Source organism: Sceloporus occidentalis, unplaced genomic scaffold (assembly GCF_023333645.1).
Source record: "Sceloporus occidentalis isolate IW3139 unplaced genomic scaffold, rSceOcc1.0.p SCAF_14, whole genome shotgun sequence".
In the NCBI taxonomy this organism is placed as follows: Eukaryota; Metazoa; Chordata; class Lepidosauria; order Squamata; family Phrynosomatidae; genus Sceloporus; species Sceloporus occidentalis.
In genome coordinates, this window is record NW_028316994.1 from 1754604 (window position 1) to 1892459 (window position 137856).

Sequence of the window (137856 nt, forward strand, 5' to 3'; positions counted from 1 at the left end):
CCATTGTATATCATGGGACTTGCATGTTTTTGGATTTTGATATCCACAGAGGGTTCTGGAACCAAACCCCAGTGAATCCCAAGTACCCACTGAGTGTGGATGTGTAGATGTATACCCTCAAAAGCCTGCATACATGGCTCTTCTTCCTCCTGCTTGCTTTGTACTCACAACAACCCTGTGAGGTAGGTCAGGCTGAGAGAGTAAGCAACTGGTGACTTGAGCTTGATCTCCCAAGGTCTAATGCAATGCCCTCATCACACTGCCTAGTTTTACACAGCTAAGGAATTATTTAACTCCTCAGAAGGTCTGTTTTGCCTCAGCTAACTTCTAGACTGAAGGTGAAAACAGTTGCTGTTCTTATTACTTTGATAATATTTAAACTGTCTCAGGGCAAGGCCCATCCTTTGACTTACATTGCTCTGTAAATCTTTAAGCATTTTTAGTGGTTGCTTATTTAACCACTTCTGAAAGCTGTCTTAGAGCAGCCATTGCTAACAGGAAAATGTTCATTATGCAAGAAAATATCTCAGTTCATTTGAATATTGACATGGGAAAGGAGCCATCCAGAAATTCCTGGCTGAAGTGCTGAAATCTTTTTTCAAAAAGCCAACTGTTTCCATCTTATCCTGGCAGAATTTTTTGCAGTTTTGAAACAGATGAAGAGAACTCCTTTGGGCCAGGAACCTAAGACTTTGTGAATGCTTTTAACACAAGACAACAAAGAAGTAGGCAGCTGCTTACAAACCACTGTTTTCTTGCGTTTAGTGCAGTTTTTCTAAAATTACAGTGGTACATGAGGCCCCAGATTCAGCTGGAAGCCCAGTTCAACAATGCAAATGCAGCCCTGATTTGGTCCAAAAACATCAGACTGGCCTCTGTGAATCAAGATTCTAGAATTCCAGTTTGCTGGTCCTCCCACTGATATGCATTTAGAGGCCAAAACGGCCATAACCTCTGCCCCAACAAGTGTATGCATTAAATTTGGTGATATGATGGGATCTGCATGACCCAGCACCAAAGGAATGCCTTAAAGCGTGGCGTGGCTATCACACCCTTTCCAGGGAGCAAAAAGGAGCCGCTTTTTGCAGTTCCATTTTGCGCGCCCTGCAAAGGCCAGATTGGAGCTGCAGTGTGTGGTTGCTGCAGCCCTGATCCAGGGAACATGGAGGCAGCTGCAGGCCGCTCCTTTAGGGGCAGCTGCATTCACATTGTGGAAATAATCCAGTTTGACAACAGTTTAACTGCAATGGCTCAATGCTATGGAATTCTGGGGATTGTAGTTTTGTGAGACATTTAGCCTTCTCTGTCAGAGAGCCTAAGTGCCACAACTACAGTTCCCAGAATTCCATAGCATTGAGCCATGGCAGTTAAAGTGGTGTCAAACTGGATTATTTCTGCAGCCTTGAGTCTCTCTTTGGTGCCTCTGCATAGTTTGCTCCATGGCAGGGACGTAGCCAAGGGGGGGATCTTGGGGTCCGGACCCCCCCCCCCTTCCAATAGAAAAATGAATGGTGTGTGCTGCTGGGCCGCCGCACCCAAGCCCCATTATAATGGTGGCACTTAGTCTGGACCCCCCCCCCCTTCCTAAAATCCTGGCTACGTCCCTGTCCATGGAAAACAGTGAGATATGGCTGAGAGGCCTCCCTGTGTTTCCTTGACTGCAAACCAGTTTTTCTCACTGTAGGGTAACCTTTGCCTCTTTTGGCTGCATTCCTGGGGGCCAATAACCCACACAGGGCAGAGGTTGCTCCATGTAGCCAGCGCAGCAGAGACAAGGCCTCCAGCTCCCAGACTGCCATGTACCATGTTTCTCTGTCCTCTTCCCAGTCACGATGATAGCATGTGGAGACCACTAGCCTAGCCTGTTTACCACCAGTATCAGCAACAAGAGAGCTTCCTAATCTCCCTTTTGCCTACATTTAGTTCTGTTTTTGTTACTAGGCCTTCCAGAATTAAAACCGGGGGAAACTCCTGTACTTTTAAGAGAGGGAATTCCGAAGTGTTACTTGTGATCTGGTTGCATAACAAGCAATACACCGCTGAAATTCCCTCTTCTGCACAATAATTAAAGGTACAGTAGTTCCTTCCATTTTTAATCTGACAATCCTAATTATTGTTATTTATATTGTGGTTGGTGCTTTATAGAGAAAACACAAGGAGACCAGGCCTCTATTTTGAGGCATTTTCAGTCTCAACTTTGCCAGAGAAAGGAGGGAACAAATGAAGAATGATGGATGCAAAGGTAAACTGGGGGAGAATATGGATGAAACAGGGTGATACAAATTCAGGATTCATTTCAGTATGGGATGAAGAGCAAGGGTATGAGCCAATTGATCCACAGAAAGAGTGCCTTTGCTGGTTACTACAATGTGTTTGTGTGTGGTGGTGTAGAGGAGTTGAGTCTGGTTCCCAAGGCTAATGATCCAAGATATCTTTTAGATTGTTTCTTTCTAAATCCAGTTTTCTAAATGTGCAAATGCCCTGTCAGACTGAACACATTTTTCAAAAAGCTGGACATGAAGCTGTGGAGCTCAGGAGGAACAGATGTTTGTTGTTGTTGTTGTGTGCCTTCAAGTCATTTCTGACTTATGGCAACCTCAAGGCAAACTATTTCAGGGGTTTCTTGGCAAGATTTGTTCAGAGGGGTTTTTGCTATTGCCATCCTCTAAGGCTAAGAGTGTGTGACTTGCCCAAGGTCACCCAGTGGATTTATATGACCAAGCTGGGATTTGAACCCTGGTCTTCAGAGTTATAGTGCAATGCTCAACCCCTACACCATGGTGGCTCTGAACAAATGTAAGGACTGCCATCATTACTCCAACATCCACTGCCTGAGGCAGTTGCTTCATCCTGGCTAATGGTTAAACTTTTCCCACATCTCAGATCTGCCTCTCCAGTCCCTGCTCATATAGTTGGTGAACATGCATTTGTTGCTCCATGCTAAATGCTATAGATACAAGTGAAACTAGATCCAGGTAGCTGACATCCACAGGTTCATGCCTTCCCATCCTAAGATCCTGCCTTTGCCTTTGCTCCAGGTAGCTGTGCTTTTTTTTTTTTTTGCTGCAGTGTTACTGTAGTGAAAGCAAAGTGATTGATCTAAAAAGTATGTTTTTACTTTACAGACCGCAACAAATGAGGATGCTTTACAGACTGCCCTTTTGGGCAGTCTGTTAAACGCCCAAGAATCTCTATTCTCCACTGCTCTGCTTAGGTTTTGCAAATCCATGCCTGTGGCCTCATTGATTAAGTCTATCCATCTGTTATACAGTCTTCCTCTTTCTACTACCCTCTACCTTTCCTAGCATTATTGTCTTTTGTAGTAATCCATGCTTTCTCCTTATGTGGCCAAAGTACAACAGCTTCAGTTTGGTCATCTTGGCTTTTAGGGAGATTTCAGGCTTGATCTCTTCAAGGACCCATTGGTTTGCTTTTTGTTTGGCCATAGTATCCTCAGCACTCTTTTCCAGCACCACAACTCAAATTAGTTTATTTTCTGTCTGCTTTCTTCACTGTCCAGCTCTCACATCCGTACTTGGTCATGTGGAATACAATGGCTTGGATGAGTCCAACTTTAATGTTCAATTGTACATCTTTACTCTTTGGAATCTTTTCTTTCATTGCTATCCTCCCCATTCCCAGTCTTCTCCATATTTCTTGAATGCAGTCACCATTCTGACCAATGTTTGATCCTAGGTACAGAAACTCTTTTCACTATTTTGATTTCCATACCCATAGTCAAACTATTCCTAGAATTAAAACAGGTTCTGGGGCTGAGCCTTTCTGGAAGCAAGCTCTGTTTGCCTCTAAATCCTTTGAAATCTTTTCCAGGCTCATTGAAAATATTCACTTTGGGATTTGTTTCTACAGGCTGAGCAAAGTTCTCCACAGAGTATTGTATAACTAAACATTCTCTCCATCCTCATTGCAACCTCAAAGGTCTCCATAGTGACTGAGGCTAGCAGACTCTCTCTCTGGTGAGTTGTCATGGAGACTCCTTTTAAAAATCTGAGAAGCTGAAGTGTTCTAGCCAGCCCTTCCTTAAGGCCTGGGGTGGGTCCAGATGTAGCCATGACAGCAGCCCACTGAAATCCTATGAGGAGTCAGCTGCTGGCAGCTTCTCCACTGAGAATTTCTAGGAAAACATATTTGGGTTGTGTTAATACAAGGCAGACAAGCTCACTTCAATGCTTCCTTGTTCACTCCAACTATTTCCATTTATCCAAGACAGTCCATACAATCTGATTCATGTTCCCTGATCTATTCCATATTGACTTTTGGGAAAGAATTTGGGGACACATTTTAAGAAACACTGTGTGCACAACTGAACTAGTGCAGACTGTTGTTTATTCCATTGAGAAGCTGCTTCACTATCTAGTCACTTTTGCTTAATGTATGCAACCAACTGTTGTTGTATGTGTTTTCAAGCCAATACCACAGGAAGCCACTGCTAAGCAGTGAATGGACTAATAATTTCTGGGCTGCAAACCAGAGTTAGGTTCTGTGCAGCAAGGGTTTTAAATTAGGAAACTTGATGGGAGTGATTGGGATCCCTTGTAATCTGCATTTCTTGATCCATAACTAACACTAGACCAAATAAATAGTTTGATTTGGTATAAGGCAGTTTCTTAAATACATATGATTCTTGCCTAAAATATGAATTCCTCAGGTGGCCCTAGAGAAATATTCACTTTATGCTTTGCATTAATACATTTTTCTGTATTAGGAACTGCTAGACGCCCTCAGTTCTTTTCCATTAACTTTCTCACTTTTCAAGCCAGATGTACTGTTTACATTTTTTTTAGTTGCCTGTGACCCAAGCACATTGAGCACTGAGTTCCTGTTAGACTCGCTTCTACAGTTCACAGTATTCCACATTTACAGTGTTGTTGACATGGCTCAGGTAATGAACTTACTCAGGGGACATGTTTACTCTGATCCTTCCAATGCACTCAGAAACTGAACAGCTCAAGTCCTTCCAACAAGTCTAAGCAAAATTGCTGCTGTTACTTGCAGGTGCAGCCAGCTCTTCTTCAAACAACTAATGGTCAACATAATAGAAATGCCGATTTCAAGTGACACTATTCTTTTGGAGTAGGCAGACAAGGTAAAGAAAGACAAAGCAATACAGAAGCTAACCATTTTTCAGAGAGAATGCAGTGTGTGTAAACCACCATTCAGCAGAGGGAAATAGGTAGCCCTTTCAGCCAACAAAAGCTGTATAGTGTGGGAAGGTGGAAACACAGCCTGCCTTACATCTTCTAAACTGGCCTGTTTTCTGTTACAAGAGCTGGAATAAAATTTAACTGCCATTTCATTTGCTTCAGGCAGCAAAACAGCTAGAGACAGTCTCAGCGAGTTTTTTTCAGAGTAAGCAGCAGGCATCAGTTGAACCACCAATCTTCATTAAACAGCAAAATAGTAGACTTTGGAGTTTATCAGACAAGGGAAATTGGAAGTATAATCCAATGGCAATGCAAACGCAATCATGGGGTTTAACGTTATTGCGTGATAGACTACCACACACAATTTCAGGCAATGGGAAGTCAGTCCGAACGCAATCATGGGGTTTCACGTTATTGTGTGAGAGGTGATCACACGCAGTTTTGGGCAATGGCAAGCTATTTTTGGGCAATGGGAAGCCAGTTCAAACGCAATTCACATTCACATAAATTCGCTGAACTAGCAAATTCATGTGAATGCGTTCTGGCCCCGCTTTCTTTTCATTCGAAATTAAGTGAAATTCCTCACGTGTGATAAACTCCTTTGGAAAATGCAGACAGATCCACCCCAACTTCTGTTAATACAGGTGAATGGAAGTTTATGCAGAGTATCTGACTTGCAGTAAAATACTGGCTGAAGCATCTAAAGGCAACTTTCCTTAAGTCTATCAAATTAAGAACACTCCAACTACTTACCTGATTGGCAAGGGAAAGGACTGTGGCTTCAAAGGGCCTACAGTGACCACATTTCAGTCACAGGTCAAATCATTTGGAATTTGTCTTCATTATCAAATATTGACTTGCAACCAGGACTTAATGTCCATGCTTGTATTATCTTATTCAGAAATGCCAGTTTAGATCCATAGAAACATGCATTATTTGTATACAAAACAATTTAACAGCATTAATATGGGTGGGGCAGGGAGATTTATTCATTGCGGCTTCAAACAAATGTTGCCAGCTTCTTTTACCTACTCTTTCAGCAGTCATTTTATCTACAGGTTTCACCTGGTGATTTTTGAAAATCGAGCTTTGTTAAAGACACAATAACAGGTCAGAATTTTTTTCCCCTGTTGATTTGACAATTCTGTTTACCTTAACCACTTTCTTTTAAATGAAGGCAGAACAGATCGAAAATAAATCAGATGCTGTTGGACCATCACAGTAATATTCGGTGCTAGCTAAGCATAGTGGTTTGAGTGTTGGACTATGACTCTGGAGACCAGGGTTCGATTAATCACTCAGCCATGAAACTCACTGGGTGACCTTGGGCAAATCACATGCTCTCAGCCTCAAGGGAAGGCAATGGCAAACCTTGTCTGAACAAAACTTGCCAAGAAGACCTCATGGTGGCCTTAGGGTCTCCATAAGTCAGAAATGACTTGAAGGCACTCAACAACAGTAGCCCTCAAAAGGCGAATCATTAATGTAAAGTGTGAAAATGTGCCACTACTTTTGATTCAAAACCCTAATAATTTCTCTGTGATTGCACCTCGACTGTGGAATTTCCTACTCAAGGAAGTTAGGCTAGCTCCATCAAAAGTTTAGCTGTGGCTTTTTATGAGCCAGTAGGATATTATACTCCTTTTAAAAGTGAAAATAAGCAGAAGGCAAATGGCCTGACTCCAATTTTTTTATATTCAATATAGTCATATATTCAAAATAGTCTCTCAAGGCTTTTTTCCTTCTTCTCCAATTGGCACTCCTTGTCAAACCAGATGGTATCCTTGGGATTGGTAGAGCCTGCACCAGGATGACAAGGATTTGCTACATATGTTTTATCTTCTTGAAGATGATGAATCAGATCTTCTTATCCCCAAATGGTAGTTACGGCAGGTTGCTCAGATAATGTAGTTGTTGTGTGCCTTCAAGTTGTTTCCTACTTATGGTGACGCTAAAGCAAACTTGGTCTTTAATTAAGGCTCTGGATAGATGGGCCCTATGGGGAGCCGTCATGATGTGCCAGGGGTGGCGCTTCCAGACATGACTCGCCCCTTGCACGTGACAAGGGCATCAAAATGGCGGCGCCCTGTACACATGGACGCCGCCATTTTGACGTGACGGATGCGCAGTGTCCGCACATCTTGGTGCCTTTGTGATGCTGCAAGTATGCCATTGGTGCCTTGTGGAGTCACAACGTGCCATAGAAAGAACCTGCTTTTTGCGGGTTCTTTTTGCTGCGTGAGGGAGCCGTGCGGTTTGTCTGCTGCAGCTCCTTCGCACAGCAAATCCTGCCTATGTTATTTTTATTGTCATAGAGCATCCTGGTCCTTGGTTTGAACTTCCCCTTGATTTCAGCTTCTGGGCGCAATACAAAGTGTTGGTTGTTACCTATAAAGCCCTACATAGCTTGGGCCCGAGTTACTTAAGGGAGCGCCTCTCCCTACATAATCCGCCCCGCACCCTCAGAACAACTGGGAAACTTTTACTTGATTGCCCCAAGGTAAAACTAGCAGCTACCCATCGGAGACAGCCCCCACCCTCTGGAACGCACTCCCAGAAAAGATCTGACTCTGTTTAGATGAGGAAGTCCCCCCCCCCCATAACTGATGGTTTTAATGGTCTGTACATGGCTCAGGTTTTTATGCAATCTGTATGAAATTGCGATTTGTAATTAACGGAATTTTTACTGTCTTGTACTGTGACATGTGTCACATAACTGTTGTACTGTAAACCGCTTTGATCTACAGGAAAGGCGGTATATAAATAAAGTTTTTATTTTTATTATTATTATTTCTCAGATCTTGTGGAATAGGTCTCTCATTCTTCCCTTTTTGTTGCTGTCTTCTATTTCTCTACATTTGTCATTGTAGTAATTTTCCTTATCTTTGCATGCTAGCCGTTGTACTGTTGCATTCGTGGTCCTTAATTTATTCCTATCTTCTTTTTGTTTTGTTTCTCTTCTTTTGTCATCCATGTTTTCTTCACTTTCCTTTTGTCTGTCGGAAGTTTGGACACATCATGAGAAGGCATAAATCAACAGAAAAGACAATAATCTTAGGAAATTTGGAGGGTAGTAGTAGAGGGGGCTTTTATTTCCTGGGCGTTAAGCATCCCCCAGTGTATCCACATTGCCAGATACTTCCTATTGCCCCCGTGTGACAAACTCCAAAATTGTGCATTTGGGTTGGCCCACTAAAAAGATATCTATTGTTTGGATGTTATTGGATCAGCAGGTCTATTGTTCCTGCACTGTCCAAGGGGAGTGTGTGCAATGGGGTGCCTGCGCCTTTGAGATGGAAAGGATGAAGGAATGGGTCGAAGAAGTGGGAAGTGCTGCCGGGTCTGCAAAGAGGAAGAGGAGGGCTGCTGGGTTCTTGGTAGGAGTGTTTGGGAGCCTCTGCGCTGAGGAGGAAGAGGAGGGAATTGCAAAGCCAGATCAGCCTGAAAGGGGCGGAGGAGGAAGGGGAGGCTGGAGGGTGAGTCAGAAGGATGCTCCCCATTGAAGCCCCGCAGGCAACACAGGCTTCATCCATGCCCACCCCACTTTGCCTCTGCCTGCAGGAGGGGATGCTCCCCTTGGGTCTCTTGGTGGGGAGGGTCTCTAGGGAGACACTGCAGCTGGGCAGCAATCTGTGCTCCTTCTCCCTTGCCATGGCAGCAAGGATTTTCCTTAGTGGGGAAGGGAAGGGAAGAAGGAGAGCTCCCTCTTTCCCAGGATAAAGTGGGCAAAAAGTCAGGGTGCCCAGGCGTCCTCCTTTTCCAGGACATACCCTACATCTCAGCCTTCTGTCCATGTGGAGTGTCAAAATGTCCTCCATTTTGAGCATGACTAAGAAGCATGGCTTTATATTTATGTGAGTGTTTTTAGCTCTTGTTTGGCCATCTCCTACATTTCCTATATTTTATGGGGCCTTGCCCTCCTTTGTGATGAGGACATCTGGTCGCCCTGGCAAAGGTAGAACACTCCTTCCTTGCCCCAGGAAGGAAGGGAGGTTGTGATACATATGCACCTGGATAGTGGCACTTTTGTTATGTGCAGAGCATCCATGTAGCAATCTTGCGATGGTCTACTGCAGTATTTCTTCTTCATAAAAGTTCTAAGGGGAAAGCACACAAAATAAATAATAGACCGGTGTTTACCAAACCTTGGTCCTCAAAGTGTTTGGGATTTCTAACTCCCAGAGGTCCTGGCTAGCCTAGCCAACAGTAAGGAATTCTGGGAGCTGAAATTCCAAATATCTTGAAGACCAAAGTTTGGGAAACACCGATCTGTTGCCATTCCTTTAGAACTCAAAAGGAAGGATGGGATGTAAATTGAATAAGTAAACATGGTTTGAGTGTTGGACTCTTTAGACCAGGGTTCAATGCCCAGCTTGGCCATGGAAATCCACTGGGTGACCTTGAGCAAGTCATACTCTCTCAGCCTCAGAGAATGGCAATGGTAAATCTTCTCTGAACAAATTTAGGGTCACCATCACTTGGAAGTGACTTGAAGGCACACAACAACACATGATCTCAAGCATGCATCTTTAATAGAATATAATATTTTAGCTCCTTCCCAAAGAGGATACTGACTGCATGGCCAGTTGATCCTTTTATTCACCCCCCCCCTCCTGCTCTTTGTCCAAAATGCAAAGGAAAAGAAGGAAGGGTTGAGAAAGAAGAACTTTCATACCAACACAGTTGCAACATATAGCATCTCACATTCATTCACTCTGACATTAAAACTGGCTTAGTACAGACAGATTTTTTTTAAACATGAAAACTATTTCTGTGCTATCCATGTCATGACTATCATAAAAGTATGGACCGTGTATTTTTGAGCCATAATTTGCTTGTGTTTCTTGTGCATGAGTTTTATGTGTGTGTACAGCAAAATGTGTACATTTGCCACACATAGTAAAGGTAAATGCACCTTCTCCTGAAATGTTGGTGTACTGAAATGACCTTCAGTGAGTCGGCAAAATACTACAGTACTTATTTTTATCACCGATTTAGCTCAGAGCAACCTCTGCTGGAACACTGTTGAGGTCATCTCTGGAACTCATTGTAAGACACTGATATCCAAAATTATTATCACCATTAAAGGAGGCAAAAGTTCCAGAGTTTAGAAAGGAGGGAGTCATGCTTACTCTGGGAATATGGTCAGGTTGGAAGCCATGCTCTTCTTGACTAGGTTTTCTGTAGTAGTGACTACAGATGGGAGCAGTGAGAGCGAATCTCCCCAAAGCTCTAGGTGATTTTAGACAAGTACCTTCTCTTGGCTTCAGCTTCTCATCTGCATTATGGGCATAACATTACCGACCTACTAAACAGTTTTGTGTGTCACTGAAAAGATACAATATGTCATTTCACAACTGAAACAAAGCCCTACATGAATACCTTATTTTTGTTTGTTTTTTAGACAGCACTAGACAGCAAAACTGGCAGCATCTGTTATGATGGACATTCCCTCTTCTCCCATGAGCAAACTTGATTTCTTCCAAAGTCATACACCTACAAATGGCTCTGATGAATCAGAAATGTCAAAATCCCTTGAGGACTGGAGTGATGGTGAGAGTGATCTGGATTCATGCAGAAACTCTCCAGAGCACTCATGCACGGCTCCTTTTTATTTTATCCCTTCTCAAGACAAGGATATTATTGCTGCAACTGAGGAGAGGGAGGCAGAACTACAGCTGTTCTGGCTCTCCCGCCACAAAACCCAGCGGTGTCGGAAGAAGGACATTTTGGCCCAGGAGGTGGAGGAGGTCATACCCAACATTGGAAAAGGAACGCATTTGCATGGGAGCCATCTACAGCTGCAGGGTGCACGCAAGAAGAAAGTACATGTGGAGAATGGGCAGGAAGTGGCAGAGGCACCGAATACCAAAATTCCCCATTCAGATAACATTGTGCAGTTGATAGATGAACATGGGGTGTATTCTTCAGCCAAATTGGTACCTGCCACAGAACTAGCACTCTCACCATGCCCAGAAGAGCAGCATTTGGGGCATAGTGACAGAGATGGAGAGGAGTTTGAGATCCGGGAAGTGATAGTCGATGAGAAGCCATTTCAGTGTGCCATCTGTACAAAGGTTTTCAAGCGGGCCTGGGAACTGTTCAGTCATGAGGTGGTGCACAATGAAGAACGCCCATTTTGCTGCCATCTGTGCCAGGTATGTGGAGGTTTGAAATGGTTCTGTATGTGTGCACGGGGTGTTGGAAATAGAAACTTGAATGGCAGGGAGAAACTGCTTAAATTATTGTTTCCTGTTATGAGTCTTCAGCAGGAGATAGAACATTTAACTGCTCTTAGGAGGGAGAGAAGCTGACAGCTAGAAAGAACCGCATATGTTATTTCATGCTTCTCACTTTAGTTGAGCTGTAAAGTTTTCAGTATGGGAAGCTTTTCCTAGGATCATTTATCTTAAGAAGAGAGAACCAGAAGTTAAAATAAGTGAAAGAAGAAACTACCTATAATAGGTTTCTGTAGCAGTCTACATTGAATGTGGAGGTTTGGTTGCCCCCAAAACAAATGGTATGCCTTCTGAAATCTGTTTCCTTTACCTCACTCTTCCTTGGTAACCAGCTGGTCATTTTCTTTGCAATTGCATTCAAAACTGCTAACATGTTTTCTTCAGCCTCCACCCACACGTCTAGTAACTATTACAGAAAAGGGGGGGAAGCAAAGGATGCTGTGAAAAAATATTTATAAAATATCATACTTATGTCAATTTAATCCCACACCCCCATCTTCACACACACACTTTTCTAGGAGTTCTGTCTTTTAGCGCTCTGCTTTTTTTGTCAAGTAACTAGCACGGTCGGCCCTCCGTATCCACGGATTCTTTATCCGCAGTTTTAACCATCAATGGCTTGAAAATATTCCAAAAATATATGCATTTTAATAAGGAAACCTTGGTTTTTCTATTTTATATAAGGGACACCAGTTTATTATGCCATTATATATAATGAGTCTTGAGCATCCATGGATTTTGGTATTCACAGGAGGCAGGGGGATTCCTGGAACTCAAACCCCAGTGGATTCCAAGGGACCACTATAGTGACTAGCTATCCCCAAAACAGCAGTTCGTCTGAAGTGAGCATTTTTCTTTTGCATCTGATGAAATGGACTAGAATCTGCAAAAGCATATGGTAGAAATTTCTTTCCCTCAGCTTCACTGGTGCTGTAAAAATCCTTGATATCTTTTCAAGCAATTTTCTGTTTTTAACTTATATGAATATCTAGAGTGATGGACATCTTCTGTTTGCTTGGCTGTATCAATTTGAATAATCAGATTTGTAAAGAAAAGCAGATGCTGGATATTATTTTTCTCCTTCCCACAGGTAACCTCTGATTCTTGCTCAATGTATGTCTCTGTGTGTTGCTTTCTTTCATGCTTTCCTCTTCCAATCCAGGCTTCATTTAAGCGCCATTCTGACTTCAAGAGCCATGGCCTCGTCCACACAGAAGAGCGGCCTCATTGCTGTGAGCTTTGTGGGAAGCGTTTTAAGCGTGCCTCCAATCTAACTGAGCATCGCCGGATCCATTCAGGGGAGCGGCCACACCACTGTGCTACCTGCACCAAACGCTTCAAGACACCCTATGAGTTGCAGAGACACATATTAACACATTGTTCAGAGCGGCCATTTGCCTGCACTGCCTGCGGGAAGGGCTTTGCAGCAGCAGGGGCCCTTCTCCTACACCAGCGGCAACACTGTGATGACAAGCCTCATGTCTGTGGTATTTGTGGCAAGAGGTTTGCCTATGGACATAGCCTGCGTGTTCATGAGAGGGTGCACACTGGTGACCGGCCCTTTTCCTGTGCTCTCTGTGGCAAAGCATTCAAACAGTCCAATGCCTTGGCTTCACATGAGCGGGTGCACACAGGGGAGCGTCCCTTTGCTTGTCTGACATGCGGCAAAGCTTTCAAGCAGTCATCGTACTTGGCTATCCATGCACGCTCGCATACGGGTGAGCGACCCTATGCCTGTGTAACTTGCAGCAAGGCCTTTGCACGTCCCTCACTTCTCCTGCAGCACCAGCGTGTCCACAGCACAGAATGGCCCCATCAGTGCCAACACTGTGGCAAGCTGTTTAAAGACCTGGCATATCTGGCAGTGCATGAGAAGGTACACACCGGCGAAACCCCTTACAAATGCGCTGTCTGTCAGAAGGGCTTTGCCCATCCGTCCAACTTACTGCAGCATCAGAGAATCCACCAGGATGGGTAGAGGGAATGGTGTGTCGCTAATAGAAACATGAGTGTGTAATTTGCACATGTGCTCCAACCTGTACCAGCAAGAGCGTGTGTACTGTGATAGAAAGAGAATTCTCTTTGTATGCTCTTTGCATGCACATTAAATCATGTGTCAGCTCTGCTGGGCATGCATTGTACACTATTGCACTAAGGGTTCACTTATCCCTTTGTGTAGCTCCTGCACTACTTGTGCTGGAACATATCAGAGCTTTTGGGTACTTCAGATACCCTGTCCTATGAATCTTTGCCTTTCCCCCCTCCTGTTGCAAGCAGTTTCTAGCCCTTATGATTACAGAGATAACATACTAGATATTTTAGTGTTTTACAAATCAGATAGTTAAGAGGAGTAAGAATTTCCTTTGTCATAGGTCAGCATGTCAGTGTTCTGTGTATCACTTCTTCCTTCTCCTTGGCTAGAAGAAACGGGGGAAAGGTGTAAACAAAAGAATTATATATGCATTGGCTTATTTTACATTAATTGCTATTTTTTAAAAATACAGCCGATTTGTCAATGTTGTGGTTTTATGTCCCACTGCATATTTTTCAGGTGCTTTTTTATTTTTGGAAAAAGTAGTTTTGGGATAGTTCTTACAGAAACATATTGTTATACAGAAAGATACAAAATAGAATTAATGGGGAAACCAATTCTAGCTTCTGTTTTTCTTTGGGAAAAGTACACTTTTTCATATGGTGAACCTCTTTCCCATACCACTGTAACTGAGTAAGAAAAGTTATTTGAAAGATTTTTAAAAATAAAGTGCCATCTATGTATGCTAGAGCTCTAGAACTTAAATTCAGAAGTTAATCTATTTTTTTATTTTTAAAGACTTGGTAATTTTTGTTAGATGAAAACCTTCCTGTGCCCCAGCCACCTCTCCTCTGCGAAGCTACCATTTTGAGAAAAAGGAGATAAATGGTTATGCCCTGAGTCCATCAACTATTTACTATTTACCTAATGCACCTGAGGAAGTAGACTGAAGTCTTTGAAACCCCATGCTGCCAATTTATTTCTTTCCGTTAGTCTCAAAGGTGCTACAAGATTTCTCTATGAGCTATTTACTATATTTGCATATATTCAAATTATGTTAATTATTTACTGTCAAAATACATAGAATTTAAATAAGCACATTTCAGGAGCTCACACCAGTTTATATGCCAGTTGATTCAGTTCAGATGTAATGACAATCCATGCTTCTCTGCTTTGAGGATATGCAGCAGTGACATCAAACTTTTGTGTTCACTCCTCCTTTTCCTTCATATGTAAAGGAAGCACAAACCATAGTTTGGGATTGTCTTGAAGCCACAATCTAGAGTTTGTACAAATCATAATTTTGCTATATCTGTGGATGACACCATAGAGAAGAAATGGAAGCTAGTTTCCCTGTGTCCAAGGAAATGAGATAGCAGGAGCTTGGTCTCATGTATGAACTGAACAACTGTCTCAACCATTGCTACAAGAACCTATGAGTTATGCCAACCTCATTTCTATAGCCTATGTGGATGTTTAGGCAGAAACCATTGTGGTTTTCCGAAAGCTACTTTATGAGTTTGCAGCAGAGGAAAGTTTGAACTGGGGCCTTCTTTGTTCATGCTCCTAACAACCAGTCTTTGGAGGTTCAGCAAGGAGAATAATAATAAAGATAGTGTGAGAAGATGAAAATGCTTCCACACAAGACATCACTGAGCGTAGTCAGACTACGCTGTACAACTCTCTTCACACACACACCCCTTAATATTTGTGTGTGTGTATATCAATGGTGGGAAAATATGCCTTGTTTCAAGTGGAAGATTACAATACCTGGACTCCCCATAAAATTCTGTGAATGAGGCAGTGCAGTTGTGTGATAAAACCCTAGATACCCTCCAAATTTATATTCAGAAAGCATATCCAGGGGAAGTTGTGTTGGCCGCATAGCAAAGTACAATAATATCCAAAATCTGCAAAACAGTGATACCTTTATTGGACCAACCAAAATGCACAAGTACTCGTGTTGCAATGTAGTACTTGTAACTTGTGTTGCAATGTAGTACTTGCAACATGTACATTGTGCATTTTGGTTGGCCCAATAAAGATATTACTGTTTTGTGGAGCTTGGATATTACTGTACTCCAGATTTATAGTTCTGTCAGTATAGAATGACACCTCCAATCATTTTCTACACTACAGAATCTTCAGGGTATGGAAATGAAAAGTATCTTTCTCTGTTGTGTGGATTAGGAACAACCATGTTTTCTCCTCCTCCTCCTGGAGAGTCAGATAAAAATAATTGAACACTACCATACATATTTCTTGGCTTCAGCTAGGACTCTTGCAGGTCCTCTATGTATCTCCACCTATGAATCCCACCATTTTAACTATCACTTTCCAACTCCCACTTCATCAGTCATCTAGGCTCTTAGGCCTGCTCTTTGTATGAGGGGAGGCTGTAAATAACCTCAATTCTGCTTGTATTCTAGTGCAGTTCAGTCCTGAAGCAAATTATCAGCTCATTGAGAATTAGACTCTAAATGGGCTCAAGCTGATTCTTATCAGATAATAATACTGAAAGAAAAGCACAGCACATATGCTTAACAGCACTTTTCTCTACTTGTTATGCCCTAGGGTTTAACCCTAGTGCTCTGTGGCTGAAAATTACATTGGTTCCAAGCTCTCTTTCATAGCCTTTCCCATCCCTTCCTCCATCTCCTTGGTTCTGACGTACCTTGACGCTGGTGGACTGCCATCAGTACATGCCCATACGAACCACTGCCTAATTCTCGGAGGATGGTGTAACTACTAGCCACTTCCACCTGGGGCAGGTTCTGGGCTGTCAGCAGCACCATCTCTTCCAGTCGTTTTGCAATGTCACCAGGGACTAACTTCATGGCTGCAAAGGCAGAGAGAGGGAGAGAAATGAGAAATGTGCAAAAAACATGGGTCAATTGGCCACGTATTTCCATATGTACTTTCTTGAGTTTGTCTACGATATCCTACCAAATAGTAAAGAGAAATTTAAAATGAGGTGGGAAAGCAGCATTTCTTAGCTCCCTTCTTCTTTGTGTTGCATTATATATACACACACACACATCACAACTTTTTGTAGAAGAGTATAGCGCAGACATAAAACTAAAATATACATTGTTATTCTGATGCTTCCTTTTTGACCCAAAGATGGTCATATTAGTGCCATATATCAGTAATTTTGAGCCAAGAATTTGATTGCCCCTTTCTTTCTATGAATTTCCTTTGGGTCAAGATGTTTGGTAACCATCTCACTATAAGGAGGAGAAAGACAGATGGCCAATACCAACTGGAAATGTCTGAGGAGACTTTTACCATTTTCCTGTTTCCCCAAATTCCATAATAAGTTTAAAAGTGTGGTATAAATTACCTCCTAAATATTTGGTGTGCTGTCCATTATAAAACTACACAAACTTTTTTCCACCTGGGCAAATTTAGGCAGCCCATTTTTACATGAAAGTCAGGTTATTTTAAAGTGTAGAGGCCTGGATATAGGGTCCCACAGTATGTCATCTTTCCCTCCCCACTCTCACAACTCCTGAGTCATATTGAAACAGCATGTATTCCCATGTCAGAGCTATCATTCCCTTTGGCACAGCTTCAGAAATGACAACACCAGAAGGATGACATAGGCAGAGAGCCCGGGTATTGGGTTATGTTGTAGAGTAACTGCCTCCGAAGGACAGCTAGATACTGTCTGTTTTTCTGCATCTGGATACAAAATTAGGGGCAAAGCACAGAATCCTGAGCCAACTAGATGAAGAGTTGATGCCAAAAGGACCATCTACATAGAAGATCCTTGGCAAATGTGATGGTGAGGGGCCCATCACTGCCTTCTCCAAAGACCCATGTGTGCTGCAGGGAGCAATATTGCAAGCTTTAGCCATAGGACAATGATATTAACAGTAACTTCAGGGGTGCTTGGTAACGGCCAAATGCAAATTGTCCTGTTGCTGCCGACTCTAAGTAGCCTAGGCTGGAGTTCAGACATGGGAAAGGGTAAGAGAAGGCCCTGACCGTGTATGCAGAGTGATGTTCCTTTACATCACAATCACAACCAATGCCTCCTTAACTGAGATTTGCGGAAAATGCTTCCAGGGGAAGAAGATGCAATTTCCAGGCTGTCGGGTTTCAGCCCCAATATTATACTGGTGGCTAGGATAGTCAGGGGCAGTAATCTAAAGGTGCTTTGCACTAATTTGCCATTTCACACAAAAGAAATGCATTTCTACAACAGTGGCATATTTGGAAGCACCTCTATAAATGCCGTTGGGCTAAGAGAGTGTCACCTGCAGATGCTCGTGTAGAAGAGAACACAAATGCACTTTTCTAGACTTTAAGCTTTGCATTTCAACTACAGTCCCAGGTATTTGCAAGCAGCAGTCTATGCCTCCCTTGCCTAAGATAGAGGCTTACCTGCCACGGTGAAGCTGGAGCACTTGAGGCTTTCCTTCTGCAGAACTTTGTGTTGACTGGCTGAGTGTTCGCTTTCTGCTTTCTACCTGCAGCATGCAGATCCCCATGAGCCTTTTATAGTGACCACTTCCCATCTGGTTCAGTCCAGCCAGGCAAATAGAAAAAGATGCCAAGCCACCCCCTCCCTCCTTCCCTGCTCTGCTCCAAAAGGTCAGGGCTCCGGAGTCCAAGCAGTTCCATGGGGCAAGATTAGCAGCCACTTATCAAGGTTATTTTTACCTCCAGTGGCCCAGCTGCTTTTACACTTGTGTCCCAGATGTTCCTGGAAAGAAGGATCCGTTCTTTTCTTTTTTCTCCAAGGCATAGGTGTCTAAGATTTAATGGGACAAAGTGTGTCAGACAAAGCAAGAAAGACCACTGTGCCTACACAGGCCGATCTTTTCATCTCTTGCCAGGTAACAAGTTACTGTACAGTCTCAGTCCTTAAGACCCTGCAAAGCACAATCTTCTTTTGCATTAGCCTCCCAGCCTGAGGACTGCCATCAGCCCAGAACAATACATGCAAATCACTCCTGCATTCTCAGGCTCACACAGTATATATATTCCCACCTTTTTCCAGGCAAGCATTCTCTGAAGATGCCAGCCACAGATGCTGGCAAAACGTCAGGAAGAAGCTCTTCTAGAACAGTGATGGTGAACCAATGGCACATGTGCCAGAGGTGGCACTCAGAGCCCTCTCTTTGGGCACATGCACCATCGTCCCAACACAGACTTCACTAGAGTTTGTTATTAGAAATCCAGAGGGATGTGGCACTTTGCAATAAATAAGTGGGGTTTGGGTTGCAGTTTGGGCACTCGGTCGCTAAAAGGTTCACCACCACTGTTCTAGATTCGAACATGGCCTCATAGCCCAAAAAACCCACCAAAAACTATGGATGCTGGCCATGAAACTAGCCTTTTGACTTCACATATTTCTGTTCCAATTTGCAAAGGGAACTAGTTGTAGCACTTCTGCCACTGCCTTCCCCTGAGGCTGAGAGAGTGTGACTTTGCCCAAGGGGCTGAAAACAGGGAACATATGCTTCCCTCCTTAGCAGGGCTCTCCTTCCAGCATGGGACACTGGAGACACTGGAAAGAAGAGCCTAGGGGCTGTTCCTTGGCTGGCTTCCCTGCCCCAGCCTGCCTCCGCCTTTTGTGCTGACTGAGAGCCCCAAACAGAGGCGCGGATGGAGGCAAGGAAGGAGGGAGAGAGGCGTGTCAGGGGCGGAACCTTTCTTGGCGGCTCCGGAGCCCCCTCTCTCGCCGGCCCCATTAGGCAGAAGCACCGCCGGCAGCATGGCAGCGGCTACTGCAGCCCCAAGGGCAGCTCGGAGGGTAAGTGGGATGGGAGCCGAAGGGGGACAGGGATAGGCAGCCATCTCTGCATTGAGAGGGAAGGGGCCACGTTTTCCAGGGAGGAGGCGGGGGTAGAGGGGAGGGGTCCGTCTCATAAATAGCTCCGGGCGGAAACGTGAACCCCACAGTTTTAAAGGGCTCTCCCCATCTATTTTGTCCTTTTGTCCCTGGGTATATCTTCTCCCAATGTTGCAGAATCCAAAGCCATAGCCGTGTTACTCTGTAGAAAGTATGTGGAGCAGTGGTCCCCAAACTGCTCTCTAAGGGGTTTGTTTTTTTGGACTACTGCTCCCAGAATCCCAGACAGTTGGCCCACATGGCTGAGGCTTCTGGGAGCTGAAGTCCAACATCTCTTAAAGGGGACAGTTTGGAGAACACTGATTTAAGTGATAAAATTAATTCAGTGGTCCTCAAACTGTGTGCCCTTTAAGAGTTTTTTTGGACTACAGCTCCCAGAATCCCAGACTGTTGGCTGAGGCTTCTGGGAGCTGAAATCCAACATCTCTTAAAGGGGACAGTTTGGGGAACCACTGATGTAGGGAGACCTTGTAGCACCTCTGAGACTCATTGAAAGAAAGTTGGTAGCATGAGCTTTCCTAGGCTTAAGTCTACTTCCTCAGGTGCATTTGGGGAAGTAGACTTAAGTCTATGAAAGCTCTCAGGCTGTCAACTTCTTTCTTTCAGTTAGTCTCAAAGGTGCTACAAAATCTCTCTAGGTACTGATTCTACAAACTAACACGGCTATGTCTTTGAATTCTACAACATTTGGAAAAGATCTCTCTACAGACTGAGTCCAAGCTTGATTTTCCTAGACAGAATTACACCTGACATATTGAAGTTCCTCCTGGACGGAAGGCTGAAGTGTAGGACATGTCCTGGAAAGGGAGGACGTCTGGTCACCCTGTCTCCAGAGTCATAGTCCAGTGCTCAAACTGCTATACAACACTGTCTCTCATCTTCTCCAGATGTTTACCCAATTCCTTAAGAGGTACTGACTTCCTTCCTACATCCTATATACTAGGATAGAAAGACAGCATGGTGCAATGGTTTGAGTGTTGGACTATTACTCTGGAGAAGAGGGTTCAAATTTCCACTCGGGCACAGAAACCCACTGGGTGACTTTGGGCAAGTTTGGGGAAAGTAGAATTCCCTGCTTGGCCATGGAAACCCACTTTGTGACCTTTGTAAGTCATACTCTCTCAGCCTCAGAGGAAGGCAAAGGCAAACCTCCTCTGAATAAATTTTGTTAAGAAAATCCCATGATAGGGTGGGTCATCATAAATTGGAAATGACTCGAAGGCACACAACAACAAATCATTTGAAATGTGACTCAGGATGAAAAGCAGAACAATTTATGTGTTGGTGCTTGCAAATATGTTTTATTTGCATAACTGAAGCCAACTGGATTTCCTGAGTACAGAATCTGACTGTTTTGGACATAGCAGAGCCGTAGTCCAGGAAGTAAGGCAGGATGAAGCTTTGGCTTGCCTCGTAGTTTGGCCTTCACCTCCCAGAAGCTCCGGCTAGCATTGGCCTATAATATTGGATTATGAGAATTGTAGTCCAAATCATCTGGTGAGGTTAAAAAATCTCTATTAAAAACATTTTATACAAGATTGTCAATAGCTGCTAACCACCTGCAGCAAAATTAGACCATGGAAGGAATACATAAATACAACCTAGACAATGAGGAAATCAAAATAGTTAAAGATTTCCCATACCTTGGATCAAACACTGATCAGAACAGAGACCTCAGTCAAGAAATAAGAAGACGACTAGAATGGGAAGGCCATGAAAGAACTAGAGCAGATCCTAAAGAGTAAAGATACAGAACTGAGCACTAAAGACAGAATTGTCCAAGCTATTGTACAGATGTAAGGGCTGGACAGTAAAAAAGCAGATAAGAAGAAAATCAACCAGTTTGAGATGCGGTGCTGAAGAGGAGTGCAGAGGGTACCAAAACAAACAAACAAACAAACAAACAAACCAGTCCTTGAACAGATCAAGCCTGAATTCTCCCTGGAAGCCAAGATGATCAAACTGGAAGACATATGATCCCCACCCCTGTGCTAATCCCCTCTTACACAGAGTGCTGCCACACTGCAAAATTAATGCAGTTTGACACTGCTGCCATGGAGGCCTGGAATTTCTAGTTTGTTGTGGCAGCAGAGCTTTCTGATAGAGGCTACAAACCCCAGGATTCCTTGGGATGGAGCCATGGCAGTTAAAAGCAGTGTCAAACTACATTAGTTCTCCAGTATAGATGCAGCCAGACACACAGGGCGCATCTGAACTGGAGAAGTAACGCCACTTGACACCACTGTATTATTATTAAAAACAAACAATTCCACATATACTAATAAAAATAGGATTATCCAAGTTTCTTCAGAGGATGGGTTTGCCATTGCTATCCTCTGAGGCTGAGAGAGTGTGACTTGCTCAAGGTCACCCCAGTGGGTTGATATGGCCAAGCCAGGATTCGAACCCTGGTCTCCAGACTTCTCAGTGGTCCCCAAACTGTGGATTTTGGACTTCAGCTCCCAGAATCCCAGACTATGGGCCAACATGGCTGAGGCTTCTGGGCGCTGAAGTCCAAAATCTCTTAAAGGGGGGGAGGGTGTACTAAAACAAATGACAGCACTTGCCCATAGAAAAGTCATACTTGCCCATGATTCCCTATGGGCAAATATTTCCCAATGATTCCCTATGGGCAAGTATGGTTTCTCTATGGGCAAGCACTGTCATTTGTTCTAGTACGTCCCCTTAAACTTAAGGTCACAGTTTGGGGACCACTGTAACCACTGCCCCACACTGTCTGTCTCACGTGCGGAAATGTCTCCTTATATGGCACACAGCTTCTGTCTTCCCACTAATTTTGGGACTGCTCCAAAGTAAGCAAAAATTGTGCAATCTGTTGTGAGGTCCCTCAGGGAAATGACAGTGACTGTCCCTAACAGTGCTGAGCTTTGGAAGGAGACCTGGAGAACAGGCTTCTGTCTACCTTCAGAGATTCAGCAAAGCCCTATATCAGAGAATTCCTTCTGGAAAGTGATATTCTAGAAAGACACCATTAAAAATATACATTGACCAGTATTATGGAGACACAAAGACAAATGCAGAAACAGCCCCTCAGGTGCTGCTACTCACCTTATCGATGTAGCTTTTGCCCAGCTTCTTCACCTCCTTCATATTGATCTGAGCCTTCACTTTGTCTTTCCCTTTCTTTCCTTTCTTCTTCTTGCTGCAGCATTTTCTACAGGCACAGAAAAAGCAGCAGAGGAAGAGGACGCCAGCAACAATGAGGATCGTGGCCAAAGTCCAGGGTGGTACTGGAGCAGAGCACAGCCAAAAGAAGAGACAGAAGATGCAGCAGATTCTTGGGCAGAGCCACATTATGAATATTATGCTTACCCCTAACCACTGAAATCATGCCAGTTCAGAGATGATGATGTTTATTTATATTTCCCGCCTCTGTGAAGATCTTTACAGCAGCCTTGGAAAGCAGGCAAGGATTGGATGAGCACCCAGCTCTCTTGTTGCAATAGCTTCACTGGTTATTGGTTTGTTTCTAGATACAATTCAAAGTGCTGGTGATGACCTATAAAAGCCCTATACAGCTCGGGTCAAAGCTATTTGAAGAGCCCTATTTCCCTTTATGAGCCCATTAGAGCAATAAGACCATCTGGAAAAGTCTTTCTCTTTGTCCCACCACCTTCTCAGCCTCATTTGGTGGGAATATGGAAGGGGGCCTTCTTGGTAGCTGCTCCCAGACATCATCATCATCATCATGCTTTATTTATATAAATAAATATAATAGAGAACTCCCTCCCTAGAACGGCCAAGTTGGCTTCCTCCATGCTGTCCTTCCACCAGCAGGTTAAAACATTTTTATGCCATCAGATATGCCATCTGGGATGGGCTGTGCTGTTTTATGGCGTGTATGTAGTCATTTGCTGCATTTTCATGTTTTTAACTGTAAAAAATTGTTTACATATTTATAGTTTTTTATAGTTATCTATATGTTTTTGTGTGGTTTTTAAATATATCCATCACATTGGTTGTAAAATAGGTTTTTAAATATGTTGTAAGCCACCTTGCATCCCATTATTGGAAGAAAGGCAGGATACAAATGAAATAAATGAATGAATAAATAAATAAAGGCCTCCATAAGTGCACCTACTAGGAGATTCCCACACTACTCTCGTATAGTTCTGCTATTCCACTTTTACTGCTTTGGCTGCCTCCTGTTGCATTCTGGGGTTTGTAGTTCAGTGATGCCTAAGAGCTCTCTGGCTAAGAATTCTCAATGCCCCTTCCCTTTAGGGCTGAAGGGGGGGGGGGGTAAAAATACCATAAATAAATAATAAACTTCGAATCCCAGAATGCAACAAGAGGCAGCCAGATCAGTTAAAGTAGAACAGCAGCAATGTAAGAGTATATGTTAAGGTGGTAGTTGAGCTGACACTTAAACTAGGAGACTTCAGGCACCCGTAGACTGTTTGCAGAAGACATTCACTTAAATTTTAGGTGTCCATGTTTCACTCTGGCAACCATAAGTGTACATGTGTGTGTGTAAATGAAGCAAAAAGAACATGATATAAATGACAAAATTGAAGGGGATCACAGAAACATTATAAAAAATGCAACCCATTCATTATAAATACAGCATTTTAAATATAAGGGCACGAAGGACCTTATTTTTTTTAATAATGCAACAGACCAATTTTTAAAAACCACATAACCAGGGAAACGGCTTCAATGACATTTCAAACTTCACTGAGATTCTGCATCATATATAGAAGACAAACATGTCACCCTTTAAGGGTTTGTTGGGAAAATCTTCACATTCTCTGGGGAAACCTTTTTATAATTTGCAATAACTGCTGCTTTTTCTTTTGTCTCCTTAATTCCCCAAAGGCAAAGGGTTTCACAGCTGAGGTTCATTTTATATCATCCTGTAGTAGGAAAACCTGCTTTCAAGGCTGCCCCTCACATAGTCATGTGGGTAGTTCACCTTGGATGAGGAAAAGTAGAATCCAGATGACAAATATATTGAGAAAATAAATATATTTTTACACTAATGTTTGTAATGTATTGTTACATATGCACACGACCCTGAGCAATGCCAAGATAAATACTACAAATACTACTAAGAGATTAAAGGTGTCTTTGTAATATACCAGTATGTCTTATTTACAAACATACAAGCATGTTTGAATGCCTCTTACACATATAATAATAATAATAATAATAATAATAATAATAATAATAAATTCCTGACCTCGGAAATGCCAAAAAAGGATGCGATTGCCATGCATTCTTTTTTGCTTTTAAAAGCAATTCAGGGCTACCCCTGAAGAGTAGCAAAAGCATGTATCGTTTTGCCAATTGCCTAATTGACAAGAGCAACAAATATAACATTCGAATTATAGCATTGATTCGCAAAGGAAAAAAAAGTCTAGCCCATTGCAACATTTCCCCTTTGCTGGAAGCCAGCAAATAGAAGGGAAAGTGAACAAGCAGCTAGCCATGTTCTATCTATCTATATCTGCCTCAAGAGAAAAAAAATGTGCATATTTTGTCAAAAATAATTTTAAAAAATAAAAAAGGGGGGAAGGTGCCTGATGGGAGCTCCGTTCGTGCCCTGCCTTTGATCTGACCTGAACTGACCCTTTTCCTCCTGCTGACATTCTCTTCAGAGGAGCTTTGCCATTGCCTTCACTGAGGCTGAGAGAGAGTGACCTGTCAGTTCCAAAAGGGAAATGCAGCGCAGGCATTCTGACTGTAGCATCTGCATATAACACTAATAATAATAATAATAATAATCCAGGAGCAAGAGGAAATAAAGCACAAGCAAGCACACAGACATGTCACCCAAAAATCATGCACATAAATTGTCAGAAATAACAGAGGCTCCTTCTGCTGCAGCTGGATTTCCCTACATCCCCCGGCTTAGCCCCACAGCCCTATTTCCCTGGGCAATCCTTCTCCTCCTCTTTCCTTCCAACCCTCCCCTCCCAAGCTGCCCTGGCTCCTTCATCCTCCTCCTCCGTTAGAGAATGCCCTCCATGGCTCCCTTCTTCCCAGGGCTCCTTCTTCCTCCTCCTCCTCCTCCATCACTTTCTCCACTCCCCCCTCCCTCTTACAGCCCTTTGCAGCCCAAAAGTCACCCCGATTTCCCCTTTTGCCTCCTCTCAGCCTCCAGTCCTTCGGCTCTTTCCTCCTCCTCCTCTTCCTCCCCCTCCCCTCAGATGAGGGGAGGGAATGCTCTGACCTCTGCCCACCCTCCAACCCTAATCCCTCCCTGAATTTTCCCCAATCATGATCGAGGGCAAGTTCATATTTCACGGAACCCAGGTCTTTTGGGAAAAGACAGATTTTAGCCCGATTCTGGATACCCCGGGGTAAGGGGCATTTCCTTGTGCAAGCCTCGACATGGATTGTGACAGAATCGGGCACAATATGAACTTCACGTGCAAATTTTGAATCCTGAACCGGGTTAAAAGGTAGTCTGAATGGCCCCACTGTTTCTGGGTCCAGGGTGAGCTCCAGGTTTATTAAGTGAATTTGCAATAAAACTGGAGGGTGTGTGTCTAAGACCCACAGTTCTTTTATTTTGACCCAAAATGAGTGTTGAAGACATCAATTAATAGGGTTAACAATGATAAAATAAGTTCTAGGTGTAGTGAGCTGGACAAAATAACACAAACTCTTTCCAAATTGGGTTCCCATTATTTCCATCCGCACAGGCTTTTTAAAAGCAGGGTCAATGGGGCTGCAAGGAATGCATTCAGGGTTTTCTGTTAATGATTTGCCTTTGGGTTGTTTGCAACTTGTGAGGATGGCATTGGCAAGAGACCGTCTGTTTCAGTTTTTCAAGAGAGCCAGGGGTTATGCTCGAGTTTGAGGCTGGTGTATGGGAGACTCTTCCAGCCTCTTTTGGGGGGTGGTATGTTAACAAGATTTCCCATTCGGCCCAGTGATTTTTTGTTGGCACTGCTTACAATTTCTCCTGGTCCCTGCGCATCGTGGCAAAAGTCACATTTTCACAGGTGAGTGATCAGCTTTAGAAAAAATATAAGTGCGTGTTGTGTGTTGTGTGACAGCACATATTTATCACAAACAGTACACCTACAACAGGCCCTGGACTCAAATATTAATGTCTGAAAGCCTCCAGAATGTTTATTTTCAAAACCTACTACATTACATGGTGTGCACATTTTGGACTCGTGTGCCTGTACAAAGACTCATGTGGCTGCTTTAAAATTAACAGATTTACTATGGCATAGCCTTTTGTGAACTACAACCCACTTCATGAGATGCGTTAATTAGGATCCTGAGTTACAGTTGTACGGGTCTTATCTGTCTACACGCACAGTTGCAGGCAGAAAGGTTGATGGGATTTTAAACAGTGAAATCAGAGAGAAATGAAATACAGAAGGTACAGACAGGGATATAAAGGTAAAGCAAAGACCGAGAGGAAGTGACCAAGCTCTTTGGAGGCAACTTGTAGCTTTCGTTTTGCTGAAGCAGCTCTCTTAAAAATTAACATGCAAGCTTGGCCCAAAAGCTTTTGGGATTAGTTTTAGCATTTAGTTCAAGAAGAAACTTGCAGTTCTTTTCTTTGGCCAGAGTCCAGTGGGGGCACCAATGGCACGCCTTATGTCATAAATTCAAAACTGCTGTGGACTGTTTGACTCTTCGTGACACTCAAACAGTCCCTTCCATTAGCTTTGTCTGAGGGTGATTTCAAGTATAATAATTTAATTGGAGTTTTGTCACCATGTTGAGCTTTCCTTTTGCTTCACAGGAGATGGCTGCGAAGCATGTCCAATATAAGGGGATAAAGTTTCCCCCTGGATACAATTCTGTGGACAGCCTTTGTTTCGCTGAGAATGAATTTCAAGTGCGAGATGATGATATCTTCAACGTCACTTACCCTAAGTCTGGTAGGACAAAGGGATAGGGTGGGGAATTGGATTTACACTTTCCAAAACTCATTCTTTCAAAACCAAGAGAAATTCTCAAGGTCTCTTAGGTACTTAAAAGATATGGGATCCAGATTGGAATGGCAACAATCTGTGTAATACTGGCATATGTTAAAATATAGCTGTATTTCACATATAAGAAGTTTTGGGCAGGGTTCTACCAATACCTCTCTCTTCAAGATTTTTGTGGATGGAACATCTATATGTGGACCTCTTCATGATATTTAGAACCACATTTGCCCTAGTTACTATAATAACTTCCCTCCAATGCTCAATAAATATGCACTGATACCCCTCCTTAAGGTACAGGTCAAGTTTTAAAATTATGTGGAACTGGAACAAGTTTGTGAATAAATTTTAAAGTTTGCCTAATAAGCTTGCAAAAAATGCAGATTGTTTAATTTGCTACTAATTTGACACCCCCCACCAAAAAATAAACAAACACATGCATATCTTCATTTGGGAGGAAGTGAAAAATAAGGGACAAAGGTGGACTAATAGTGCCAATCCTCTTTTTCTGCTTCCCTAGAAAGAAGCTTCCCTGAACTTATATCTCAGGAGGTATGTGTAGAATTGAACTATGAGTCAAAATTTCTTCTCTTTAATCCTTCTTCAAGGGACAGTCTGGATGATTGAGATTCTGAGCCTGATCCTCAGTGGTGGGAACCCAGCCTGGAATCAGTCTGTGCTCAATTCCCTTCGTGCTCCTTGGTTCACCACTCAGTTGGGCCTAGAGACAGCGCACAACCTCCCATCTCCACGTCTACTCACTTGCCATCTTCCCATTCAGATCTTTCCCAAAGCCTTCTTCAGCTCCAAAGCCAAGGTGGGTGGCAAGATACAGAGTGAGCAATTGAAGCACTGGAATAAGACTGGAAATCCAGACGCAAACTCTTGTTAAAACATGAAGCTCATTGTGTGTCTCGGGGAAGTAGCCAAGGGGGGGGGGGTTCTTGGGGTCCGGACCCCCCCTTCCATTAGAAAAATGAATGGTGTGTGCTGCTGCGCCGCTGCACTCAAGCCCCATTATAATGGTGGCACTTAGTCTGGACCCCCCCCCCCTTCCCAAAATCCTAGCTACGTCCCTGTGTGTCTTGTCATTCTCCCACACCAAAATACCTCACTCAGTTGTTGTGATGATAGAATGGTGAGAAGGAGAACTATATATGCTACTTTTGATTGAAAGAAAGAGAGAATATAACTTTAAATAATTAATAAACAACAACAGGAATATAATGCTTATGGTATTTTGATCAGGAGCGTAGGAGAAACAAATATTTCCTGCATACTCTTTATCTTAGTTGTTCCACCCTTTCTCCATTTAGCCCCTTTAGCTTTAACTAGACCTGTTAGCATGACTATAAATATCCATGTTTCTTCTTTACAAAAATATACAATCTAAAGAAGTAGCCACAATGTAGAATTAAACCAGATTGATATCACTTTAACTGCCATGATACTGTCCTACAGAATTGGGATTTGTAAATTTGTGAGGCAGCAGAGCAATCTGATAGATCACTAATTCTTTTACTCAGTGTGTCTTCAACTTATGCTTATCAATTTATGGTGACCTGTTGTTGTTGTTGTTGTTACTGTTGCTGTGTGAATTTTGGCTGTAAATTCTCTTTTATCACTTTGGATGCTGCTGTGCCCCCTTTGGGATTCAACCATAGAATGTGCAATGTTCCAAAACAGTGCAACAAAAAACTGCTTCTTATATTGGTAGTGTTCCCCCACTGATAATCCCTCCTGTACATTAACAGTTGTTTTCTTCCACAGGTGGTATACACGATGCGGGACCCACGGGATGTGCTAGTTTCCTACTATCATTTCTCTAAGATGTGCATCCCATTTGGAGATCCCAAGTCCTTTAACCACTTCCTGGAAAGATTTTTGAGTGGGGATGGTGAGCTGGAAGAGGGAGATGGATGGAGAAATAGGATGATGTTGGAACAATGGAAATCCAATTGATGTGTCCAGCTGCTTGTTGCCACACAATGCAATGACGGTCCGCTAGTTCAGACAGCTTTTAAGTAAAGCCTGAGAAAAAGTCAGACACAATTAATTTATTTGTGATTTTGAATTATGATCGGTACAGGTAGAATTCCTTCTTCAGAGGTAGATTGTGATTGTGCTGCCGAGAAACAACAGCTAACTCCATCATTCAGGCCCTGCTTGTGAATTTCCCGAGACATCTGCCTGGCCGTTCTTGGAAGTTATAGATAGGGTACAGGATAGATCTTGCTAAGAGTTTGCACATTTTTTTATCTTCCATTTATCTACCCTGAACAAAGAGGGATTGTTCACCTCAAAGCTTTCACTAAAAGACTCAAGACAATCAGCAAAAACTGAATGCTTGACACATGGGACAATTGTCCTTTTTCTCCAAATGTTAAGGACACACAAGCTCATCACCCAAATAGGAGCATCTATATCATATTGCCAGGTCTATAATTTTTGCCTGATGTAGCTTTTCTTCTGGCAGTGCTGCAGTGACAGGAGAAAGGCAGCATAGAGGTTTTCTCACATCTCCTGAAGCATCTCTCAAGCTCCTGCTTGATAACACATGACTCCCTTTTACATAACCACCACATAAACAGAGTAGGCATGGGTTACAATAATCTGGTACACTTGCATGTATCCGTATGTGAATCATTTCCTTTTCTGATGTTGGGCTCTGTGTGGTGGTGAAGGGCAAGACCAGCAAAGAAAGGTGGTATTGAGATTGGGCCTGAAGCCATGAGCTCCATGCATTTATTCCACTCATGGAAAGAGCATGTAAAAAGTGTTATATGTAAAGCAGTGCTGGAAGTCTAGTTTGTTTTTGATATTCTTGTATGCATACCTTTGTGCAGTGCCTTTTGGATCCTGGTTTGACCACATCACAGGGTGGATGAAGCTGAAAGGCAAAAGTAACATCTTCTTCATCAGCTATGAACAGCTGCAGCAGGTGATAGCGAGGAACAGAACTTTTTTTCTAAATGGTGTTAAGTATAATTTTGTTTTGAAGTAGGAGGGGGAAAAGCCAACCTACTAAATGAATATGAGAAGGGAAGGGAAGTTCGTTTTGAAATGTTGATGTCTTGAGAGAGGGCTATGTTATTTATCTCTTTCACACATTAACCACTGACCACTGTAAAGATCTGAAAGACCTTATCATCCCACACAACCCTTCAAAAATTTAGGGCAGGAGACATGATTTGCAGCTTTCTGGATCCTATCACATTTTGTCCCCCTCCCACAACTGTATAAATATGCATTAGTATCACTCTGTATGTCTCTGAAGAAGTGGGTTTATATCCAAGAAAGCTCATGCTAAAATAAATTTGTTAATCTTAAAGGTACTGCCACATTTTGAAATTCCTCTACCTTCCTCCTTTGAATGCTGTAAGAGACTAATGTGACTAATTGTAAGCCTGAGGGCAGGGAACCGCCTAATTAAAAGATTGTATGTACAGTGCTGTGTAAATTTACAGCGCTTTATAAATAAAGGATAATAATAATAATAATAATAATAATAATAATAATAATAATTTGAAACTAAATTAATGTTTCATTAACATGACAGAGTAGACGTATTTCATCAAAGTGAAAAATAGAATCCTAAAATGTCTGCTAGACTATTCATACAGGGAAAAAATCGGATGCTGCCTTATACTGCCAGACCATTGACCCCTGCCATTACATCTGACTGGCAGTAGCTTCTCTGGTTTTCAGACACAAGGTCTTTCCAAGCACAACCTGAAGATGCCAGAGATATTTGGCATGCAAAGCCTGTGTTATAACACTCAACTCCAACCCTTTACAATGTTTATTCAGTTACTGTCACAATGTGCTCCCATCATGCCTTCTTTTCCTTTGTTATGTATTCTTGAGCTGCCTTCTTAGCTTAATTTATGTCAGCCTTCCTCATCCTGGCAATGTCAAAGTGTGTTAAGCTAGAACTCCCATCATCCCTGGCCTGCATACACTGGATGGAAATAATGGGAGTCCTGGTTATTTTTTTCCCCCACTGGTGCAAAAGTAATCTTAAAATCAGTATTATGGCTGTACTCAGGACAGGCAACCAGTCTGCATAATTTGATATTGTGGTTACATCTCCATCATGAGCATTTCAGTTTCTGTTTTTGTATTTTAACTTGGGTTTCTACCCCTTAAGATGGACTTCAGATAATACATATCTCACTTATGTCTGTGTTCTGTATGTCCACAGGACCTGTGTGGGAGTGTCAAGCGTCTCTCCCATTTTCTAGGAAAGGAGCTGGATGAGGCAGCCATCGCCTCAGTAGTGGAAAACACCTCCTTTGAAGCCATGAGAAAGAACAACATGTGTAACTCAACATTGCTTCCTAAGGAGTTTATGGATCAAGAGAAGGGGACCTTCCTGAGGAAGGGTGAGGCAAAGCAGCTTCAGAAGAGAGTGACTGGCTAGGCAGGGTGCAGTGCAAGGACTGACTTATTAGCTATATGTGACACTTCATTGTCTTCCTTTGTGTTTTGGCCTTTCACCTCCTAACATTGCCTTTGAACCAGCCACTTCTCCTTCACTGACTGTAGTGTCCTAAACCAGTTTGCTAACCATGAAAGTCACCCTATGATCTAACAATCAAAGGTATTTCCATGAGGTGCTACCCCCACATCTATTTCCTATAGTCCAGATGTATTTCCCAGAGCCCTAAGTGTACTCTGGTGCTAATGGGAGGCTTCCCCCCCTTCCTCACCTTAATCGTCATTCGGGGGGGGGCATTCTTCAAGAGAGACTGCAACGGCAAAGAAAAGATTAAAATTCCTCTCCTGACATGCTGCACCCCACATGACAGTTAAGCATGGGGAAGAGAAGTATTTTTAGTACTAATGGGAGGTCCCATCCTCCCTTAGCTTAATTGCCATTCTAGACAGGATTTTCGGAGAGGTCAGCAGTCCTTGAAAGCCAACATGGTGTAGTGATTTGGGTGTTGTACTAGAACCTTAAGAAGATTTGAATCTCAATTCAGCTGTGGAAATGCCTGGGTGACCTTGGAAAAGTCACACATTATCATCCTTACAGGAAGGCAATGGCAAACCTCCTCTGAACAAATTGTGTGGTGTAGTTGTTTGAGCATTGGACTACAACTCTGGAGACCAGGATTCAAATCCCCAGTCAAGCATACAAACCCACTGGGTGACCTTGTGCAAGTTGCACTCTCCCAGCCCTAGCAATGGCAAACACCCTCTGAAGAAACTTGCCAAGAAAACCCTATGATAGGGTCACCTTAGGGTTGCCATAAGTTAAAAAAAAAATGACTTGGAGGCACAGAACAACAACAGCACCCAAAACACCGCCACACAGAGATCGCTTTAGAAACTGCAGAACAAAGGGAGAGTATCCTTTCACTCATCTTGCTTCCTCTGTCTCTTCTTCTTTCTTTTTCTGTTTTGGAGGGCTCATGAAAAAATATGAGCCACTCATTTTTCTTCCTTCCCTCCCATTACAAAATAGTTGCAACAGAGGAACTGCTGGTGATCAGGATCAGAACATAAATTAATTGTAGAACTTACACTATTTGAAATTATCTGGATGAGAAATTAACTGACAGGCTTTGACTTTTGTGAAATTTTAATGAATCCTAATAATAATTTCCAAATTTGTGCATATGACATAAATTTACATATGTATATTTTATGAGGATGTGTCATGTAGGGTTGGGCCCCAATTCTTGTATATGTTCAGCAATGCTCCTGCTAGAAGTGCTGGTTTTACACAACGTATTTTCTTTGGCTTGTAGAGGACCTGACTTACAAAGTCTGACCTTGAACAGCTTAAGTTTAAGAAAAATTGAAACTGCTTTGTTAAACATATAATTATAGAACTTACTTGCAAAAAATAGTACAGTAATTTAGTTTTCAAGGTGCAAATGAGGAGGTTTTTTAAAAACCTTAGGGCAGGTGTGGATAAGGATGGCCCATCATGCCTCACCACTACCTATGCTGACTAGAGTTGATGGAAACAGAAAGCCCAAAACATCTGGATGGCCACAGTTGCCCACCCTTGGTTTACAACACCTATGGGCCAAGGCAACTCTCATCTAGGTAAGATGGATTTATTTATTTATTTTTATTTTTTGCTTTTGTTCTCATTGTTTAGGGATCTGTGGAGACTGGAAGACTCATTTCACTGTGACACAGTCTGAATACTTTAACAGGATTTACCAAGAAAAGATGCAGGACCTGAAGGAAACCTTCCCTTGGGAACAAACTGGAGATCAAAAGAGGACTTAATTTCTGAACTAAAAAAATTGGAAGAGCTCAAGCATACATTGGTGTTACATCCTATGAGCCAGAAATCTTTCCCTCAACTCTACCTTTGTGAAAGCTTGCTCCTGCTGGAACTCAGGGAAGGGAAAAGGTCTTTTGTACATACTCAGTGGCATGCATCTTTCAGGATATTTAATATGGAGACACATTCTACTAAAGTGTGCATGGCATATCATGTGATTGTGAAAGCGTATGCTGCAAAAAACTTTGCTGAAGCTGATTTGTTCTAGATCAGAGCCACTAGATGGAAGATGACCTGAAAATCTGCTCTAGGCTATGTAGAATTCCTCTGCAAGTGTGAAACAGTAGCTATCCGGGGGGGGGGGGGGAGTTTCCCTAAAAATCATCACAATATTTTGGGCATGAGAGATAACAATAGCAAGTACATTTCTATACTGCTTATAAGTGCACTTAAGCACTCCTTAAGTGGTTTACAAAGTGTAAGCTAATTGCCCCCAACAAGCTGGGTACTCATTTTAGCAACCTCCTTGGAAGGATGCAAGCCTGGGTTGAGCTTGAGCCCTTTTGTTGGTATTGAACCCGCAGCCTTATGGTTTGTGAGTGAGTGGCTGCAGTACAGGCATTTAACCAGTGCACCATCAGGGCTCCTGGTGTATCACACTACTGTATCACACTTGCAGAGATGGATTTTTAGATATCTGTTGTTTTTGTATGCAATGGGAAATGACTCTTTCTGTATGTGTATAAGTTGCCCATTAACTTATTGTGGCCCCATGCCTTTCATATGGTTTTCTTACTCAAGCAATACTCACAGGTAGTTTTCCCAGCCCCTTCTCTGAAATATTGCCTACAGCACCTGGCATTCATTGGCGATCTTCTATCCAAGTACTAACCAGAGCTCACCATAACATCTTATCTTTAGGGTATGTAAGTACCTTTCGGGTATTTAAATTAACTAAGCAGGGTCAGCCCTGGTTAGTACTTGGATGGGAGACTGCCAGAGAATGTAGGGTATATTTCAGAGGAAGGAGCTGGCAACACCACCTTTTGAGTATACATTGCCTAAGAAAGCCCTGTGAAATGCATAGGGTCACAATAAGTTGACGGGTGACTTGAAGGCACAGGTACACACAGACACACACAGATTTAACAGAGACCTGAAGGGGTGGAAGTAGAAGGGATGAGGAACTGATGAGACTGGATAGTTGTGGAAAAACCTCAACAGGCCTAGGAATGGGAAGAGTTGTGTGTTGTTGGCAGAAGATGTGTGATCCAGTAAGGCTACCTTGGAGACCAGCAACCAGGGAGCCTGGTGGGGATGGTGGAAAGCTGATCCAAACTAATTAGCTGCCTTCCCTGGCTATACATTTTTAATAAAAATAGACTGATTAATCTTACTTGTTCTTTTGGCTGCAAATCTGGAAACTAATCAAAGCCAAGTCATTTGACTTTCTCCACGGTTGCCAACTTTCTGAGTATAAAAGTCCTCATCCCTCCCTATCCTTTTTCCCCTTTCCAAACCTTGCTCAGTTGGAACTAAAAAGCCTATAAAAGTTTTTTTTTAAGTTTAATTTTTTTTCCTGGAATGTAAGCTGAGACTTAAAGGAAAACCTTGAAGAAAATAGTCATTCCCCTGGCTGGCGTTAAAAAGCTGCTGATACAATGTCAGTCTTTATATGTATGTTTATGGTCCTTTATTTTAGAAACTAGGGAAGACGTTTGAAACACATTCCCTGGAACAGATACCCCTGCCTCCTTATCTGAACAGCCTAGAGGTCTGAGGGTTTTGTTGTGGCTATGCATTAGCAAAGAAAGGATGGGTTGTTCATACAAACAAGATGGTTAAAAACGATAAAAAAAACCCCTACCCCACATTCACACATAATTTCAAAGCATGTTATTGGGTAAACTCATCCATGTGGTTCTTAACAGTATTAACAAGAGAATGTCTTATTTGCCAGGCTAGCTAGATAGATCCTTCATGTTAAGAAACAGAATAGCTCTGACTGACAGATGTTGACAGCAAAAGAAGAAGGTGGCCACATTCATGACATACTAAGCTTCCTGGAGGCATCCTGCTGGTTACAGAATATGAGATTCCTCAGAACCAAATTGAGTTTGATCTGAAATTAGTTCTTTCAATATCTTTGGAGATTAAGATTTGAATCTCAGTTCCCACTGGGTGAACTTGGGCAAGTCTCAGTCTCAGAAGACAGCAATGGGAAACCCCCTCTGAACAAAATCACCAAGAAAACCCCATGGTAGAGTCACCTTAGAGTTGCCATAAACTGGAAACCACTTGAAGGTACGCAACAACAGCAGCACAGCAACAATTATGAATATGGAATAAATAGGATGGGAGTGTTTTCCCCCCCTCTGGATAAATTACTGTGGTCCACTATAGGAATTCAATGTGGAACTTATGGACCATTCTGCTTTTAAATCATAGCATCAAGCTGGGCTGGGGAATGTTTGGTTCTCCAGTGTTGTTGGGCTGCAACTTAGCCAACATAGGTGATGATGAATGATGGTGAAAGTTATAGTACAGTACCAATAACGTTTGGGTGATCACACTTTCTCCATCCCTAGCCTAAGAGAGTAGGATTTTATTTCTGTTTTTTGTTGATGAATGTCTAAACTGTTTTTAATTTGACTGTTGTTTCATTATAACAATGTTTAAAATTATATTTTAATATTTTAACTGGTGTCATTTAGCTGTATCTGTTTTCTTAGTTCTGTATGTAACTGAGGTCCTGGTATTTTGAGAAAGGAAAGACATGAAGTAAATAACTAAACAGCAGACGTGTTGTGGCTAAACTCTCTTTTGAAATCATGCCCTGGAGACCCTAATCTCAAATTCTCCAAGTAGGGGTCTGGTTATGATTACTCATGATGGCGCTCTGCCTAGGTACATAGGCCTGTTCCTTTTCTGACTCAGATTGGTGAAAAAGAACAGGACTCTGCCTCTGTTTGAGAGAGAGAGAGAGAGAGAGAGAGAGAGAGAGAGAGGGAGGTGGGGCGGGGGGGGGGAGACATTTATTCTGCAGGTGCTAACTACTACTAAAATTCCCTCTTCTGCACAACTATGGAAAGCCTAGGTTTTGTATTGTTTTTTCATCTGGCCACCCGACCAAGCATCTGGCTTAAATTTAACTACACAAGTGGTGCTTGAATGATGAGAGGAAAGGTAGGAAGGCTCTTAATGAAACCCACAAGTTCTACTCAGATCTCTTCCCCATTTTAAACAAACCATGCCATCTATATAGCTGTTGAGGGGGGGGGAGTTGCTCATGGGTCTATCCCCAAAGATAAGGGGCATTCTGTGCCTTCCCAGAGAAATTAAATGCTACTGAGAAGCCATTTGAAAGTAGCATTCCCCAAATATTCACTCTGAACTTGTACCTTATTTGAAACCATTTCTTCCAATTTTAGTGGGAAAAGTAACTAATGCCTTTGTTTCCGAGAAGGCCTGCTGTGTGTCTCTAAGCTGCCTTGCAAGTACAAGCCCTTTGGCCTGGCAGCCTTGCTTCCCAAGGCTGGATGTGTCTGTCATTCTTGTCTGTGCTCTGACAGAAAGACACTCTGCAAAACCTCAGAGGCACCCTCTTCTTTGGACGAAAACCTGAGCCTTGCTGATCCTGGCAAGTGCTTGAGTAGCCTTTGAGATTTATGTAAGGACTCGGAAGGGCAGTTATGAAAGAACTGGACAAGTCCATAAAGTGTAAAGCCACAATGGATAAGACCATAAAGTGAGGACTGTACGAACCATTGTATTCCCCATCACCATGTACAGATGTGAGAGTTGGAGAGTGATGATAGGAAGAAAATCAACTCATCTGAGATGTGGTGCTGGAGAAGAGGGCTGAGGATACTTGACAGCCCAAAAGACAAACAAATGGGTCCTGGAAAAGACAGTGGCATCATTGGGGGTGGGTGCCGGGGGTATGGACCACACTGGATGACATTCAGAAGAGGGGCAACATCCATGGAAGAGGAGTGACACCCAGTTGGGCCCTTTGCCCACTTCGATGCAGGAGGGGCACACATGCGCTCTTGTCAGTTGCTCCATCCCTGGGCTTCCTTCCAGGGGAGAAAGCCTGAGGATGGGGGGACAGGACAGGTGCAAATGCTCCTTTCCTGGCTGTTCCATCCTGTGCTTCCTCTCCAGGGAGAAAGCCTGTAGACAGAGTAGCAGGAAGGGTGCATGCATGCCCAACTATTCCATCCTGAGGCTTCCTCCTAGGAGAGAAAGCTCTGGCATGAGGGAGCAGGAGGGCTACATACATGCCCTTCCTGCAGTTGATGCCGCTACATTTAATGACAGTACTAAGAACAGATCAAGCCTGAACTCCCCCTGGAAGCCAAGATGACTACATTGAAGCTGTCGTCCTTTGGCCCCATCATGAGAAGGCAGGACTCATTAGAAAAAAACAATAATGCTGGGAAAGGTAGAGGGATGTAAAAAGAGAGGAAGACCTCATGCCAGGTGGCTAGACTCAGTTTGGGAGTTAGGGTCCTGAGCCTGCAGGACCTGAGCTGAGATGTTAAGGACAGGGAGTCTTGGAGATGTCAACATGCAGGGTCACCGTGAGTTGAAGTCGAATAAACTGAGGCTGTCCTACTTTGGCCTCATCATCGGAAGGCATGAATCATTAGAAATGACAATAATGCTAGGAAATGAAAAGTATAAGTCTAGATCAAGGGAAGTAATAGTGCCACTCTATTCTGCTCTGGTCAGGCCCCACCTGGAATATTGTGTCCAGTTCTGGGCACCACAATTCAAAAAGGACATTGAGAAACTGGAGCGTGTCCAAAGGAGGGCGACTGAAATGGTGAAGGGTCTGGAAACCATGTCCTGTGAAGAGGGACTCAGGGAGCTGGGGATGTTTAGCCTGGAGAAGAGAAGGTTAAGAGGTGATATGATAGCCCTGTTTAAATATTTGAAGGGATGTCATATTGAGGAGGGAGCAAGCTTGTTTTCTGCTGCTCCAGAGAACAGGACCCAATGGAGCAATGGATGCAAGCTCCAGGAAAAGAGATTCCAGCTCAACATTAGGAGGAACTTCCTCCTGACAATAAGGGCTGTTTGACAGTGGAGCACATTCCCTTGGAGTGTAGTGGAGTCTCCCTCCTTGGAGGTCTTTAAACAGGCTAAATATGAGTTGAACATGAGTTGAGGTCCACTAAACTGAGGCTCTCCTATTTTGGCCACATCATAGGAAGGCAGAAATCCATGGAAAAGACCAGGATCGTAGGACTGCTGCAAGAATGGAAGACCAGAGGCTCAACCAGGGCAGCCATAGGCCTGGGCCGGCAGGACCTGAGCAGAGCTCTGCTGGCCAGGGTTGGCCATGAGTCGAAGTGGAGCAAAGGGAGGCTGTTGTCCTTTGGCCACATTGCGAGAAAGCAGGAGTCCTGAGAAGAGGCAAGGCAGAGGGCAAAGGAAGGCAAGAAAGGGAGGGGTGGGCCTGACTCTGCAGGAGGACCCTGGAGAAGGCAGGGCAGAGGCCAGCAGGCCAGATGGCCAGAGGAGGGCAGGGGCTCCTCTCAAGGGCAAGGCGGGCAGGCGGAGGCCAGGGCCTTCCTCCTCCTCCTCCTCCTCCGCTGCCGCAGTCGCCTGGTCTGCCTCCAGGTGCCCTTGGCCAAGCGAAGAGGCAGCCGGGCTCAGTCAGGAGGGAGCGCAGCTGCAGGCGGGGATCCTGGGCCTCGGGAGGGAGCCAGGCGGGAGTCCTGCCAGGGAGGAAGGGGCTGGGAGGCCAGTCTGGAGGGAGGCAGCAGCAGCGGCGGAGGCAGCAGCTCCAGCGCCATGGTGAGCCCCTGCTGTGCCTTTGGCTCCGGGCTGGGAAGGGGGCGAGGGCTGGGCATGGCAAGGCCAAAGGGCCCCTCTTGAAGGACGGGCAGGAGGAGGGCATGGGAGAAGGAGGGCATGGCTTGCCAGGGGAGGACTTGGGCGACTGGGGAGGGGGCATCTTCGATGCCGGGGCAGTGCTGGAAGGGGGCAGAGCTGGGCGCTTGGGAAGGAAAGCCCTGCTGCTGAGTCCTCAGACCTCCTTTTCGGCTGGAGTCCTGTGGGAAGGAAGCCATCCTCCTCCCCAGCCCCAGAATCGTCTGTCTGGAGAGGGCTGAGAGTTGGGCACAACTCTTGGAAGGCTGTCAGCCTGAGGCGGGTGCTCTTGGAAGGCAGGCATCGCCAGCCCTAGACGGGGAGAAGGCAAGAGGGACTGCCCTGCGGAGCTCCGGCTGAGCCTTTCCCCGGAGGAGCCCAAGCACCGCTCCCTGCCAGGCCTCCTCCCTCCGCCACTCTTTTTGGTGAATGCCTGCTTTTCGATGAAGGAAGCCCCGAGCTCCTAGTTGGGATTCAGTCCTTCTTTTAAAGCACCGATTCATTAACACGGAATAGAGGAGGCTGTGCGGCTTCTCCACAAGGCAAGCTTCAACCCGACTTTCCTTTTTTCTGTTTGCTGACTAGTGAAGTGAAACGGGTTAGAGACCACCATCAGCCTCCTCCCTGCCTTCTGCTTTCTTCCCTGCCCTTGAACAAGATTTTCTGCCTGTCTCTTTCAGACCCAAAGGCATTGATGCCAACCCTGATGCCATCAGGAGGGACATGCCTTGAATTGTTCAGGGGAAGGCGGCAAGGAGTGCTTTTGCTCTTGAAAAGCTGGCTGCCAAGGAGAGATCTGCGGCAGAAGCAAAATATGGAGCAAGGGACCTTTCGGGGGATTTCAGATTCTTGCAGTCTAGGGCTGGAAGCTGCATTTAAAAGGAAGGCAAAGCACTGCAGAGTATTCCTTGCCAAAGAAAGCCCTAGAGATTGATGGGGTGACTATAAGTTGACAGGTGACATAGGCTGCATCCACACTGCAGAAATAACCTGGTTTAACACTGCTTTAACTGCCATGGCTCAGCCATGTGGAATTCTAGGAACTGTAGTTTGTTGTGGCACAAAGCATTACTCTGGTGCCACAACAAAGTACATTTCCCAGAATTCCATAGCATGGAGCCATGGCCGTTAAAGTGGTGTCAAACTGGGTTATTTCTTGCCTTGAAAGCACGTACTTATATATATACACATAGAGAGGGAAAGTTAGTCAATGGGTACCACACCACTTAGCATTTTACACTGTAGTAACTTCAGTGTAAGATACTGAGCTGTATTACCCATAGGTATAATACAATGGTACTAAATGTTTTTACCCTTAGGATCCCTTTTACCTTTGCTTGTGGATGTTGTTGCCCCCCCCCTTGACGTAGTATATGTATACAAATGTTTTGTGTTTTTAGTGTGCGTATTTTCATTCACATGCTCATGTGCATTCATATTTTAACAGTTTATAAGGAAAGGACAGTTTGCTTAAGTAAATTCAACATTTAACTCAACACATGTGTCAATATTACACATAATATTCACATAACATTCATCTGGAGGTGCGCTCAGTTTAAAACACACATGCAGCCCCCCTGCATAAAAGAAAAAAGGAAAGGAAAGGAAAGGAAAGAAAGAAAAAGGTCAGGCTACATATTATATATAAATACGTGCAACAAAACTCCAAACAGCTGGTTTGTCTAAGGAAAAACAGATTGCGTGTGCGTGGCGGAGGCAACCAAACATACACTCATATTTAATCACATTAGGCTTTTATGGTCTGCTCTGTAACCATGTTCGAAGTGCAGTGTACAAGCATATGGAGCAAAGAAGCAATGGAATAGGTTTTTTCTCCTTGTTGGTCTTTTTCCCACTCCAAATCTTTCCTTCCCTGCCAGCCATTTTCCTTCCCATTTGCACCTACAGTGTATGGGTGAAAGACCAGAGCTTGGGAAAGTTACTCTTTGAATCACAATTGCAAGAATTCCCAGCTGGCATGGTTTCTAGCTGAGGAATTCTGTGAAATCGTTGTCCAAAATGTATTTTTCTCCCCAAATTATTTTTATTATTTTATTAATTTTTATGATTTATACCCCCCAAATGGGACTCAAAGCAGCTTAAAACAGCACATCTAAAACAATGCGGAGTACACAAGTTTTAAAAAAGGCCTTAAACTGTAATCCAATTAAAGCTTTTAAGTCATTAGCATTAAAATACTTAAAACAATTAAATACATATTGCATACTGAAAATCGTAAGGTTGCATTTCCCTCTGCACTGGTCAATTAAGTCTGAAGGTCTGTTTAAACAGGAATGTCTTTTTGCCTTCCAGCAAACAGACAGCAGAGAGAGAGCAGACTGGAACCTCTCTCCAGAGGGAATTCCAAAGCTTAGGAGCATCCACCAAGAAGGCTTTCTCCTGTTTCCTCACCAGTCAGGCCTGGCAGGGTGGTGAGATGGGGGAAAGCCCTCCCCTGATGAGCATAAGACAAATTTTGCATCTACACTGCAGAAATAATACAGTTTGGCACCACTTTAATTGCTGTAGCGCCATCCTACAGAATTCTGGGATTTTAAGGTTTTTAGGGTCTTTAGTCCTCTTTGCCAAAGAATGCTGATGCTTCACAAATCCCAGGATTCTGTAGGATGGAGCCATGGCAAATGATGAAAAATGCTGACCGAGGGAAGGATCTGATCCAGTTTGCCTCTTCCTGAAATCACTTGTGAGATATTTAGCCTTCTCTGTTCAGAGAGCTCAGGTATCATAATACATTACAATTTTCAGGATTCCTTAGCAATGAGCCAGGGCAGTTAAAACAGTCTCAAGCTGGATTATTTCTGCAATGTGCTTTGGACTGGACCTTAGTTTTAGAAGAAGTGGCAGTTGGTGCATATACTTTTTTGTATAATGTGTAGTTTGACCTGAGTGAAGGTGTCCCCTGCCCCAAACTCACAATAAAGGGCCTTTCCTCCGGGTCTGATGATATCCTATGTGGCTCCCAGCTGAATCTCTCTCTCTAATGGGACAGAGTGTGATAGTGAAGGCCTCCTTGGCGTTGGGTACCTTGTTTCCCAACTCATTTTAAAAACAAATGGTCTGAACTGGAAGTTCCTGCTTAATCAGAAGGGATCAAAATTCCCGGTAGAGCAATTGCAGGGCTGGCTCTAACCCTGTGCTGACTGAGAGAGCAGAAGATGGCTATAGCAAACCCCCTCTGAAGAAACCTGCCAAGAAAACCACTCTGATAGGTTTGCCTTTGGGTCACCATGTCTTGGAAAAAACTTGAAGGCACACAACCACAACAAAAGAGCAGCAAATTACTAGGGTTCTCCCTCCTCTCTAGGGATAGGGAAAAGTGGTTGTTGCAGTTTTGTTTTGTGTGCCTTATACCTAAAGCCTTGGCTGGCTTTGAGTACTATGCATATGTGTCAGTGAGGTGGAGAACTTGGGCCAGAGATCCTAGAAATCTACTGGCTAGCCAGAAGGCAGCTTTGGAAGAAGCAGACAAGGAGTATGGACTTGTATAAAATAAATTTCCTATTCTTCTGTGCATAGTTACACCTTATATAAGGAGGTGAGAGTCTCATGCTTTTACTCGTAAATCCAGTTATGTGCAAGCTAGAAATGATGGTAAAGAACTACCTGAAAAGAAAAACCACTGCATTTGTTCAGGAGGGTGGTTTACAGGTAATTTTTCAACCCCCTTCATTGCTTGTCATAGAGCAAATTATTTTTCTACACAAGCAAGCATCCGTGGCAAGTCTGTCTCAAGATAATTTGCTGTCTGACCGAAGTGAAGGGCAAACTGTTGCCTCCTTTAATTCCACATACAGAATCCAACTGGGCTGGTTGCAGAATCTTTCATCAGCTGCGGGAACAGGAAAGCATCTTCCATAACACTTGACTGTAAGAGGCTAGTTTGTGCTGTACAAGACAAGCTGACCTTCAAGAAAGTGGAATAGCAAGGGCCGGCACAGGATAAATGGCTAGGGTAAGAAATTTACCATAGTTGTCCTCATTCCTAGAATACGTAGAACAGGGGTTCCTAACCTGGGGTGCCCACACCTCCAGGGTATGTGAGATGGGATTTCACGGGGTGTGACACAGATACTTATGTGAATCTAAATTCAGTTTTCTTTTGTGAGTCAAGACAAAATTTTGGAATTACCTGAATCTATAGGCAGATCTGTGGATCGCAGTCAATTTGCTTAAACGCAGTATTATTTGTAGTTTAATTTCTGGTTAAAAATCAGAAATTAGACTTCTTCATCTTCAAATGTGATATTACTTTTGTAGGGGATGTGAACATCAATCAAATATTTCATAGGGGTGTGGGGCATAGGAAAAGGTTAGGAACCACTGATGGAGAAAGCATGCCCATTCTTCCATCCCAGCTATTCTCATGAAAACTACTGCCAACAGAGAATGGCTAATATGAATGTGCCTGATATGTATCCATGTGTGTTACCAGCACCCATTGCAACTATTGCTAGCAGTGATTGTTTCACTCTGTCTAATGATGGGGCTGGCCCTAATCAGTAGAGACAGCTGTCATTTCAGGGATAGCCCAGCAGCAGTATCTGAGACTGCGGTGGCATTTTCTAATGCAGAACACATGGGAAGGGGAACACAAACCATCAAAAACAGCAAGATTGCTACCCCTCATAAGTATCATGCATCCTTTGAATAGAAAATACCAAATCTTACATTTCAAGCTAAAGGGATTTTTGTTGGGGAGATGCCTTAAAAAATAGAACATGTTGATCACTAAAACATGACGCTGATACTGCAGTTATAGGGTACAAGAATTTAAACTGTGAGTGCTGGTTTCTACATAAATTGTATAAAATCACACACATATCCAAATACAGTCCTTGCAGAAATGTTCTTCCTGCCCTTGTTTAGCTGGGGCTCAACAAACTTGCTGAGGTTTTTAATACTTCTATAGCTATGTAGAGCCAGGCGATGTGGTGATGGTGATGCACTGGAACTTGGAAAATCATGTTCAAGTCACCACAGGGCCATGAAAACTGACTGGGTGGCCTTGGGTCAGTTACTTTCTCAGCCTGATTGACCTCACAGGGTTGTTGTGAGGATGAAGTGGGCATTGGGAATACCATCTGTGCCACCTTGAGCTCACTGCTACAATGCTTCATTGAAGTATTCACTCCCTTTCCCCACATTTTGTTGTGTTTACAGCCTGAAAGGGATTTAATTGCCCTTGTTACCCAAAAGCTGGTTTGTTTTGGTTACTTCACTTCTGTGGTGCAGTAAAAATATTTTGTTCTTTCACAGCATTGAATGATCTTGTGTATGTCAAGTACTAATAACCCCGTTGAATCCATTCCAGTTCCAGGCTGTAATGCAATAATGTGTGGAAACGTCAAAGGGGGGGGGGGGGTAAATGCTTCTGCAAGATACTGTATTGGATATGTGGTAGTAATAGCTTTCATGTGGCTGGGAAGAATGGGCATACTTTTTCTATACAGCATTTAAGAATATTCTTCCCAGAATAGCTGCCTGGGAAGAATGGATACACTTTTTATATATTTCAGAATGTAATGGCTTTTAGTCAAATACAATAAACAATTGATTGCCTGACTGATATATTTCAGAAGTAGGGACCATGATCAGTAATTCCCCCCCCCCCTACATTCTCTGTTTAAAACAACAATTCAGGCAATATTTACTAAGAGCAACAGAAAGAGGAAGATTTTGCACAAAAGTCAGGCTAGGAAGCAGCAGGATGCATGTCGGTGGACTTTGATTTACCTAACCTAAAGAGGAAAAGGACACAGCAGGTGATCTCTCCTTAGTCATACAAGAAACCATTTTTCCTGCAAGTTTCTAAAGCTTCCATGATCATAAAAAAATGCTGCTGAATTATGTATCTATCTCCCACTGCTTTGCACAGTGTAGCTGTGCAGACTATCTACTGCTAATAGGGAGGAGAGTGGAGTGGAGTGGAATGGAGGAACAACATGATGCTTTGATGTGAACCAGGCTAGGCAATTCTTAGACAAGGCTGTTACTACTACTGTTTGAAAAATAGGAAAAAGGGGGAGCAGATGATTACCTGAGAAATGCAAGTTGATTTCCCCCATACATTGATGAGTAAACTCTTTAAGTATCAAACCTTTGAAGATTTGCTATAACCTGGCTTCCTTGAATACCAGTGCGTAGTGGGTAGATCTAGAAGTGATGGGAGCTCTCTGATCAATTTGCACTAGATTGTAAAGAATGTAAATCAAGATTTTTAACAATGTAAGCAGTAAGGATCCCCCACCCTAAATTAAACTTTTAAAAATGAAGAGGGTGCAAAATAACTGGGTGAAAAATTTGGGGACGGGATCTGAATTCCATTCAGTTCTGTAGTTGTGACTTATGGCAACCCTAAAGTGAACTATCATGGGGGTTTTCTTGGCAGAATTTGTTCAGAAGGGGGTTGCCATTGTCTTCCTCTGAGGTTGAGAGAGTGTGACTTGCCCAAGATCACCAGTAGGTTTCCATGGCCGAGTGAAAATTCGAACCCTGGTCTCCCAGTGTCCTAGTCTTGACACTCATAACCACTACATCACACTGGCTCAGTTCTGGTACATAAAATAAATTCATGAGCTTGGGATTCCCTGATTCTCAGTATAGGTCTTTTGCACCTGGCTTTGGTTTGTGGATTGCAGGGTTCTAGTCGTAAGCAAAGTAGGTCCGGCAAGCCTGTGGTTTGCCCAACCCTGCCTTAGTAAATGGGCTGAGCTGTGCTTTTGGGATTTGCTGTCTGATGGATTTTTCACAAATTCCAAGTCATCACATAACATGCACAGTCCCTCAATGATGAGCATCATGCATGTGTGAACTTGATCAAAATTGGGGCTCAATCCAAGCCATATTTTATTTGAGATGAGCCCCTGTGAGATGCAGCATAGTGGCTAAGTGACAGAGTTGTGAACTAGACCATCCCTACATTTGAATCTCAGTCATATTAGGTGATCTGTGATCCTCCAGATGCTGTTGGCAGCTGGCTAGCTATTCTTATCCACCCTGACTAGCATAGTCAATAGCAAGGATGGTGGGAATTGTAGTCCAGTGTCTGGAAGTTGCTTTCTTCTGTCTTAGGCAAACCTGCTCTCTTGTTCTGTCTCAGACTCAGTCATACATTGCTACTATGGGGATAATTATTTGTTGTAAGGATTGTTATAGCAGTGTATGTAATACATACTGAATTTTCTTTAAAAAATGCAGTAGAGATAATAATCTGGCAAAGATGTTTTCCAAAATGTATTCTTTCTGTCAAGCAACCACAACCAGGTCTGAACACATTCCTTATGTACATTAAATACATTTCACTTCAGTCTTCCTCTAAATTGCTCCAAGGAGCCTACATAGGTCAAGATCCTATTGGTGACATATACTGGTATCACCCTCATTTCCATTGGCATATGCACTTTGATAGGCTTTGCCAGGATGGAGCCCCATTGCTAATTATTGGGCAAGGGAGCAGGGAGGCAGCAAGATCTGGAATTGGGCAACCAGGGCAAAAAGGGACACTGAAGGCATCTTGTTGTTGTGTGCCTTAACGTCTTTTTTGACATATGGCAACCCTATCATGGGGTTTTCTTGGTAAGTTTCTTCAGAGGAGGTTTGCTATCACCATCCTCTGAGGCTGGGAGAGTGTGATTTGCCCAGGCTCACCCAGTGAGTTTTTGTGGCTGAGCAGGGATTTGAACTCAGGTCTCCATAGTCATAGGCCAATGCTCAAACCACTGCACCAGCCAATACCAGTCTTGCCTATACCAGTCTTGTTGTAAGCATTTAGTCATTAGGAATTGGGTCTTCCAATCAGCTTTCCTGGAGCTTTTTCCTTTTTTTGTACACTGGAATGTGTGGAACAAGTATTCTGATTTGTGCTTATGGTGATAACAATTGAACTAGGGGCGGATGTGGATAAGTGGCAATTGTTAGAGATCAATCTAGCCAAAATAATGTAATGAGAGAATTGCTTTGGGTGGAACACAAAAGACAGGAACAATTCCAGAAATGTTTTCCTGGCTGCCTCCTATCAGGCCAGCTGTGTTTGTTGCTAGCTGTACAGGGCTCTTCTCTAAAAGGCAAGGTTCTATGTAATTTAAAAATTAGGTACCCTGTCTGACCAGCCTTTTAGGGCAACAGAAAGGGTCTAATGTGGGCTGTTCAGGAACTAGAATTTATAACATATCACATGTCTACCTCTGTCTGTAATATAAAAATTGAACTGTTGTCAGTATGGCTTCCAAGGCTGCTGCCACACTGCAGCATTAATGCAGTTTGACACCGCTTTAACCGCCATGGCTCAATGCTATGGAATTCTGGGACCAATAGTTTTGCAAGATATTTAGCCTTCTCTGTTAGAGTGCTCTGGTGCCACAACAAACTAGAAATACCAGGATTCTATAGGATGGAGCCATTACAATTAAAGTGGTGTCAAATTGCATTAATGCTGCAATGTGGCAGCAGCCTTTGTTGGAGTCTGCAACAAAAATTGCATTGTAAAAGACGTTTGAGACTTGGAAAGGCAACTGCGAAGGAACCAGATAAGATCCTCAAACGTAAAGATACATCATTAAATATCCGAGTCAGAATCATCCACACTATATGATTTTGAACGCTGGACAATGAAGAAAGTGGAGAGGAAAAGTATAAGCTCATTTGAAGTGTGCTGTTGCTGAAAAGACATTTTTGGGGGGCTTTTTTGGAGTCCCCTTTCCCTTAATTCACCCTTCCCAAAGGCAGAGTCTACATAAATTCAACCTAGATAATGAGGAAATAGAAATAGTAAAAATACTCATATCTTGGATCAAACATAGATCAGAATGGTGACTGCAGTCAGGAAACCTGAAGAAGATTTGGAATGGGGAGGGCACTATGAAAGAACTAGAAAAGTTCCTAAAGAGTAAAGATATACAACTAAGCGAAAAGTTAGAATTGTACAAGCCATTGTATTCCTTATGGCCACGTATGGATGCAAGAGTTAAACAGTGAAGAAAACTGGCAAGAAAAAAAACCTCTTGTGAGATGTGGTGCTGGAAAAGAGTGCTGAGGATATTGTGGACAGTCAAAAAGACAAACAAATGGGCCCTTGAACCGATCTGCCTGAAATGTCCCTGGAAGCCAAGATGATGAAGTTGAGGCTGTCGTACTTTGGCCACATCGTGAGAAGGCATGAATAATTGAAAAAGACAATAATGCTAAGAAAGGTGGAGGGATGTAGAAAGAGAGGAAGACCTCTCGCTAGATGGATGTACTCTATTAAGGAGGTCATGAGAATAAATTGACATGATTTAAGCAGAGCAGTCGAGAATAGGGAGTCTTGGATATGTCTCATCAACAGCGTTGCCAATGAGTCGGGATCGACTCAAAGGCGGTTAACAAAAACAAATGTTTTAAAATGTCTTTATATTTCTGCATATCTTAGGGGGGGTTCCTCCATCCCTGCTGTTCTCTCCCTTCCTCGTGTGTGTGTGTGTGTGTGTGTGTGTGTGCATCAGAGCTTGGAAAAGTTGAATTTCAGACTATAGATTTGCCTGGCCAGTATGGTCACAGGGCCTATTGGTTGGAGGATTTCGAGGTTTGTTCATAAGGACCCGTGTTTGGAGAATGCAAGCTGGAGCATGGAGATATGAAGGCGTCAGTTATGTGTCTGGTTGTGTTTAAAGGTTGAGATACCACCAGTGATCTTACTGGAGGAGGACAGCTGTCTGTGGGTTCCTTCCAGCGGCTCTTCTTGCTTGAACCGTCGGTCTTGCACACCCTCCAGGACGCTGAGCCAAGAAGGGGCCTCCCCACGCCTTCCTGCCTCCTGCCAGTGTCTGCTTGGGAAGGGGGGTTGCCTTTTCCTGTCGGGGATATAAAACTTTCCCTCAGACTTGGCTGTCTCCAAGTTTGCACTTTCCTACCCCACTTCCAAAAAGTGGCTGAAAGGATTGAAGTAGGGGTGAAGGGAGGGTTTGGGAATGTGTAAGGAAGACATTACTTTCCACCTTTTTAAAAAACGCTGTGCATCTCAGAAGTGGAAATTAAGGTACTGAGAGACTTAGCATTGCTTTCTGTAAAGTAGCTGGGGACCCTTTCACACCACATTGTGATTCCACTTCAGCTGCCCTGACAATATCCTGTTGAATCTTGGGGTTTATCATTTGGGGAGGCACCTGAACTCTCTGGCTGTGAACTCAAAATTGTTATTGTTGTGTGCTTTCAAGTCATTTCCGACTTACCGTGATCCTCGGGGGTTTTCTTGGTATGATTTGTTTGGAGAAGTTTCTCCATTGTCTTCCTCTGAGGCTGAAAGCGTGTGGCATGCCCAAGGTCACCCAGTGGCTTTCATGGCTAAGCAGGGAATTAAACCCTGGTCTCCAGTCACAGTCCAACACTGAAATCACTATGCCATGCTGGCTCTCGTGAACTCTAAATATGCCTCCCTAAACTGCAGATAGAGCCAGTGTGGTGTAGGGGTTGCAGCATTGGACTATGTCTTTGGAGAGCAGAGTTTGGCCATGGAAACCCACTAGGTGACCTTGGGCAAGTCATACAAATTTCAGCCCCAGAAAAACCCTTAGGGTTGCCATAAGTCAGAAATGGCCTGAAGACACTCAGCAACAGCAAATCCCAGGATTTCACAGGATGCAGCCATGACAGTTAAAAGTGGAATTGAAGTGTTATAATTGTGTAGTGGGAAAATAACCCCAGGTGGTCTTATTTAGGGTTCTTTATGGGAAGAGAGTAGTCTGGAATCTTTTGGAGCACTGAGTGGTAGAGTACCTGTCTTGTGATTTAAAAAGCCTCAGCTTCCAGTCCTGCAGAACCAGTCTTCCCCAACCTTGGGCCTTCCAGAGGTGTTGGACTACAGCTACAGAGGCGATGGGAATTGTAGTCCAACACCTCTTGAGGAAGATTGTTTCAAGCTGCAGAGCTGTGAATAGAGTCTCATACAGAGCCATCACTATTTTGGATTTGTGATTTCTTCTGCTAGCTGGCTTTACTCCAACTAGCTGAGAGTTGCTTGTTTGCTTGCTTGTTTGTTTCTCCAAATGTTTTATAGCCATATGTATGGTGGAATGCTCCCTCCCTGCCATTTTGTTAAGCTCAACCTTTACTTATTTGGGACCAGAAGGAAGAGTGTTTAGGCTAAAACAGATCAAAAACAGTTGCACGAGGCCCTTTTGGCCCTACTTGTGAGGGGCATGCTCTTTTTTGGCTGCAACCGCACTGCAGAAATAATCCAGTCTGACATGCCATGGCTCAATGCTATGGAATCCTGGCAGTTATAGTTTGTTATGGCACCAGAACACTCTAACAGAGAAGGCTAAATGTCTTGCAAAACTATATATCCCGGAATTCCATAACACTGAGCCACGACAATTAAAATGGTGTCAAACTGGTGTCAAATTTCTGCAGTGTGGATGCAACCTAAGTGAGGTTTTGGTAAACTGCCCTTGAAGATTGCACATGTAAATTGATGAAGTAGATACAGAAAGAAAGAAAAAGCTAATGAACTGCAGTCTTTCACACCCTTGTCTTTTATCCTGGCCTCACAAATTTTTGTTGTTGTTTTTAAAGATTAGCTTGAAGCTATCATTCCCCTGCTTCCTACAAAATATACACCCACATTTCCATAATGTAAATTTGCATGTGGTGTGTGCTCTGTACAATCAAACTGTAATCTGACTCTGTAGTGTTCACAAAACTTTCAAAAACAAAGCAAAGCAAAGGAAAATCATTTGCAAAGTCATTTGATCTAGATCCTGGCAACAAGGCAAGAAAGCAGGGCTGTTGTGCATGCACACACGTACACACACAAACCCAGAAGCAGCCCAAAACAGTATTTCAAAATGGTATTCCAGAATTAGGTTTGAATTTGATGCAACTGGTAGGCACCATCCAAAAAGTCTTCTTGTGCTTTTTTCTCTTCATTAGGTACGATAGAAAGATTTAGCACAATGGCTGCTTCTTACTGTTGGCCACCTTCCCTTAGAATCTGCCTCTCTCTCTCTCTCTTTCTGCCCCCCCTCCCCATTTCCTTTGCTGGGTGGTGCTGCGGAAGGAATGAGCTCACAGCCGCTAATGTATTCCAGATGGAGCTTCAGGCTGCTCTGTTCTCAGACCTTGGCACTTTCCCAAATGCTTTCTTTTTCTCACCGCCCCCTTGTGCCCCCTGTTCTTTTAACACACTGATGATCTATGTATGCATTGTGCCCCTTCCTCCAAGCCCCATCCTGGCTGGCATTTCCTTGCTGCTCTGTCCCATTTGACATGCCACTAGAGGGCAGTGGCCTTGCCTCTGGGCATGACGCATGATGCGCCCATGGTGCTGGTGGCTGTTGCTGCTCCAGGTCACCAGAATGGACCAACTGTGCTGTCAGTTTGCTGAGCAAGGAAAAAATGGGAAAAGGTCAAGAACAAGAAGCCGTGGCACCAGCTCACCATCACAAATTTGGAGCAGGGTGGGGGGACAAGAGAAAAGATGTTGCACCTGTATGAGGACGGGCCATGAGATTACACCAGTGCTGCTAGTGGGAATTTTTGATAGTGGTGATTGTTATAAAATTAATGTTGCAAGGATTTTGCTGGCATTATGGGCAAAAAAAGGGCTCTGCAGGTTTGGGGAGGGCACGATCAGTTGGGGGCAGGGAGTTGTTGGATGGTAACCATCGTCAACCAGCTGCAAATGCTTTGTCTTTCCTATTTTCCTATGTTTACAGGAACCTGAACCAGTGGAGGAATGTGTCCAGAGCACGCTGGCCGCCTTGTATCCCCCTTTTGAAGCCACTGCCCCCACTTTGCTGAGCCAGGTTTTCGAGGTGCTGGAGCGGACGTATCAACACGATGCCCTGCGCTACACCCTTGACTTCCTTGTCCCTGCCAAGCATATCCTGTCTCGCATCCAAAGTGAAGCCTGTGTGAGCTACTGCCTCGGTTTGGCTCTCTTTTAGTTGGGAGTAGCACTTCAGTGGGAAATCCAGCTCACTGCTGCAGGGCAGGATGAAAACCCTCCATGGCATTGATCCTGGAATCTCATGACAGACTGGTGTTGGAGGCTTAAATTGATTTAAAGCAGGAGTGGCGACATTTATCCTCCCACCATATGTCTTGAACTTCAGCTCCCAGTAGCTCCAAACAGTAGGGATTATGGGAGCTGTAATACCCTAAAGGCACAAGATTCTGCCTGATCTTGGAAGCCAAGCAGGGTCAGCCATGGTTAGTACTTGGATGGGAGACTGTCAGTGAATACCAGGTGCTATAAGTAATATTTCAGAGGAAGGAACTGGCAAAACCACCTCTAAGAAAACCCTATGAAAATCATGGGGTCACCATAATTTGACCTATGACTTGAAGGTACATACACATATAATCCAAAACATCTGAGGAGATAGATGAAAGTTCTCCAACCTGATCTAAAACAGATATAGGGAGCCTGTGTTCCTTCTAGATTTTGTTGGAAAGTATGTGCTACCATCTACCATCATTCAGCTAGGGACAGTGGGAGAATGTTATAGTCCAGCACCATCTGGAAGGCAGCAGGTTCCCCACCCAAAACTGAAGTGAATATTTTCTTTGATGCTAGAACTCAGTTCTAGAATGTGGCTGGGTATTAACTCTGTTCTGTTTCTCATAAACCGTTCCTCAGTCCTGGCCATCAACCAAGTGCTGATAGATATGGGTGGGTTTTCCTTTCAGGGTTGGTTTTATTGTTTTTAAAACCCTTTGAAATAGTAATTCAAAAACTGGGGTTTCTCTGCCCCTACCACACATAATTTGTATGCATTTCATGCTTGTATCATGTAAAGGGTTGCTTTTATTGTCTATAAAACCCTTTGACATATTAATCCAAAACCTGGATTTTTTTTTCTCTCCCCTAACCCCAGTGACACATAATTTGTAAGCATTTCTTGACTGTACCATGCAATAGCAGAAACAGAGTGTCGAATTTGTCATTCTGAGCACCTCAGCCTTTGTGTACAAGTCCTTAAGGTGGTGAAAGTAAGTTTAAAAATTATGTAACAGGGGAAATTCCTGGTACCAAGAATGGACAGGTGATCAGTATTTCTCTTGGCCATGGCTCTTAGCCCCTCTGTGAGGATGGCAGAAGTAGAATGAACTATGCAAACTAAAAAATAATAATAGTGCAAATTTGCATTGTTTGTACATGTCATTGATTTCTTGATACACAGTTTTTCAGTCCTTTGTGTCATTTGGCCTTTCCTTCTCTCTTTCCCTCCTCTTCAGGCCCAGTACAGCGGCTTTGTGTTTTGCCATGAGGGTTGGCCACTGTGCCTTCATGAGAAAATCCTGGTGCAGCTGGGTTCCTTACACTGGCAACGTCTCTGTCCTGGTGACTTCTACCTACAAGTAGTGCCTCACCGGGAGTGTGCCCCACGCCTGGTACTGAAGTGCCTGTCTCCAGAAGGTCACCGTGGGGTTCAGGAGCTGCCTGTGTCCCCTGACTCCTATCCCTTTCTTTTCACTGTTGAGTGGCTCAACGGCATCAACAAGGAACGCCATGTGGGACGCCTGGAACGCTGCCTACTGGCAGCAGGGGAGAAAGTGTTGAGCCTGCCATGGCCAGAATTAGTGTACCCCCAGTTTGTGCACAAAGACGGATTCATTGTTGGTCAGCGCTGTCCTGTGGATTTGGCTCCTGAGGTGTTGGGAGCCCGGAGTCCTGGGGACGGACGCCATTCTGGTGGAGAGAACCGTGAGTCTGAGGGAGAATACGTTCACCTCTTGGAGGTCAGCCCTACCCTTCACCAGGCAGCCAGGATCCCGCAGCCTTGTGGTAACCAAATTCAGACCATGCCTGCCCGCAAAGGACACAGCAAGAGCCGGAACAGGCGTCACCGGGCCTGGCTCCACCATAAGTCTGCGTGTGGGGAAAATTTTGCCTTGCGTCAGGCCTCCAAAGCCCAGGAAGCAGAGAAGTCTAGTCAAGAAAGTGGCATCCGGGGGGACAGGATCAATCAGATGAGAGGCGGTCCAAGCCTGGTATTGGGTCAAATGTCAGGGACCTCTAAGGCAATGGGAAACTGGAGTCCTGGACAACCAGAGCAAAATCAAAGTCTTTCTGGAAATAAGACACGACCTGACATCTTTGTGGGGGCTGTTGAAGATGCGGGACTGGGGAAAGCAGAGGTGCCAGGATCTGGTCACCAAGATCCAGTTTGTTCCAGAGTGGACAGCATTGAAAACCAGTCTCAAGTTTTGGCCACACCAAAACGTGCTGCCAAAGGAAACCGCAGGAAAAAAAAGGGAGCTGGGAGAGGAGCTGGTGGTGGCAGAGCTAGACAAGGGGGTGATCTGGCTAGTAAAGGAACAACACCTGCTGCTGATACAAAAGAAGCTGGGAAGGAGATAGTTTGCATTAGCCCAGCAGAACAGAATTGTGGGAACAGGGAAGCCAACTCTGGTACCACAGAACAAGCTGCCAGTATTGAAGAATGCTGTGTTAGTGTTGCTGATTGTAATGTCCACCAGGAGAGAAATGGTATTGCAGAAGAACAGAATTTTGCCACTGGAGAGGAGGGTGTTGGCACCAAGGAACTGCTTGTTGGCACCAGAGAATGTAGTGTGGCCGACAGCCAGCCAGTGAACAATATGGAAAAATGTTCTGTTGGCATGGGGGATAGCAGTGTCAGCACCAGAGATAGGATTATCAACCAAGAAGGCCAAGGTCTTAGCACTGAAGAGGTGGCTGCTGCAGTTGATGCTGGTCAACCAAGAATTGGCACAGAGGAGCAGGGCCTTGGCAGCACAGAACAGAGAGTGAATGATTCCAAAGGACATATTTTGGGAGAAGAGGACCTCACAGTTGGCACTAATGAATCCACACTTACTAATTTGCCAAAGATGTATGAACCAAGTATTGCTGGGGCAGAGGAACCTCCAAGTGTAGCAGTTGACCAAGGGCCAGAGAAAACAGAGAATTCCTCACTGTCTCCCATGGCTCATCTTGGACAGTCTGTGAACTGGGCACTTCTGCAATCTGGTGTCTTTGCTTTAACAGGTAAGTCAGTATCAGAGAATTTTCTTGGTAGGCCTAGAAGCTGGCCATGTTTTGCCATGTTTATAGCTCCTGGAAAGAATATGTAGAGAAAACCCAATTATCTAAAGCAGAGGTGGGAAATGCATAGGTTGCATTTGGCATCCAAGCATTTGTCAACATTGCTCCCGATGCTGCCAAATTTGGCTGATGCAGTGGCAAAAAAGCTATATTTTTCTTTAAAAACTAAGTGGCACAGGAAGTATGCACTTTGTTTTTAAGCAGAATCACAATCTGAAGCCTATGCCCCAAAGAGGAGAAATTAAAGCATACATCCTCAAATCCGGATCTCTGTTTGCCAAGACATTTTAACTTGATGGAACAAACCAAGCAATGCTTCTGTTCTCATGTATTTTTGCCTGTTTATTCTAATTGGATATAGTTCTGTTAGGATTTTAAAAATTATTATTACACTTGGTAAGCTACCTTTTTACCATATGATGAGGAGCAGCATGAAAATACTTTAATTCTATTGTTTATGATGGTGGTGTGCCAATGTGTATGTAGCTCAGTTTGCCATTGCAAACTGCTTGCTGCTAGCCAGGTTGAATCCCAAAATTTGATCCTCTGCAGAATGAATCTCCTTAGGCTGTCTAAACTGCCCCCCGCCCCCCCCCCCCTTAACCAACATTTTTGCCATCTTACTAAACATCACGAGGCCTGGACAAACCAAGCTGCTGGCTCTCCATGTCACAACCCTTTGCAAAAACCGCTCCCTCACTCAAAGCCACAAGACACAACCTGAAATAATACTAGAGCTGTGGTGATCATATTACCAAAGGCTTGTGGCTTTCAAAATGGGAGGCCCACTGTCCTGAGGGGGCATTGGAAGCATAAACAAAGGCACCACTGAAAAGGGAAAAAAGTGGGGGGTTTAGAGAATACAGGGAATAAATTGTAGAGAACTTGAAAAGGCAGTATAAGCAGCCAGAGAGAACAAAAGGACATTCTGCTTTTAAAAACACCATTAGTGGCATTCTTTATGATCTCTGTACAGCAAGAATCTTATCCTATTTTTTTTCCTATGGAGTAACAGCACTGTACCCAGACTGATGTTCCTGGAAAGTTTTGTAACAGAGCATAGGAAGGAGCTATTCTGTGCTGGTTGCCCACAGCCATTGGAGATGCTTCTGAACATAATCAGCCCTCCAGCTAAAGGACACAGATCTGCTATGGCCCGATACAGACAGGCCCTTTGTGGCGTGGCAGCAACGATACTAGGGGACCGTGTGGCAACCCTAGTACAGAGTGGTGGTATAACAATGGCGGCATCCTGTGTACAAGGGTGCTGCCGCACGGTCCCTAACCCTAGTACAGAGTAGTGGCGTAACAATGGCGACATCCTGTGTACACAGGTGCCGCCATTGTGATGTAAGCGCTGTGCGGCGTCTGTGTAGCACTGCGCATTGCTTACGTAACGAGTGCAGCATTGGTGCACTTGTGACGTCCACCCTATGGTGCAAAAAGAACCCAGTTTTTCCAGGTTCTCTTTACTCTGGAGGGAAGCCGCATGGTTTGGTGGCTGTGGCTTCCCTCCGGAGGGAATTAGGCCACCAGCAGGCTGGTCTGTACTGCACCTATAATTGTGTAATGCAGAAATGATAACATTGTGATGCTGCTTTAACTACCATAGCTCCATCGTATGAAATCCTGGGATTTGCATTTTGGAGAAGGGTATTTAAAATTCTCTGCCAGAGATCTCTAGTGCCTCTCCAAACTACAAACCCTAGGATTCCAAACGAGACAGCCATGTCAATTAAAGAAGAATCATAGTGCTATAATTGTTTAATAGAAAGGGATTAAGTTGAAATCCTGTTCAACTCTAGTGCTTGCCCATCTTCCAGGGTCATGCAGTGATGTCAAAGGAAGGCAGTCAAAGCTTGAACAGTCTATTTTTCCAGTTCTTTACTTCCTTTGTAGCTACTTCACCTATGTTCCTCCTGCTGATCACACACATGTAATTACTGTAGTGTAGTGCACCAACAGGATAATATTCTATGAATTTGTTAGCACTCTGAATAGTTAGTTTTTTGCATGACAACTCTCAAAATCCCCAAGCCAGCATGTGGTCATATTGGCTAGGGGACTCTGGGAGCTGCCATACATTCTTTGTACTACAGCTTCCAGAAATCAGTGCTATGGAATCCTGGGCTTTGTAGTTTGTTGTAGTACTAGAGTTCTGACAGAGAAGGCTAAATATCTCACAAAACTACAAATCCCAGATTTCCATAGCATTGAGCCATGACAGTTAAAGTGGTATCACAACCTGGGAATTCAAAAACCAAGCTTTCCAAGGTCTGGGATTTGTCTCATCATTTTCTACCTCCCCATCTAGCTCTTGGGAGAGTTATGGATATAAGAAAGTCCTATTGCAAAGCAAAATGTTTTGCCATCTAAGGCAAAGCAGCAGTTGGCACCCATTAACCAACCACATCAAAGTGCTTAGTACCCCAAACCTCCAACTTATTTTTGCAGTGAGAGAACAAATCTTGGAAGTGATTCTCCCCAGCTCTGACATTAAAACTGCAATTATAAAAAAGGAAATCATTTAAAACTCACTGCCATTTTATGACACCCCTGGATATCAGTTCCCTCTGGCAACCACTTCACTAATAGTAGTGTCAGCCTATTGGCTATTGTGAGGAATGACCATTGTTTGACTAATTTCCCATATCTTTATTTAATGCTTTTTAAGAGCCATCTAGGCTGGGGAGCAGGGGCAGAATGCTGTTTTCTTTCTGCTGAGGTGCTAGAGACATGTAGGGCTGAATCCAAAGGTTCAGTGTTTTTTTGGCAGGAGTCTTTCTCTGGTAGAAGGACTTTTTCCATCACTAGAAGACTGTCAGGAAGGAAACCTTTGACTATCCTTGGATTCCCCACATCCAACTAATTGTGATTTTTTTTTGTGCCGTACACAGTTAATTTGGAGAGACCTTTAGGAGGAAATTGCACAAAAGTTTATATAGGATACAACGGAGTAAGAGACAGGGGAAAAAAAGAAAGGAGTCTTGCAGTAGTAGTGCAGGGTCACTAGGTGGATATGTGTTTATAAAAAGGGTGGGGAACATATTTTCTATCAAGTGCCACATTGCCTTCAGGCAATCTTTCCTGGATGCTCATGGATGGTGGGACTAGAGCCAAAAGTAGATATGTCCACCCCTTCTTTTATGCCCTTCCATTTTTTGCCATCTTCTTTCTACACCTCTCTGTGTCCCCCACCTGCTCTCTCAATTCTTATGCAAGTCTGCCAAGAGAGGAATTGAGCAGTTTGCCTTGCCAGAGATCTGAATAGACCTTTTGCATAGGGCTTTTGAAATTGGCCTAAAGGGATTTATGAATGTGTTGTGCATGCCTGGTTTTTCTTTTTCCTTCACCTTTGACCACCCCCAAAAGCCTTAGTGGAGAATTGGGTTGGGGCTGGGGGTGATCTGAATGATATAGGGTGTAAAGGAGGGACAGCATGGAAGTTTAACTTTCTGTGAACTTTCTTAAGTTAAAATCTTCTAGCATCCAGTCCATGGCAATGTGCTATGGAATCCTGGGGTTTGTAGTTTAGGGAAGTACTTGAGCAGTGGTTCCCAATCTTTGTTCCTCCAGATGTTTTGCACTTCAGCTTCTAGAAACCCTAGCCAGCTTGGCCAGTAACAGCCTGGAGTTCTGGGACATGAAGTCCAAACCATTGGGAGGACCAAAGTTTGGGAACCACTGCATTAGAGCTTTGTGGCTGAGAATTGTAAATACAACTCCCTAAACTGCATATCCCAGGACTCCACAGGATGTGACCATGGCAGTTAAAGAGAAATCATAGCTCTATAACTGGGTAGTGTGGAAAGGCCCCAGATTTGGAATGATTTTCCACCCCCACCACTCCAACCTGTCATGTTCTCCCAGAGAGGCCTTTTGGTGTTGAAAGGTAGAATGGAGGAAAGGATGGGAAAATGTCCTTTTATTGACATGTTTCAGCATCCAAACTTCTGTGTTGTATGTTTGTTGCTATAGAGTGAATAAATGATAGGAACTTGTAGGAAACAGAATGTTTGATCTGGAGGGAAATGGCTGGGTTTTCTTCCAACCCTGAAGGGAAACACAACACTAGGAAGATGGAATAGTGTCTTTTTTTTTTAACGGAGAATGAGCTCAGGACTTTTTCCTGTAATAACAGCATGCCATTTTTTAAAAAAAATGTCTGTTTTGGTCTGGTAAATGGAGATGACTTAGATGTCTAGATGGAGACCCTGATGGCCTGTGTTTGCCTCACTCTTATACTATGTATTTTAGATAGCAGTCATGCATATACTTAGATGCAGACATAAAAATTGTCAAAACAGACCCTCAGATTTTACTTGATTGGTTTCAACCCAGTTTTGTCCTTTGGTCCATGTTTTAGGATGTCTTCTATTATTCCCTAGTGTAATTCCATCAGATTTTATTCCTGTAGCATCTATTTCTATTCTATTTCATCTACACCTCGTAATGGATACAACGCCAGAAACTACACCTCTCATCCTCTGACTGTTTTAATGCTTCCTCCTTGACACATTTGGAATAACTTTTTGATACTCCAGAAGGTGGGGAATATGTGGCCCTCCTAATACTGTTGGACTACAATTCCTATCTATCCAGTTAATAGGGTCATCTGTAGGGCCGCAGGTTTCATACCCATACCATACTCCCTTCTCATAAGGGTCACAAGCTGAGAAACATTTCTGCCTATGAGAGACTTCACTTTTTGAGTGGACTTCATCTTTTGCATTAAAAAGCACCATTGCCCGATTGCTAGAGGTTGGAAGTTGGTCAATAGGGTTTTCTAGCTTGATAGCTCTTCTCCCCCTTTACACAAACCAGGAATCATGTAATAATCTGTGTGGACAATTTCACCATACAGTTCTCTTCAGTGATTTGCAATGAGTATGACAGGGCCAAATACTATAATCAAGCTTTGAAAAATTCCAGATCAGTCCACAGTCAGAATGTTTGGTTGTTGTTGTGTGCCTTTAAGCCCTGTCTGGCTCATGGCAACTCTAACCCCATATCATGGGGTTTTCTTGGCAAGATCTGCTTGGAGGTGGTTGGCATTGCTTTCCCCAGAGGCTGAGAGAAACTATGACTTTCTCATGGTCACCCAGTAGGTTTCCATACCTGAATAAGGATTTGAACTCTGGTCTCTCAGAGTCCTAGTCCAACATTCAAACTACTACCACACTGGTGCTGGAACATCTGGTACTAAATTGAAAACCATTATTGGTATTTATTTATTGCACTTTCCTACTGCCTTTCATCCCACAAAAGCTGCCATGTCAAAATGCAGAGAGTAAAGGCAATTAAAACATTGTTACATAAATGAAAACATTTAAAAACAGCCACCCCCCCCAAAAAAAAAAACAACCCCAAACACCATGACTGGAGATTAGGACATGGCTATATCTTCACATCGCTTTGGTGCATGTTCAGTACGGTTGGCATGAGCAACTTAAATGGCAGGTGAGCTCTGTGATTCTGAATGTGTCTAGATATAGGTATAAATGGAATTGAGTCAGTTCTATGATGTTCAGTGAGCTTTGGATTTTAAGTGGCACCTGCTATGAATTATGCTGAAGAGCTTTTTCAAGCCCAAGGCAAAAAGCTGTAAAGTTACAGCTTATGTTTTCCTTGTTTTTCACCCCATACAGGAGGAATGGACAAGGCAGGACACTCCTTGCTGATGATGGTGCCACAGCCTCTTCAAGATGAGCTGCCTCCTGGACAAGAGGATCTGGTCAATACCTTGAGATACATGCACTCACTTCTCAGGTAAGTTCTCTAAGAGGGAACTAGATACTGAAGGCATCCATGTTAGCCTTCCCTCTAGAGCAGGGGTGAACAACTACAGAGAGGGCAGAGGGCCTTCCTCTCCCAGAAGTGACATCATGTTCACCCAGATTTTATCAGGTTTTCTAAGCTTTTTCATCAGAGGTTGGGGGCTCTGGGGTGTCGATAAACTGAACTGTTGCATTTGCAGCTGTTTTGGAGGGATTGGACCAGTTTTTGTGCAACAGATAGTCTCAAAATCAGCACAATTGTAAAAATATACATTTTGGGGGGCTGGGGGTTTAGGGGGCTTCTGAAGCCACTGTTTCGGATCCCAAAGGCTGCATGTGACTCATAGGCTGCATTTGCCTACCCTGTCCTACAGTGTTCCCTCTGACACAGGTAGGGATAGACCACGATGTGATGTAGCCTAAGGCAAAGGACAAAATGGTACCCCTCCCTCCCTCCCCACATTCCATGTACAGAAGTGGTTTGGAGTGGTAGTTGAATCTTATTTTGATATTGGTAAGGGTTTGAGTGTTGGACGATGACTCTGGAGACCAGGTTTTGGTTCCTAGCTCAGCCATGAAACTCACTGGGTGATCTCAACCAAGTCGCATCCCATGGTTTCATCCCATGGAATCCTAGGTTCTGTAGTTTTGTGAGGCTGTAGAACTCTCTGGCTGAGATTTCCAAATACTAAATCTCCCTAAACTGCAACTCACAGGAACCATGGCAGTTAAAGTGGAATAATAGCACTATAATTGTATAGTATGAATGGGGGGCCCAATTGACTATTGCATGTAGAATGGCAGTCTGTGGGGGTTGCTATCTTGTCCTTCACCTTAGGTAGCATAAGGTTCTTAGAGAGCCTTGTAAACATCTGCCTCAGAAACTCCCCAGGCTGACCCAGCAGGAAATCTGCTACATCGGCCTATCTGAGGTAACAGCTGTGTGAAATGTGAAAGCCTTCAGGATTTCCTTCCAAAGAATCCTGAAGTGATTCACTGAGGCAGGTGGAAAATTCAGGAAATTCTCTTTATAAATTGCAGCTCTTAAGGATGGTGCTCTGGGAAATGATTAACAATTTGGCTTGAAACCAGGTGTGGGTTTTTTAAACAAATGACTATTTTCAGCCAGTAGATTAAAAGTGAGCTTGAGTCACTATCACTTTTTTTTCAGGAGCTGATATGCAGTAACAGTTATGAGAATAAGTTGTGTGCCCTTTGACCTCAGCTGTGAATGCATTTGGTCATTTGAAGCAAGACTGGACATATCAATGTAACAAGAGTGACAAATAACATAACTCTGTATGTCTATTACCCTAAGTCTCCAATTTGCTCCTCATATTCCATTTCAGCAAACTTTACAATAGCCCTGCAAAGTAGGTCAGTATTATAACTTAGGGAAGTAGTCATACAGAGTTACGGTATGTTATTTGTCCCTCTTGTTACATTGATATGTCCAGTTACTCTCCGCTTCTTAATATGGAGTTGCTAATAACAAACCATCTTTTTCTGTATTCTACATACATCCGAAAGAGAGAGAGAGAAGCAAGCTGACATGCAACCATTAACTCAGTCTCTCTATCTATAGGATGAGTACAGCCAGATTATAATAAATTGGTACATCAGAAGGAGAGCAAAAAAAGCAAACATGCATGTAAACATTAGCTCAATCTCTTCATCTATATAATGAGTACAGTTGGCATGAAATAAATTGTGGAGATTGCAGAAAGGAAAGTACCATGGCATCCTTAACTGGTCTTATATGTGAAATAGTCTTCAGATTCCATGTGCTGCCCCAGGTGTCATGAGTTTAGTAGCCCTTGTTAAGGCAGACTTGCATAATGGTGAGAACAACAGCCTAAATTCCATCTTTTCCTCTTCTCACTCGTTCCAGGCAAGAACTGAAGGCCCTTGGGCTGACAGTGCTGTTGGACCTGAGCCAGGTAGATGACTGGGCCCTCCAGGCTCCTGTGCTCCTGCCAGCCTTACGCACATTCCAGGTACCATCTTGACTCTACTTAAGTAGCTCACTTGCTATGCCTTAAAATGTCCTACCCTTCTTTTACTGGCCTCCTTAGCATATTGTTTGTGAAGAATTGTTCGTTTTAGTAAATCCAAACCAGCTAACTGCCCTGAAACTGTAGCAATTTGTTGAACTGATTTCATAATAAAAAGTATGTATGGCAGTCAGGAGAGGAAGAGTAAGCATACTGTCATTGTATCCTGTGTCCAGGAAGCTTGGGATGTGTAATGAGGAGATGGGAGGTTGTTGTTATAATTAAAAATATCCTCATTTCATCTCCTGCACTGACATTAAAATGGTACTGGATTAAAAATATTAATAATAATATGGTCAATCAGAGACTTTGGCTGCTCTTCAGAGGGTTGCAGTTTCAGCACTGCAGAGATGTGATGAAGAACACTTTTCCATGATCTCTTGTTGCCTCTTGCTTCCTGTGGCTATTCTTTACCCACTACCCTCAAGCCCTTCCCCTCCTGTTCTCTATGCATTTTCCTTGAAAATAAGCTACCCTGAAGCAAGAGCTTTTTCCCCTTTAGGAGAGTTCGCCACCCCCCATTAGTCAGCTGTTGGTGATCTTGCCACCTGATGACCGTTTTGTACCCCATGAAGAGGAACTGGTTTTGGAACCTGCTGTAGTAAGTTCTCCTGCGTGAGGTTACATTGCTGATTATTTGGGAGGACAATTGGGAGTGGGTATTCTTCTGAGGAGGTCAAATATGAAATCATTATGCCTTGCTATGGTCTTATCATCTTGCAGGAAGTGCGGCTTCTCCCTCTTTCTGAACTGCCTAATTATGTGAGCCTGGACCAGCTGACTCCAGCGCTAGGTGGGACTCTGCACTATTCACCACTAAAATGGGTTTCAGAGCACCAGGTAAGACTGACTAGTAGTTAAATGAACCTCATTTTTCCCCATGGGTTTCACCAAAGGAACCAATCCAGTCTGCCTCCAATGCTTTGTAGAATCCCCTGCCTTGGCTTGCACTTTTGATCCCATCTCTATTTTTTTTTTTAATGTATTTGCTCATCATTCCCATGTAGTCTTTCCCTTTCAGGCTTTTAGCTTATCTTTAATACATGTAAGAACTTCACACTCCTTTCCAACTGTTTGGAGGGGCCCACATGCCACTGCAATCACAAAAAGACGATGTTGTGAATCGTCCTGGTATAAGATGTTTCTTCTCAGTAACTTTCATGTACATTCTGGATCTCTGCATCTGTCAGGGGTGGCCCTACCATTAGGCAGATTGAGGCAAACACCACAAGCAGCAGATGATAGGGGGCAATGGGGGCATGATCTCATGAACTCCGTTCCCCATGTTTGGAGGACAGAGGGGTGTATGCTATGCATTGTGTCCTGGGCCCCCTAAATCAGGTCTGCTCAGAGTGATGGCCTGTGGGCTGGTGCTAGTCCATGACCCATGGACTGCCAGTCTGCAGCAGAATAGAAACAAGTTGCACCCAGTAGGTAAAAATATATCACCAGCCCCTGATACTTTGGGTAAATAAATATGCCAATCCCACACATCAGATACCCTGAGGAGCACTGCCATAAATAACTTCCGTGACTCATGGAATGATGTGGCAGAGGAAGCCATTTCATCAATTGTGTTAAAAATAACATTTAACCTACTAGTTACGTTAGCTTCTGAAAGTGAGCAATGGAAGAAGTAACTATCTTGTCCTTTGCCTCAGAGAACAAGATGTCTTGAGTCAGCCCTGTCTTCTGTGATGCTTACTTCTCTGCCTCTATGTACTTCTCTTTCTCTGTTTTTCCATGCAGGCTCTTGAGCAACTCCAGGCACTCTGCCGTAGTGTCCTGCAGGCTGTATGTGAGGCTAGTGCCCACCTCAAGTCAGTCGGATCAGCATCAAATCAGGAGGTAAACAACCCTCTGGTATCTGCTACAATTTTCCATCTTCAATCATCTTGAGAGACCAACCTTCAGCCCCATTTCTGATGAGAGCAAGGATGGAAATCATGGGGCCCTGCAGATGTTGTTGGACTGTAAATCCCAACAACTGTAGCCATCATAGCCAATGGGGAGGCTACGGTAGTTGCAGGTCAACAACACCTGGAGGGTTGCATGATTCTCTCCACAGATTCAGGATGTTAAAAATATAAAAATAGTCTAATTGTAAATATGTGGTATAGAGCTGTTACTTAATTGTCACTCTGGGCTTTCAACTGTTTTCTATTTCAGATAACTGTAGAGAAGAACAATGTGAGATTGTTATGTTTGTAATAATATGAAAGTATTTGTTTTTTTAATTTTTTTGGAAAGGAGTATAAATTAGTTCGGCCCCCCAAAAAAGAACTATTAGTCACTAATGGAAATGTGGGTGTTGTATTGTAAAGTAGACCGCTAAAGTTTATTTTTTGGACTACAATTCCCAGAATCTCCTAACCAGAATGACCACTGTGGGCATCATAGTCCAAAAAAGTAAGTTTTCCAAGCACTCATGGAAAGTTGTTTCCTTTGTGTGGTTCAGCCACGCCATACTTGGAACTAAAAGCAGGATAAGTAATTGATCCTTTTTAAAAAAAGTTAATTTTTCTTGAGGGTTGTTGTTGCTGTATGCCTTCAAATTGTTTCTGACTTATGGCAACCCTAAGGTGAGCCTATCATGGAGTTTTCTTGGCAGGATTTGTTCAGAGGAGTTTTGTCATTGCCTTTGCCTGAGGCTGAGAGAGTGTAATTTGGCCAAGGTCACTAGTGGGGACTCAAATCCTGGTCTCCAGAGTCATAGTCCAGTACTCAAACCACTACGCCATGATAATCCTTTAAATACATTTTTATGATGTATGATATTAGTATTCTTAGGGCCCATACAGACAAGGCCAAAAGAAAGCTGCTTTGGGTCTCTTTGGAGGAATGCTATTTAAATGATGCATGTGTCCTAAGAGTCCGGAAGCTATGCCAAAGCCACGCTCCAGTCCTAAGGACTGGAGTGCAGCTTTGGTGCAGCTTCTGGCCTCTTATGGTGTGAGTGTCATTTAAACAGCATACTTCCAAAGAGCCCCGAAGCAGCTTTATTTTGGCCTGTCTGTATGGGCCCATAGACTTTGGTACTAATCTTATTCTTTTCTGTTTGTAAAATTCTTATGATTTATGGTCTTATACATAAATCGCTTAGGCTACAGTGTACATCTCCCAGACTCTCTTAGCCAGCATGGTCAGTGAAGAAGCTGGCTGGGGAAACTTTGGGGGTTGTGGTCTAAAAAGTAAATTTTACCTGCTAATCTCTGATGTTTCACCACTTTAGGAAGTGTCAGCACAGATCACATTGCACCAAGAGACGATGCGGAAACTGCTCTCTGAGCCACGTCTTCTGGAGCTCCAGCGCCGTGGGGGGTCCTTGCTGGCACGGCTGCCTCCCCTGGGACCCTGCAGGTGAAGACTGGGGCTAGAGGATAACAATGCTGCTGTTTCTTAGCAGAATTATATCAAATAAGACAATCACTCCTTAATTTATTTTGAAATCACATTTTTGTCCTGCTTGTTTAAGTTTCCTACACATTGAATTGGCCCTCCGAGTGATAAAGCCAAGTCCAAGATATTTCAGCACCAAACTAACTCCCCTCCTTTGCCCCAACATCAAGGTATACAGTAACGTAAGATAGTCAAGTTATTTTGACACATGAGGGAGAAACTCTCAGAAGGCCATTTCTTTCTTCATGGCACTAAAAATACAGTTGGCCCTCCTTATCCACAGATTCGATCCAAAACAGGGAGAGGCAGGATACAAATAAATAAATAAATATATTATTTATGTTAATATATTATATGCCATTGCATTTAATAGGACTTGGGCATCCACGGCTTTTGATATCCACAGGGGATCCTGGAAAGAAACCCCAGTGGATATGAAGGACCCACTGTGCCCCCACAATAAATTGTATAAAGTAACAGTTTGCTACTCTTTCCTGATACTCAAAATGTGTTGCCAAGTTCAGAACTAGGAATGTTATTTTGAAAAGTAATTAGTTGCTTTTAAATTTCCTCTCCAAAATCACTAGAACATTACTGTTACTTGTTATTTATCATGTTAGTCACATGTTACTTTTTAGTTATATTTTTAAAAAGTACACTTAAAAATATCCAATTGCAAAAAAAAGGGCCTCAAATCTTTTTTAAGAGTAACAGATAAATGTTACTCAATATACTAAAAAGTAAGTATTAAATTATCTTGGGAAAAAACAACACTTCCATCTAGGGAGAGGGCCACTTCAGCTAAGAGAACATAGCTGGAGGTGATGCTTCATGACAGCGAATCAGGTGTTCACAAAGCAGTTTAGCTATTTGTCACTGATTTTCATTTACATGATAGCAAAAGGGAGAAAATAAATTACTGGTTTTATTTTTATTGTATTGTTCAAATGTATTGCTTAAGTCTATTGTCTTGTCTTCAAACCAAGCTAGTGAGATAGTTTAGGCCGGCCCAAGGTCACCCAGTGAACCTCATGACTGGAATGGGATAGGAAAACAGGTTTTTCTCATTCTGGTTTGGTCTGCAAACCAGTAATGCACACTGGCTCTCAAACATTTCAAACAAAAATAGGCAAACACTTGATCAGTTTGAAGCATTAAAACTGCTGGCAGGTGAAGAGTCCAGCATTCTTCTCGCTTTCTTCCTCTCTCCACCTCCTTGTCTCTCTTCTTATAATAGCAGCCTCACATAGGTCCAGAACACACTGCAGAAATAAACTGCAGTTTGAGACTGCTTTAACTGCCCTGGCTCAATGCTAGGGAATTCTGGGAACTGTGGTTTTGTGAGACATTTAGCCTTCTCTCTGAGAGCTCTGGTGCCACAATAAACTACAATTCACAGGATTCCCTAGCACTGAGCCAGGGCAGTTAAAATGGTCTCGAACTGGATTATTTCTGCAGTGTATTTTGGACCATCTTTTCCTAAGAAGTCAACAACAAAAAGTTCATTGGGATGCCACATTAGCTTTAACTTTGCAGCTTGTCCCTAAGACACAAAGGTGGAAGTGAGGCGCAGCCACATTTCAATCCATCTTTTGCAGTTAATAACACCAAACCATATGTCTTGAACTTCAGCTCCCAGTAGCTCCAAACAGTAGGGATTATGGGAGCTGTAATACCCTAAAGGCACAAGATTCTGCCTGATCTTGGAAGCCAAGCAGGGTCAGCCATGGTTAGTACTTGGATGGGAGACTGTCAGTGAATACCAGGTGCTATAAGTAATATTTCAGAGGAAGGAACTGGCAAAACCACCTCTAAGAAAACCCTATGAAAATCATGGGGTCACCATAATTTGACCTATGACTTGAAGGTACATACACATATAATCCAAAACATCTGAGGAGATAGATGAAAGTTCTCCAACCTGATCTAAAACAGATATAGGGAGCCTGTGTTCCTTCTAGATTTTGTTGGAAAGTATGTGCTACCATCTACCATCATTCAGCTAGGGACAGTGGGAGAATGTTATAGTCCAGCACCATCTGGAAGGCAGCAGGTTCCCCACCCAAAACTGAAGTGAATATTTTCTTTGATGCTAGAACTCAGTTCTAGAATGTGGCTGGGTATTAACTCTGTTCTGTTTCTCATAAACCGTTCCTCAGTCCTGGCCATCAACCAAGTGCTGATAGATATGGGTGGGTTTTCCTTTCAGGGTTGGTTTTATTGTTTTTAAAACCCTTTGAAATAGTAATTCAAAAACTGGGGTTTCTCTGCCCCTACCACACATAATTTGTATGCATTTCATGCTTGTATCATGTAAAGGGTTGCTTTTATTGTCTATAAAACCCTTTGACATATTAATCCAAAACCTGGATTTTTTTTTCTCTCCCCTAACCCCAGTGACACATAATTTGTAAGCATTTCTTGACTGTACCATGCAATAGCAGAAACAGAGTGTCGAATTTGTCATTCTGAGCACCTCAGCCTTTGTGTACAAGTCCTTAAGGTGGTGAAAGTAAGTTTAAAAATTATGTAACAGGGGAAATTCCTGGTACCAAGAATGGACAGGTGATCAGTATTTCTCTTGGCCATGGCTCTTAGCCCCTCTGTGAGGATGGCAGAAGTAGAATGAACTATGCAAACTAAAAAATAATAATAGTGCAAATTTGCATTGTTTGTACATGTCAAACCATGGAGCAGACCAGATGCATGTGTTGGAAGCCACTGGGCTCTCAGGGGCAGTGGTGAGGAAACTCCTGTCTGATGGCAGTTTGTGGCCTGTAAAGTTTTTCTGTCCAACCAATGAGATGCTCGATGAAAGAACTCTTTCCCCATTTTTTGTAGTCTACGTGTGGGTATATGTGCCTTCAAGTCACCTGTCAACTTATGGCTTAATATCATAGACTGTTCTTAGGCAAGAAATACTCAATATAGCCCACAGTGCCTGGTCTCCACTGAGGGTCTCCTATCCAAGCACTAACCTGGGCTGGCCCTGCTTAGCTTCCAAGATCAGATAGGGCCTGGTGCCTTTAGAGGATTTAGGCCCTATTACTTTTGAATCCCCTCCCCTAGTGCAGTCATGAGGAGAAGATTAAAAGAAAGCAGGGGACCCCTCTCCTAGAGGAGCACTTGAATGAAGTCCTTTCCTCTGGCCTTGTTCTTCAGTAAGAATATCCTGGGCTAAAGATTTTCTGATGGATGCTTGCAAAAAAAAAACACAAAAAAAAACAACCTTACTTCCTTCAAGTAAAGAGATTCCTTTTGAACACATGAACATCTCTCCTTCTTAAAGAGAGAACATTCCAGTATATAATTCAAAAGCTCCAGGAGAAAGGTCATGGCCATTTGGGCTGGCTCTTAAATGTGTTGTGTCCCAAAAGGGCTCTTGTTGGCATGAATCTGCCCTCTGCGCTCTTTTCCTCTTTATTTTGCATAGATGGCAGCTGTGCCCAAAGTGACCCACTGCTTTTCTTTCTGCAGTATGGAGGCTGTGGCTGCCACCAGACTCTACCAAGAGGTGGATGAAGCCCTTCATGGACTTGTCCAGCTCAGCAACCGGCGCCTGGAGGTGTTGCAGCAGGAGCGGGAAAACACACAGGTAAATGCTAAAGTGTCTTTCAATAGTTTGCTTAGGTGAATCTGAGACTTTTGTAGGTCTTGGCAGGCCGCATACAATTAAAATTTATAGACAAACCCATAGAAAAGCTAAGCAGAAGAAACCTTAGAGCTCATTTGTTGGACTTTATATCCTTCCCCCACTACTATCCTCTTTTCCTTGTGTATTGTGTCTTTTTTAAATTGTAAGGGAATTTGATGGAACTGTCAACAATTTTTAAGATGCTCTGAAAGCCTTTTTTGCTGAGGGGTGGGGTATACATTGCTGTAAATAAATAAACAAACACTCCCACTGGTTCCAGTACTGGAACTGAACCATAACAATGAAATGGGACAAACTAGGCAAATATTCTGCATTTTACTTGAAGGAGAACAGATAGGTCCTAAAATATATTTTTGAATTGATAATACAGTCATGAACAGTCAAGGTGCCTGGCTCCTTGAAGAGTCGTTCCCAACCCTGTTGGGATGGTTGAAAGGGGGTGAGTGGGGTTGCACTTGCTAATTTCTTCAGAAAACCTAGGTTTTCTGAGGTGGGAGATGAAAAATCACATTAGCATAAATAGAAGAACTGTGTCTGAAGCAGCCTGGAGGAAGCAAGAACTGGCAGTTCGGGGGGAAAGCAGTGCAATGGCTATAGGGAGAGTTAAGGTATACCTAATGAAGTATCTTGGTCTGTATTGCTGATGGGAGGGGCAATGCCGTGATGAAATCTGCGGCTGTTGGCTTTTTTCTGTCTTGTGCATAAGCTAAAAAGGTTGGGAGCCCTGAAAGACTGCAGTGGGTGCAGGGCCCAGTTTTAGTGCCTTGGGTAAAATGTACCTTTGATGTCTCCTCCCCCACCAGTTTTGCAAAACCTTCCCATGTGTACCATGTGTGGCTGTTTAGAAAAAGTGACATCAAACTGAAAATGAGTAAAGAAAATATTATGAAATTAATTGATGGAAGATCATTTTTATAGTTAGGTGCCCAGACAGCCTAAAGATGTTTTTTGGGGAAAACATCTCCTCCTGTTTCTGTGGCCACAACATGTAAGAAGCTTATTTCAGTGCCATGACCACCCAGTTTGCCCTCCCTCAAGTTTAATCCCAGAAGGCAGTTCTGTAGGCTTGGCCAAGTAATCATTTCTTTCTTGTGCTCTTTCTCTCTCTCTCTCTCTCTCCTTCCAATTCCCTATCCCACCACAATAATCCAGCAGCAAACTCTGGAAGACAAGACATGCCTTGAACCTGGTGCTGATGGTATGGAAGAGAAGAAGGAAGGAAAGAGGCCAGCTGAGGGCCTGGCTGAAGGGGCATCCCTGGAGAGGACATTGTTACAAAGCCCCAAGTCCCAAAGGAAGGCACTACCCTCTCCAGATACTGGCTGTGCCCCACGGTCCCGTGCCTGCAGCATCAGTGCCTCATCTTCCCCTAAGCATGGCTGGGGCCTGAGTGCCAGGTCTGGCTCCTCTTGCAGCCTAACCTCTCTTTTTCAGCCACATGCCAGCCCCAAAGCCTCTCCTTGCTGTTCTCCCACTCGAAGCCATGTCCTAGAGAATGGGAAGAAGAGACAGGGCAGTCCCAGGTCACCTCTGTCTCCTGCTTCCCCCATATCGTTGCGGGCCTCAAGTGACCCAGGCCGCCCCAGTGTACACATCCGTGGCCTAGAGGTGAGCAGTCGTGAGCTAGCAGACCGGAGCTGTTCTCCCCGTGAACATGTGTTGTTGAGTCGTAGCGGGACCCATGTTGCTGAAGCTCCTTGGGGGGCCACACCCCGTATGGAAAGAAGGCGCTGTCTTGGGTAAGAAGAAAGGGCACTGGAAGTGGGACTAATGACATAATCTCATTTTTTGCTGTGTCATTAATCCAAAATTATGTCCAGGGCTGAACACTTGGTACATTTAATGGCTTGGAAGGGTCAACCCAAGACATTTGATCCATGCTGCAGACAGTGGAAATGGCCTCCCTGCTTTCCATTCATGAACCAGAGGCATATTCAGACATGTGGAGCTGTGCAAAAATTGTTTCAGTTCTGTTTCTGTTTCAGTAGAGCTTGCTCAGGAGACATGGCTAGTATACCGATCAGGCACATCTTTCTCTCAGTGTGCCACTGTATCCACAATCTGCCCAGGTCAGGATAAGTAAAGTGTGACCTGAAAGCTGCATGTGGCCCCCAGAACCCTCCTGCCACCATTTTCCTACATTTTGGACCCAATCCCTGAACTGTTTTAGACATGAGAGGGTTTTATTCCACCATGAAGTGAACTGGAAATTGATTACAAACTGTTAATTTGATAAGTTCTCTCAGTCTTAAAATTACCTCCTGGATAAATAAGGGCATTTCCTGGGATTAAAACAGCACTGGGAGGGGGGAATTCCCCCAGTCCCTGGGGGCTATTTTGAGTCAAAACAACCTTTTCAAAAACATGTTTTCTATGTTAAGTGAAGGAGGTCCAGTGATGGTAGTAGGGAATATGTACCCCCAGTCCTGCAGGGAGCCAGCCCCTACAAAATGTCCATCCTTGCCCTAGCTGATCTAGTATATTGCTTTAAAAAATACCCTTGTTTCTTGACTTCACAGGGCCCACATGCTCCAGATTATCCAGGCAGGGCCAAACAACTCAGTATTTCATTGCTCGCTCCCCATGTCTTTTCTCAGGGTCCAACAACAGCTTCTGGCTGAGCTGCTGGAGTGTGAGCGGGAGTATGTGAATGCCCTTTCCCAGCCTCTCTGTCTGTCCCAGGAACCTGGGGGACAGGCCTGGCCAGCTGAACTGCGGTGCCTGGGCAGTGCTCTTCGGACCATACGGGACCAGTTGCTGGCCTTCCACAGCAGCTGCCTCCTTGGCGAGTTGGAAGGATGCATGAACCACCCGTCACGTGCTGGGGGCTGTTTCCTGCACCACGTGAGTGCTTGCCTTCACCCCACCCCTCCAGCTAATCTTACTGTCATTTTAAAATCTGCTTTGCTGCATGCTTGAGTCCATTTCCTACACCACAAGTCCATCTCTTCTTCTTCCTTTTCTTCACCTCCAAGGACAAAGCCTCCACAAGATTTAGTTTGTCATTGTGACTTAGCCCCCCAAAGTTTCTGTTACGTGCTCTGGAGTACATGCTATAATAATAGAGAAGAGAGCACTGCTGAACATGTGTAGAGATAAACTTTTGTCAACCATGGATTAACTGTAGGCACACTTGCCTATCTCGCAAAGATAGATAAGGCTATGTAGCCCTTCCCCTTTTAGAAATAAGTACTATGAAACTATTCAGTAGTGCATCTCTCACCTTGTACCTTTCCTTCTTGTATATGCAAGTCTTTGGTTGATGGCTCATTCCAACACACTTCCTGCAGGTGTGTCTAACAAGGAGGAAGCTACAAGTAGCCTGTGAAAGTTAAATGCTCTGTCTTCAACATTACAGCAAATCATTTGGCAACCAGCCAAGATATAAGAGAATGACCCCAAAGTAAACATGGAAACCCAGGTGGACACAAACACTTGCCCCTCTGCTTTGTGTATTACAGCCAGTTTGTAAAACACAACAGGGAGGGGCACAAGATGTTTTAGACAATTCTGATGTTACAGTTAGGTATATTGGCTAGAACTGATGGAAATTGTAGTCCAAAAACAGCCACAGTCACGTAAGTCCTTGAAATAATGCTTTCTGATTGAAGCCTGGTACATAAAGATACAGACTGAATTCATTTAGGGATGTAACACAGTAGTTTAAGCCAAATAATTGCACTGTACGAACAGCATAGGAAACCTTGTATTTTGTGCTTGTTTCTAAAGGCTGTGTTCCCATTTGACAGGTTGGGAAATGAAAGAGGAAAAGAACAATATTTTGTGTAGGCTCTATAACTTGCTTTATTCTAATGTCACAGCCAGTTTTCCTGGCTTCTGCCAGAATGACTGAATGAGAGAATCTTTTTCTCTCCTGCCTGTAGAGAGAGAAGCTTCAGCTTTATGCCACCTATGCCAAAGATCACAACAAGTTCCAGTCTGCCCTGGCTTCACTTCGAGCATCCAGCAAGGTATGAGCTGAGGACCACATGAGATGTGGGGGTGGAGGTTCAACTTTGACTTTTTGGGGTGGGCAAAATTAATAGCTCAGCTGGTGGTTGCTAAAAGGAGCTATTTTGCCTCACAATGGCTTCCTTTCACTCACTGGCAAATGGAATGCCTCACAGTGATGCGGAGGAGTGTGGAGAAAATGGATCCAAGACAACAGTGTTCAACCAGAGTTGGATGTACATTGTGTTACCAATGTGTCATGTTTAGAATTTCTGTATGGCCATCTCCAGACAAGAGTTTTACTTTGCAATCACCTTGCCACAAATGTCACATTTTACATGGGATTCCAGTCTTATCTTCCTTTGATAAACCTTCCAATGTTTTCCCACAATTTTTTCTGTTTTTTCTCTTAGCTGAAACCTCTGCTAAGAAGAGAAAGACAGAGTAGGCAGAGATTTGATTTGTGATACTAGAAGCCCCCAAATTTAGGTGGGCAGCAGCCAGATGTCAGGAAGCTACATTGCCTTTCATGTGATCTTGAAGGGCTGTATAACACTTGGTGGAATGCATTTTTTCAATCTTTTATTTATTATTTTGCAGGGGAAGCTCAAAATAGTAATCCACATCCCCTGGGATCATAGAGGGCTAATTTTCCATGTCTAGGACTAGGAGAAGGAGGGTTTTTTAAAACCCAAAAATTACCCAAGGGGTTGAAAGAAGACTTTAAAAACAACCTTGAGGGCTACATGTGACCCTTGGGTCACATTTCCTACCACTGCCCTAGTATTCCATTGGAAAGCACCCTTCATCTTGATTTTCTCTTTAGGTGGTGGTGGTGGGGAAGGTAGTGGGGCAGGCTGGTGTAGTGAGGCCAAAGGACTGAGTGCTCAGTCTTTGGGTTTTCACTGTCTGTAAGCTCAAATGTCTTTATCTCCATTCTCCTTGCAGAAGAGCCCGGCAGAGCTGCATGAGGACGGGCATGCAGCCCGCACTTTGCGCGTACCCTTGGAGCAGCTGGAGCGGTATCGGCGCTTCCTGGGTGAGCTGCTGCGTGAATGCGAGCTCGAGCGGGGGCCTGAGCGCCAAGCCCTTCAGGAGGCCCAGCAGCTGCTGGAAGCCCAGGAGCAGCGAGGCAGGGATCTACTAGCTGCCGAGCAGATCCGGGGCTGCGAGGTGAGCGCATGGGCGCTCCCAGCATGCAGCACTGCATCCTTTGTGCTGCATAGCTGTGCATGTGTTGCTTCCTTCCCTGCTGCTTATTCCACACCCAGCTTGATTTATCCTATGCTCTAATACTTGCTTGGCTGTGGGATCCTTTGCCAGATTTTATACTTTCTACATTTTAAGGTCTTTGCCCTAGCACAGGGGTATACCGAGTAAGAGCACCTAATTAGCAAACTGGAGGCATAGGGGCACTTTTACTGCTTCTTTTGGTACTGGGTGAGGAGGGAGGGAGTGGACAATGTGAGCCTCAGGGCACTGAGCAGCACTCCTCTGTCCCTGCAGATGAAATTGTCAGAACAAGGGCCGCTCCTGCAGCGTGGTGAGCTCACTCTGCTGTGCGGGCGTCGTAAGTGCCAGCGTCACCTCTTCCTCTTTGAGCAGCTGTTGCTCTTCACCAAGTGCAAGGGAGCTGAGGGTGGCTACGTCTGCAAACAGGCCTTGCAGGTAGGAGGAGAGATCATCATGGAGATTGCCTTTTCTTGGAACTTGTAACTGAACAGTACTTCTAGCTCCAGACTGATAGATATATTGTTTGGAATCGCCACCTTTGTTTGGGGGAATACATGTGATTGTTAGATTTGCCTATGAAACAAACAAAATGGTGGATGGGATTTAAGAAAACAAGGATCTCTTGGACCACTGGGCTGTAAATAGGAATAAAATTTAGCAAAGACTGGTGGACAGCATTACATATTAGAAATCAAAATGCAGCTGGGGCAGGGCTGGCTAGTTCATTAGTACCTGTTCTGACATAATGGGGTAATGTTATGTTCCCAGCTGGGAGCAAAGGCCAACATTTTAGATCAGAGATTCTTATTTGAGACCCTTTTCTAGATGTCCTGTTGCCCTTTGCAATAAGATTGGTCTACCTTCCCCTGCTCTGCATATTTCTCAGTATTGAATAAGGATGTCCTAGATGCAAATGACTTAAATAAGATATCTACTTAAAATTTCCACTAACGTTCTCCCCATATTTTCTTTTGGCACAGACTGCTTCTATGGGGCTGACAGAGAGTGTGGGACCTACTGGGCTACGCTTTGAGCTGTGGTTTGGACGAGGATCAGCCCGGCAGGCCTACACACTGCAGGCAGCCTCTGCTGAGATCAAACATCAGTGGACAAATGTGATAGCCCAACTGCTGTGGAGACAGGGTATGAGCATATGAGAATAGACACCCAGTAGGGCAAGACTGGTTATCATGGCTATGTTTTTGCAAATTGTTACCTTGCTTTAAGAAATCCTCAGGGATATTTTACCATTTTCACTGACAGAGAAGAAAAGACCTAGAAGTCTGAACTCTTCTTCTAAGGGGAATTGTTATTTAATTTATTTTGAAGATGGCCCTCCACCTTTCAGTTAGAAATATCAGCCTGATTTATATCAATCAATCAATCACTACTAAAAACACAATAAAAACCAGCTTCAAGAAACAAATCTGATCTAAATAACAGAAAATAAATTTAAAGGATGGCAAAATAAAGCATTTTCTTAGCACTGAAATGGTTTTGGAATGGGCAACTGGTGAGCCTCTGGGGGACAGATCATTCCAAACGCAGGGTGCCACCACATAAAAGACTTTTTCCTTAATAACCACTGCCACTTTAGTTGCTGAGGTAGCCTAGAGGGGGCTGTAATGACCTTCAGTGTTTAGGTAGGACCATGTGGAAATAGATATCCTGTCAGTCCTTACTCTTTAAAACTGGGGTAGGTGGGTATAATATACTCCAGTCCCATTCAGGTGCAACAGCCATTTTATACAGCAGATACCACAGGGGGTGCAGAGCAGCTGTAATACATATTTGTTTTTTGCAGGGGGAGGCAATGTAGTGTGTGTCATGCAATCTTCCTGCTGCCCATAAACTGATCTGCAGTTCTCTGGTACAGTGTGAAATCATGTCCTGTCACCAGTACTGAAGTAATATCTGTAACTGCCATTCCAGTTAGCTTCTGTGTGTTGATGACATGGGGAATCTTGTACTTTTTCCTCAAGCAGTCAAGTGTCACTCCTCCTGTAGTGGTTCTATCAGTCATTGAAAGGAGAGTCTGATTTCTCTACAAAAAGGGAAAGAAAAGGAGAATTTTGGGGCATTTTGGGGGCATCACAGGTCACAATCCTTCCTTGTGGAGAAAATATGTAGTTCTGCATTTCAAATCTACAAACAGTATAGGAAAAAGACATAATTGTTTAATACATTCTGTTACTAATGCTGCTTTCTGCTTTCCACGTGAGGTTAATGTGGAGAATAAAAGGCACAAAAAAAAAAAAAAAAGAGTTGCATGGAATGATTTTTCTTTGGTGATTTGGGAAAATTCTGCTAAGGTAACTGATAGGACTTGTAGGATATCAGACGCAGAACACGTTAGGTGTTTTTCCTTTCTCTTCCCTTCCACTGCTTCAGCTGCCCATCCATCTGTCTCCATGAGCATATCTTCCTGCCCTGCCCAGCGTTTGGCCCCTCTTGGCCTGGGTTCTGGGCCTCCTCCTGGGTTGTCATTGCCTGGACACTTTGAGGAGGAAGAATGGGACCTGGATGTCAAGCCCATTCCAAGAGGTGAGTTCACTGACGTTTTCTCTGTCTTCTCTGTGAGAATCACTGTTCATGTTTGTACTTATGTCTTATATTTCTCTTTCTGTTAGCTGAGACCTCTGAGTCTGCAGGAACCTCCCCAGTCCACCCAGAACCACTTAGACAAGGAAGAGGATCATTGCCCAGCAGCATCACTGCTCTAGGGCACCACCAGTCGGTGAGTTTACTGAAAGCTAAATGACTGTTGATGAAGTCTGTTTTTCTGAGCCTGTTCATATACTCTTTAGATTTCACTAAGGCTGCAGAGAGAGGCGGGAAGTTGTGTATTTTAACACTCCTCCATTGACAGAAACTCCCTATACTTTAAGAAAAGCCAAGCATAGCAAGGATGAAAGGTTTAACCCAATGTCTCCATGCAATACTAGTTTCCTAAGGAATCTAGAATACACTGTCTGCAATCTCCAGATGTCTGGAATCTGAAGTGCTACCGTCCAGAAAAAGGACTTATGCTGGTTGTATAAACTGATCCATTTGTGAAGTACCCAGTGTAAAGGGTACTTTTATACAGAGGGTGGGAAAGCTTTGGCCTTCCAGTTATCTGGTTTTGGATTTCATCTCCCAGAAGTCCTAGTCCACAAGGGATTGTGGGAGCAGCAGTTTCCCCACTCTTGCTTTAAGACTTTCAGAGGGGTACACACCCCACCCTCCTCTCCCTTCCTGTCACACAGGTATGAAAGCACCAGGAGCATACTCTTCTAGCATATGAACAAAACTCTATGTCGAGTGTGCTTTTTGTGTGCAAGACGGTATGATCCTCCTGTCCCTTCCCCCTTTAGGGTTCACCATGATGGCTTTCATATGTTTTCTTTATTTGCCAGATGTCTGGCGTTGCCGGCGAACCAGTGACCCCACTCTGAGGCCATGGCGGCCAGGTACTACAGCGCCCACGCCAAACCTCTCTACCTTTGTGCCCTTGAACCCCAACTTCTTTTTCCTGCTACTGACTGTCCCTCTTTTCCCTGAAGTACAGCACATGGCATTCCCCCACCTTTCTTAGTCTATATTTCCAGACATACCTCCTTATCCCACAATTTTACTTTATCCTTGTTTAAATGTGTGATTAAATGTGTGCAGGTGCTTTTTAAAAACGTCTGTTTCCTCTTCTTGCAGTTCCTCTGTCTTTGTATAGCAAACCCAGTTGTCTCTGTACTACTGCCATTTAAAATTTCTCTTAATACTTACAGAGCCAGTTTAATGTTACTAACAAAGTTAGTTGAGATTGGGCATGTTCTTACAAGGTAACCGTGGGCAAGTCATCATTTCTCAGCTTCATCTCCCCTATCTGTGATAAAAAAGAAATAATATTAATCTGCCTTGCAGATTTGTTGTAAACAATTATGGAAACAATTTAGGGGTAGCACTTTAAATGCTATGTATTTTTTTAAAGGACTACAAAATATATGCTTTATTTCAGAGTATAGTGCTGTATGCCTTCTCTTCAAAGGACTTAAATAGACTTAAAATCCACTTTGAATTTCACAAGTCTGGGATGGCTTTCAGGAATATTGGTGCAAAACATAAACATGAATAGATGATTGAGGGTGGATAGTCAGCAAACCTTTTGGGCAGTATTAGAAGTCTTTCTTTGTATCAGGGCACTCAGTTGTCCCTCTTTCTTTTGCAGCATTGGGTGTGGAGCCTACACCGGAAGCTCTTTCCCCCTGGCAGTCATGGAAGGCAGGACTCAATCCCCAGGGACTCCGGGAACAGAACAGTCTGAGTCCCACAGGACACTGTAGGGGGGACATGGCATAAATGGGTGTTGTTGTCTAGCAGTACTGTGACCTGCTCCCACCAAGTCACCTGATGGTTCTCCTACGCACATCACTTTGCTACCATCCGATAGGAACACCCAGACTTGGCTGCAATTCAACCCTGGGATGCTTCTGTCCCACCACACAGTACCCATCCAGTGCCTTTCCCACCATTTTCTTGGGCTGTGAAATTACTGAAAGCTGTTGGCTGAGAGGAATGCCATGTGCTGATGCTGTTGGTGGTGAGAAGAAGTTGTGTACCAGGCAAAAGAGGTCAACCAACGAAGTCCATGTTGTAGACTAGGAGGAGGAAATTCTGCTGTGTCAGCACTTATCCATCAGTGATCAGTTCACCCAGTCTACTGAAATTGCTCCATTTCCTGGTGCTCTGTCTCCAATCACAGCTGTGAGTTCCTGGACAAATTGATATTTTACTTAGTCTGATGGGAGATGAAAGGGAGAACCTGAAATGCAGTTACTAAGCAACTGTGGGAAGTACTTTTTGAACTACAAGCAGGTCAACTCCAGAGGAAAAGGAGGAGGAAAGAGTTGTGACTAGAGGTTGCACTGGTGGAGGAGGTGATTGTACCAGAATATAAAGCCACCACTACTCATCTAAAGATGCTCAGAGGCATCTGCAGCTGAATCAGGGAAACTCTGAGTGATAATAAAATTATAGTTGATGCTGGGGAAGGCTTTCCTGGAACTGTGCACCTTTAGGATGCAGAGAGGAAGGGGACACCCATTTGGATTCTTTCACCATAATTGGAAAAAACATAAAGAAAACTAGCATGTCAAGGGTTCTAGACTTGTCATATTCTTGATGTGTACTAATTTTTTAAAAAAAAAACGTCTGGAGAGGTTTGCCAAGCAAGAGCACTTGGTAAAGTGTCCCTTCTACACACTACACATAGTCTGAGGACATACAGTCCAAGAAAGGCTGGGCTACATTTCTGCTGCACATAGGATATTCTTCCTAATACACAACACACAAGTGGGCCTTAAAAGGCACAAAATATGTAACGAATGAAAACATGCTTGTAATTGGAAGACAGTGCATAAGATAGGCAAAGTCTGGAAGACTTTTTATTTAGCAGACTTGTAAAATTCATCAATATTTTAAATATCAATTCCAAGGAAATTTAACAGCCCTGTTATATATGCTTTGTCCAATTCTTGGCCGATTACTGTGGATCTCTACTAACCACCACTGCTCTTTTGGGATTACAACAAATTTCTCCATTTACAACCACTTTTTAAAAGGGGATCGCTGCTAGTCTGCACAAATTATTCTGCCACACTCTCCCCATTTTGGGATTAAAACAGATTTCTCAATTTATAACCACTTTTGGGGGGTTGGGGGACAGACTAGTGCTACTGTTTTGATCTAAATTACTGGGATAAAATATATTAGAGAAAAGCAGCAAGCTAGACATAGGAGAAGGTGTATGCATTTACATTCCTTTTATGTATAAAAGGTGTTCATTTTTCAGTAAAAGTGGTCCGATGGGTAAGAAGTGCATCATTCTTCCCCTGCTTGCATTTTATCTCCCTGAACACTCTTCTCCTTGAATGCTCAAATGAGACATTACTCTCATTATGTGGTCAGTAACCATGTCTGGATGTTTTCTTTCTGTACTTAATTTTTGTTTTTAAATACCAGTAGGTGCAAGTGACATGTATAATTTTCATCAGGAGCACAACAAGCAGTGTGCTTTAACTTTTCTTTAACCATAATCTCAGTAAAATCAACTCTTGGCTCTGATGCTAGCCCATAGCCACCAATGGGAGTTTCCCCCCCTTAAGGCTGCTAACAAGAGGGGGAGTTGTTAATCAGGATTGGGGATAGGAAGTATTCGATTTCTCATGTCCTATTGGATATACCTAGCCCACATTTCAGACTAGTACAGTACATTTTTAAAAATCTCTTAGGCATGGTTACTAACCCCATGACTGGATAATGTCTGGTTTGTCCTCAGATGAGCTTCAAGAATAGGAATGACTTCAGTATTTTAATCATTTTGCTATCTTAACTGGATCAACCTCCTCTGCCTCATTTAGTGGATGGTTCCATATTTTAAGTATGCTATTATTCATCCCTTCATTCTCAGGCCTAAACTCTATTGTTAGTCCTGAGTAGAGCAACAATTCAATAGATTTACTATACTTGGGACTAACCAACATGATGTCAGCCTAAGACTGCATGTGTAGATTAAAATGCTCATTTCTCCATACAAAAATGTTCCTTGCACACAGAAAACCGACATGTCGGGAAACAGGCTAGGTGAGAACTCAACTCCCTGATATTTAGTCTTCTAAGTGCAGGGATTTTTCTTTCTGTAGGAGCAGCCTCTACTTGAGCCTCTGTGTGCCAGTAAGAAACAATGCAATCCAGGTACAGTTGTTTAGTGCCTCATCTTCCGTTTGTGAAATCTTGTCCCAACTCATTCACCTGCAAAATTTAGGGGACTTGAGTAGAAGATTTGAGTTTTCATAGCAAAGACAAGCAGTTTTTGTACTCAAAACAATAATACCAGGCTTGGATTTTGTAGCATCTACAGTTCTTCAAATGGCTATATTTTATTTGAGTGCTGTGCACTAAGGGAAAAAAATGAAGTCTCTGGAACTTGAGCTGAATTTACTCCTTGGAGAAACTGGAACCCTCAGTATTGCAGTGTTTCCATAAAATGAAGGTTTTCTAAAGAGGAGCTATGGCTGCTCTGCAGGCTGGGTAGAGTGCTATAGTTGTGTCGGTTGAGAGAAATCAGAATGGGCATAATGTCATTATTTGATTGAAATGTACAGTGCTTTAAAAACTGCATGCTGTGCAGATTGATTGTTCAGGCCCAGGTGCTAAGGAAACTTAAATATGGTGGAAACACTCCATTTTATAACCCATTTGATGAATGCTTTCTAGCTATTGCTGCCCACAAACTTAAGCCATCATAAGGTACTAAGCAACCACCTTGGGCCTCTGTAAATTAATGGTTATCGTTGCTAAACATGTAATCTTGTCAAAATAATCAGTCAGGTTTGTCTGAAAAGACCGTATTTTATATATAAAAAAGCATGCTGAAATACCTTATTCGCTTCTGTTATTGTGTTCTTCAGTTACAGAGGTACCTGCTTTTCCATTAGTTTACTTTGGTTATTTATCAGCTTGGACTGTTATTGCAATTATTAGACCCTTTTTACTTGTCACTGGGTTTTGATTGTGTTTTTTGTTTGTTTGTATTTAGCTTTTAAAATTGCAACAATGCTTTACTTCTAGCTGTTTAGCTTCGGTAGAGGCTCTTAGAGGGTGAGACTTCTCTTCAATCAACTCTTTTAACAACTATATGTGCCCTTGGCATCCGCTGGGGTTTGGTTAAATACAATGGCATAGTTATAGGCAAAAACAAGGTTTGCTTTTGAAATTTATATATATTCGGGAATACAGTGGGCCCTTGGTATCCGCTGGGGTTTGGTTCCAGGACCCCCTCCATGGATACCAAAATCCATGGATGCTTGTTCCATTAAATACAGTGGCATAGTGAAATGGCATCCCTTATATAAAATGGCAAAATCAGGGTTTGCTTTTAGAATTTATATATATATTTGAATATTTTCAAGCCCTGGATGCTTGAATCCATGGATGCCAAGGGCTGGCTGTATTTTCAAGCCATGGATGGTTGATCCTGAGCAGAAGAAAAATCCGTGGATAATAGAGGGCTGACTGTATTGCTGATTTGTTTTAGGCACTTGGGCATTGATTTCATTGAAATTGACGGAGCTCCTTTATGAAGAAATATTACGTTTATTTACATCCGCAGCCAGGTTGCCTCCTCCCCAGCCCCAGTTTAGTTTCTTGTGTGATCCTATGGATGTTTACTCTTATGCTTGACCTGGCTCCAGCCTTTCTATTCCCCCCCTTCTCTCCCACATGAGGGGTGGGCATGCAGAGGGAGGAATACAATGGAAGAAGAAGGCCCCTTTCCTGGCCTATAGGCCTGTGTGTACCCACTCTGGCAGAGAGGCCTATGGAGGAGGTGAATGAAAACCTGGCCTATGGTCGCTAGGCAACCATAATGTCCCTGTTCCTACTCCTTTTCCTGAGCTGACCCAAGAGGGGCTGAAGAGCAACACCGAGGGGCCCTTTAGGCAGGCCTCAGACTATGGCCTGGCAAGAAGGCCAGATTCTTGCTCATCACTTGTACATAATCCTTCCCCAGTCCCTTCGTATCAGTTCACAAGTCTGGCTGCGGCCATGATGCGGAGGACCGCCAGAGGACCTGGCCACCACTTAGCATTTTCTCCTCCCGACCCTCACAGCTCAACAATGCCACAGGAAAGGATTCCCCCCCATGCTTCCCCAGCGGCATTTTGTCAGAACCGAAAATGGCTCTCGGTGCCAAAGAATTTAGCTGCACTGACTTTGCAGCAGACAGTCCTGCCAGACATTGCCCTCGTCTGCTGCAAAAGTGTTACTTAGATGGGGTTAGGCTCTGCCAAGCTGGCCATGCCAATTGTGCGCTTCCTACACACACACACACACACACACACCCCTCTTTATCATGGCACAAGAGAGCATACAAAGCCATTCTGTGCCAAGGTACTGTTCTCCTGCCTTCCCTTTCTCCGCTGCATATTGCATGCCATCAAAACTAAAGGGAGGGGGACACAGTGCGCCAGGCTGATGGTGGCGTCCCTCTATGACTGCTGTGGTGCAGAGACAGAGCAGATAATGCTTGTCTGTGCCAAGATGGTGCCTTGCTCACCGCCCCCCCCCCCCCCATCCTCCCCACTCCTATCCTGCTCAGTCAAAGGCAGGCCAAGCCTGCCTCCGCCATCCAGCAGCTTCTCATCTGCTTCCATGGAACAACACTGTCTGGCTTTGCCAAACCAGAGGGGGCACATTCTTTGCTGACTCCCAATAATGCTTCATGTGAGCCTTGTTTATCAAATGCCATTCTTGGAGCAAGAAGTGTCCCTCCATGTTCTCGGCTCATCAGACTCATCAGACAATTAAAAAACATAGCAGTGTTCACCTGGAAAATTTAATACGAAGAAGGAATCTTTTGTAGCACCTTTGAGGCTTAAGGTACAATAACGGCCCAAATCCACAGTGAGACCTTGATGGAAGCAACCCAAATGCAAGCTTTGGAAGCTTCCAACAATTTAAGTGGTGCATTTAGGTTTGCTCCATCAAGGTCTCACTGTTTTGTGGATTTGCGCTGTTAGTATATTTTGCCATAGGGCCAATGTGGCACAGTGGTCTGAATGTTAAAATTACAACTCTTGGAGACCAGGGTTCAATTCCCTCCTGGGCCATGAAACCAAATGGGTGGCCTTGGGCAAGTCACATCTTCTCGGCCTCAGGTGCAAGGCAATAACAAACACCCACTGAACAAACCTTGCTAAGAAAAGCCCATAGGATAGGGTTGCCTTAGGGTTGCCCTAAGTCGGAAATGACTTGAAGGCACACAACAACAGAGTGCCAACACCCCTGGAAATCCAAGGGTAGTAGCTGTGTTGGCAATATAGCAAAACGCAGCATCGTCCAAAAGCCACAAAAGTGATACCTTGATATCAAAACAAAATAGTGATCCTTATTTGGTCCACACCTTGCAGACCTAAGTCTCCAAAAGTACACATCCAGGGGTGCAGCATCATCCAAAATCCCCCAAACTCTGTTTTGTGGATTCTGGATGACGCTGTACCCCGGGATGTGTACTTTTGGAGACTTCAGTCTGCAAAGTGCTACAAGAGCCCTTTGTTTGTGGGACTCTGTGTGTGTGTTACACCACACATCCTCTTCCTTGCATATTCTTTCTGAGGGCCACCTCTAATACCCCCTTTCCCAACCTTTTTTTGAAAGCAGAGTTCCCCCTTCCAACCCCCCCCCATGCCACACAACAGACCCAACTAGTGTGCCCTATTTTGTGTATATAATTGTGTGTTTTGTTTCATCAATACAGTTTCCCCTCCATTTTCTCCTTTTCTTTCCCCCCAATTCTTTCTCCTTTCCAATGCCCCCCCATAACCCCCCCAACTCCTGTGGCCTATTCTGAGGTTGTGTGTGTTTTCTCTTTGCTTCCTCAGGCCCAACAGACCAGGCAGTACTAGCCCAATACATTTATTCCTCTCCCTCTATTTTCTTCTTACCCACTTCCAACCCCCCCCCCCCCCCGCCAGACAACCCCCCAACTCCTGTTTTCTGGTGTGTGGATATAGAATTATGTGTTTTGTTTCCCATTGCTATATCACCAATACATTTTTCTCCCCTCCCTCCATTTTCTCCTCCTCTTCCCCACTTCCAACCTACACAAGTGCCACACAAAATACCCAACTCCTGTGGCCTATTTTGTGGTGCGTGTGTGTATAATTGTGTGTTTTGTTTCCCTTTGCTTCCCCATGGACTAACAGACCAGGCAGTACCAGTCCAATATACTTCTCTCGCTTCCCTCCCTTTTCTTCTCTCCCACCTCCAACCTCCCTCCCCCCACAATGCCATACAACACACCCAACTCCTGTGGCCTATACTGAGGTTGCGTGTGTGTGTGTGTGTGTGTATATATATATATAATTGTGTTTTGTTTCCCGTATGCTTCCTCACCACATTTCTCCCCTTTCCCTCCATTTTCTCCCTCATCCCCCTCTATGTGCCACACAACCCACACCCAACCCATGGCCTATTCTGATGTTGTGTGTGTATACATACATATATGTGTGTGTGTATGTTTATATATATGTGCGCATGTGTGTTTTGTTTCCCTTATGCTTCCTCACCAGTACATTTCTCCCCTTTCCCTCCATTTCCCCTTTCTCTTCCATCCTTCACACCCAACCCGTGGCCTATTCTGATGTTGTGTGTGTGTGTGTGTGTTTATATATATGTGTGTGTTTTGTTTCCCTTATGCTTCGTCACCACTACATTTCCCCCCTCTCCCTCCATTTTCTCCTTCTCTTCTCCACTTTCCAACCTCCCTCCTAGTGCCACACAACACACACAACTCCTGTGGCCTACACTGAGGTTGTGTGCGTGTATACATACATAGTGTGTGTGTGTGTGTGTGTATATATATATATATATATATATATATATAACATTGTGTGTTTTGTTTCCCTTATGCTTCCTCACCACTACCTTTCTCCCCTCTCCCTCCATTTCCCCCCTCTCACCCCCTTCTCTTCCAGCCTCCCCCCAAGTGCCACACAACAACCCACACCCAGCCCCTGTGGCCTATTCGGAGGTTGTGTGTGTGTGTGTGTGTGTTGTTTTGCTGCCACATGGGCCTAGCAGTGCAGGCAGCCCCATTTTCTCCTCTCTCTCTCTCCCCCTGGAAAAGGGGCCAAGGGTCGGTGCCCAGCCGCCTCGCACAATGGAGCCGGGCAATCCCTGGCCGCGCATGGCTCAGAAATGCAAATCTCCGCCGCGGCTGCCTGCGGCTCCGTACAATGGAAGGGAGGGAGCGGGAGAGAGAGAGAGAGAGGGAGAGAGGGAGGGAGGGAAGGAGGAAGAAGGAGAAGAAGAGTGAGAGAGAAAGAGAGAGAGAGAGGAGAGCGGGGGGAGCCCCATTGGCGGGGAGGGAGGCGGCGGCGGCCACGCTCTCTCTCTCTCTCTCTCTCTCTCTCTGGGGCCCAGCCCTGACGACGACGCGGCGGGGACCCGGAGAGAACCCCCTCCTCCTCCTCCGCCTCCTCCGCCTCGCCGCCGGTGAGTAGGAGCCGCGCTGCGCCGCCTCGTCCGCCCGCCCACCGGGCGGCCCCCTCCCCAGAAAACCCGCCCGAGAGCGAGCCTCCCCTCCTTCCCTCCTTGGCTCTTTTTCCACCGCTTCTGCTGCACCCAGAGCAGGTGCAGGAGGAGGGAGGGAGGGAGCAAGGAAGGAAGGAAGGGGGGAACCGGGCCAAGCCGGGGAAAGCGCCCGGGTCATCCGGGGATAGTGGAGAGCCCGACTCCGCCGACGCTAGGCCTCAAAGGCCTCGGGCTCCGGGCTTCCTTATCCCCGGATGACCCGGGCTCCCCCCCCCCCCCGTTTAAGGACTTCAGGGCGAGGAGGCCCCCTGCTGCCTCCAGCCACGTGACCCCAGTTGGGGTGATAAGGGTGGGGGGTCTTTATAGCCACCCCCCTCTCTCTCTGGAAGTGGTTTTAGTATGGAGGTGGGTTGAGAGAGAGATACACACACTTTATGGGGAGGGAGGGAGGGAGGGAGGGAGGGAGGGAGAGGGGGGTTTGGGGGAGTATGTGGGGGAGAAGGGGGGATAATGGAGGCCACCCACAACCAAAGCAGGGGAAACAAAACAAACAAACCCCAAACATTCCCCAGTCCTATAAACTGAATTTGGGATAAATGGGGGGAGGCTGGCCCCCCCAAACTCCCCCCCCACCTCTGAAGTGGTTTTGGGGAGAGGTAAAGAAAGACTCCATGAAGGTTTGGGGGAAGTGGGGGTGTAAGATGAGGGGATGTGTTAGCCTCCTCCACCCCGAAGGAGGGCCTTCTCAATATGTAGGGTCTTCTCAATGTCTATGTAGGGCTTTATCAATTTGCCCCCCCCCCACCCCCAAATGTAGGGCCTTCTCAGTTTTTTCCTCCCCTTCCCCAAAACCACTTCAGAGGTGATGGGGGCCCACCTCTAGGCAAATGGAGGCCACTGCCAATGCCAAGGGGACAGGGAATAGAAATGTCAATTCCTGTTTGTTCGTGACCTGGATTTGGGATAATGGGAGGCCCCAAATAAATAGGAAACGGAGGGAAATAGTCAATAGAGGGAGAGAGAGAGAGAGAGAACTGGACCCAAATTTATGAGGTGTGAGGAGAAGGATAGTTGGGGGTGACTGTGGGGAGCATAGAGAGCTGAGGGTCCTGACCCCAAAGGAGGACGAGGCACTTGCAAAATGCAGGACCTTCTATAGGAAAATGGAGGCCACGACCAAAGCGAAGGGAAAGACACTAATGCAAATGGAAATTCGTGTTTCTTCATTACCCGAATTTGGGATAACGGGGCCCACACTATAGCAGATTCACCATCTCTGAAGTGGTTTTGGGGAGGTTAATTGAGAGGGAGAGAGAGAGACTTTATGGGGTGTAAGGGAAAGAACAGTTGGGGGTATCTGGGGAGCATAGTGGCCTGGGGTCCTGACCCCGAAGGAGGACAAAGCACTTGCAAAATATAGGACCTTCTAGGAAAATGGAGGCCGTGGCCAAGGCAGAAAAAACCCCAAATACTCCCCCATCCTGTGGACTGAAATTTGGGGTAAACCTCTGAAGTGGTTTTGCAAAGGGAGGTGAATTAGGAGATTGAGAGAGAGACCATGAGGTTTGAGAGAAAGGAGGGTTGGGGGATGTGTTAACCCCAAAGGAGGATGAGGCACTTGCAAAATGTAGGATCTTCTAGGGAGGCCACTGCCAAAGCAAAGGGAAAGACACTAACAGAAACGTAAATTCCGGTTTCTTCGTGACCTGAATTTGGAATAATGGGGCCCCCTCCATCACCTCTGAAGTGGTTTTAGGCAGGGAGATAAATTGAGAGAAAGAGAGAGAAAGACATTTTATGGGGTGTGAGGGAAAGGACAGTTGGGGGTGTCTGTGGGGAGCATAGTGACCGGGGGGGGTCCTGACCCCAAAGGAAGACAAGGCACTTGCAAAATGTAGGACCTTCTAGGAAAATGGAGACCATGACCAAAGCAAAGGGAAAAACACTAACAGAAATGTAAATTCATGCTTCTTCGTCTTCTGCGTGGCCCCTGCCCCAACTACGTGACCCGAATTTGGGATAGTGGGGGGAGGCTCCTCTGAAGTGGAGAGGGACTGTATGGAGTGTGAGGGGAAGGAGGATTGTGGGGAGTAGGGCGAAGGGATGTGTTAACCCCAAAGGAGGACGAGGCACAAGCAAAATGCAGGACCTTCTATAGGAAAATGGAGGCCAGGACCAAAGCGAAGGGAAAGACACTAATGGAAATGTAAATTCGTGTTTCTTCATTACCCGAATTTGGGATAAAGGGGCCACACTATAGAGTGTGAGGAAAAGGAGAGTTGGGTGTATGTGGGGATGTCAGACCCCAAAGGAGGATGAAGCACCTGCAAAATGTAGGACCTTCCAGGATAGTGGAGGCCATGACCAAAGGTGGGGGGGGGGGGAGGAGGAAACTACTCTCTAGCCATGTGACCCGAATTTGGGATAATGGGGGCCTCAACCCTCCACCTCTGAAGTAGTTTGGGGGAGGGAGGTGAATTCTAGGAGATGGAGGCCATGATCAAAGCAAAGTGGAAAAACGCTCCCAGAAAAATAAAGGGGTGCCTCTTCGTCCTCTGCATGGCCCCTGCCACGTGACCCAAATTTGGGCTAATGGGAGGGGGCACCTCTGAAGTGGTTTTGGGGAGGGAGGTGAAAAGAGAGACCCTATGGGATGTGAGGGAAAGGAGGGTTGGGAGGTATATGGGGAGCAGAATGACTGGGTGTCCTGACCCCAAAGGAGGACAAGGCACTTGCAAAATGTAGGACCTTCAAGAAAGATAGAGGCTATGATCAAAGCAAAGGAAAAATAATTCTAGAAATGTAAATTGATGCTTTTTTAACCTGTTCAAAATGGAGGTGAGTTCCATATTCCTCCAGGACTCCTCCAGGAAAGTTGAAATGGAGGACAGGACCTGGGAAATTGGGGTTGAAGGCACCTCTGGGAGGGGTGTGTGTGTGTGTGTGTGTGTACACACACTTGGGAAGGTTTAGCAGGTGGCTTGGAGGCCATGCTAGTAGTGGGGCTAGGCTGTGTTGTGTGTGTTTGTGTTGTGTAGATGGCATCCCATGTGAGGTGCTGAAGAGACCAGGTCCCAAAAGAGGCCACACATTTCCCCCTCTCCAGGGCATCCTTTCCTACAACTTTAACTCCTGTTGCCCAGTCCCATTTTTTTAATGGAAAAAAATCAATAAATCCTATTATTATTAATAGACTCAATGGAAAAAGAGGGGTGCAGTGTGTGTGTGTGTGTGCGTGCGTGTATGGGGGCATCGTATAGCGCAACAATGAACAGTTGTGATTGGGGTCCAGTTGTGTGGGGTTCATAGTGGGAAGAGGCTTCTTCTGGAAAACCAGGGATGCAGTGTGTGTGGGGTCAGTAGCTCTCCATGGCATCCCACCACCTGTTTCTCTCCTGTTGGGGGGGGGGGGGATACCTTTCTTCCTCAGTTCCATTTTTTTTTCATGATCCTGCAGTGCCACGAAATGTTGTGCATGGGATGTGTATGTTGTAAAGGGGAAATCTTACAGCCTAACAACACGAAGTTATGATTCTCAAGGACTTCTAAACTTAACACTCCCAACGCGAGTGTGTGTGTGTGTGTGTGTGGGGGGGGGGGTAGCTCTCCAGGGGATCCCACCATCTCTTTCTCTCCTATTAGGTTGGTTTGCTTTTCCTCCTCTTTTCCAGTCCCATTTTTTTTTTTGCATGCTCCTGCAATGTCACTCAATAGAAAACAAGGTGTGTGTGTGGGGTGATCTTATAGTTGTGATTGGGATCCAGTTGTGGGGGGGGGGGTTGATAATCTCCTAGTAGGAGGGGTTTTTACTTCTCCTCTTTGCCATTCCCATATTTTTTCATGCTCTTTTGGGACCACTAAATGGAGGTCAGTGTGTATATATGGGGGCAGCAGGAATGTGTGTGTGAATCTTATAGTCCAACAACAGAAAGTTGTGATTCTCAAGAACTTAAAACTTAAATCAGGGTGGGGTCAGATTGTGTGTGTGTGTGGGGGGGTTGTAGTCCTTAGTCACTGGAACAGCCCCCTTTACTCATCTCTCTTCTCTCCTTCCCCCTCTTGGAATGTGCACTGGAGCATTTGCTGAGGCAGCTGCTCCCTTTGTTTGGGGTGTGTGGGGTGGGGAAGGGGGGGTTATCTCTGTGTCTCACTGGGACAGTCACTCTCTTGTCTGGCCTGCAGGCCAAGGCAGGGCTTATGGTAGGAGTGTGGGGACTGGTGCGCGCGCTCCCATTGATATGCCCCCTCCCTCCTATTCCCTCATCAAGGCCTGGAAGTTGGCGGGAGTTGGCTTGAGGCCTGGCAGCCGCACTCTTGGGTGAAAAAACTGCCCACTTTTCCCTTAGGATGCGTTCCCCTAAGAAGCAGCCATCTTGTTTGTGTTTTTGAGTGAAACTGAACGAGCATCCTTCAGCATAGTTGCATCACCTTAAAGTGTAACACTCCCTCCCCATCTTATGCACAAACAAGCAAGGCAGGAGAGTCTTTCTCAGTCACACTGAGTAGGCTGCAAAGATTTGATATTGTGGGGGATTATTGTATTTCCTTCCCCCCCTCCGATTAGTCATTTGGGTAGTGCCATAGGCCCAGTATGGCAGGTTGCCAAAATGAATCAGCTGTCTTTTATGCAGGCTTGCAAATACCACCAGCCTTTCACTGCTGCAGGAGAACAAGGCAAGACTGTTTGATTTGGGCAATACCAGCCACAGGGCAAGCCCCCAGATATTTTCTCTTCACTCTGGGCCACCATTTTAGGCAGCTGGAGTGTTATCATCATAAGGATGTTAGGATATCATCTAGTGTGTTCTTCCTTGCTCCAGGTTTGGCCTCAGTAACAGTCATAGAGCTTGCAAAATAGTAGAAAGACCATGGAGGCTGTGTAAAGTGCCTTTCCTTCACCCCTAACCACAATCAGCTGCCCTTAACCACTCCAAACTGAGATTATGGGTTAGAATTTCACAGACATAATTTCCAAGGAGTCTTGAGCCTTGTTTCCACTATTATAAAAAGCTAAGATTTGCTCATTCGGAAAGGATCATAAAATGTTCCCACAGAACACATACACACACACCCCATCAACATGACAAGCTTTCAGGCTGCACATTTTTCAATATGGCAAGCTTTTAAGTTGTACAAAACTTTTCTTCAGGAATCAATAAAAAGTTCAAAGTAATGACTTTTTTCCCTGCCTGAGGAATGTTTCTATGAATCTCACAAGGCTGCTGCATTACGTACTCTATCTGAACCACCTTAGGGCTTGTTAGTACAAGTTTATGATGTTATTCTAAGGTTGTTATCCTGAAATAATAGCCCTTGTCTATACATGCAAAAATTCCAGGGAGTTTCCGCCACACTCCATTACTACCTTCATTCAAAGGGTGCTGTACACCATCCGACAGTAATCACAATCTAATTTTAGTTTACAACATGGTCATCTAACTCAGGGTGAGAGAAATTAAGAAAGACATGTTCAGAGGCCTTGCTCTTGCCATGGGTTGCCAAATATCTTTCAACTGATTATCACTTGACTGCGTAGCAAATCAGCATTGCTGAATTCAAGGCCTTCTATTCCAAAATCAATATTATGAGAAAATCTCTACACTAGAGACTTAAACCATTTTAATAATATGTTGTCTTCTCAGGGAATTCTGGGAACTGTAGTTTTGCAAGGATGGCTAGTGGTCTAAAAGGTCAGTGTTATTCTTACCCTCCAATTCCAATGTTATATTTTAGTAGCAAGGAAGAAGCCTTGACTGCTAAGGTGCTAGAGATCTCCTGATTGCTCTCTTGATACTGTATTCCCTGTCCATTGGAGGTAAGGAATGTATGTCTCTCGTGATGTTGTTGGACTGCAACAATCAGCATTCCTCATCTTTGACTGTTTTTGCTAGGAATGATGAAAGTTGGAGTATAACATCAGGCCTCTGCTCCTGCTGTAAATCCTCCTTTAGGAGGAGAAAAGTAATCTGTATAACAGGATGTACAAACAGTTGAATGTACATGTACATTTTGCATCTCAAGTATAAAACACACAAAGATGTGTGTGTCACATTGTAACTTGAGATAAAGGTCATGCCTATGTCTCATTGTTTGTTGTATGTACAGTCTAGAAATGATGCTGATACTACTAATAAAACATGATGACAATGATAGCAGCAGCTGCAGGGTTAAGAAAGAAGTGCTGTTCCATGAGAAGTGATAGAGAAATAAGTGAGCAACCTTGTGATAAACCTGCTATCTAAATACAATGCTTAAATGCTGCAGTATCTGTTTTTAGTTGTTTGAATTGTATCATAGAAACAGCAGATGTTTTGGTAAAACTGTTCCTGGACTGAACCATTTTAGACAGCAGGAATGGGGGATGGCTTAATTGAATGTCCCTAAATAGATGTATGTGTCTTGCAAAGAGAAAACTAGACACAAGGCCAGAAAGGTTTTGCCTAGCTTCCCTCATATGCTGGCTTTGTATGAACAATATTAACAGGAACGTGACTGGTGTTTTATTTTATTTTTTTAAGTGGGGAAGCACTGAGTTGCACACACACACACATGCATGCATGCACACTCCCAGGAAGTCGGTTCTGTGAAAGATACTGTCTTACCAATGAGAACTATCAACTCCAGACAGACATTTCTCATAGTTTCCTCTGTTCTTCTGTGAGGTCTGTTGCCCTGAGGCAGGAATGGGGGAAGGGAAGGGGATATCACATGATAAATACCGGTAGTATGAATTCACAGCTCTGATTCATGCATACCCAAATTGTGAGTTGTCAGCTAAGATTTCCACCCTCCCTCTTCTCCAACAAAGCAGGATGCCTTGAATGCAGAGGAGGCTGCTAGGCCTTGTATCACCTTCCTTCCTCTTAGATTTCCTCTCCTAAGCTTCCACACACCATACCCACCATGCTGCTCCCAAACACACACATACATGATATTCACAGGGAGTAAAATTTCCATATTGGAAATTTCCTTTGAATGTAAGATTTTAAAAAGCACATGCTGAAAACTGCATATTTTAAATACCTCCTAATGCACTTTGACCAGTCTATTGCACTCATAAATGAGAGTGGTCAAAGAGCAGATTTTCATTTTAATGGGCAAAGTGATGATTTGAAATTCCATTAGTGACTGTGGAACCGAGAAGCAGGTTCATTACTGCAGAATCCAAACTTGTGATTCTGTGGGTGTTTGCTTACCTGGTACAAGGAGGGTGATGAGCATCTGAGATATATCATATGTCCCTAGTTGGTGGGAGGTCCTTGATGCCTCAGTTGTTTACACAAAGCACTGTATAAGTGGTGCAAGCTAATACAAAGGTGGGGACCCTTTTTAAAAAAACTGGGGGGGGGGTCACAGTGCTAATATAAGCTGTCTGGTCGGCCAGCTCAAAGAATGCATTTTAGCTTGCAAGCCCTCTAAATAGACTCCATTATTTATTACACAAGAGATGGATGTCCTGCCTTGTGTGTGTGTGTGTGTGTCTTCAGACCTGTTGACCCCATGAATTTCAGAGGTGGTTTTACCAGTTCCTTCCTCTGAAATATAGCCTGCAGCACCTGGTATTTTCTGCCATGTATTCTAAGAGAAAGTGGATTGAGATGAACTGTTAATTAGTTTGCATAGTGATCAGTTCATAACACTCCACTTATGTCCCTTTGCAGATGCTTCTCCTGTGAAATAAAGCTTTTCTGACAAATAAATCACCAGATAGAGCAAGTTGGAGAGCCTGAGGCCTAAAATGTTTGGTCCAGTTGCAGCAACTGGCAGCCTTTGCCAGCATAGCCATTGGGAGGGGATGATAGAAGCTGCACCTTTAGACATGCTCAACTATATACTGCCTGACATAAAGATAGCCCCCAAATCTTCTGCAGAACCTTCAACTTGCTACCAACTAGAATTGAAACCAGTTTTGAACTTCAAATCACTGGTTCTGCATTTTAGACCTGGAGCTATAGGCTGGGAAACCTGCAGCCTGCCTGTTGCTGGAATCTGTCTCCCATCAGCTCCAGTAAGTCTGGCTAATTGTGAGGAATGATAGGACTAATAGTAATCAACATCTGGGTGACCTGCCCCTGTTAATAGTGGGTTTGTGTAACTTTTAACAGTTGAAGCTTTTCCCATAGAGGTTAGGGTGCTAAGAATTCATTCTTACAGATCCTTAGCTACTCTTCACAAAACTAGTACCGTGAAGAAAGAATGAAAGTGTTCCTGTGGTGTAGAGTGGCAGACTAGGTTTCTGGCAATAAGGGTTCAAAACTCCCTAGTAAGCTGTTACAATATCTATGACTAATGTGACTTGTATTAATTGAAGAGGAGGAGATGCATGTATCTGCGCCCCTTCCCTGAGTTTCTTTAGGGAAAAGCTAGGATAAAATGGATTAAAAAAACACAAAATCAGGTGTTTGTTTATTTAATCTATATATGGCTTTCCATTGTGAGACCAAAAACATCTCACAGTATAATTTAATTAATTACTAATTTAATATGCCTCTATATTGTGAATGCATTTTCAATCTCTTATCTAGCTCCAACACCTTTTGGTGGTTTTACATATGGATATGTGTAGGATGATGGATGCAAAAAGGTTAGAAAAGGAATCTATCCATAATGAGGGAAGAAGTAGTCATAATGATCACTTTTAAAGTGATCATGTAGATGACTATGCTAACAGAATGGTTCCATGCAGAGCAAGCTAGATAAAACACCTGGGGGTCAGAGACAGTTTCTAAAGGATTTATTCCAAGTCATGAAAGCGTATGAAAAGAACCGGTGTATTGGGCTGATCCCAGTGATGGACTGGGGAGAGCCATGTAATTGTTGGGACCTGAAACTCACTGGCTGATTCTGGGCCAGTATTTTTTCAGCTTGATCTACCTCACAGAATTGTTGGAAAAATAAAGTAAGGGAAACAACCATGTAATTGTGAGTTCATCAGAAGACAGAATATAAATGTAACAAATAAATGCAGTTAAAGAGCTGTACTGGAACAGACCCAAGGCCTATCTTGGCCTGCATTTTGTTCCCACAGTGGCCAGCTAGGTGCTTATAGGAAGCCCACAAGTGGGATATGAGCACCCTGACCTTCCCCAGTAACTGGTATTCAGAGATATTTTGCTACTGCTATCGGAGATAAAACAGAGATATACAGCCCTTGTGACTATTAGCCATTGACAGCACTGACTTTTTCCCATGAGAGGCAGACACCTCCCCATAATTCTGACATGAGCTGCCGCCCTTACTTGGTCCATGAGCCATCCCTGCTTCTTTCCATCAATGCCATTTAGGCTGGCACTTGTAATATACTGCAACTCCAGGGAGGAAGCTGTTAACTGAGAATGAAGGAGAGGATGCCATTCCCCTTATCAGATCTTTGACTTCGAAATGGTGGTTTGCTTTGAGATGGCGTCTAGGCACAGGAGAGAACTCTCTTCAAAGAGTTATAAAAGGAGAATTTCAGCAGATACCTAACAAGGTGAAATGATCTCTTCTACACAGCTCTTTTAAAGTTTCAGGATCGCTGTCCTCTTTTACATCTAGTCAGTCACTTAATGGGCAAAGACAGCCCCACTTTAACTGCAGCTGTGTCCCCTACAAAGAGATAAGGCCAGGGCTGGGCATAAAGCAGAGCAAGTTAATTCCAATAGGCAGGGCTGGTGGTACTTGTCAGCATTGTTGGGAATCCGCCAAGGGCTACACTGTCTCTGAGACTGGCCTAGCTGCTTTTTTTCTTTGCTGATGTTGCCTGTTCAAAATCAGTAATAATTGGAGAAGCATTCACCTCCTTCTCTACTCATTTCCCCCCTTGCCTTCTTGGAGTGTTTTTATTCTGGTCCAACATACACTGCAGAAATCATCCAGTTTGAGATGGCTTTAACTGCCCTGGCTCAGTGCTAGGGAATCCTGGGAATTGTAGTTTATTTTGGCACCAGAACTCTTAACAGAGAAGGCTAAATGTCTCATAAAATGACAGTTCACAGACTTATCTAGCACTGAGCCAGGGCAGTTAAAGTGGTCCCAAAATGGATTGTTTCTGCAGTGTGTTTTGGACCTCAGTCTGCCTAATCTATCTAAATACTCATATCCTACCCTCTAAAGATCTCAGGTTGCCTTACAATAAAACCAACTTGACAACTTCAAACAGCATAAAAATAAAATTGATTTTTAAATGCTAAGAATATATTAAACAATTTAACAAGTCTAAAAGTCAGACAAAACTGGTTAAAATACTTGAAAACAATTTAAAAACCATATACATGGGGGCGTTTATTTTAAACCAATTAGATTTTAGTGAACAGCCACATTTTCACTTGGTGCTGGAATGATGGTGCTGTTGGTACCAGTTGGGTACATAACAGGTGCCACAGCAGACCTCTTCCCACTATGTTCCCTCCACATTCACTGGGTCTAGAGGTGAAGGACCCCTGTGAATGTGGAAAAACCGCAAATAAAAACAACAACAACAACACTTTTCCCCCCCTTAAGAGAACACCTCTCCAGGAATTTCCAGTTCCTCCAGTCCAACTCTACAGTCAACATCTGCCAGAAGCTGATCATAGAATCATGCTGCAGGACCTACAAATGGCTAGAAAGATATTTTCTCTAGGAACATCTAGGCTCTTCACACAACTCTATGGTTAATCTCTGGCAGAATTGCACTGGAGGGCCTAGAAATTCTTAGAATGTATTAATCAAAATCACAAATAATCAAATCCACAAAAGATGTGAGGGCCAACCGTACACAATTACAGCCAGCCCTTCATATCCATGGATTCTTCATCCACACATGTAGCCCTCCACATCTTGAAAATATTTTTTAAAAAATATACACATTCCAGAAAGTAAACCTTAATTTTGCCATTTTATATAAGGGCCATCATTTCATTATGCCATTGTATTTAATGAGACTTGAGCATCTACAGATTTTGCTATCCATGGAGGGGATCCTGGAACCAAACCCACAATACCAAGGGCTCATTGTATAGTGCTATAGCTCCAATTTTACTGCTGTGACAGCATTATACGGAATCTTTGAATTTGCAGTTTAGCCAGTGGTATTCAGAATTCTCAGCTAGAAAGCTCTAGTTCTTCATCAAAGTACAGATCCCAGGATTCCATCAAATGTTGCCATTATGATTAAACTGAAATATAGCACTATGACAGCTGTACATATTGAGCCTGGAGGAAGAGGGCAAGTCAAGAAGCAGAGAGAATGCAGGCGCCACACAGGAAAGAAATTCATTAATAAACCCACTTCGCACCAAAAATAAATAAAAACAACCCACAAACCGGTAGCAAACACTTCCTGCAAACGAGAGAGGAAAACAGGGATGTAGCTGCCTTTGCCTGGTGATACCCAGCATTTGTGTGAAGATCCTTGGAACATCTCCCTTTCCCTCCAGTTTCTGGCTTGGTGCAATGAGAGAGGGAACCTATTGGTTTATTTCAGAAAGAAGAGAAGTTTGAAGGGATGTGGGGAAGAAGTTTGCCATGTTAATGGTCGGGTTCTGAAGGAATAAAACTATATTGCAGAAGATGGCAGCCTGGCCTAAGGCAGAGTGGGGGTGAGGGTTGGGTAAATATGTTGATCAGGCCACATCTGCTTATGGTACTGGGGCATTGCTCATTTATTTGTCTTAGGATACATTTCCTTGGTATTTGTGGCACACATCGTCATTGTTTCAGATTTGCAGTAGGCTGGGAACACTACCATGAAGCACATACACTGGGCCCTTGGTATCTGCTGGGGTTTGGTTCCAGGAGCTCCTGTGATAACAAACTCCATGGATGCTCAAGCCCCATTAAATATAAAGGTATGGTAAAATAGTGTTGATCAGGCCACATCTTGCATAAAATGGCAAAATCAAGATTTACTTTTGGGAATTTATATTTTTTTGAACATTTTCAAGCCATGAATAGTTCAATCTGTGGATAAAGAATCTGGGGATCCAGATGGCCAACCTCATACAGTTTTGTGTATATCACTAATCATAGATCAGAATAAAGGACAAATAAAGCTGTTAAAAGGCATGGAGAAGAAATTGCAGGCAGCCCCAGCATTGGGTCAGGTGCGCACTGTGTTGTGTCAAGTCCAGAAACCTCTCCCCCAATTCTGCTTGTTTTGGGTGGGTAACCTTGGGCATTTCCAACGTTAATGGCCTAATACTCTAGTTGTACTTTGCTATAGGCCAGGCTGGTTAGGACCAAATGGACATGGTATTCAAAAACACATGGAGATCATTGTTTCCCAACCCTATTTTCTGCTTCCCTTCTCCATTATATTCATGCTCACCTGCCCATAGCACACTTCCCTTCTTCATTGATCCCTCTGTTATCATCCTGCCAGCAGCTTGCAGCCTCTCTTGCCCTTTGCGCTCTGGACATTTTTTCTCAGTGCCAAATACTGTATTTTCTGGTGTATAAGACTACTTTTTAACCCAGGAAAATCTTCTCAGAAGTCGGGGGTTGTCTTATACGCTGGGTGTCATCTTATAGGGCAGACTGGAGAATCTGCGGTCGCCGCATATGGTGGGGGGAGCTCAAAAACGGCCATGGGCACATCCCCACCGTATGCGGCGATCGTATGAAAGCAGCTACCGCTCTGATAGTCTTGGAAACAGGGAGCGCTGGGCAGGCAGGGAGAGCTGACCAATCCAAGCAGGCTTTGTATACAACAAGGTTTCCTGCTAAGGACCTGCATGTCATGAGCATTTGAATTTAAATTATCATATTGAACTCAATACTCAATCAAATTTTATTGCTTTTGACCAAAGGTCATTGCACAGCACAACAATACAACAATACATATAACAATATAACAGTATAAAAATACATGTAAATTATATCTATAATGTGGGTATCTTGTATCTGGTACAGAATTTCTAAACAAACAAACAACAATTGTCATTATGCACATTAAAATTTTTATCAAATATAGTCATCGCCTTTACAGTTTATGGCTATCCCTTTTATATACTTATTCCTGATTTTTTTAGCTGCTAAGGCAAACACAAAACACAGATCAATTGTTGACTTCCCCTTTTGGAAACCGGCTTGTACTTCTGCCAATAGATTATTACTATCTGCCCAGTCTTCAATTTTTTCCAAGAGGTACCTAGCGTATAATTTAGAAGCAATATCCAAAAGACTAATGGGCCTGTAATTGGCTGGGTCTTTCCTGTCGCCTTTTTTATATATTGGGGCAATAATACTCAATTTCCAACCTTCTGGAATACATCCAGAACGATTTATATGAGTAAATATTGAACTCAAATCTGATGTTTTTTAAATTTTTATTTGGTGTGCGTTGGAAGAGGGGTAGTCTTATACAGTGAGTACATCCCAAACTCTATATTTTAACTGGAAAAGTTGGGGGATTGTCTTATATGCCCAGTCGTCATATATGCCAGAAAATATGGTGTTTCCCTAACAGATGCTGGACTGTTGTTCTTTTGTTTACATCCTCACCCTCAGAAGGTAGAATATTTGTAAATGTCTTATGGTGTCATTTTAGGTCAGCTGTAGGTGTGTAGGAAAAGGATCAGTTTAGGACCAGAGCTGTGTGTGGTTTTATTTTTTAAACATACTCCTCTCTCTATCTGTCTCACACACACACACACACACACACACTTTCAAATAGGAGCAGCGATATTTGGCAAGGAAGAGGCAGAAAGAACGCCCATATGTAGCAGGTGATCCCAAGCAATACATTTATATCTCACAGATTCCAGAGCCAAATGGTTCTGTTTTTATTGGCTTCTGTTAAAGTGTAGGCTTTTCTGTTATTCCGGTCTGTGGGTGTGTGTTCTGCTGAACTCTGCAAAGGAATGGGAGGTTTTACGTGCAAGAGCTTGTACTGTGAGATTCTTTGAAGTATTGGGAAACGTTGCTAAGGTGGGATTGTTAACACATCATTTGCCATGTGTGTACCTTACCTCCAGTGAGCCCCAAGCAGCATTGGAGCTTCACAACAGTCCTATGAGGTAGCTTATATTTATGGTGATTTGTTGTTAAATTATTCTTTCAGCTTCACAGTTCCCAAGTTTGGAACTGAATGTATATTTTTCAGTTCCAAGCACAGGTTTTAAGCAGCTACACCAAACTAGATGATCCTTTCTCCCATAATGAACAAATTTTCTGGGTGATTCAGGAGGATCAGTTTTGCTGTATGTGGCCAATAGTCTTATATTAGAGATCAGGAAAGACATTTCCATCAGTTCAAGCATTTTCAGATCCTGGTGGATATTTTTGTCTTTGTTAGTCTTTGTATGAACTCCTTAGTCATGACAGCAGAGACAGCTATAGCTTTTTTCCAGACTGTGCCTGTCACAGACTCCCTCTGCCTCATGCCTGCAGTGAGGTATAACACTTCAGTCTTTTTTTATGCTACAGAAAGTGAGAAGAAAGAGTGGGAGACAGGGCTAGGCTGGGAGCAACAGGATAACAGTGGCTGCTTCCCATTTTATTTTATTTTGCTTAAGAGCCACCAGACCAGCAGAAAAATATCTCCAGGTTGCAACCTGGCAACCTTTTATTTGGCTTGGCTTTTCCCCCCTCTGTGTCCTCACGCTGCCAGAGCAGTTAGGCTTAAAGCAACCTCAGGAATGTTGACCTAAGACCCACCATGAGTAACACCTATCAAGGTTCTGTAGGTTGTTTATTGCATCCCAGGGAAGTAGAATAAAGATTGCTGTGCTATATCAGGTCAGGCTTTGAATCAGCTTCCTGTCTGTACTCTCAGAGGGTTTTCTAAGGGATGAGACACCAAAGCTCAAATTCATTGGGAAACAGAACCCTCTGCATTACCAGAAGCCCTTCCCCTCAATTGTGAGTCCTCTGTCTGTAAAAAGGCGCCATGAACAAGTTGCAGGTCTCTTTAATTCTGTTTTTGATATGCTCCAAGGTTTGAGCCTTGGCATTGACACAGATTTAATCCCAGTGACTTTTTTTTTTTGCAGAAGAAACTTCTTAGATTTGTAACATAATGTGAACTTTGAAATGGCAACAGTGCCTGCAAAGACTGAAGCTTTATTGTTGAAATTCTCTCCCTCTTCCATCCCTTTCCTGCAGCTCATGCTCCCACCTCACTACCTGCCCAGTGTGACATGTGGGGTGCCATCCCACTGGTGGCCCTTTCATCCATCAACAACTGAAGCATGTGATCAGGAGCACCATGGAGGTGAGTTGCTGGAGTCAACAGACCAGAGCTGAATAGAGATAAGGAAAAGGGACTCAAATGCTTCTCCTCCCATAATTTTCTATTTTTACCTTCCTGTCTCCCTTATCCATGTGTCTGAAAGCTACTGAAGATGAGCGACTTCCCAGGTTCATCTTGGATTAATGTAGAAAAGATCTTAGATTTCCTACCCAAACTACCCTCTCCACAATCACTAGCAAAATAAGATTTGTATAATTATTCTAAGCCAGTTTAAGGCCTGGAGAAATGGCTTACCTTTCCGTCTCTGCGATTCTTACACCTACTAAATGTAAAATGGTTAATTGGTTCAGGCTGAATCTGCATTGCAAAAATAATCGTTTGACACCACTTTAACTGCCGTGGTGCAGTGTTATGGAATTCTGGGATTTGTAGTTTGTTGTGGCATTAGAGCTCTTTGAAAGAGAAGGCTAGATGTTTCACAAAACTACAGCTTTCCATAGCATTGAGCAGCCCTGGCAATTAAAGTGATGTCTGAAAAGACATAACACAAAAGGAGAAGGAAATAGTATTAGGGAAGAGGATCAAGTCCAGTAGATACTGTGGAGTTTATCAGACAAGGAAAATTGGAAGTATAATCCAATGGCAATCTGAATGCAATCATGGGGTTTAACGTTATTGTGTGATAACCCACTACACGCAAATTCGGGCAATGGGAAGTCAGTCTGAGTGCAATCATGGGGTTTCACGTTATTGCGTGATAGACTACCACATGCAAATTTGGGCAATGGCATGCTATTTTTGGGCAATGGGGAGCCAGTTCGAATGCACTAAACATTCACGTAATTTCGCTAAACTAGCAATTTTACGTGAATGCGTTCTGGTCCTACTTTCTTTTCATTCAAAATTAAGAGAAATTCCTCATGTGTGATAAACTCCTGTCCGTCCTTCTACCCCTCCAAGGCCAAGATGGTAGCAGTTAAGACGTAGGGAAGTCCTTTCATCATCATCTGGGTATAGGCATGATGGAGCTGTGTCTGCCTCTCCTCTCCCTTCAAGAATACTTTGTATGCTATATACTTATGTACACTTCGTATGCTGTGGGACTCACCTACGGCTGCTTGTGAAAAATCATTGTCAACATTGGTGTATGTGCTGACACCACACAGGTCTTCAGGCTTCATCAGAGAAATCCAAATTTAGAAATCTTGGCTTTTGATAATATCATATTTGAGGGAATTTGAAATGGACAGTTTTTCCATGTGTTTATAGACTTTATTAACAGTTCAGATCATTATAGTAGGATAAGTTTCACAGTCTGCGTTTAATTTCGAGTCATTGTTTTAAAATTTAAACAACTGTTTTGCATGTGGAAAATGCTGGGCTTGAAACTGATCTGCTTTTTTGAAGAAGCTTCACAACATACTTTCTAATTGAAATGCATTAATTGGAAGTTATTTTTATCATCACCTTGATATCATCACACACACACACACCATCATGAAAATTGTGTCATTATACCCCTGGGGATGCGGATAGTCCAGTCAAACTTAAATAAACAAGAAAATTAAGTGACTGCAGAGGTAAAACAAAAACAAGCAAAGAAATGAACAGAATGAGCTTGTCTTTCATTGAGGATGCTTTTTAATATAACAGAGTCATGTTACGCCATTCTGTTTAATAGAAAAAATATAAAGGGGCAAAGAAAACTAAGAGTTCCTGTCTCAGATTTTACTCCACACCAGGGAATAACTCTGCCTTGGGCAGGTCACATGCTCTCAGCCTCAAGGGAAGGCAATGGCAAACTTCCACTGAACAAATCTTGCCAACAAAACACTATGATAGGTTCTTTGTAGAGTTGCTGTAAGTCAGAAATGTCTTGAAGGCACACAACAACAAAATAACACATTCCAAAGCAGCCTGTCTTTTGAGACAACATTTTACAATCACACAAAGTTCTTTTCTGATAATGACTCAGGAGAATTTTGTCTGTATCTTCTATTCCAACAGTGAGTCAGTGATGGCCCTTCGTATTTTGATTCCACACTCAAGGTCGATGGTCTTCTTCCTATTCTGCGAATAAGCCTACAGACTATTGTTTTTCAAAATTGCTAAACAAGATTGGATTTTTGCTGCTGAATGGAGGACTTTATTCAATCACTTCCCTTAAACCTCATATGGAACTTTGCCCTCCCAGTAATAACGTTTATTTGGCTTTATTACTGGCTGCTAGCATATATAGTTGTCTATGGAAGAGGAGCTAGCCTGGTTGCTACTGTTACAGGAAGGGAAGGGAAGCTCTCCTTAAACCCCAGAGGAGCCTTTTATAGGAGAGAAGGGGCTTTTTGTTTGCTTTGTCTGCAGCTTGTATGTCAGCCACTGGTTTGCTGACCTCTCTCTGGAAAGTCAACAGAAAGGTTCACACCAAGCCCCCTTTCCTTCATATCAAACTGTTAATAATGGGGCAATACAGACCGCCGCAAAACGGCAGTCTGCATTTGCTCCTTTTTGCTCAGGAGGGATAGCACAGCCCCCAAACCTCACCGTCCCACCAGAGTAAAAAGAACCTGGTGTTTCTGCGTTCTTTTTGCAGCGCCAGAGTGGCATTGCAGGTGCGTCTGGTGCATTCGCGACATCAGTGACGTGCAGCGACGTATGGATGCTACAGGTCTCTTACGTCAAAATGGCACCAGTATGGATGGGATGCTGCCATTACTCCGCCGCCATGCTAGGGTTAGGGACTGTGCGATTGGTGTGCGGTCCCTAATCTTAGTATCGGCGCCAGCACAGCGCATTTGGCCTGTCTGCTCTGGGCCACACATAGAGCATGGAAAGGGTAGGAAAAGGTATAGGACAGGGCTGGGCTAAGTGAGGCTCGCAGACGGCCATTGCAGCTACTAGGATTCTCCAAAATTAAGATTTTTTTTGTCCCTAAATGCCATTTTGTCCCTAAATGCTCCCAGCCATTTCAGGTCAAAGAGAGGTCTTTCTCTAAAGCAAAAAGTGAATAGAAATTGATTTTCCATCACATCCTATTGTCAGCCATGGAAACCTACTGGGTGACCTTAGACAAATCATACCCTTTTAGCCTCAGAGGATGGCAATGCTAAACCCCCCTCTGAAGAAAACATGCCAAGAAAACTCCATGATAGGGTCGTCTTAGGATCTCTATAATTTGGAAAGAACTTGAAGGTACATGACAACAACAAAAACTTGTTGTAAAAAAGGCCCTCCATGGGCGTAAAATGACCCTGGCCATTAAAAGATAATGGCGACAATGTCCTCATGGCACCTAGAGGACATTTTAGTGAAACATTTATATTTTTAAAATATTTATTTATTTATTTGCTGGAGGGTGCAGTCCTCCACAGTGTCTTGAGAGGCTAATGTGGCCCCCTAGCCATCTATGGTTTCTCACCCTTGGTGCAGGAAAAAATGCAATGCCACACTTCTATTTTCTTTTCTTTATTCCTGCAGGGTGCAGATTACCAGTTGCCTTCTGCCAGCCCAGCCGGGCTGGCCCTCCCTTCCCCCTCTTCCTCCCCCTCCTCCTCCTCCTCCTGCGATGGAGCTGATAGCCTGGCTTTTAATGGGGAGCTGGACCTACAACGCTACTCCAACGGGCCAGGGGGACTGGGGAGCGAAGCTCGCCCTTACCCTTGCCCCATCTGTGGTAAGCGTTTCCGCTTCAACAGCATCCTGGCCCTGCACACGCGCATCCATACCAGCGCCTACCCTCTCACCTGTCCCTACTGTGGTCATCGGGCTGGGCAGCGTGCCAGCCTACGCCTCCATCTCCGTTCCCACTGCCCTGAGGCCCGCACCCGCCTCAGCCACCAGAGCCGCTTGCTGCTTGAGTTGGAAGAACGGGCACTTCTGCGGGGGCAAGAAGAAGAGGAGGAGAAAGACGAAGAAGAGGAGGAGGAGGAGGAAGAGGAGGAAGACGAAGAGGAGGAGGAGGAAGAGGAAGAAGAGGAAGAGGAACCGGTTGCTCCTGTCCCTCCCCCACCCCAGCCCATCTTCCGCTGCCCATTCTGCAAGGGCAAATTCCGCACTGCTGCTGAACGGGAGCGCCACCTCCGCATCCTCCATCAGCCGTACAAGTGTGGGCACTGCTCTTTTGCCGCCACCCAAGAGGCAGATCTACAGTGGCACCACCAGCAGGCCCACAGCCTACTGGCTGCAAGGCCGCCCACCCCACCTGCCCCTGTCCCTGCCCCAGCTCCCAAAACTGCCCCACCTGCCCCTTTGGCCTCCGCTTCCACTGCTCCCTCTGCCTCCACACCCACTGAGTTCCGCTGCCAGGTTTGTGGGCAAGCCTTCACCCAGTCCTGGTTTCTCAAGGGCCACATGCGGAAGCATAAAGACTCCTTTGACCACAAGTGCCAGGTATGTGGGCGCGGCTTCAAGGAGCCGTGGTTCCTCAAAAACCACATGAAAGTTCATCTCAGCAAGCTGGGCCTCCAGAATGAACAAAGAGGACTGGGGGCCAGCCGGTCAGCGCAAAGCTTACTGGTGGGTTGTGAGGCTCTTTATCCTTCACTCCTCTCTCCCCGGCCCACTGATAAAACTGGTGCTGGCAATTTCCTGGGCTATGGAGATGCCAGCTGTGCAGAACGCCTGCAGGCTACAGCTAGAGCAGTGGAGAGTGGCCAGCAATGGCGGGAACGTCCTTACACAGCTGGCTCCAAACTTGTGAGAGAAGACCCAAGGGGGACCCACCGTTGTCCGGATTGCTCCCGGACCTTTGGCACATTCCAGCAGATGGCCTTGCACCGCCAAAGCCACCTGTCTCGAGAGAGAGAATGGAACAAGGGGCAGTCTCTGGGTTCTCACCTTCTCACAGGACACTGGCTCCCCACAGGTGTGAGAACCTCCACTGCCGCTAATGCCAGCCCAGCCTTGCTGACCCAGGAGGAAAAGGGTAAGCATGGAGAAGCAGAGCCTCAATGGAACAATCTGCTTTGTAAATAAGTTTTTTTGTGGAAAATATGGGGGATTGATATTATACAGAACCTGGTACATAACCAGAAAGAAAGAGCCCCACATAGATGCAAAACCTTTGTTCAGACTACTATTGGCAATCATACAGCTCTCCAAATGTTGTTGGACTGCAAATCCCAGAAGCCCTAGCCAGCATAGCCAATGTCAAGGAATACTGGGATTCGGAATCCAACAACATCTGGAAGTCCACATGATTCCCAGCCTTCACCTAGACCAACTCTTTGTAAATATTAGTTTTTTTTAAAAAAAAAGTTTGTTACACAAAAGCCTGCTTTCTCAGGAGAAAATGGACCAGTCTCCCATCCCAGTATTGCATAGTTAAACTATGTAACATCAGGTATTTTTCTTTTTATAAAAGGGGATGTGTGAGATTAGGTGGTAGGGGGAGATGAAGGAATTAAAACATATACCTAGTTGAAAACTATGGACAAAGGTCAATAATAAACTGGTGCAGGCCAAAACCACACAAAGCAATATTTACTTGATGTGTGGCTTGTGAAAATGCATAATAAAAGATTAATTTTGCAGTGGCTTGTGTGATAGTACCTGATTGTCACTATTGTTTATGAGAAAGGTGGGAGACCTGTGTCTTTGCTGCCTTACAGCAGTGTAGGACTGCTATTCCCTAAAAGGCTCCTCTACAGGTGGGTGATGCCCTTGTTCCTGCCAAAAATGTATTTAGTAGGCACCACTGTGCAGACGTAACTTAATTGCATTATGCACATCATTCAGATCTCCCACCTTTTAGAGGAGGGAATTGTATATCGCAGTACATGCTGTTTCATGTACAGGTTGAGTTTCCCTTATCTGGAATTTCAATATCTGAAATACTGCAAAATTCAGAATTGTCCTCATGAGTGGCTTAGATAGTGACACCTTTGCTTTTTGATGGTTCAATAAACACAAACTTTTCATGCACAATTTTTAAAAAAATACTGCTTATAAAATTACCTTCAGGCTATGTGTATAAAGTGTATATGAAACATACATAAATTCCATGTTAGGTTTGGGTCCCATCTCCAAGATATCTCATTATTTATACACAGATATTTGAAAATCCCAAAATCTCTAAAACCTGAAACCTATGCCTTGTTTTAAAAACAGCTGGGGCACTATCGTGCCCCCACTAGATATTTTGGACTCCAACTCCAATCTCTCTTACTATTGGTCATGATGGTTTTTATTGGTTTTAAGGAACTGAGGTCCAAAACATTGCCAGGGAGAAACAAGTGTAAATGTTCCACAGCCCTTTTAAAATAAATCTCATTATGCATTTTCTCACACCCTCATATGTTAGCTCAGAAAAAATGCTACCTATCTAGTTTAGCCATCTGTGTGAACTAGCAGGAAACAAAATAAAAATGAACTGACATTTGTAAAACGTCTATACCTAGTTTGCTGGAAGTATCAGGCAATTGGCTGTATCATTTACTGGTTTGATCTAAGGCTGAGATGGAGTTTGCGCAACCCAAATGCATGCTCTCAACACTTATAATACTGTCTGAAGTCGAAGGCTTTCATGGCCGGCATCCATACTTTTTGAGGGTTTTTCAGGCTATGAGGCTGTGTTCTAGAAGAGATTATTCCTGACGTTTCTCCAGTATCATTACAAGGGGGGGGGGGCACGGCGGCAGGCTGCACCAGGTGACACTCCAGAAGAGGGGGTGACACCCGGTTGGTCCCCTGGCCCCCCGCGGGACCTTTCCCGAGGCAGTACACACAATTCACTGGTGTGTGCTGCCCATCGTATGCGCGTTTCCATGTGGTGTGCTGCCTGAGATCCCACCACCCCAAAAGTCCCACCCCTTTCACCGGGTGTCACCAAGTTGGGTGACGTCACAACATTTTGCCAGGAGCTGTGGGTGGCATCTTCAGATCAATCTTCTCTGAAGATGCCAGCCACAGCTGCTAGCGGAACGTCAGGAATAAACTCTTCTAGAACACAGCCTCATAGCCCAAAAAATCCACAAAAACTACTTATAATACTAACTGGGTTAACTGCAACATGTCCCTTGCTCCCCAGTTATGGAAACTTGTTCACCATCCCAAATTCTGCACAAAGAAAATTCAAACTGAAATCTCAGAGGAAATTAAAAACCTGTAAAGAGGCTTAAAGATGAAAGAAAATATTATATGAAACGTTAATAATAATAATAATAATAATAATAATAATAATAATAATAATTAGAGAGCAAACTGGTTTGAGTGTTGGACTAGGACACTAGGAGACCAGTGTTTGAACTCCTGCTCAGGAGACCTACTAGGTTGAACAAGTTACACTCTCTCAACTTCAGAGGAAGACAAATTCAAACCTCTTCTGAATAAATTCTGCTAAGAAACCCTCCAAGACAGGTTTCCCTTAGGATTGACCTAAGTCAGAAATGAGTTGAAGGTACACAACAACAATAGAAAAAGTGTTTCCCTTTGAAAACGGGGGGAAAAAACCAAATTACATTTATGCAAATGAATGCTATGTTGTTGTAAGAACATCCCTGCACTACAAATATGAGACCCAGTATGGTGTGGTGCTTTGAGTGTTAAAAATATGATTCTGGAGAACAGGGTTCAGATCTTCACATGGCTATGGAAACCCACTGGGTGACTTTTGGCAAGTCATGCTGTCTCAGCCTCAAGGGGAGGCAAAATCAAATCTCCTTTGAACAAATCTTGCCTTAGGGCACACGACATAAAGAACACACTGCAAATATATCAGTTTCATATGTTTTTTCCCTGTTCTAGCTTTATCTTTTGGTGAGGTTATTACAAAATAAACACCCTCACAAAGCTATTTACATTGTAGCCATTCCTGATTAAAGAATATGACTGTTAATCTAATTAAATTTGTGTTGTAGAAACCCACTTATTTTCAAGTTTAACATCTTGTTTGACTCTCAAAAAGAAAAGCTGTGAATCATATGTTATCTCACCTATGAGGTGATTTTTATGCGCCATTTTAATGCATGGCAGCTGTGTTGTTTCAATGTGCCCTCAAGTGGTGAGAGCTGGAATTTATCACACTAGATAATATAGTACAATTAGAAATTAGTTTTTGAGATTATTCTGTTATTTTATAATGATGCATTTGGGTGGAAAAAATTCATATCTTGCCAAGGTCACAAACATGTTCAGACCAAAATTCAGGCCTCATTCTTTACCCTCTCTCTCTCTCTCTCTCTCTCTCTCTGTGAATGTTTATATTCATTTCAACGTTCCACAAAGACCAGCATGAATCAATTGTGGTTGCTGTGCGCCTTCAAGGCATTTCTGACTTATGGCGATGTCACGGCAAATCTATCATGGGGGTTTTCTTGGCAAGATTTGTCTAGAGGGAATTTTTCATTGCCTTCCTCTGAGGCTGAGAGAATGTGACTTGCCCAAGGTCACCTGGTGGGTTTCCATGGCTGAGTAGGGAACCCTGGTGTTCAGAGTAGTAATCCAGTGCTCAAACCACTGGACACTAAAGTTTTAACACTGACAGGTACCCAAGATTTCAACCACTGCCATTTTCAAACTGGATAAAGCTTAATGAGGGACTTCAGACCTTTTGGATAGTTTTAGATATGACTCAGAAAACGGCAATTAGCTGCATTCCCACTGGCCAGGCAGGCTGAGGCCAAGGCAGTTCTAAGCCAAAACATCTCATGGATTCAAGCTTCTCTATCCCTTGAGTAGAACAGATGTGAGTGAATGGGAAGGATGAATAGATCTACCTTCCCCTCCGCTGCCATTTCTGCCACCTTCCAAATGTGGAAGGGCAATATTATGAATCAGAGACCTTTTTCAAACAAAAACAAAACAAGCTTCATTTAATGAAGCTTCATTATAAGCTTCATACTGCCTAAGCAGTGTCTAAGCGGTTTATAACTGTAAGCTAATTTGCCCCCAACAATCTGGGTACTCATTTTAGCGACCTTGGAAAGATGCAAGCCTGAGTCAAGCTTGAGCCCATTTGCTGGTCTTGAACTCACAACCTTGTGGTTTTGAGTGAGTGGCTGCAGTACAGCATTTAACCACTGCGCCACCAGGGCTCCTTTTTCTGCTTATGCAGGCTCTTCCTGTGAAGGGCAAGAGCTTCCATGGACAGAAGAGGTTCTCTTGAGAAAGTTTTCCTCTCCTTAGAAAGGGGGACAGAAATGGAAATGGCAGGGAGGATGGAGATAGCATGCTTCCCCTCATGTATTATCTCTGCCAGTGCATCTGCACTGTGGACATAATGCAGTTTGACACCACTTTAACTGTCATGGCTCCATCATGTGGATTCCTGGGATTTGTAGAATCATAGAATCATAGAATCGTAGAGTTGGAAGAGACCACTAGGGCCATCCAGTCCAACCCCCTGCCATGCAGGAAATCCAAATCAAAGCATCCCTGACAGATGGCCATCCAGCCTCTGTTTAAAGACCTCCAAGGAAGGAGACTCTATCACCTTCCGAGGAAGTGCATTCCACTGACGAACAGCCCTTACTGTCAGGAAGTTCCTCCTAATGTTCAGGTGGAATCTCTTTTCCTGTAGCTTGCATCCATTGTTCCGGGTCCTGTTCTCTGGAGCAGCAAAAAACAAGCTTGCTCCCTCCTCAATATGACATCCTTTCAAATATTTAAACAGGGCTATCATATCACCTCTTAACCTTCTTTTCTCCAGGCTAAACATCCCCAGCTCCCTAAGTCGTTCCTCATAGGGCATGGTTTCCAGACCCTTCACCATTTTTGTTGCCCTCCTTTGGACACGCTCCAGTTTCTCAATGTCCTTTCTGAATTGTGGCGCCCAGAACTGGACACAATATTCTAGGTGGGGCCTGACCAAAGCGGAATACAGTGGCACTATTACTTCTCTTGATCTAGACACTATACTTCTATTGATGCAGCCTAAAATAGCATTGGCCTTTTTAGCTGCAGCATCACACTGTTCACTCATGTTCAACTTGTGGTCTACTTGGACTCCTAGATCCCTTTCACACGTAGTTTCATTCAGCCAGGTGTCACCCATCCTATATCTGTGCATTTTATTTTTCCGCCCTAAGTGCAATACCTTACATTTCTCTGTGTTGAATTTCATTTTGTTAGCTTTGGCCCAGCTTTCTAGTCTATTCAGGTCATTTTGAATCTTGTAGTTTGTTCTAGCACCAGAGCTCCCTGACAGAGAAGCCTAAATGTCTCCAAGAACTATAAATCTCAGAATTCCAAAGCATTGAGCCATGGCAATTAAAACGGTGTGAAACTGCATTAATTCTGCAGTGCAGATGCAGCCAAATGTCTGACTAGGGCAACAAGTTATCCCAGAAGCTATTATAGGAAAGAGGAGGGAAGGTCAGAAATATGGTGAGTTTGCCTAGCAACTCTGAATGACCTCTTACATCTCATAACAGGCTTATAGTTTGTCTTTGTCTGGGATGGAAAGGGGATAGGACCTCAAAAAGTTGGAACTTTTTCAGGGGGAGTCTGTTGGCCCCCAGGAATTTTTCATAGTCCAAAATGCCCCTCTATAATCAGCTTTCAGACATAGTCTCTTCATGTTAGTGTGTGTGTATTGTGTACTATCAAGTCGTTTCTGACTTATGGCAACCCTAAGGAAGCCTATTGTGGGGGTTTCTTGGCGAGAGCTGTTCAGAGGAGGTTTGCCACTGCCTTCCTCTGAAGCTATGAGAGTGTGACCTACCCAACATCCCCCAGTGGGTTTCATGACCAAGCTGGGAATTGTATCCTGGTCTCCAGAGTCATAGTCCAACATTCAAACCATTATGCAATGCTGATTCTCCAAAAGAGATGCTTGCTGGTTTATAGAAATTATAAGGATACATTATACAATAAAATACACAATAAATGACAATCATGGGATTTGTTTAAAAAGATGGGGGGATTCCATAAAAATCAACAGCCACATTAAAAGCAGAGTAGCCCACTGAGAGACAAAAACAAAATAATATCACACTGAAATTTTAAAAGCAACATCCTGAACACTGAAAGAGAAAGGACACAGTGGATTTCTTTAATAAGTAGTGCCACCATTGAAAAAAATGTGTGCTTGCATGTCTAAATCTGTTTTAAATACAGGCCCAAAAGTATAATCTCTTTTTTTCAACTAAGCTGATGATTATGGGAAAGGGGGAGGTATCTGTTAAAATACAGAAACACAAGATTGCCAGGTTTTGCATAAGGCAAGAGTGGGCTGGTAGATCATGGTATCTGGACACCATGTTTTTTCAGTAGATTGTTAAGGATTTCCACTTCTCAAAAGCAGTAATGAAGACTTCCTGTGCCCTTAAAATTAGATTGCTGGGACAATGAAACCTTGAAAGGAAACTAGGATTGGCATTGTCTGTAAAAGAACTGTGTACTCAGTTTTGAGAATAAATTTCTTGGCTGAGCATATATTCAGAGGTGTATTTCCCCTTAATTCAAAATATTTATCTGTTATGCTGTGTCATCACATCACTCCCAAGCCACTGTCTTGCATCCAGCTCCACGTGGGCCCAGAGTTTTAGTAAAAGCTTGATATTTGCCCACCTCTGGTATAGAAGGTACCTCTATAATCATTATGTACAGAGTAGTTTTGAAAGAAGCAGCTTTTTTCTCTCCTAATGCTGTAGAAGTGAGGGGGCACCAAAATTATGCATACAACTCACGTAACAAGCAGAGATAATAAAATGCTACAGTACTGTCAAATATGAATACAACAACAACAACAAAATGTTCTCCCACCAATTAAAATTACCTTCAAAAACTCCTATAATAGCCATCTGTTGGAAATTATCCTTTCCATTTCCAAAACCATGGAAAGCACTGTCGTTCTTCTGTAATTTCATTGCATCACAGCATTTTCCTTCCCTAAACTCACATGAAAAATAGCTATGATTTTCTCAACAAGCATTGTACAGTATATAATATTTTCTGAAGCAATTCTTCTGGCACAATTACCTTTATTTTATTCCCAGTTTAAAGCAACCATCATTTCTGCAGCTGTTCTGTTAAGTTATGTTGCTTAAGACACCTATCAGCTTGGCATAAATGGAAAGCCACGTGTAGCTGTCTCATCTGTCTAAAGGAGGTTTCCTGTACTAATGTTAGTAGGTGGGATACCTGTGTATTCAAAACCAGGAAAATTATTGTTTTAGAACAATTAAATATCCACCCAGCATGATGAGAAGCTACGCTAGCTTGGTTTCTGGGAGCTGTAGTTTAAAAAGTGCCTGGTGAGCGTCAGAGAAGGGATCTTTCAGGTCTTTTAAATGGATCAATGCTAAGAAAAAATAATACAGAGACCAAATTGGGAATGTAAATAAATCTTGGAATTTTTGTCTATTAAACTCCTCCTCCCCTCCTTGCTGTGTCTTTTCCAGACATTCAGGGACAGTCACGCCTGGATGGGTCCCGTCGGGGCACTGGGAAAGATTGTCCATTCTGTGGAAAGTCCTTTAGATCCTCCCACCATCTCAAAGTGCACCTCCGTGTCCACACAGGTAAGAACTGAGATTGGCTCTTGGTCTCTTTCACACACACACACACACACAGATATTTCACTCATATAGCTCAGGCAGCTTAATGAGTCCTGAGTCACGCAGCTGCAATTTCATGTAGTTTCAATTCAATGAGTCTCTGGCAAATCTGGAGTTTGAAATAAGGTTTAGCAGAGCCAAATTTCTGTTGTTCGCAGCAGAAAGTTGATACTGTTTAAGAACGACTCATTCAACTGTCTTACCATTTTGTTTTTCCTTTTCATTTCTCTTGCAGGAGAACGCCCATACAAATGCCCTCACTGTGACTATGCTGGCACCCAATCTGGCTCTCTGAAGTACCACCTGCAGCGCCACCACCGAGAGCAGAAGAGTGCGGCAGCTGCTGCAGCGGCTGCAGCAGCGGCTGCTGCAGGAACACTGGAAAGGTGCCACATCCCCCTCAGTCCCACTGCAGTCCCTGCCTTTCCCCCTGCGCAGCTGTCCAAGAGCCACAGTTCCTTCCTCCCTCTGGGGGGCTTGGGCGTAGCTCGGTCCCGTCCGTCCCGCCGCAAGCCATTGCTCAATGGGAAGGCCGACTTCCAGCCTTTGGACCTGTCGCTGCGCCCAACCCTGGCAGGAGGGGCCCTCCACCGCTGCCAGTTTTGCCCCTTTGCCACATCTGCTCCTGAGCTCATGGAGTTGCACCTTCAAGTTCACCACAGTCGGAAAGCCCGCACCCGCCGGTGCTCTCACACGGCCCCGAAACCCCGGGCAGTGGTGGAGGATGTGATGTCTGAAACCCAGAGTCCCCAGCAGAAAGAATTTGAGTCCCTAAGTCCAGAAAGGGAGACCAGCAAACCTCAGACCACCTGGCATTCAGAAGAACAGGGAGATTCTCCCAGGCCTGATTTGCCTCGAGGGAAGTGGACTTCCGATGGAGCAATAGTTGCCAGTCTTTCTCCTGGAATGCCACCAGCTCAGCAAGGTTGGGAGAGTCTGTCGCAAGACTCTGAGGAGCCAAGACCTGAGGAATTGTCTGCCCCAGTGGTCCAAAAGGGACCACATCAGGAGACATCTAAGACAGGCCAAGGCCTTATGGAATTTCAGTTGGAGCCAGTGCAGGCTTGAGTATGTCTACTCTGCATATATAAACCAGTTTCAAACCTGTTTTAACTGTCATGACAACTCCCATCCAAGGGACCCTGGGAACTGTAGCCTTTTCTATGATATGTCACTCTCTTACAAAGAATTCTCCATCACCCTAACTAAACTACAATTCCCAGAGTTCATGGGCAAGGGCCTCGGAGAGCCTATAGCTTAGTGGTAGAGCACATGCTTTGCATGCATTAATGTTCCAGGTTTAATCCTTTGTATCTCTAGCTAAAAGAGATAGCAGGGCTCAGAAAGTCCTCTGCTTGTGACCTTGAATGGAAACTGCCTGTCAGTGCAGACAGAATGGGGCTAGAAGGACCAGTGGACTGGCTCAATAAAAGACAAGTTTCTAAAGACAGTTAAACCAGTTTCAGACCTGTTTACATTTGTAGTATAGATGTGCAGAGACCAGGGGAGGCAGCTAATAGGATGCCTTCCCAAGTGTCATGCATCCATCTATGAGAGGCATTGGGGTAGAAGGTAGTAGGGTTGTTGACTTTGTTGAAACAGGTCTCTGTCTTAAACACCAAGACAGAAATTCAAATGGTACAGATGTTGTCTGTCATGCATCTGTTAGCAGCACAGAAACCTGACCTGGAAAAGAAAAAAGTGCTAACCCTGGGAGAAAAAAGAGAGAAGCTGTGATATGGCTGGGGTGTGGAATTTGGCAGTGATGCTGTAGCAATTTTTATTTTTTAAATAAAGTCAAACAGGGTTTGAGGGTGATGTGGATGGGTATGGTGGATTCCAACCCCTTGTTTTCTTCTCAGTCTTGGGCTTGATGCTGCTTCCTTTTGGTGCCATGGTCTGAGGGATTGGTCCCTTTCAGACCTTGCTATTGGCTTAAGTGAAAGGTGATACCCAATATGGGAAATGACTCCTGAGATATACCTTGAAAAAGTTTTGTATGTGAGGAATGTTTCTGCAGGTGCATCTTTTCCCTCCATACTGCTGCTACAGTAGGAGAAGCTGAACCCTTCAGAATTCTTCCTTAACCAATTACTAATGACCCAGGAGCCCTGTTCCCCATTAAGCCTGTTTTTCCTGTCAAGTGCCACAGAGGCAGGGTGGTGTGCACCAAGCACTCATGGTCTGAGGGGACTTCAAGTACCTGTGATGGGGCCTTGGCTCCATAGCAACCGAGTGCCACAGTCTCTTGTGTGCGTAGCAAGCGACTCAGTGCCAGTATCTTATCTTCGTAGTGATCCAGCCACAGAGCTTTGTTTCTGTAGTGACCTGGCATGTCAGGAAGCTTGACAACTTCTAGAGTTTTCTATTTTTTTATTGTTTTCTTGTAGAAAAAAAATGAAACTGGAAATAAAAAATAAAATGAGAAATGATTTATTGTTCCATTCAATGCTTATCATAGAATCATAGAATCGTAGAGTTGAAAGAGACCACAAGGACCATCCAGTCCAACCCCCTGCCACGAGTGTGCACCTTGAGCAATGTCCTTTAAGCCCCTTCTTTCAACAGATTGGCCTACAAGGGTTTGGTAGCTGCTGCGTCAACCTCCTTGTTTGAAAAACGCCCCCTCACACAACCCATGGGTCGCTAAAGAGTGCTTTAAAATCACAGGCTTCCATAGAGGTGAATGAAGGAGAAAGTTTATCTGAACCTCATTATCTCTGCTATTTTAGTCCCGCTTGGATTGCAGTTCCTTTTACTCCTTTTCCTGGCTGGCTACACAATGCACTTTAATGCATATTTCTGCTGTTTCCATTATATCCACAGAAACTACAGAGATTTGTGGTGTCTGATTGGCTCTTCACAGGATGTAAATCAGTGATCCCCAAACTTTGGTCCTTCAGGTGTTTTGGACTTCAGTTCCCAAAAGTCCCAGCCAGCTTGGCCAATGTCAGGAAATCTGGGAGTTGATGTCCAAAACATCTGGAGGAGCAAAGTTTGGGAATAACTGGTCTAAATTAAGGACTAGAAAGCCCTACATATGCTTGTATATAATTCCCATTATCCTTCACCTTAATCAGAGATGGTAACTGCTAGGAATTAACTTCCTAGCCTTAGATCTTTCATGAATTAGTACATTCTCAAAACTGGCATACATGGGGACCTCCTAACCTTGCTAGGAAAGATTTCTGGCAGTGGAGGAGAAAAGAGTGAACTTGGCAATCCAGCAAAATTCTGCCTGAATCATGGGACAAAACAGCCACTGATAATACACTAGAGGAGTGTGAATTTCCATGATATTTTAAATTCATTTCATAAAATTCTGTGGTAGCTGTCCTTCCATATGTCCAAGTGGTGTACAAAGAGGTAAAACAAACTACTGCAAACAAAACAGAGAAAACAGAATAAGCAGCAACTAAGCAAGCAAGCTTTTCCACAAAGTTTGTTGAAGCCCAAGAGATATGTTTTAAACTACACTGGAAGACCAATAGCAGGGATATCATTCCATAATTTGGACCACTGTTGACTTATTTTTGTTATCTTTCTCATGTCCAGAACTTTCCTATGAACAACATATAATCAACAACTGCACCAGATCCTGTCTGATCTTGAAAGATAAGCAGGGTCGGCCCTACTTAGTACTTGGATGTAAGACTGCCAAAGAATACCTGTTGATGTAGGCTATGTTTTAAAGAACTGGCTAATTCTTAGGGTCACTGTAAGTCAACAGGCAACGTGAAGGCCTTTTGCAGCAGAACTGTCTATGACTGTGTTAAATGGAGTTTATTCCTAGGTAGGCACATGTAGGATTATAGCTTTATTCCAAAGCAAGCATCAATCTATCATACATCCAGAAGTGCTATTGAAGCATGCTAGAAAAATCATCTTTTTACCATCTTGACTAAGTAGAGCACAGTAGCAGAATTATGCCAAACACTTGGTAATGTTTTATGGGATTGTCTGTTCTGGCATATATGAAGGCTGTAGATCAGTTGCTAAAATGGTACCTGGCAAAGTGTGAATGCACTTGAATAATTAACAGTGTTCAAAGACATAACTATGGGCCTGAACAGACAGGCCAAAATAAAGCTGCTTTGGGTCACTTTGGAGGTATGCTGTTTAAATGCTGCATGCATCCTAAGAGGCCGGAAGCTGCGCCAAAGCCATACTCCAGTCCTAAGGACTGGAGCACAGCTTCTGGCCTCTTAAGATGTGTATGTCATTTATTTGTGCTCATTCTTTTTAAATAAATTTTATTGTATAAAATTCAAAATTAAAAACATACATAGACAAAAAGACATTTACAATTGACATATACAAACATATAACAAACAAAAAAAGCCAAAACAAAATAAAACTAAACAGACAAACAAAACAAAGCTTACTTCCTAGCTGTGGCTATGATGTGTGTGTCATTTAAACAGCATGCCTCCAAAGTGACCTGAAGCAGCTTTATTTTGGCCTGTCTGTACGGGATCTTTGTTAGTATACTGCAGCATAAAAAGATATAAGGGTATCCTTTGAGACAAAAATAAATTTTCTAGCTTCGGTTTATGTGGACTTCAGACCACTGTTGCATTTGATAAAGTGGACTGGAGTCTGAAAGCTTATGCTAGACATTTCTTTATTTCAGTCTCAGAGGTGCTATAGGATTCCCTTATATCTTTGTATAACTACAATTACATAAACTTCAGTTTGGAAATAAAATAGGCACCCTCATACATCTATTTTGTTACCAGTCAACATGGTGTAGTGGTTTGAGCACTGGACTATGACTGGAGAAGAATGTTAGAACCCTGGCTTGTCCATGTAAACTCACTGAGTGACCTTGGGCAAGTCACACTGTCTCAGACTCAGGGGAAGACTGGCAAACCTCTGCACAAATTTTGCCAAGAAAACCCCATGAAAGGGTTGCCCTAAGTCGGAAACAATTTGAAGACAGGCAGCTGCCGCAGCAATCTGTTCAGTTTAGAAGTAAAAGAGGCAGTGTCCTTTTCTGTCCCCAGGATATTTCCCAAGTATGCAAAAGTGCACTGCTTTTGAAAACTGAGAGTTTTAAAAAAACCAAACAAAACCTCCCTCCCATTGCCTGAGAAAAACCTGCGTTCAGCTATCCAGGATCTATATAATACTGAGAGCAGTTGAGCCACTGACTGCTGGACATGTCAGTTAAAATAAAAATAAAAATCTGGAGGTGTGAGTTAGAAAAGGGAATTTGCAGGGAGAAACTAGATTTTCTTGAGTGTAGAAAATTTGGGAGGAATTCAGATAAGAACATAGTTTTTTGTGGGTTTTTCGGGCTATATGGCCGTGTTCTAGAAGAGTTTCTTCCTGACGTTTCGCCAGTTTTCTCTTAACCCAGTAATGGGGAGGTTCCAAGGAAGTTTAGAAGAAATAAAAGGGTTCCTTCCTCCTCAAATCCCCCTATGGCAAAAACCCTACACCACAAAACTTTTACTGCGAGTTTGATACCACTTTAACTGTCATGGTGCCTACAGAATCCTGTAATATGTACTTTGCTGTGTTACTTGGAAGTCTGTGCTACAAAGCTATAGAGCTGTCCTTTGAACTATAGCATTCTAAGTATCTAACCAAAGTACACATCCCAGAATTTTGCAAAGCCACAGCAGTTAAAGTTGTACCCAACTCTAAATAGACACACCCATGAAGATTGGGTGGACCTGAGAACAGAAAATGTGTTAAGGGACCCTTAGTTGTATTTAGCACTTTTTACCAGAATCTTGAAAAGCTGACCAATAAATACTATTATACGTATTTTGCAAAACAGTGACAGCAAATGGGCTGTACTCCGCACGGGATCTGAAGTAGTTTTTATTATTATTACTTGGAGTCAAAAAATGAGGTTCTTGCATTCAAAATTAATCCCATGCCCAAGATCTGGATAAAAATTAAAGCATGCGGATGTGTTGCAGACCTTGGCACTTGTTATTCACTGAGAGCCATAAATCCCATATATGCTTTTGTGGGAGTAAGCTACCTTGAATTCTGTGGGGGACTACCTCTGAGTGCCTAAGTTTTGGATTGTGTTCCAAGGAAATCTAATTACTTTGTAACTCAAAACAGTTCATAGCGGTGGTTCCCAAACTCTGGTCCTCCTCCATCTGTTTTGGATTTCAACTCCCAGAAGCCTCAACCAGTTTGGGCAACAGGAATTCTGGGAACTGAAATCCAAGGCCTGTGAAGGACCAGAGTTTGGGAACCACTGCTTTATAGTATTTTAATTCTCATTCCAATGGCACAGGAAATGGAAGTGTTGAGTTGAGGTTATGTACTCAAGGTCCAACTTGCAGTGGCTTTGGTGAACAATCGCTCTAACTGGCCTTTCTGGCATCTTTTAAATTAGCATTTGAAAAGTGTTGCTCATCCTCCCCATCCCCTTTTAACTGTGATTAAGTAGAAGATCATTGCTGTTGTTGCTGCTGTATGCCTTCAATTCCTACTGATTTATGGCGACCCTAAGGTGACCTTATCACAGGGATTTCTTGGTTTTTTCAGAGGAAGTTTGCCATTGCCATCCTCTGAGGCTGAGAGAGTGTGACTTGCCCAAGGTCACCCAGTGGGTTTCCATGGCTAAGCACGGATTTTACCCTGCTCTCCAGAGTCAGTCCAATGCTCAAACCACTACACCATGTTGTATTATCTTGTTTTTCCCCCACCTCCAAATCCTGAAATGACCCCTGGAGTTGTAAACAATATCTATGCCTTTTAGGAGAATTTAATGGTATGTCTGCTAGAAAACCCTATCAAATTCATGGGATTGCCATAAGGTTATTTGAAGGCGCGCGCGCACACACACACATTTTTTAATGGATTTATAGATGGATTTTCTACAAGTGATACACCCGTGACCATAAAAAAGTTTTCACGTTTGTGGAAAAATTAGATTGCAGAGTTGGGTTGCACCTAAAGGTCATCTAGCATAACCCTTGCCAGTTCAGGAATCCTCAGCTAAAGCATCTATCCTGTCTTTAAATGCCTCCAAAGGACAGTTATAATGTATAACGCAACATTTGCCAACCTTTTTTACCCTGTAGCCACCCTAGACATACTGTTCAGATCTCACTGAACCACTGCATAAAAATTATTATATCTTCAGCACGCGCACACACACACGCGCACACACACACATATATAATCTCATAGAATCCGAGGGTAAAAGGGAAGTCTTGTTAAGAAACCTTGGCATAATGGATAAGGGGACTTGCAATGGAAAATGAAGGAGAAGACCATGAATACAATGTACTAACCAAGAGGTAATGGACAGATCTGACAGGCCACAACTCTGAAAGTATTTCCCCAACTGCTGTGATCATACAATTCTCATAACAACCCTGTGAGGTAGATTAAGCTGAGAAAAAGTAATCAGCTCAAGGCCACCCAATAAAATTTGTGATTTTCTATAGTATGACAAATGTTGCCAAGAAAATCCCACAATACATTTGCTTTAGGGTTGCCATAAAGCAGAAATCACTTGAAAGCACACAACACACACAGAGAGCTTATTGAAAACATTCAGGGGGAGCTGTGTTGGCCATTGAACAAATACAAACAAAAAGCCACCAGTGATACCTTTATTGGCTTAAAGGTAATAACCAACACTTTGTACCTTGCCCAGAAACTAATTGGCAGCCAGTGGAGTGATTTTAATATTGTTTTGATATGATTGGTCCTGGATGTCCCAGTAACCAATCTGGCTTCCATATGAACTCTTTTCAGTGAACTCTTCAATCTAGTTAGGAAGAAAAGAAGTCTTGTCCTGGGCTACCCTTGAACCCAGCTCTATGATTCCAGCAGTCAAATGGCAGCAAGAAAAGAGCATTATTTAAACCTTCACTGATCCTCACTGCTGACAGTGAGCACTAATTCAATCAAGTCTGCTAACTCAATTAAGCCATATTGACCTCAGCAGAGAAGGAAAAGCACACCCAATGAACAAAAATCCTTTCCTTGGAAGCAGCTAGTGTTTGAAATGTTGAAATGTTCAATAGTTGCAGGCCACAAGTTTGGGAAAAGAAATAGTGGGTGCCAAGAAAACCCTGTAAGTTTGTTTGCCTTAGGATCGCCATAAATTGGAAACGACCTGAAAGCACACAGCACACATACATGTGTACACACACGCAAATAAGGTTACAGGTATTCATTTATATTACATTAGTATACATATGTTAGTGTGTACACACACACACATCTAATAAATATTAGAAAAAAATAAGACTGGGGATGTGTTGACATATCACCAGAACTACAGCTTGATATACTTCCAGTTGTATTTAGAGAGAGGAAAAGAACAAACCAGCTGTATTAGACTGTATTCTAACTGGAAATCTGGTGCTAAATTACTACCTGAAGATCACTGGTTTGTTACTGCAGAATATGAAAAAGTTACTTTTTGGACAAAAACAGTGGCTATGTTGGCTGGGGATTTGGGGAATTGTAGTTCAAAAAGTAACTTCTCCAAGCTCTGAGCTACTGCTGGTGTTTTGGAGTAATTTTCTGCCAGGGTGCTCAAAAGACAGTGGAAACAGTTCAGGATTAAGACAATTATTAATATAATCCAGGGAAGAAATACTCAGGTTGAATAACCAAATTCAGCTTCATTAAGCACAAATTTCATTTTCTCCAAACCAGCTTTCTCCATACTCTCTCAAGTAATACAAGGACCAATGCAATATTTTTTCTGTTTTTTCCCCTTTTGCTTGATGACAAAAGACAAATTTGGGAAGGAAAAGAGGTACATTTACTCATAGCTGCAGTAGCAGGCAAGGAGAACAGAAATTACAGTCGGCCCTCTGTATCCAGGGATTCCTTGTCTACAGATTCAACTATCCACAGCTTGAAAAATGATAATATTTTAATTTTTAATAGAATTTTTTCAAGCTGTGGTCCTGGAACTAAATCTCAGGGGATGCCAAATGCTGATCTTAATATGAGGAGGAGAAGTGAATGCAAGTATAAAACACCTGCTTGAGAAGGTAGGTTAAATACTGCTCAGAATGTTTTGGAAAGCCATCTCCTCTCTTTTGTGAGAAGCAAAATGGTTTTTCTCTAAGTCCTTTGCACCTCTGATGGCCAGCAACTTTCCATAACAATAACTTGATAGCCAGATGATAGAAAAAGTCCTCTGGCCATTTGCTGTCCATCCTTGGATTGTAACAACTCTCTGTACCAAATGGAAATTGCAGATGGTGTGGTTGTGGGGATGGAAAGGCCCATGCTTGCCTTTGGGGCGGGGCAATGACAAAGGAATTAAGATAATAAGGCCAATTTATGATAACCACTGGAGAGCCAATTGAGGAACAGTCCCCACCAATGGCATCCCACCTGGTCCAGATAACCTGAAAAGAGATGGCATGCAAAAGGTGGAGCTGGGAGGAAAAGACTGCCTGGAAGTTTCCTCTGAGATACCAAATGCATTTAGGACACCCTGCAGGACAAGATGCACCTGTTTGGACATAGCATGGGGACACCCTAAATCAAGGTAGGGCAGGGAGGAGAGGGAGGATGAACATACCCCAATTATTCATGGCTGGAGTTCTATTTATGCAATTTTCTATCTGCTGTATTTTTATTGTGTGGGGTGGGGGAAAAGGAAGGAGATGCTTAGAAATTGCTGGCTGCCTTCCCCTCTTTGCTTTGAATGGCAACAGTGACTTTAACAGTGCTCATAATTATTGATAGAAGAGTAAGAAAATGAGGCTTAGGTGGTAAGTACTCTCTGGCAGACAAGGGTTTTAACAAGATGACCCTGTGGTCTTTTCCATGCTTCCTAGGACTGTCATGAGGATGGCACGTATTTGAATGATTTCACACTCATCACTTCTGTACACAGTTTAAGTACTTTTATATTTATATTTTATATTTATACCAACTTGATTGGTAATATATCCAGGGGTAGCCTTGTTGGCCATACAGCAAAGCACAATATCATCCAAAATGCACAAAAGAGCAATACCTTTATTGGACCAACCCAAATGTGCATTACACATGTTGCAATATTTAGAAGCTCCACTGGATTCTTCATCTGGCAAAGAAATCATATAGGAGAGAGGAAGGAAGGAAGGAAGGAAGGACAGTGTTAGTTATGGCCTTGCATTTGGTCAAGATGTTGTGGCTGTTGTCCTTCAAAGGGTAAGGTAGGGTATGCAGGCAGGCCCCTTCTCCTTCTGGCCAAGTGTGTACTGGGATATTCAGTTCAGGAAATAAACTTTAAATTTAACTGACCATATAATGGAGTAGCTAAAATGCACTTCATCTGTACCATCTGCTTGTATGGAAGATCCTAGAAGAGATAATATCCCACCAGCCCTATGGCAAAACAAGTGAACAAAATCCACCCCACTTTCTCATGACTCAGTACATATTCACTGCAACTATGACAATATTAATCTTCTTTAGTGATTATGAATTTTTGTACTCAGGGAGCAGAGCCAATTTTTCAGTCCTTTATACCTTTGAGGTGCCTTGCTGTGCTCAGTTTTTAAGATGTTTTTGGAATACCATTAAGCTAAATTTCCCTTTCTTTTTCCAGTACATGCTCAAAGGCAAAGTGGTGATTATAATCCAATAATTATTATAAGCAGTTACAAATAAATAACTACCTAAATACCGAAATAATTAAAATGGAGCAAGAGATTGTGCTCTTACAGAGATGCCACCTTTTGACTTCCCCACCTTGATCCTTTGCATAATGTGTACAATAATTATGATTCTGGCTTTTTCAGATGGATCAAACATTCATTTTTTTTAATGTTGGGAAGGAACATAGTCTTGAGAGAAAAAAAGTGGATTGGTTTTGGGTGCTTATGATGAAATTCCTTGGACAGGATAGATTCCACTTCTGATGTAAAAGGCAATTATGTTTTCATTCCAGGGGCAAGGATTACTTCAAAGTTCAGTTTGCAAAAATGCTGAGTATTTTAAGAGCATATGCTGTGATCACATGAAAAACACTTAATAACTGTGTTATCAATACAGCATCACACACCTCTTCTGAAGCAAAAACTGAACTATCTAGTAAATCTTCTCTAATCTGTTTCCTTTCACAACATTGTTTCAGCCAACACAGCAATTTTCTAAGGCAGGCTAACTGAACTGAAATTTTATTCAATTTATAAGGATTTAAAGTATGTATATATATGTGTGTGTGTTTGTGTGTGTGTATATGCATGCATGCATGCATGCATATATACTTGCAGAGTTCCCATATTTGGCTTCAGACAGTGGCCATGGTGGGTGGGAGATTCTGGAAGATGTAGTCTAATTTTTTTTCCCAAGCCCTGAGTTCTCATCTGGTCAAGGAAGGATGGTTTTAAGTGGGGGGTAATGCACATCTCTTGCAGAAAATAAAAGAGCTAAAAGAAGGAAGCTGCCTCCAATAGATTAACTTTTGTTATTTTTAAAAGTATGCATGTTTTTGCAAAACACCTCAGCCAGAGGCTTGCAAGTTGTAATGCAATCCAGTGCTGCTGGTTTTATACAGTGGTGGGGGGACCCTATCACAAACAACAAAGAGCTAACATGTAAAATAAAACTGTAAAAATTTATTTTATAAGATAGTTTAGTAAATGAGTTGCCCTTACAGATGTTTTTGTTAAAGCAAATCAGTGAGAGGAAGACAGCTCCCATTAGTGATTTGGGAGATTAGTTGATAAAGCTTAACTTGGCTGAGGCTGGTCATTTTTAATATTAAAAACAAACTTCTATGTCATTACTTAGGAGCAAGCTTTACTGCATTCAATAATAAGAGCTTTTGCCCCAGATAAATGTATGTAAGACTGCAGCCATACAGTGTAATCCTATCCATACCAAGAAGTAAAGTTTACTATTCAGGGATTACTCACATCAGTATACATAAGATTGCAAGCTTTCCTGCTTTATTGATTTTCAATTTTTCTAGTATTTGGAATTTGGCGAGGGGGGGGGGAGATCTATGCATTAGGAAATGTGGGTTTACTAATGCTAAAGTCACTTCAAAGCATCGGAGCAATGCATTTTAAAGATATTAATCAACAGGTGTGACACTGGTATTTTAAGGCCCAACTAACTATAAATTAAATTCCATAACTAGGCAAGAGCCCAACCAATCAATATGCCACAAAAGTATGCTTTCAAATTTTCCAGTACTCTTCAGCATTCTATATAATACAAAAAGTAAGGGTTGGGGAAGAAACAGATAATGTCAGTGACTGGGTCAGATGTAACTGTGAGGTTTCCTTAAGACCAAATGGAGACTGCAGTAAATTAACCTTTTAGTCCCTGGTAAGCATCACAGGTCACTGGTCAAAGAAGTGATGTCTGATAACTTCCAGAAAATGTAAAGGAGAGCCAACATGGTGTAGTGTTAGACTATGTTTCGAATCCCTGCTTGGCTGTGAAACCCACTGGGTGACCCTGAGCAAGTCACATTTTCTCAGCCTCAGAGGATGGCAAGGGCAACCCCCCCCCCCCCGAAGAAACTTGCCAAGAAAACCTTGTGATAGGTTCCCCTTAGGGTCACCTTAAGTAGGAAATGACTTGAAGGCATACAATAACAACTCAAGGAACCCAAATCTGTCTCTTGCCTTGGGCAAAATCTACAGATAGCAGTTGAGAGGAAGACTTTAAAGTCCTTCTGCAGGAGGTAGATTCTGCCCTAAATACTAAATCAGGAAAGCACATTAATAAAGCAAATAAAACAGTTCAAAGATGCTTGAACCAAACCTTCAGTTGGACAAAAGAAAAGCCTCCAAAAATTCAGGGGTATGTGTGTTGTTTTTGTAAAATGAATTTCCCCTGCCCAGATTTCCTTTTATGCTGAGGAGTGCTAGGCCTATAGACAGAAAGATATCACTGTCACACTGCTAAATAATAAGGATAAAAAGCTATTAAAAATAAACACCACCAGATAACAAAGAGGGGACACTTCCTGAGTCTTACAGCAAATAAGATGGAAACATCTTTGCCACTGTTGTACTATATTATTTAAAAATGGCTGCAATAATAACAGGTGGCCAGGAGGAGGAACTATCATATGGTGTTAGGTTTACATCTACTACTTCCTGCTAGGCAGGGAGGAATTTGTTCTAGCAATAGTATCATTTTTTAAAAATAAATAAAAATTATTTAAAGATTGTTGTTGTGTGCCTTCAAGTCATTCCCAACTTATGGTGACTCTTAGGCAAATCTATTGTGGGATTTTTTTGGCCAAGGTTTATTCAGAGGAGATTTGCCATTGCCTTCCCCTGAGGCTGAGAGAGTGTGACTTGTCTAAGGTCACCCAGTGGGTGCCATGGCCCAGCTGGAAATCAAACCTTGGTCTCCAGAGTCACAGTCCAACACTCAAACCATTACACCATGCTGGCTCTCTCAGTTAAAGATTTCGTTTGCTTAATGGAGCATTTGCCCATGGTCAAAGAAGAGGCATACAGAATTCGGAGGAGTTGATCCCTTGACCAGTGTGAAAACACTACATTATCCCCTTGCTTATATATCCTAACGGGACTTCAAAAGATCCTGAGCCAGTCTGTCTCCTTAATGGCAAGCAGCACATGAATTGGTTAAATTAATTAATAATAATAATTAATAATAACTCTTGGCCTGCAGGTGCCTTGATCTAGGAAGAAAATGGCTTCATGTGATCCAGATTTGGGTGAAAAGATTCCAGCTGTTCTTAGACCTTTGGCAACTGAAGAAACTGAGGCAGCTAAAGGTGAGTTTCCTGTAGATAAGGGGCTGAGTTTCAAGTGGGGCTTGCTTTTGAGAACATCAGTCTTGGATTGGGTGAATTAGACATTTTCGATTCATATGCGGTGGGTCTATTATACCACATTTGTTCTCAGGGCTCATAGATGATGGACTTGTCGGAGAGTCCTTTCTGGGCTTTACTGTAGCAGTTTGTCATGGTTTGATTCCATGATTGTCAGTTAATGTGTATCTTATTGTATAGTGTATCCTTATAACTTCTATAAACCAGCTGGTATGTCTTTTGGAGAGCCAGTGTGACATAATGTTTGAGGGTTGGACTAGGACTCTGGAGACCAGGATTCGATTCCCACCTCAGCTTTGAAACCCTCTGAGTGATGGGCAAGTCATACTTTCTCAGCCTCATGGGAAGGCAATGGCAAACCTTATCTGAACAAATCTTGCCAGGAAAACCCCATGATAGTTCGCCTTAGGGTCAGCATAAGTTGAAGGCACACAACAGCAACAACAACAATATAGGTATGTGTACACACAAACATGTGCACCACACACTCAATATGATACGCCAGCTGCGACCCTACCTGGACCGGGGGAGCCTTGAAACAGTGGTACACGCTCTGGTAACCTCTCGACTTGATTTCTGTAATGCGCTCTACATGGGGCAACCCTTGTACCAAACTCGGAAGCTTCAGTTGGTTCAGAATATGGCAGCCAGGCTGGTCACTGGTTCTTCCAGGGTCAGCCACATAACAGCTATCTTGAAAGATCTGCATTGGTTGCCTATTCGCTTCCGGGCGCAATACAAGGTGTTGGTCGCGACCTATAAAGCCCTAAATGGCTTGGGCCCAGAGTACTTGGAGGACCACCTCTCCCCATATAATCCGCCCCGCACTCTTAGGTCAGGAGGGAGACAACTTCTGCGAGTTCCTGTGACGAGATTGGTAATAACAGCGCAGAGGGCTTTTTCAGTCGCTGCCCCGCAGTCCTGGAACTCTCTCCCTTTCGAGCTCCACTCAGCCCTCTCCCTTGAGTCCTTTAAGAAGAATTTGAAGACCCATTTGTTTCGGCAAGCTTTCCCTACCATGTCCTGAATTATCTGCTCCTGTAATGATGTTTGATCGTGTTTTAGCTGGGGGGTTTTATTGATGTTTTTATTGGTCTTAAGTTAGGAATGAATGATGGCTTTTATGATGTTGTATGGTTTTATCTTGGGGGGTTCCTATGTTATATAATGTATTGTTATTGTTTTGTTATTATTGTTAACCGCCGTGATCATTGGAACGGCGGTATATAAATAAACCTTCATTCATTCATTCATATTGCTATTCTTATGCGAACCAGTGCAATGTAGTGGCTAGGGTGCTAGACTGGGATTGCATTTGCACTGTAAACATAAAGCAGTTTGACATCACTTTAAAATCCATGGCTCCATCCTACAGACTCCTGGGAACTGTAGTTTTGTGAGGCACCAGCACACTCTGGCAGAGAAGACTAAAGACTTTGTAGAACTACAGATTTGAGGATTCTATAGGACAGAGCGACAACACTTAAAGTGGTGTCAAACTGCATTATTTCTATGGTTTAGATGCACTCTACGACTGGAGAGCAGGGTTAAAATCCCCGCACCACCATGGAAACGCACTGGGTGGCCATAGGCAAGTCATGCTCTCTCATCCTCAGAGGAATTCAAAAGCAAACCCTCTCTGAATAAATCTTGCCAAGAAAAAACATACAGCCCGCCCTTCCCTTACGTGGGGGATCTGTTCCGGATCCCCCCATGTAAAGGAAAAAATGTGGATGCTCAAGCCCCATTCAAATGAATGAGACTCTTGTCTGCGGAGGTGTGGTGGCAGCCCGCAGGGTGTACACTGCGGGAGCGCACGTCATTCTTTCCTTCCAGTGTGCACCTCCCTCATTTCCATCGTGGCTTCCAGCATATGCTGGAATCTGCGTAAAATGTACCCGCGTATAACACGGGCGCACTGTAATAAGTTTGCCTTAGGGTCACTATGAATTGAAAACGACTTGGAGACACAACGTAGTAAGAAACTGTAAGAATGAGGGACTTCCAAGAGATCTGGGATCCTAATAAGTTATAGTGCAATAATTCCACTTTAATTGCCATGGTTTTCTCCTGGGAAATCCTGGGATTTGCAGTTTAGTGAGGAGTATTGAGAATTCTCAGCCAGAGAATTCAATTGTTTCTCTAAACTAAACTTCAGGATTCCATGGGACACAGCCAGGGCAATTAATGGGCATTCATATTGCTATAAGTACATAGTATGAAAGGGCTACCAGTTACTAACAGTCTTGCTTACGTAGCTCTTGCAAACTCAGGGTTGCAGCTTTCTTGATTAATTCAGTCCACCTCTAATGTGGTCTTCCTTGTTTCATATGGCCTTCAACTTTCCCCAACACCATACTGAAATGAACTGATTTTCTTTTAGTGTCTGCTTTCTTCATTGTTCAGCTTTCACATCAATACACCAAAGTTGGAAATGCCATAGTAGAAGGCAAAGGCAAACCTGCCCTGAACAAATCTTGCCAAGAAAACCCTGTGTTACGTTTGTCTTAGGGTTGACATAAGTCAGAAACAACTTGAAGGCACACAACAACAACAATAGTAGGTGCCAGGGCTCAGGTCTACTTCCCCCTTCTCTCTTGTACTAGTTTTTTGGGAAGGTGTTATTCAGTTTTGAGGAGAACAGAATTTTGCATGCATTCAATAACACACTTTAGTTAATTGTTACATGTGCTTTAAACCACTGCACTGCACTAAATTAACACTGCCATGAAAAGTGCCAAATCAGTTTATTGTGAATTACACCACTTTGCTGCTCCATTCCTAGATAGCCCACAATAAAACATTCAGTATTCTCTCTGCTGTATAGATTGGCCTGAACTCCACCTTGGTGCAGCTTCCTGGATAGAAGGGGGACAAGTGTGGGTCCTCGAGCTTGAACCTTGTGGTGCTGAAACTTCTCTTGGTGAGTCAGAGGCTAGGATACTTTTATAAAACTAAAAGTTCCAATTAGATTACAAGTTGTATGATAGAATCATAGGAATGGAAGGGATCACAAGGATCTTCTAGTTAGTGGAGTCTCCTTCCTTAGAGGTCTTTAAACAGAGGCTGAATGGACATCTGTCGGGGATGCTTTGATTGAGATTTCCTGCATGGCATGGGAGTTGGATAGATAGCCCTTGTGGTCTCTTCCAACTCTATGATTCTATGCAGGAATGCCCAACTAAAACACTCCTGAAAGATGTCCATCCAACCTCTGTTTAAAGACCTCCCAAAGAAGAGAGCCCACTCCTCCTCCCAGGCAGTCTTTTTCATGGTAAAACAGTTCTTACAGTAAAGAAATTCCTCTTAATATTTAGGTGGATTTTCTTTTTCTTGTAATTTGAATCCACAGATTTGTATTCTAGTCTCTGCAGCAAAAAAACAAGCTGACTCCCTAAAGATATTTAAAGATGGCAATCATGTCTACTGTTTTCCAAACTAAATATACTTGACTCCCTAAGCCTTTTCTTATAAGGCACAGTTTCCAAGTTGAATTTGTTTACCACCTGCATCTTCTGCCCTTCTATCTTTCTCTTAGTTCTTGATATGTGTCAGTAGTCACTGCTGATGGAAAAGGAATACAGCCTATGCTTATGAAGAGAGCCACTTCTTAAAAGTTATTCCTGGGTTTTCAAAATACTTTTTAAGCTAAGCCTTGCCCAACTTAAAACAGTCAGAAAAAACACATAATGCAGCTTTCGTGGATCCATACCATTTCTGAATACTGGTGGGAAAATAACATAGTTCTCACATAAATGTACCATTTATAGTAACAGACAGAAGCTGTGTCTGCATGCAGAAAACCTTCCTGTCAGAGGGAAGTGTTTTTAAAGAAACATTCAAACCACTGTTTTCATACTGGCATTTTAAAAGTTATTTATTTATTTAAATTTAATTTATTTGTATCCTACCTTCCTATCTGCATGGTACCTAACCTGGCTTGAAGTAATATGGTTCCAGAAGGACTTAACTTGCCTTAACGTTGTGTAAGTCTTTCCTTAGATTAAACCTTGCTGCTGTTATCATTTTGTGATTTCTCATCTCTGACATGAGCATTCATGGTTTTTCTTTGTGTCCTGAGCAGAAGCTGTAGAAAGGCAAAAGTGTGAAGGAGACAATCCCACAGGTCTAAGGAGAGTAGAAAGCATTTGGATCCTACAGTTCCCCGGTTAAACCACAGATTAAAATTACACATTGCAGAAAGGTATTTCATGTATTTTTTTAAATTTCAGCAGGTGGTGAAAATGTAGAGGAAATATCCCAGTCATCATCAAGTATGGAGACCACAGATTCAGAGAGTCTAGCCAAGAAAGTTGCAGTTTCAGAATCCCAGCACCAGTCAGATGAAGGAAAGATAACCCCCTCAGCCTGCCAACATAGTAAGGAAACCTCTGGAAGTGATGGCGAAACATTCAGCCAAATCTCAAAGCTTGCTACAAATCAGATCAATCAAGCCAAGAATCGGTATGCCTGTGACCAGTGTGATGCAGCTTTCAAATGGGCCTCCCACCTTGACCGACATAAAAATGTTCATTCTGGAAAGAAAGCCTCTAGACAAAGTCAGAGATGGAGCCAGAAGCAGTCAGCAGTACCCATGAGCCAAAAGTCATGGGTAATGACAAAGCATGCTAAGAATTTACACACCTGTGACCAGTGTGGGAGAGGCTTCTGTTGGCCTTCTCAACTTGTCCAGCATCATAAAAATGTGCATCATGAGAACAAAGCAACTAGGCAGGGCCAGAACAAACTGGGAGAATTCAGACCAAGCTTTTGCCACCAAAAGTCCATAGCAAAGACAGACCAGAGCTGCTGTGCAAAGCAGCCACTCACCTGCAACCAATGTGGAAAGGACTTTTGGTTCCCCTCAGATCTTGGCCATCATCAGCGTGTTCATTCTAGGAGGAATGCAGCTAGGCAGAATCTATGTCGATTGGAAGGATGCTGCCCAAATCCCATAGTGCCTGACTTTCTGAAAGCAAATAATGCATTTGCTGATTCTTACAAGACTTTGAGTAATGACTCAGACAGCACCACCTCTACCAAGAATCTCCACATCTGTGGCCAATGTGGGAAAGCCTTCCTTTGGCCCTCTCTACTTGTCCAACATCATAAAAATGTGCATCATGAGAACAAAGCAACTAGGCAGAACAACAACAAAGTGGGAGTATCCAGACCAAGCCTTCTCCACCAAAAGTCCACACCAAACACAGACAAGAGCTGCTGCGCAAAGCGTCCACTCATTTGCAACCAATGTGGAAAGGTCTTTCGGTACCCCTCAGATCTTACCCGTCATCAGCTTGTTCATTCTGGGAGGAATGCAAGTAGGCAGAATCTGTGCCGATTGGAAGGATGCTGCACAAATCCCATGGTGCCTGACTCTCTGAAAGCAAATAATGCTGATTCTTACAAGACTTTTAGTAATCACTCAGACAGCACCACTTATACCAAGAACCTCCACATCTGTGACCAATGTGGAAGGGGATTTCAGTGGCCCTCTGATCTTACCCATCATCAGAACATTCATTCTAAGAGGAATGCAGTTAGGCAGAATCAGAATCCGTGCCAATTGGAAGCATGCTCCCCAAGTCCCATGGTGCCTGGCTCTCATTATTCAAAGAATGCATTTGCAAATTCTTACAAAACTTTGAGTGAAGACTCAGATAGCACCACCTGTACCAAGAATCTCCATATCTGTGACCTGTGTGGGAAAACCTTCCAATTACTTTCTAACCTTGCTCGACATAAACTTACTCACATTAGAAGAAAGCGAAGGAATGGTAAGTGTACTCAGTTCAAGAAGTCTAATGTCTGTGATCAATGTGGGCAAAAATTCAAGTGGTTCTGTGACCTTGCCCGACATGAATGCACTAAGAGAAAGCAAGAGAAGTCTCACCTCTGTGAGCAGTGTGGACAAAGCTTCAAGTGTGCCTCTGACTTCATCCAACATATGTCTAACCACTCTTCAGAGCGGCCCTATAGCTGTACCATTTGTGAGCTCCAGTTCAAGCGTCATGCACAGCTAAAGGGGCACCTGAAATGGCATGCAACGAGCCATGAAATGGAAGGAGAAGGAGAAGATCAGAAGCACCAGGGTGTGCATGGTCAAGATCTCCCTGGGGTAAGCATCCTCGAGGATCAGCTGCAATGCCTTAACCTCCCGCATTCTGAGGAGGACAACCAGTCTTTTGCCAGTTTGAAATCCTGTGAGTTTGAAGAATGTCATATTACTTCCCCCAAACAACTCCCCCCAAACACCATTTTGGAAATTGGAGTCAATGGGATTCCCCATATCCTGCCCCTTATCCAGACTTGTGAGTGTGGATACTGTGAAACCGATGATGGCAACTTTGACATGAAATCTCCTGAATTGCCTCATCTGAAAACTGACTTCACAGCCAATTCTGAGTTGCCATTTGCTCTGTCCACTAACTCCAGTGTCCTAATCACCTCAAGTGAAGACCATATGGAAAGGAAGAAAACTTCTACTGCAAGCACTGCTGCACATGCTCAGTGGTCAGTTGCTGTTGCTGGTCAAAGCCATAATGATCCTGTTTGCCTTCCGAAGCAAGCCTCCCATTTGACAGGCAAGGAGAAGCTTTTTTCTTGCCCTAAGTGCCAAAAGCAGTTCAGCTTTCTTTCCTATCTGACGAGGCACTTGCAGGTCCACCAGCCAGGGAAGCCATATCAGTGCACAACCTGTAAGAAGTGCTTTGCCCGGCGTTCATACCTGCACAAGCATCGCAGGCTGCACACTGTAAATTTGGCACATGAATGCCCAGAATGTGGCAGCTACTTCACTCAGATTACTTACTTGCGCAGGCACATGCATAAACACACAAAGCAGAAACAAGAAATTTTGTCAGCTTTGGAAGCCAGACCCCCATCATTAGACAGGGTGAAGTAGTCCTCCTAGATTGAGGGTATGGTTAAAATGCAAGTATGACATGACTTCCTTTACTACCTAGGTTGATTCCATTTTCCAACCTCAGAAGATAACCTGCCATTAATACTTGCCCTACTTTCACCCTTTTAACCCTATTCTTAAGTGAATAAGAGCTAGGGTCCCAAGTTTCTCCATAAACCAGTGTCAATATTTTAGGTAGCGGGTTCTCTTTCCAGCTTATAACTGTCAATTCAGAGTCATACACTATAAAACAAACAGTAAGTTGAGAAACATACAGAAATAAATATGTGAGTTGACTTCTAGTTCAGTATGGTTACATTAAAAACCTTTAAGCAGTCTAACTCTCTTCCTCTAAACATATCCAGGGGTAGCTGTGCTGGTCATCTAGCAAAGTACAATAAAGTCCAATCCCCCCTCCCCCACAAAACTGGTACCTTTATTGATCAACCAAAATGCACAGAATATATGTTGCAAGCTTTTGAAGCTCCACCAAAGCTTCTCAAGAGAAGCATCTCTTTTTGTCTCACTAATGGAACTTAATTTTTTTTCCTGGGGTACTTACATGGCCAGAAGGAGGAGGGACCAGCCTGCATGAATGTCCCTCTGAATTGAGAATGGTACATCTTGACAAAACGCAGGGTTGTGACTAATGTTGGTTTTCTCTTGTATGATTTTTTAAAAAACATATTTGCCTGATGTAGAAGACAGTGGTGCTTCGAAAGCTTGCAACTTGTATTTTGTGCATTTTGGTTGGTCAGTAAAGATAACACTGTTTTATGGATTTGGGATGTTACTGTTCTCTTTCTCTAGACTCACATCTCTGTGTCAGTACCTTAGATATCCTTCCAACTAGACCAGACCGGTCTAGTTGTCAAAACTAAAACCTCTGCTTTTTTTTTTTAAAATCCCCCTCTTTCTAGGAGGCCTCTCATCAACCACAACTGGACTGGTTTTGCTCCTCCTGTGCTTTCTGTTGCCTGGCAAGCAGCCATCAAGGTTGCACTTCACCCCCCAAAATAGCCAGCTTCTAAAGCCACTTTGTCACAGCAGGGCAGTAGCATGATAGAATAAGGTAGTATAAAACCCACCATGGAGTCCTTAGGAAAATGTTGTCAGACTTTTAGTTATTACCATGATGGTTAGGCATCCATCTGGATTTTCTTCCTTGGGGACCACCATGTCTTCAGTCACTTCTGTACACAGTACATGATGTAAAATGGGTTGAGTAGTTTGTATGTCCACATTTACTGAGTTTATTGACTGGGCTGAGGGATCAGAGAAGATCTCAATAATTTACATCAGCCTGAGGCTTTCCTTGATGACTAGGACTTGTATGTTGCTAGTACTTCCACTTCTGTCCTCTGCCTGCCATTGAACTGGGGAAAAGAAAGTGTGAAGGCAAGCAAGAAATTTTTCAAGAGGCTTTAGTTAATGGGCTGGATCTAGAGATACAGAACAGACCGGCAAAATAAGCCAGCTTTCCAGTGACTTGGGGATGTGGCGTACGCATGATGCATGCCCCCAAGCCCACAGGAAGCCACTGTGAAGCCACTTGGGTGTTTGCATGGTGGCAGCTTTTTGGCGCTCCGGTGGCACAGTGTTTATACTGCATACCACAGAAACACTGAAAAGCCGCAGCAGCGGCAAAAGGGCACCCTTTTCTGGTGCAAAAAGGAGAGGCATTTTGCAGCTTTTTGCACTGGAAAAAAGCCGGATTGGGACCATGGTGTGCAGTTGCCGCAGCCCTGATCTAGCACTCAAAGAGGCAGCATCCACTTCCCCTTTGGGCCAGTCTATTTCAGCCCTTAGCATACTTAGGATAAGAACATAAAAATAGGACTGAAGTTAGTCATGACTAAATTGAAGTCTTGTTCGTTTCAATGGGACTACTTGAAGGATACCTAAATTTGGATCTATCCCAGTGAACAGCATAGCTTTTGAATGCTCAATTTCACTAAATTGGATATCACAGAATATGCTTTCTGAG

General features: G+C 43.5%; 4 protein-coding genes and 1 long non-coding RNA gene across 11 annotated transcripts; 4 read left to right on the plus strand and 1 right to left on the minus strand.

Annotated features, from left to right (window-relative positions):
• The first annotated feature begins 5026 nt into the window (after window positions 1-5026).
• On the plus strand, window positions 5027-13653 carry LOC149303492 (uncharacterized). 3 transcript variants are annotated; one of them, XM_089481279.1, is made up of 3 exons: window positions 5027-5107; window positions 10570-11323; window positions 12567-13653. In XM_089481279.1, the coding sequence occupies exons 2-3, from the start codon at window positions 10604-10606 to the stop codon at window positions 13380-13382; spliced, it is 1536 nt and encodes a 511-aa protein (XP_089337405.1). In that variant the 5' UTR covers window positions 5027-5107; window positions 10570-10603; the 3' UTR covers window positions 13383-13653. The 3 variants fall into 3 exon arrangements, with proteins under 3 accessions (XP_089337405.1, XP_089337403.1, XP_089337404.1); XM_089481277.1 differs by lacking the exon at window positions 5027-5107 and adding an exon at window positions 8587-8641; XM_089481278.1 differs by lacking the exon at window positions 5027-5107 and adding an exon at window positions 8897-9019.
• A 114-nt stretch (window positions 13654-13767) lies between these two features.
• LOC149303493 (uncharacterized) lies at window positions 13768-22498 on the minus strand. The gene is made up of 5 exons (XR_016272026.1): window positions 22369-22498; window positions 18105-18195; window positions 17826-17911; window positions 16111-16275; window positions 13768-13821 (listed from the first exon to the last, which is right to left on the minus strand). It is a non-coding gene; the product is annotated as an uncharacterized LOC149303493 (long non-coding RNA).
• LOC149303494 (sulfotransferase 2B1-like) lies at window positions 19129-34856 on the plus strand. The gene is made up of 8 exons (XM_089481286.1): window positions 19129-19200; window positions 22469-22726; window positions 27032-27170; window positions 27827-28035; window positions 28989-29115; window positions 30065-30159; window positions 31423-31603; window positions 33334-34856. Exons 2-8 carry the CDS (start codon window positions 22664-22666, stop codon window positions 33465-33467), a joined length of 948 nt encoding a protein of 315 aa, XP_089337412.1. The 5' UTR covers window positions 19129-19200; window positions 22469-22663; the 3' UTR covers window positions 33468-34856.
• An 8359-nt stretch (window positions 34857-43215) lies between these two features.
• On the plus strand, window positions 43216-82897 carry LOC149303495 (rho guanine nucleotide exchange factor 40-like). 3 transcript variants are annotated; one of them, XM_089479776.1, is made up of 20 exons: window positions 43216-43321; window positions 52059-52256; window positions 53584-55357; window positions 61063-61183; window positions 63083-63188; window positions 63748-63846; window positions 63969-64085; window positions 64995-65093; window positions 66478-66605; window positions 70122-70239; window positions 71452-72038; window positions 72897-73143; window positions 74184-74270; window positions 75199-75423; window positions 75757-75918; window positions 76464-76626; window positions 77875-78027; window positions 78114-78220; window positions 78882-78935; window positions 79688-79771. In XM_089479776.1, the coding sequence occupies exons 1-19, from the start codon at window positions 43313-43315 to the stop codon at window positions 78918-78920; spliced, it is 4539 nt and encodes a 1512-aa protein (XP_089335902.1). In that variant the 5' UTR covers window positions 43216-43312; the 3' UTR covers window positions 78921-78935; window positions 79688-79771. The 3 variants fall into 3 exon arrangements, with proteins under 3 accessions (XP_089335902.1, XP_089335900.1, XP_089335901.1); XM_089479774.1 differs by lacking the exon at window positions 78882-78935 and having other exon boundaries at window positions 79688-82897; XM_089479775.1 differs by lacking the exon at window positions 78882-78935 and having other exon boundaries at window positions 71455-72038; window positions 79688-82897.
• A 4458-nt stretch (window positions 82898-87355) lies between these two features.
• Window positions 87356-117644, plus strand: LOC149303496 (zinc finger protein 219-like). Of its 3 annotated transcripts, none has more exons than XM_089480219.1 (5): window positions 87356-87513; window positions 102619-102727; window positions 106181-107627; window positions 115045-115164; window positions 115436-117644. In XM_089480219.1, exons 2-5 carry the CDS (start codon window positions 102722-102724, stop codon window positions 116266-116268), a joined length of 2406 nt encoding a protein of 801 aa, XP_089336345.1. In that variant the 5' UTR covers window positions 87356-87513; window positions 102619-102721; the 3' UTR covers window positions 116269-117644. The 3 variants fall into 3 exon arrangements, with proteins under 3 accessions (XP_089336345.1, XP_089336346.1, XP_089336347.1); XM_089480220.1 differs by lacking the exon at window positions 87356-87513 and adding an exon at window positions 93689-93762; XM_089480221.1 differs by lacking the exon at window positions 87356-87513 and adding an exon at window positions 101204-101240.
• Window positions 117645-137856: the final 20212 nt, after the last annotated feature.

What these genes read in the sequence shown, in the direction of transcription:
- LOC149303492 (XM_089481279.1), top strand. Translation starts at nt 10,604, where the DNA reads ATGATGGACATTCCCTCTTCTCCCATGAGCAAACTTGATTTCTTCCAA. An exon ending in TTTGCTGCCATCTGTGCCAG is followed by an intron (nt 11,324 to 12,566) that starts GTATGTGGAGGT and finishes CTTCCAATCCAG; the next exon opens with GCTTCATTTAAGCGCCATTC.
- LOC149303496 (XM_089480219.1), top strand. An exon ending in GCTGACCCAGGAGGAAAAGG is followed by an intron (nt 107,628 to 115,044) that starts GTAAGCATGGAG and finishes TGTCTTTTCCAG; the next exon opens with ACATTCAGGGACAGTCACGC. An exon ending in GCACCTCCGTGTCCACACAG is followed by an intron (nt 115,165 to 115,435) that starts GTAAGAACTGAG and finishes TTTCTCTTGCAG; the next exon opens with GAGAACGCCCATACAAATGC.
- LOC149303495 (XM_089479774.1), top strand. An exon ending in TGGTTTTGGAACCTGCTGTA is followed by an intron (nt 63,847 to 63,968) that starts GTAAGTTCTCCT and finishes ATCATCTTGCAG; the next exon opens with GAAGTGCGGCTTCTCCCTCT. An exon ending in GGGGCTGTTTCCTGCACCAC is followed by an intron (nt 73,144 to 74,183) that starts GTGAGTGCTTGC and finishes TCCTGCCTGTAG; the next exon opens with AGAGAGAAGCTTCAGCTTTA.
- LOC149303494 (XM_089481286.1), top strand. Translation starts at nt 22,664, where the DNA reads ATGATGATGTTTATTTATATTTCCCGCCTCTGTGAAGATCTTTACAGC. An exon ending in ACAGCAGCCTTGGAAAGCAG is followed by an intron (nt 22,727 to 27,031) that starts GCAAGGATTGGA and finishes TTTGCTTCACAG; the next exon opens with GAGATGGCTGCGAAGCATGT. An exon ending in GCTATGAACAGCTGCAGCAG is followed by an intron (nt 30,160 to 31,422) that starts GTGATAGCGAGG and finishes GTATGTCCACAG; the next exon opens with GACCTGTGTGGGAGTGTCAA.